Here is a 121,896-nt window from a genome sequence, read left to right as displayed (position 1 = left end):
TGCGAAGGCCGGCAAGGTGGGGCACGAGGAGGTAGGTGGCCAGCACAAGGCCCGGCCGCCTTTGTCTCTGCCACCGTGTTTGCGTTATAGCCGCACCGGGCTCCCCCGCGTTGTGTTGTGAGCGTGGCTCCTGTTGCCCTCTGTTGTTCGCGTTGTTGTTGGAGAGCGACTGCCTCCGACTGCCACATTTCGCGTCATTCGCGAGTCTCCTTTCGCAGAAGGCCGAACTCTGACATCACCGCTGGTACCAATAATCGGGACAGCAAAACACTCGCAGACAGACAGACACTCTGATGACACTAATCCCACCAGCACATCCCCCTCTCCCCCCTCCCCTCTTCCCCCTCTCCCCCCTCCCTTCCCCCTCCCCTCTCCCCCTCTCCCTCCTCCCCCTCCCCCCTCCCCTCTCCCCCCTCCCCTCTCCCCCCTCCCCCCTCCCCCCTCCCCTCTCCCCCCTCCCCTCTCCCCCCTCCCCTCTCCCCCCTCGCTCCCCTCTCACCCTTCCCTTCTCCCCCCTGCCTTCGCCCCCCCTCCCCTCGCTCCCCCCTCCCCTCGCTCCCCCTCCCCTCGCCCCCTCCCCTCGCCCCCTCCCCTCGCCCCCTCCCCTCGCTCCCCCTCCCCTCGCCCCCTCCCCTTGACCCTTGACCCCCTCCCCTCGTCCCCCTCCTCTCGCCCCCCTCCCCTCGCCCCCCTGCGCTCGCCCCCCTCCCCTCGCTCCCCCCTCGCCCCCCTCCCCTCGCTCCCCCCTCGCCCCCCTCGCCCCCCACCCCCCCACCCCCCCTCGCCCCCCTCGCCCCCCTCTTCTAGCCCCCTCTCCCCACGCCCCCACCCCTTCCCTCGCGCATGCGCACTGCGCCTCCCCGCCCGTCAGCCGCCATCTTCGCGCGGCCGTTCGTTTGGTTGTTGGCCGCTCAGTTCGCGCGGTGGTCGACGCCTCCTCTGCATCCTCCCTCGTCGTCGTCCTCCTCCTCCTTCTCTCCGCGAGCTCCTCTCCCTTGCCGCCACGCATCTCTCGTTCTCCTCGGAAGAACCTCGCCCCGCCTCCGCGAAGCAATGAGACGCGGCCGAGTGTAGCCGCGGCGTCCGTTCCCGCCTCCCGCGCGTGCTTCCTCATTGTTTCCCCTTCGATCTGCCGGCGGCGCGCACAGCAAAGCAACAGGTGCCGCTTCCCCTCCATCTCGCCGATGCGCCGCGTGTCTATGTCTCGTCGTCGTGTCATCGTTTCGGTTAGCGCTTTGTTTGCTTGCGAGCCGCGGCGCTATCGTTCTTGCTTCGCGTTCCCCCGAGGTTGGGGCCTAGCTCTCCGCGGAGCTTACGGCTTTGCCTGAGTTGGCTGCCGCCTAAGATGCTTCGGGTTCCGCGGACGGCGCCAGCCGATATGTGGGGAGGCGTGAAAGCAACCTAGGCCCGATAAGGGGTTGTTCCTACAGCAGTAGACTGTTTTTTGTTGTTGTTGAGGTAATTGTGAATGATTTTAGACTTTTGGCTCCGGTGTTGTGAATGTGTACGTGATTAATGTATTGCTTATTTGAGATGGATATTCCTCGTAATGCTTGCACTAATGCAATCACGTGTGCATATACGAACACATGCTACAAATGCATTAACACTACAGTACTCACAAACTACCAAAGCACTAATACCCCACGTATAAAAACACACTGCTAACGCGTAAGTGCACAATCTAACACCTGACATTGGTAACTCCCGAACATAATATAACACATTACAAATGACACGCATTGCCAACACTAACACAACAACACTAGCATTTACACTTGAAACGTAAAGGTACACACTTTATGTCAAATACAAGAACACAACACATACACATTACCATACACCAACACATTACTTTATAGGCAGGCAGCCCGACCAGTTATCTGTTATTGGAGCAGTGATTGTTCCAAATATATTGATTTGTTAGTCGTCTCGTTTCTAGTGTAATTTTCATACTTGTAAACATGTCTGCACGGTTCTGTGTCTTAGTTAATGTCTCATATCTAATGTGTCGTAGCTAATACATAGATAATATGTCAATATAAAGTGTGCCATAGCTAATATGTCAGCTGCACTGGCCATAGCTAACAGTCATATGGAAATGGTATGACATAGCTAATGCGACATCTAACGTGTAATAGCTAATACAGTATAGTCATAACTAATTTGGCGGTTAACGTATCATAGCTAAGATCGGAAACATTTCATGTGACATAGCTAATGTTTGTCATGGCTAGCGTTATACCTTCTCTGTAGTAAATATGGCAGTTGATGTGTCAAACTGTTCGATATACCAGGTCATCGCTATTGGGTGTCAGCTAAATGTAAGACTGAATGTGTTATAGCTAACGTGAGCCATAGATAACGGCTCGTTATGTATCGGTTAACGTGTCAGCTAGTGTGTCAGTAAATGGCGTTCCTCTGCGTGACCACGATGTTATTCCGTCCACGGCGCGCGGTCAGTGGCCCGAAGGCACTGTAAGAGTTTCTGCTGTTTATGAGCCACTCAAAAACTGCCGTCGCTCAAAATACGGACTTCTTTATTCAACCTCTACTTGTGTGAGTACATTCACTGGTGTTATTTGGTTTGACTGGAACCATAATTCCCGTGGGGAGGTAAAATAATCACCATTTTTAAATCAGTAGTGGCCTCGTGCAGACTGCCACTGCCATAGAAATATGGATTTTTTTTCTCCTTTTTTTGTTTGGGACCACCGGCAGAGTTAAGTGCCGCCCATGTGTGTTTGAGCAGGGATACGTTATGACCTGACTTTTAGACTTTGGTACTAAATTGCTATGAATCATTGCACATTAAGTGCCTCATTTTGGTTCAGTGTCAACGTGTGTTCACACATAGTACAGTCCTTTTTTTCCAAGAAAGCCTTCCCTAGTCTAAAGACTTTCAGGAGCGGCCGGCTATTGGAATTATGCAACAGTCATTCAATGAGTTTTTTTTTCTCACTACACTAACAGCATTTTGTTGACCTGCTATTTCCAAATGCCGAGGAATCTGGTTAGTTGATTCCCTGGATTAGAAAATCAATAAAAATGTGGCCTAATTTGAGATTGCCGTTCAACTACTGCCCTCTTATCAAGTGCAAATCGTTAATACACACCAATCGCCCCTTTCTTTGTCTCTCCGCCCACTCATTAATTGTGTTGCAAACATGAATTTCAACCAATTTGCACTGACGGTGTATGTGGGTGTAATTAACCTGTTCCATAATGCAAGATAGACATTGCCCCTAACTCAAAGCTTTAACATTTGACAGCACAGACATTGAATTTGACATTGTCGCCGTAAATTGGCTTTTAAAGTACGTTCTTTATTTATCCAGGAGGGTCAGCACAGAACGGTTTGTTTACATTGCAGGTCTCTGAAGGAGGGCGCGAGTTCTTTGTGTGGTGAGTGGGCACATGTTTGATTACGAACCGTACTTGTATCACTGCCTGTCACTTGCGCTTCTCTCGAATCAAGCCCTTACGATGAAAGCTCCTGTCCCTGTTGTCTGATGAGTGGTGTTGTAAGCTGGTTTTATGTAGAGTGTGCATGTGTGGAAATATGCTAACTTTTTTCTTTGGAAGTTGGAATTGTTTTATTATTATTATACGTATTTACGGTTTTCGGATAATATAAGTTTAAAGAAATCTTGAATTGCTTTGCTAAACTAGTAACAATGAAATTAGCTGATATAAATTTGGGTGCAATTCATGTGTATTTAGAAAATACTGTACGTGTGTTTGTTTATCTGTTAAATTCTGGTAATGGATTTGTCCTGATCGTATTAATACTATTAAATATTAATTTTAATTTGGCAACGCAAAATCGAGGCAAATGCTGTGGAAAAATGTGGTAAGCTGAAAGAGGTGTTACTGTACTTACAGTATTACATTGGCTTCGATTCTCATCTTGGCACAATGCTTCCACCCTATTAGAATAAAAAATCAAGATCTTTTGTTGGTATTAGGACTCTTATTGTCTATGCATTATTTTGTCAATGTTAGGTATAACACAGGTAGATGCAGTGTCCAAGGTATTAGGCAGTATATTTATCTGTTAATGTTTGACTGTGTATAATGTCATACAACCCATGTTGTTTTGCCTCATGTCTTGTTTTTTCAACGGTAAACAATCGTGGTCTGGCGGCACAATTAAGTGTTTCACATGCATGTACTGTGTGCAGTATGCTAAATGAAGTGGTTCTACGTATATATAAAACGGTGCAAAAAATCCTTACAAATTAGCCTCATCTATGTCAATGATGTAAACACTTTTGGCAGACATTTATTTGCATCGCAATATCTGCATTGCTGATTAGGCTTCTAGCTTATAACTCTACTGTATTGGGTTGTGTGTAGCATGGACAATATATTACTTGCAACCATTGGCTTAACGAAGGGCATATATGGTTTTGGTGCCAGTTAGCGCTGTAGTTGAGTGCTCAACTCCGAATTGGAAAATGATGAGCTCAAACCTGGTTTCGGTGGGTTACTCGGCTCATCCCTACAGAATTGATAAGACAGTTAACACTTTGTGGGAAGTCGGCCATGGATAAATTAGCCCTGCCATGAAGTCGGCCATGGTTGCACTATGGATAAATTAGCCCTGCCATAGGAATGTGCAATTCAACTACTATTCTATCTGTCAACGAAGATTAGTATGACTTGGTACTCATTTGAATGTAGGCAGAGACTTACTTTTTTACCCCAAATACAGATTGAAAAACATCACAAGCAATAAATACGCGGAGCTCTGTTGGATGAGACAAATATATACTTTTGAAATTTGTTTTCTGCATCTTAGGTACAGGATTGCTCACATGGTGTCTTCCTTTGGTCAGCACACATGTTGGATTATGTTGACTTGACTGTAAATGTTAGATACATTTTCTTGAGATGATGAAAATTAAGAGCACTTTTCTGGTCAGCTGTTATCTTTAAATGTCCCCGATATCATTTGGTACGAGTGCACGTGTGAACCTGTACATAAGACTGTTGTCCAACCTTATTCATAAGCTTGTGCTTAGCCTTGACATGAGTTCATGACTATAGTTTGTTAAGCCAATGTTGTTTTACTTAGCATTGTTTAATTTAGCGGCTGCGTTGAAAATGTCACCGGGTAGTTTGAGTGAACTGGTGTAAAATGGTTGTCTTGTTTTCATTCGGCACTGTAGACATTGACGTGTATTTGAGCAGTGTTGCCATGGCGTTGGGCCCTCATGGAGGGATTACTAATGCGGAAATTCTATGTTTAACTACTAAGGAGAAGCTGAATGCAATTCCTTGTTGTGTGGAAATGTTCATAAATTTGGTGTGTAACCTCCCTTTGTAACGTGTATTTCCTTCCCCAAGATGTATTTTAAGATACCCCTCACATTTTATATTTGTATGATGTAATCGGCACAGTTTGTGCAGAGTTCGAATTTGCCATTGCGTGGACTCTTAGTGAACGCAAACATGCTGGCCGATCTCGCATTGTTGCTGAAGTATTGCACTGCTAGAGTATTATTTTAAGAGGTAAGAGGTCATGGGACCCATTGATGTCAATACAACTTGTGAAAAATGCAAACAGGCTGAATGGTTTGCTGACTGACAAGTGCACGAGGACACTTGCTGGCTGGAACCTGGCCAAGCGGACTGCCCCGTGATATTGCTTAGCGATGTCTGCATTATCCTTGACCTGCAGTCTGGTTGGTTGGAGGTAGTCTAGTGCAGTCCATTGTGGAACTGCAAAGTTGTCTCTGGATCTGTTCGGTATGACTCCTTACCACTGTGTCACCTTCAGTCGTGATTATTAGTCGGTAGGTGTACTGCATCGGCTGGAAGTCAAATAAAAGTGACCTGTGCCATGCTGGGAAGGTAATGTTGCTGTGTGCACAACTTTAATGACTAATTAGCAGTCAGCTTTATGTTACAAAATTAGCTTGTGTAGTTTATTTTACTCTTGGGCTTGATACAATCTAAACAACAGCTGTCCACTAACCCACAGGTGCAGTGCTGAATGTGGAATTGGGAATGGGAGATATATGTAGGTTGTTAAAACCCGTACATTTTCAGCGGTTGGAAATGGGGCTGCCCATTTGAAAGACTGGTCCTTGCTATATGGATGTTTAATTTCCCCTGTTTGTCTCAGGGTTGCATTTATATATTAAAAACCCAATAATTAGAGTATCACCTTAGTTTTTCTGTTGATCTTTAATTGCTTGCATCACCTGTACATAAAAAGCAAACGTGGCATCGCCATTAGGTCATATCGTTTCCCTGCCAAATTAAGTGTGTGGTGTTGCTCAGAGCCAATTGTGAACGTTACATTCTCATGATGGGGCTCATTAATTGTTCATCCACGATTAACTTGCTTCAAAGTGTTTCCTATTTTATAAACATTTGATTGTGAGTTGACTTTAAACAAACAGGTTGACCTGGCATCATGTGATCCTTATGGCTGTACCCCGGGGTACCAAATAATAAAAAATGGTCGAGGCAATTAAAATATTTTATTTCTGGGACACTATTTTTCCAGTGGTGTACTTAACTCCACGACTGGGGTTACCAATCAATTCGAAATCAGTGCTACTCCGCGATGTCAAAACGCCAAACAGCATAAAAAAATCCGTTAGCGAAAAATTCAACTTTGAATACTGCATCGTCTACAGCTCGTTGTGATGAGTCGATTGCTGCCAACCATCAACAGACTAAAAGTGACTGCATCACGGACATTGTGCGAGAGCCAGAGTACCGCCATAAGGTTCATGTGTTGCATCATTTGTTGCAAGCCTGTAAAATGTATTCTTTTGGTGTATTTTTTATTGGTAACACCCATTACTCGAATTAAAGTAATTTTTCTCAATTTGAATAATCCGTATCACTAAAGTAAAAAAAAAACTACTTTACAACTTGGCTAAGGTCACATTGTCGTTCTGAGCCTGCTTACGTGCATTCTGGAAACAGTTTTAGTAGGTGTTGCTACAAATCTTTTGGGAGCAGGTTTTGTCTCAGTGTCCAACAGTGGTATTTTATGAGCACGTCTTTCCTCATGAGTACAGGTTTGCAAAAAAAATTGTATGAATTGGACTAATTCGTTGACATACTTCAAGATTATACTAGTGATTATCCACATCCTTCAAGTGTCTGAAATGTACCTCCAAAATTATGAACTGTCCCTTTAAATTTACACCACAATTACAGTTTTATATACACATGAAAGTGAAGTCCCAGGAATTTCCATAATTATTTTATAAGGACCTATTTGCGATAATCGGCCCATTCCTCAAGTTGTTTTCTGTGATGGAGAAAAAAAAACTGGAGTATGCAGAGAAAATCCATGTGTATGCTCTGCACAGATAGCCAAACAGAAATATATTTGCTGCACTGCCTCCTGCAGGTACCTTATTGATGGTAGATAGGCATCTCACAACTCCATTGTTCCATCTCTCCACCACTCCTACCTCAGTCGTTGGAATACATGCATCCAGTTAACAATACTGGATAGTCGAAAGCGTTTTTTTAACCGAGCATTTGATTTCGTCACAATCGTTACACATGCCGTAGTGTGAATGCAAGCATTACAGCATTGGCTGTCATGTGATCTGAGTTGTTGAGAATATTTTAGAGTTTGCAAGTATAATCACGGCATTCCGCTTTGGAACCCAGTGGTTGATATTTATTTTGGCCATCAAGATATTTGTTTTTCTGCTTTGGATATACACGTGACTTGCAAATTGCCAGCTGGTTAGTAAGTGACAATTTGTTTTTAGTTTATATACCCTTAGGAGAGTCGGTATTTCTGGATTGCATCATATTTAGCCGCGTACGGGTCAGTGAACGAAACGGACCTCAGTCCTTATGCAGGTTTATATTTCCACCATTCTTGTCGTACATACGATGCATATGTCTCATAACAGTTTACTTTGTCTCGTGATCTTGTTCGAAGTTTGAATCATGGTTATTAATGAAAACAAAAACCACACAAAAGATAGCAAAATAATCATTGCCCAAGAAATGGGTTCTAACTGTAAAAAGCTCCTCAGGCACGCAAATTTTGGGGGTGTGAATAATACAACTTTTAAAGACGCAAACCAAAAGTAACAAGGTCTTATCTTATAGCTACACACCTAGGGCTGCATGTCTTGGGCTGTCTGACAAAGGTTTGAAGCTTCTTTAATTCGATAGAAAATACATTGAAGTTATAATGTAGATAAGAATGCCAACGTAATGCATTGACATCCTTTGACTGCCATACCTGGGCACATATTGACATTAACTATAAAGTATTTTGGCTCATTAACGAAGCTTCAGAGTTGTCGGACTGCCTGGGGGACACGTCCTCGGTACATATCTCCAGGACATTTTTTTCAGTCACATCCTTAAGGAAGTTAGAACGAATTGCAAAAGGCATTCACGTCTTAAGTGTAAACCCTGGCATGTGGGCACGATAAATTATGACTGAACACCATGAGATAAGAAAACTTTGTACAAGGAGGGCTGCAAATGAAGAGGTGCAATGCCTCGCATATCATTTCATTGACCCCATGCGATGTGTTTTGATTAAAACTCCTTCATGCCTCAAGCTGTGTGACTGAGGGGTATTACAGAGTTCATGATGAGCTAATACAGAGATTATTGAACAAATTATACAATGTGAAGGGACTCCATATGACTTATTTGAAATATTTACCCAGGTAAGTAAGCCTCACTAAGTCTCAATACTTTTAAGGAAGGTCTTGTGTATGCTATTTAACGTCCCACCTTTATGAGTTTATATTGGCAGCAAGGGGAAATTGGGAGTGCCTGGAGAACCTCCATCTGAGTTGAAAGCTCTCAATACTCGGCACAAGAGAATATAAACCTATTTGCTGCACTGCTTCCTGCGGTTACTGTTACCAGGCACATGTCTGTGTTCAAACAACAACAACAACACCTGCAAATGGGATCGCAGGTGTGCGCCACCACTCAATTTCAGCCCACTTACCCTTGGATGCCTTTTAGTCTTCCGATTTTTGTCTTGCCTAACTGACTCTTTCATTCAGACTGGGATGGTGATTATTTATTCAGTTTCATGTGTTTCAAAGCATTGACTTCATAAATAAGACGTTATCTAAAACTAAATGATGACCTTCAAAATTACACCAGATGAAAAATATAATGATTTTAACTGAGTTTGCCTAATTTGTGGAACGCCTATAAGCCACATTTCTGTATTTCCCGTTGTCAAATGTATTTTTGTCAATGTACATTTCCCGCATCATGAGTTAATATTCCCACATTTGGGCTGCTTAATTCAAGTTCAAGATTTGCCTTCAAAGATGCAATGCGTTTCTGTTGGTAGTCGCAGACCTTTTAATATTTAAAATCATGCTGGAAATTTGAGATGGGTCTGCTTTGGCCACTGTGACCTGCTGCTGTGGTGATGGCTTCTTGTTCATTCTAAACTTACGTCAGTGTGGAGAATAGACTAATGTGTCATCATTTACATTTACAAGACTTTCCCATTACTGAAAAGAACTGTCATTTACGCACATGTGCAGCATCACTCAAATATTTTTAAAGAGATACTAGGGTAGGTTTACGTATGCCTAAAGCAATATAGGAAATCGAGCACAATGATTTTTTTTAAATTATTACAAATCGTGCATCTTGCAAGTCAGAATGGCTGCTGTGTTTAACACTTTTGCGTGTGGGTTTTTTCAAGTAAAAATTGAAAGGTAAAATTATTTTTACTCAAATGACTCAAAACGCCTCAAATGAGCATTGAGGCCGTCCCACAAGTTACTGCGTCTGACTGGGGGGGGAGGAATTTGGCAGTTGTGGACTGTACCATCTCCCATTTAGCACGGGGGGGAGCGTTTTCTTCAGTTCATTGCAAAGCTGTTAATGCCTTTTACACATAGCACACTCACATGGTCCTAGGTGGTTGTTGCTTGGGAGTGTTAATTGAAGGCTAGGTCTGCAACTGCATTGTCTGCAGTGGCTGAATAGTGTGTAATTGATTAGATCTGACTAGTAGTGTGGCTTGAGGTACAGTGTTCTATTCAGAAATTGGCGAGGGTTGCAGTGACATGTGGAAAATAAGCTTTTACAAATGCAAGTAATAGTAAAACTACTCTGTAGGATCATGCATTTTTGTGCAGGCATGAACTTGCTTATTCATTGGGTAGCGTACGGGGGAGTTACTGTCGAACAACAAAACATCAATTGTGGTTGTTTTATAGAATTGGTGACAGTTTTATAACTTTGGCATTGGCTCTAAAAAACGTGGTTACCCTTCCAGATGACAGCCGTAGAATGTAAATAGTGTTGCATCAGCGGAATGTGCAACGGGGGACAGTGTTCTCTTAAGTGCCAGAATTATTTAAGGTTTGCAATTCTCTGAAGTAATTCTTTTATCTGGTCTTGTGGTGCTTTTGGTAAAGCAATTGACTCTTAATCAGAAGGTTGCAAGCTAAAATTTGGGTTGAGGGCCAACTTGGCCCATCATGTCTTTGGGATTGTTAAAATGAATTCTCCTGAGTGAAGTCAACAGAGGTCCTTCAATGAGGAGCTGGACGTGTACCACACGAATGTAGTATTTACCGCCACGTGTTTAGGGCAGCTATTGGAGGTGAACATCGTCACATTCAGTTTAACACGTCGGCTTTTGCGACCAATATCCGTAATCGTGTTTTGTTTGGGCTGGATTGCATAACTATAAATGTCTTGTTAAACCCGCCACCACCTGAGAGCCAATGAGTAAGGTTTGTCACGTAAAAAAACATGGCAATTCGTTACTAGTACAGTACACCTGCGTGTTGAAGAGTAAACCCACAACATTTACAATTCGAGCATGATGTTTTGCCGGTGATTACAACTCGGTCTTATTTTATCCCAAAACAGGATATTTCCACAACTTTGGCTATCACCTGATGAGGCTGGTTGTAATTACCGACACTATATTTGTAGATAAAATGGCATGGCTGGTACTTTGTGGTAAAGCACATTAAACTACTCTTCTTCAAAACAGTTGGCTTTTTGCGATGTGCCACCTTTGTCAAATTGACATGCATTTCAGCATTTTGATTTGTGGAAATACAGTATTCGTGGTCTGCCAACTATATTCCATTTGTCCTCTTGGAAGGGATGTAAACATGAGATGATGGATTTTCTAAAAATAAAGAAACATCCTTTTGAAACTCCCAGTCAGGAATTGGTCCCGATGGTGACTCCACAAGATTATTGCGAGTTATTTCAGTGGACTTAAATTATCTAGGATGAGATTGAGCTCTTTTGCGCACTGCAAAGAGTAGTTCAATGTATGTCATCCGAAATTGTACTTCTCAGCCTTAATAAGGGTTTAAATGGCTCATGCGCCGTCAATTATTTGCACATTCTCTCACTAAACATTATTGTCTGCATCCTTGCATGCCTGGTGGTTCAATAGAATGCTAATGATGGCAAAATAGCCCAGAGGTTCGAATACAATTTAAATGAGGGATTATGTATGCGGAATAGAGGACAGTCGCTCTCGAGGCGTGAGGCGGCATGTAACATCAAAGCAGTCGTAGGAGCAGCTTCCATTGACTGTGGGAACTGAACACTGAATGACGATGCTTCATTCACCCTGCATTGCTCCTACATTAAGTGATAGATATCTGCCATTGCATTTCTCATTCTAAACGCAAATAGGAATTGTCCTTTATTTTTTGCTGACGCTCATGATGGCATTGCATCGTGCAACAGACGCGCTCCTGGGTGTGCTGATTAGTTGACGCGTTAGCTTCTCCATTTAATGTCAAAACCGATGTATTCGCCGCGAATATTTTAAATAAACAGCTTGGAGCTGAATTAGCAAAGGACCTTTCCTGTTTTGACCCACATTATAGGGTGCCTTGTACTGAGCTTTACATTTGCGATGTAACATTTCACGCGAATGGTTTCCTTTTATGCTTTAAGTGACAGGCGGCTTGACTTGTACAGAAAGAGACTAAGTGATGCAGCGCAGATGTTTTTTTTTGCAGTTGATATTTTCATTTAATTTAGCTTGATTAAGGAAACAACTGTACACTTCTCTACATGGTGTTTTCCAGTAGTATTAAATATGAGGGTATGTATTTGCATCTAAGACTTACTGTACATTCCATGACAAATTAGGTTTTGGCTAATCTTGGTAGTATAGTGGGGATGCATGCCTGCAATCCAGAAACTGAGGCAACATTGATGGAGTGCATGGGGATGAAGCAATGGTGTGAGAAATCCAAAGCAGAATGAGTTCCTAAAGGGGGTAGTACAGCAAGTACATTTATAAGATAACAGTTGTCCTTTTCGAGTTTCTCCAGTCACATATAAGTATAATAATGCAATTTAGAATGCTCACTTTCATGGACCCAAATGACCGTGACTAAGGTGCGGAGCTCAGTTCAGTGACACTGAAAGGCCAAGCGGAAGAGGTGGGCCTTTAATTGTATCTTAAAAGTAGGTGTAGATTGAAAGCTATGAATGTGCAGTAAAATGGTGTTCCAGAAGGAGTGGGCTATCATGGAGAAATAATGCCTGGCGGTGACGGTCCTGGTGATGGGCATTGAGCTTAAGCTATGAGTTGCACATGTGAGGGGATATCATCCAAAGCTCCACATGCAGATTTAAGAATTAATTGTTGTGTGGCCATCTCCTAGCCACCTCATCGCCCAGGCCCACAATACCTAGTGTTTGTAGTCTTTATCTATCCGCATACCAGGCTCAAGCCTGCTTGGTTTATGAGATATTATGCTGATATAAAATAGGACATACTTGTGTTGTTATATGAAGAAGCAGTGCTTTTTCTGCACAGTTGTTACTTGTGAAAGAGATGAAAAATGCACAACATCCTGCAATAATTTGTTCTCCAATCACTGTGCTCTCGCTTGCTAAGTTATAGGTTACTCGTCACTTGATAAAATGCACTGACCTAGTTTAAGTAAATGGCTCAAATTTTTGAAACGCAACGCTTGATTGCCGGAGACATTGTGTCCCAATGGACACTAGCCCTGGCAATAAATTGACCAAGTTCTTTTTTTTTGCCGTGGTTTTTTTTGACTCGTACAATGATGGGGGAGAAAAAGGCAGCCAGGGATGTGGTGCCACTGCCTATGCCACCACCTATTATGGGCCCCAGTAGGTATCCATTAGACAGCACTGGCCTCTCCATCCGAATGCTAAATGGGTATTTTGTTTATGCATGTGCATACGTGGAGGATTTTGTGTGTACTGTAATAACCCTATTTACGACTCTCACTTTTACGCCGTTTAGCAAATACGTCTTAATACCACTACCTAATTTGCGTCGTCTCAACCCACACGTCACTGACAGCATCTGTCCTTTGTCGTATCCATCACCACCTACCCTGTAAATTGCTTTGATTTGCGTTTTTTTATATTCGTAGGTTCATAAGCACAGGTTAAATTGGAGGATGATAGGAATTACATGGCAGATTATAATAAATAGCTGGCAGGTTTAAAAACATGCGAGAAACGTGTTGTAGATGCCATGAGGAAGAGTAGGTTGATATTCGTGAGCCATATTTTGAGAACAGAGGGCAAGTTAGAGACAGATACTGGAGTTGCTCAAGGTTGGTGACCAAGGGGAAGACCCTTAAGATTGGACCTTCGACGGCCAGAGCCAACTTTTAAGCAACTCTTTTATCTACAGTGAGGGAAAAAAGTATTTGTTCCCCTACTGATTTTGTATGTTTGCCCACTGACAAAGAAATGATCAGTCTATAATTTTAATGGTAGGTTTATTTGAACAGTGAGAGACAGAATAACACAAAAATCTAGAAAAACGCATGTCAAAAATTTTATAAATTGATTTGCATTTTAATGAGGGAAATAAGTATTTGACCCCTCTGCAAAATATGACTTAGTACTTGGTGGCAAAACCCTTGTTGGCAATCACAGAGGTCAGACGTTTCTTGTAGTTGGCCACCAGGTTTACACACATTTCAGGAGGGATTTTGTCCCACTCCTCTTTGCAGATCTTCTCCAAGTCATTAAGGTGTCGAGGCTGACGTTTGGCAACTCGAACCTCAACTCCCTCCACAGATTTTCTATGGGATTAAAGTCTGGAGACTGGCTAGGCCACTCCAGGACCTTAATGTGCTTCTTCTTGAGCCACTCCTTTGTTGCCTTGGCCATGTGTTTTGGGTCATTGTCATGCTGGAATACCCATCCACGACCCATTTTCAATGCCTTGGCTGAGGGAAGGAGGTTCTCACCCAAGATTTGACGGTACATGGCCCCGTCCATCGTCCCTTTGATGTGGTGAAGTTGTCCTGTCCCCTTAGCAGAAAAACACTCCCAAAGCATAATGTTTCCACCTCCATGTTTGATGGTGGGGAAGGTGTTCTTGGTGTCATAGGCAGCATTCCTCCTCCTCCAAACACGGCGAGTAGAGTTGATGCCATAGAGCTCCATTTTGGTCTCATCTGACCACAACACTTTCACCCAGTTGTCCTCTGAATCATTCAGATGTTCATTGGCAAATTTCAGACGGGCATGTATATGTGCTTTCTTGAGCAGGGGGACCTTGCGGGCGCTGCAGGATTTCAGTCCTTCACGGCGTAGTGTGTTACCAATTGTTTTCTTGGTGACTATGGTCCCAGCTGCCTTGTAATCACTGACAAGATCCTCCCGTGTAGTTTTGGTTGATTCCTCACCGTTCTCATGATCATTGCAACTCCACGAGGTGAGATCTTGCATGGAGCCCCAGGCCAAGGGAGATTGACGGTTCTTTTGTGTTTCTTCCATTTGCGAATAATCGCACCAACTGTTACCTCACCAAGCTGCTTGGCAATGGTCTTGTAGCCCATTCGAGCCTTTTGTAGGTCCACAATCTTGTCTCTGACATCCTTGGAGAGCTCTTTGGTCTTGGCCATGGTGGAGAGTTTGGAATTTGACAGATTGATTGCTTCTGTGGACAGGTGTCTTTTATACAGGTGGTAACAAGCTGAGATTCGGAGCACTCCCTTTAACACTGCTCCTAATCGCAGCTCGTTACCTGTATAAAAGACACCTGGGAGCCAGAAATCTTTCTGATTGAGAGGGGGTCAAATACTTATTTCCCTCATTAAAATTCAAATCAATTTATAACATTTTTGACATGCGTTTTTCTAGATTTTTTTTGTTATTCTGTCTCTCACTGTTCAAATAAACCTACCATTAAAATTATAGACTGATCATTTCTTTGTCAGTGGGTAAACGTACAAAATCAGCAGGGGATCAAATACTTTTTCCCCTCACTGTAGCAGAAGGATATAAGTGGTGGTGCGATGTTTTATTTTCAACATTATTGGCCATTTAATAGCTTCTTGATCTTTGTATGTTTGTAACGGTTTATGTGAGCATGTAGGGGTTTATGTGCCCCTTGTTTGCTTCAAGTGCTTATACTTACGAATTATGTTACAGTGATTAAAACAGGTACACGGTAAAAAGGTTCTTGCTGCAATCACTCGCAGCACACGGCTGACCATGGGGCATTGTCTGTGTTGCTGTCTTTTGTCGGGCACGCAGGCAGGATGTTCTGGAAGTTTGACCTGCACACGACGTCGCACATCGACACGCTGCTGGAAAAGGATGATGTGACGCTTGCCGAGCTCATGGATGAGGATGACGTGCTGCAGGAATGCAAGTCCCAGAACCGCAAGCTCGTCGACTTCCTGGTGCACCCACTCGCCATGCAGGAGCTTGTGCGCCTCATCACCCAGGAGCCGGCCGAGGACCTCGACGAGAAGATCCGATACAAGTGAGAGGGGCTGCGACACGGGTGTCGGTTATTCTGTTGGCGTGGGGGGGTATTATAGTTTAAGGGTTCAGATCACTTTGTAAATGGAGATGAGGAAGACCCAACTGTGTGTGGCTGTGACATCACTCACTCACGTATGTATGTTAAACTTCTCGCACCATACGTAGCCATATTTGCTTATCTGGTGGTTTGGTAGCACACATGAAAGTTACGTGGCTGAGCTTTTTAATGTGGGGTTTTTAGCATTAACAATGATAAAAACTTGTTTGACATCCCATGCGTCACGGCCTAGATATAAGTCTGCAAAACACCAGGTGTGTGTTTTTGGATTGTGTCTTTAAAAAGGGGTGCTTTAGTCACTGTCTTGGAAATAAAAAAAGCCTGATTGCTGAATGATGACATGGCTTTGTGTCTGTGGGCATTATTATGAGTGTCATGGATTATAACGATATAACAGCGTAAACACTCACCGTTTTGTATGAAACACGTAAAGCATTTTCTGGTTCATGGTAAAGGCACAACTTGGCTACGAAAAAGCAAAAATACCACTGTGAATAAGAAATGTTAGTATCAAAACCAGCTAACTTAGATTTTCTACTAGTCTGTTTGCATTACAAAGCGTACATTTTCTGGTGGGTAATTAATTAGGTGGGCATTTGCATTTTAAGTAAGTATTTTTGTTGTTGAATGGACAGTTGTTTCACGACAGATCAGCACTTTAATGTAACGGGCAGAACCAGATTTAAATATGAAGGGAAGTAATACTTGTCAAAGTGCATCCATAGGACAGTGTTCATATCCTTCGGAGGTCCAAGCTCGAGGTGGAACTTCCACATTACTATGGTGGGAACCATTTTGGACAAGTACTTTTTGACAGTGAATGTGAGGTATGGCCATGTGTTGTATCAAGGTGTAAACTTCAAATTAAATAAGATCCTCATCCAGTTGACCTGATGTAAGTGAATTGAGACCAGGTTCTCTGTTAAATGGGAATGAGTCATGGTGAAAGTAAGGTTAGGGTTGAGGTGAGTAGTGGTCTTCTAGGGCCTGCATGGCAGTAGGACTGAAAATATGCTACAATTAATTTTGTATTAGAATTTGTGTCCCTTTTTATATTCACTGTATTTTGTATCTTTCCTAATATAAAGATGATTCAATATCATGGGAACGAGAAATTACAATTTGGAATGCTTGCAGAAAACAATGCACCAATGATGTCTGGAAGATGATGTCACAGAACTTTTTTTGAGCTCCGTTTAATTGCTTTATATCCACATTGTATGTATATATGTTGAACTTCTGACGCACCATGCATAGCCAACCATACTAATCGGAGGCGTGGAGGAAGGACAAACTAACGACAGAAAGAAAACAGGTGGTAGACCTTACTCTGCTTTAGAGGTGCTACGTGGTAAATGAACAAATAATGTTAATTTTCAGAGCTGGAAACATTCCAATATAAGAGGAAAATCTAAATGAAGATTGTCTTTCTTGTTTAGTCGTCAGTGACTAGCATGAGCGGCAAATTCATCTTACAAGTGGAGGGCTTTATAATTTGCCAGCTCGTGTACAATTGCCTCCCCTTATGGCACGACCTATGGTGGTTGGATTGAGACCATATTCCCTACACCTGAAAACTTTGTTTAATCATGGGTGGCTGCCTGGATTCAAACCCCAAGATGTCATCAGTTGCAGTTTAGTTCTCTGACATGCTATTAGCACTCTGAGCTGCCCAGTCCACCTCGATAACCTTGTTACTGTATTCAGGTACATTTCCATTATCGTAGTAACAAGACGATTTGTGAGCGTTGCTGAAGATATATAAATTTGCCAATTCGTTACAATGTTTTGTTTACATGATAAGCCTTACTAATTGGCTGTCGGGTGGTGGCGGGTTTAATGTCACATTTATATAGTTAGGCGATCTAACCCAAAAACCTGTTTTGGATGATATTGGTCGCGAAATCCTACGTGGTAAACTTGCTGAATATACCACTGCGGAGAGAGAGCCCTGCGTCTCCTTGCCTTCTTCCTCATTCCCTGTCCCCTGTCCGTCTTGTCTGTTGCACGCTCCCGTGTAGGTACCCGAATGTGGCGTGCGAGCTGCTGACGGCCGACGTGACGCAGATTAACGACCGGCTCGGGGATGACGAGGCCCTGCTGGCGCGCCTCTACGCCTTCCTGGAGCAGGAGCCACCCCTGAACCCGCTCCTCGCCAGCTTCTTCAGCAAGATCATGGGCATCCTCATCAGCAGGAAAACCGAGCAGGTGGCCCAAAACACATTGCTTTGCACAGAATAATCATGCAAGTTTTACTTTTATCTCTCCAATGTGTTTTCAGATTGCAACGTGTATTTTCCATCATGTCAGATGTTTTGCCCTACATGTGGGGAGATTCTGCATATCAATTGAGCATTTTCAGGCACTGAATGGAGCTCCAAGGACATGTAGCTCTCGTACATCGTGCCAGACAATATGCGTTACAACTTGAACCCATCGGAGAGCTGTTCAGCTTAACTCTGAAAACCTACACGAAAGTTTGACTTTGCTTTGAGAAAGATTTAACTCAAAAATAAACAACTCGTACATTGTCCCCCTCGCAGTCCAACACTTAAGTTTTGAGATATAAGCTTAGCACTAACTCTGAAGTTTTTTTTTCATTAACAAAGCTTCAAGCTCACATCAGACAGCCTAGGACTCACAACCCAGTTATGTATGTACACTTAAAGAGCTTTATGATTTGGTTTGCATCGAAGTAAACTAAAAAGTTGTCATCTTGTTCAAGCAAGTGTTGACTGGCACTCATTGTTCAGTGGCCCTAAACCAGTACTGGAGGGTATACATTCGTTTGGTTGGGATCGCTTTATTCAGAGGACAACCGATGTTGACTTCCAACAAATTCGTGCTAATTTTATTAAACCCAGGAGCATGTGATTATCTTAAGCTCAGTCAACAACTGACCGGCATTTCAACTCGCAGCTTTCCCATTTTGTTCCATGCTCTAACCACAAAACCACCAGTCCAGATGTATTACATTTCCATTCATGAATCAATCAAGGCTCATGGATGATTATTTTATTATTATTTTTGGTTACCCAGGAAATCCTCACTGAGTCTCAAGACAGTTTTTCAGGAAGGCTCTGTCAAGTTTTGGTTGTTGGAAGCGATGTTGCTATGTGTAGTCCCAATTGAGTTTTGCAGGTAATACTTCAGTTGTTTTGCCCGATAGCAACTACATTATGGTTCTATTAGCTATGGGAGGAAACTGGTGAACCTGCAGGAAACAAATGCAGAATAGGGACAGAACAAATAAACGCCACACATTAAGGCACCTGAGTCAGGAATCGAACCTCGGGACTTTTCACTGTGAGGCACACATGTTACCATCTTGCCATCCTGCCACCCAGAGTTTGTTTTCTGGATGCAAGGTGACCTATTAATTAAAACCAGTGACTCATAAGCTGGGTTTGTGGATCACACAGAGATGGAGCCATTAACCGTTTGGTACCTACTTGTAGGAAATGGGATATCTAGAGAAAGCAATACAGAAAGAAGATTGTATGACAAGCCTTGTGGAGAGTATGCACAGGTTTTTCCCAGATTTTCTGGTATCCTCCAATGCAAAATATCCCAAGCAAGTACTTCCTAAAATTCTTGGCTCAGTGAAGCTCTTCTTTAGTGAAGATTATAATGCATAATTGGTGAGCCATATATTCCAGAATTTTGCAGGCATTGTAAATATGACAGGTCAACCCATATGGCAGCAAAGTGCCACAATGAAGCACTACAACATCAAGTAGGCCTGAAAAGTGTATTCACTACCCAGGGAAGTTCCATTTGAGTCTCTTTTAATTTTCCAGGGAGGGGGTTCTCTATTAGAATGCTTGGTCAATGTACTATTTTGTAATGTTTGTGTGTGGGAGGAACTTGGAGTGCCCAGAGCAAATGTAAAAAAATATTTTGATATTACATTCACTGATATGTTCAGATTGTTCAAAGTACCTGCTGTTGAAGTACTGGCAAATATTAAAATGGATGTGTGTTTAATGCATGCTGTGTCTATACACCAGCCTGAAATTGCGTTTGATCAGGAGTACTGGTGTTTCTACTGTGGTAGCTTGTGGGAGCTGGACGTGGATAGTTGTGAGACAAGCACATCACTGCTCAATTTCCCTGTCAGTCAGACTGGGCCACTATTGGAGCAGCCTACAGACCCCAGTGCGAAGTGGTACAAGGTGGCATCAATGCCATTGACACCACTACACCTCACCATTACTTCAGACTGCTAGATCCCACAACTCCTGGAGTCAACACCCAACAATTGTGGTCCACTTTTACAGTTCCCTTTGTCTGGAATAATCTCATTCCTTTGTCATTCCAATGCCTGTCTCAGTGACCTGTACCTTTGCAATTTACACATGTGCCTTACCCATTGCAGTATTCTCAGCATTCTCTCAAGCATCTATATTTTTTCCACCGATATGCTTTTCGCAACCTGCAAGTTGCTTACCCGATGCTGCCGTCAAATTCCTAGCAATTCACAAACACCGTTGCTGAAAGGCCAGAGTCACCTGTTCTGGTTAGCATAAGTCATAAAGGCGCTGTTGGAACTTAGCCAATTCCCTGTGTTTGGTTTAGAGATAAGGAGAGGGCTTGGGGTGGGTGGATGTGTTGCTTGCCAAGAGGTGGGTTTATGGCCCTGCTTGCTCATGCTTAGGAATATTGCATGGCTGCATGCTGAGATAACCAGCGTGGCAGTCACTGGCTGCCCAATGCAGGTTCATTTCCAAACCTTGATGCAATTTGTATCCAAACCTGGCCCGGTCCTCTATTGGGATGAATTGGCTCAAAATGAGCGTATGGTGCGATGTGGTCAATGTCAGTATATGGGATCAACTGTGTGCGTTGTTCTAGTGTTAATAGGTACTTGCAAACAGTATTTTCCCTTACGGGCTATGTTCATTGCATACATTATCTGTTGACATCCATGTTTTTAAAGAAACAGTTTGAATTTGGAATGTGTTTAATCTCTTTATCGTAAGATGCTCTGATGTATGTTTTTGTCTTTATTTGTGTGAGGAACGTAGGATGTTTTGTATGTTTTTTGTGAACCGGGAAAATGGCTATCTCGCGAAATGTACATTTTTGCAATTAATTTTTCCAGCTTTGCATTACTTGGTGGTATAAGATATTTGTGTTGTATAGCTATGGGCTACTTACAGGAACACACATGTAGTCTGGTGTCAGTACACACTACCACACAAATATGGCTGCGTGTGGTCATGAGTCCACCACCCAAAGTATTAGTAATTTGACGTCTTCGCTTACAGCACTTTCACTGGCTACCATTCGTATCGAGCTTTACAATGGGGAACCTTTCTAATTCGTTTTTTCTGCATATGTATCTGGTGTACTGTTTAGAGCACTCTTCTTTGAACATGGTGACCAGAGTTACATTCCTGGGCACATATAATAATTACATTTGTAAAGTGCATTTCACCCATAATCCCAATGCACCAGATGTTAGTGGCAAGTAGGTATCTACCATTCCTGGATCTTCCCGAGTTGACTTGGCCTTAAATGAGTACCTGGTTTAGTATGTTATCATCAGCACTGAATACAAAATCAGCCAGCCCCTATGATCTACAAGGCTATATATGTGGTGTTTGTGTGCGTGCAGATTATTGACTTCCTACGGAAGAGGGACGACTTTGTGGGTCTGCTACTCAAGCACATTGGCACATCGGCCATTATGGACCTGCTGTTTCGCCTGCTCACGTGTGTTGATCCCCCCAAGCTCAAGCAGGACGTGCTCAACGTGAGTGAAGAATCTGTTTACCTAGTAGCGGTCGAACCATTGCAAAGTGTCTTCCTTGTTCACACAAGCAACCGGTTGGTTCTAAGCAGCCGGTGGAGAAAATTCCATACTCGTATGGTGCAGGCCATTCTCTCCGTTGCCTTTCCACGAAGTGATAGGACTCATTTTATCGACCCTCTAGGGATGATTGAATCATTCGACTCCCGAACGTGAATTGAAGACCTTTCTTTCTGATTGTGAGTTTGGCCCTGTAACCTCGGCATCTGTTTATCATGGCATTATAACAGGCACTAAACATTATCAGGCTTAAATAGTTCATCACAATGCCTGTTTGCCTCATCTAGCATTCTTAGTGGTTAGGAATGTTTGCAGTGCTGTTAATGTGACAAACTTGTGCAGGGGAAATGCGGTCACTAACGTAGGCAACCCTTAAGTGGACGTCATATAAGAACAGTTGTGGTAGAGGGAATTGTGCTGTAAGTTGGTATTGCCTTCTGCATTATGTATTTACCAATGTTGTTTCCCAAGTGGGCGTTAATTCCATGGTTTTCTCTTAAGGTCATGTCCCAATGCAGCTCCACAGCTTGTGGGGAAGGACTACGTTTTCTGCCTGTTTGGCCAATTTGCAAATAAATTTCTCCTTCAGTGGCTCCACTAGTATGTGTTTACCTCGATTGAGTTATATACAGATTGCATATTTTTGCTAAGGCTGAATGCTGTTTGTGCTTCAAAGAAGGCCTTACCCAAAATTGAAATAGCTCTTCTTGATATGTAGCGAGACTACTGTGTACCAGGCTTTGTGAAATGAGTTTTCAGCTTAATTGATTTAACAAAAAAAGAGACCTCGCTTCTGGGCACGTTGTTGTGATGTTCACGGCAGGAACATTTAATGTGGTGTGTGTGCTGCACAACGATAATCCAAAAATATTTGCGTACAGCCCTTTTGCCAATCTACTGCTGGGTGATTTGGTTGTCACCAAAAGTACTTTGGACAGCTTGGGAATTGTTTTGTGGGAGCGAAGTTACATGTTTCCTTCCTTTTATGGACTTTAAATGTTCAGTATAACTGCTAAATATCGATGTAACTGATGTTCTTCTTACGGCAGTGCTTTCGAGTATTCAATTGGTTTACTGTTCTGCACATTTTAGTGTTTCCCTTGAAATCTCGCCAGGTGGCACTGTTGGTAGAATTCCACTGCAGTTGGAATGTTGTGAATTCAACTCCCTTTTAGGGGGTGTGTCAGCTCGCCTCTCCTCCAAGCCTGCTAATACCTACCACTTTGTGGGAAGTTAACTGGTTTCCCTATGGAGAGACTGGCTCAAACCATGGAAATGCACAACTCCCAGAGACCAGTAACGATGAACACGTTGATGGAACACATTGATGTGATAACTTGCAATCATAATGAAATAACATGTTGATATAATAATTAACATGTACTCTTTAGAATATATTAATGTGTTTTGATGTTTTATTTTTGTTGGCAGTGGCTGAATGAACAGAGGTTGATTCAGAGGCTAATTGAGCTGATTCACCCTTCTCAGGATGAAGATGTGAGTACAGCTATCACTTGCCTCAAACATTTCATAAAATGTTTTAAAAATGTTTCCCCAGCATATCATGCCACCCTCACCAATGCCATACTAGCACTCTCACTTGTACCCCTTGTCCATTGACAGCTGTGCACTGTACCAACTGAGTGGCCATATATATGCACACACCACACTTACTGGTTCAATGTTAGGCCTGTATGCTTAGCTAATACTATAATATATTCACAGGGGCTGTATATTTAGCTGTATATATTCTGTATGTAGTTTCTTTTTTATGAGATCTGGAATACACTTAATTTGAGTCAGAGTTCAGTTATTGAGTTGGTGAGAGTGCTGGTAACGTTTTGTTGAAAATTAGTTACGGAAAAACGACTTGATTATCAAAACGTGAGTGACATGTCTTTGCTTCGTATTCTATTTTTCTGTGGCCGTTTCTCCTGATCACTCCTTTCCAGTCTCTCGATACTTCTCTTAATATTGGAAATGCTACTACTCACAATCAGTATTGTTTCTGCCAATTCAGGTGATTGTTCATCATAAGTTGTATTTGTTTTTTTCAACCCCCCCACCCCCCTCCAGAGACATTCAAATGCGTCGCAGTCACTGTGTGACATCATCCGGTTGAGCCGGGAGCAGATAAGCCAGGTGCAGGAGAACCCAGAGCCAGACCCCCTGCTCACAACCCTGGAGAAGTGCGTGCACGCTTATACCTTCATAACTTCCACAAAGTTACTCTACAAATGTCTGAACACTGGAGGTTACGTACTGTCGTATAGTGCACTTGCGCAGACATATAAACACAACCGCATATACATACGCATCTACACATACATGGATATGTACTCCACAAATCAAATCACCCAGAATGTGCTCGATCTCATAATTTAGAAGCTAAGCAGGGTTGAGCCTGGATACTGCTTAGACAGGTGACCACCATGCATAAAACGAGTGTTATGGGCCGCTATGGGGTTACGTTGTGGGCAGCAGAGGGCAGTGCAGAAAAATCGGCATGCTCCTTGCATTTTCTCACCCGCACATGTGTTGTTATGTCTGGTCAAATCAACCCCATAAACTGTGTGTCGGGAGGCCCTCATATCGCAGTGGATTGGCAAGGGCTGTAATTTACATTAAATATTTTATCACGCTACACACACACACACTGACATATCACTGACATGCCACAGCCACAAACTATAGGGTCCAGTACTGTTAAGCAGTCATTACGTTGAGTGCAGAACATCCAAAGATGATGTGGTCAACATGTCCCAGTGCTGATGCTAACTAATTGCACCAGGTGTTGTTTTGCACATGTATTGCTTGGATCGTTGTGGAGTGTTAATTACTGATGTGAGACTAGTTTTAAACTTAATACGGACAACTCATACGGACTCTTCAGTGAAAGATACTCATAAGCATAAGCAGCCTGAATTGTGTCGTTATGAATATCATAAAATTCTAATTTCTCTTTACTCTAACGTTAATTGTTGTATCTGTGCTTGTGGTAGTCTTTCTTATGGTGTTCTGTAGTTGCTGTGCTGCTGTAGAGATGGGATGCTTTTGGAGTTTTATATTTTTCCTGTAGTAAACTGTGAATGGGTAGCTGTCGGCATATTTGTGATCCATTCCTTTATCAGATATTCCTCACCGGCCCGCACTGACCAGTATGGTCTAAAAGCTCTCCTGACCGACAAACTAAAATCTGGATCCACTAGTTATGCCATCGACTAGGAAGGAGAACGGGGTGCTAAGAATAAATGGTGCGAACAGGTTCCCTTCTGGATTTGACAGGTGCTACGTTCAATATGTGAACTCCCTCTTAGAAATGGAGGAAGAATTGAGTGAAATAAATAGGAACATAGTTGGTGAGGTCAGAAGAAAAGTAGATAACTCCATATATTGAAATGAGTTTTTTCTTTCTACATTTTAGAAGTGGCAATTCTTTTCTATACCAGGGAGTTTTAGGATTCAATAGTATAGGTGGCATTCCTGGAAACCCCATCGTAAATCGGATCCTTTTTTTCTCATAGAACCAGAAACATCACTTGGCTATATGTGTTTCTTTTTATCATCCATATTTAACAGGGTTTAATAGGTAAACATCCACAATACACTCGAATAATAAAATGTTTATGCGAAGTCACATCGGAAACCAAACTGTTCAAATGCGTTCGGAGTCATGTCGGAAAGATGCGTCGTAAGTCAAGTTTCTGTGTCGTAAATAGATCCATGGTGGTATTGTATCAACGCAAATGTGGATTATCGTAAATCGGAGACTGCCAGTACTTAGGATGAAGTTGTCCATTTGAGATGTCATATTTCCTTTTAAGGAGAGTAATTTGGATTGCGCAGTACACATCGAAAAATGGGAGCCTAAGGAGATAATGCACCCGAGAGAATGACCTCCATGAAGATGGAGGGATGAAATCGGTCATGTAGGGGAATTGTATTGAAGGGCTGTGATGGATGTCATGCGTATGCTTTCATCCAGCAGTAGATACACCAAAGCTGAAGATTCTTTGTGACCAAAATCATGTTATGCGCATCACGGATATCAGCCTATAGCTGTCACCTGCTTAGACTAAATTTGCATACAATTAACTAAAATGGTAGCATTTTTATGTAATTTTGATCATTAGTAAGTGATGGATGATTGGATGTATATGTATCGCAAGCATAACAATCATTATAAAGAAATGAATCTTCACACAGCTCTCTCGTAAGGTTTAAATTTTCAACCGTTTGTTTAAACCCTGCTCATACTCCGCCTGTCCACACGTTTCTGCCAGCAGGCTTCGTTGCTGCTGGTTTAACCGCTTGCGCCTGTGAACTCTGCAGGGAAGAGACCATAGAGCAGCTTGTGAGCAACATGTTTGATGGTGAGAAAAACGAGTCTGCCCTGGTGAATGGAATCCAGGTGCTCCTCACCCTGCTGGAGACAAAGCGCCCAACGTAAGTGAGCATGCTGCTGCTGCTGCGCACAAAAATGATGTCGTCTTCAATCAGAATTGTTCTCAGTGCTTGGAGGTTACAGTCAGTAATGAGTGTACTGATGTGCATGACACATCCATGGATGAAAGTAGGGAAGTAATATGATTGGGACTGGAATAGGGTTAAGGTTATAGATTTGTTGCAGAATTATTTCTCGGTGATATTTTGTACTGACATGTCACGTGTGAGTTGTCTGCATGTACCCAGAGGTTTCAACAGATACCTGCTTTGTGAAGGATAGTCTATCACGCTCAATGTCATTACATTGCAATTGAGACTTACATTTTACAGTATAAATACATTGTTATGAAATGGTTGGCAACATGTTACTGTATTTTATGGCTTAGAGTTATATTTTGGGAAAATAATTAACAGGTAATATTTTCATTGCATATATAAATATATCTTGATTAACACGTATTTTTAACTGGTCACGTATTGATGTGGTCATAGTTTGACTCTCAACAGGAAGCTTTTAAATTTAAAATCTTGATTGGTTTGGTCCATTTTGGTTTGATAAAATTAGTACCACTTGGTGGGAAGGCAGCAGTTATCAATCTATTGAGTGACTAGCTTCTGTCATATAAACGTGGAATTTCCACAGCTGATTCGGGATTGTAAACAAAGATATATTGTCTCATGCGTTTGATCAGAAAGACACTGGCCTTGAATTATTCACAATGCCGTATTGTCAGTATTTTCTTGATGATTTATAAACGGTCAAGTAAAAGTGTGCGTCTGCTCATCTCTGCATTGGGGCAGTACTCATCTCTGCATTCACATGTCCATGACAATATCTCCATAAGATAGCCAATCATGAATTTGCAATATTTTTAATGTTTTTCAACTTACGAGTGTTATGAGGCTGAGCGAAACCTTTATGAAAATGTGTTATCGCAATTGTCATTGTAACACCTTCCCCACGGTACCATTCAGTTGTTTTGTCATTGCGAGCAACTCATTTACAAATGAATGGAAGCAAGTAAGGAATGAACGAGCGAGCCGCTAATTCTTCCCTGGCATGCGGTGACGTGCTCCGGTTGTTGTGTAGGCTCGAGGGACAGCTGGACCTGTTCCCACAGACCACCGAGCGACCGCCGGTGGCCGTGAGTGGTAGCACATTGCAGGGCATCAAGGCACGGTTAAAAGACTTCCACGCCTTATTGCTCGAGCCCCCAAAGGTACTCCCTGGTGCTCATCAAAAGGACCCACCAAGGCATCTGTTTCACGAAGTTGTTTGATGTATTTTTTTATTTGATGCTCAGTTAAATTATTAGGGGTTTCCAACTGAGAGAACAGGTGTTACACGTGTATCTGTGTATGTATGTTCAGAGCAGGGGAGCAGTAGTGTAGCGGTCTGCGTGCTGCGCTACGAACTCGGCGACCCGAGTTCGATTCCCGCTCATGGCTAACATTGGTGACGATTATCTGAACCGGTCCTGGGCCGCCTCTTCTATGTTGAATCGGCTTCAAATGAGTACCTGGTGTGGTGTGTAAACATCGCCACTTGGGAAACAAAGGGAGCCGGGTGTGGTGCTGGCCACACACCCCCTCGTGTGCCGTGCCAGCCTTCATAGGTGCTCGCAAACAGCACTTGCCCTAATGGTCTGTTGCAGGCTATTATGGGGATATTTTTTCTTCGTGTTTTTGTCTTAATCTAAATAAATGTGCTTTATTTTTTTCTCTTTCTATGAGTTTCCTTATGTTTTTTGCCTGCATAAAAAAACGCTTGATAGCTGCCTAGTCTTTCGTTGCACCCAGATCTACGAGTTGATCATGCTCTCCTGTCTCTTTCCTTGCAAGATGTGCATCCGCTGATGGTTGATTTATGGCAAGCCCAAGCAGCTCTTGGCTAATTATAGGGGACTCAATGGAGACGGAATGGGCTAGAAAAGACGTATGTTGATGTGGGATATGGAGGACCTGAAGCGAAGTAGACTTATTATACAAGCTAGTTAGCCTTTAATATCTGGGTTTCTAACTTTGACCTCCTGCCACTGATATTTTTTCAAATTTGTGTCCTTAAGTGCACCTGTCCTGGCACAAGTACCATGGTGTCATCATTGCTGCTTCGTGGCAAAATGGGATTGTGCCTGTATCGCTGTGCCTTTCCATATGTCTATGTATGTATGTATGTGGCGATATAGATATTAGAGTATAGCCCGTCCTGAAAGACAGTGACTCCTCCCTGTTTGATCCTTCCTACCCAGCATATCTGCCTCTAACCAACACGTTTGCCTCCAAACACATCATTTTCATCTACCTAACCAACATTTCCATCTTACTACATAAGTTGTCCACCTATCCGAGCCACCATGTTTGCCTCCTTACCCATGTCAGTCTCCCTACCCCACCCACCGCAGCCACTTCTCTTGTGATAATTTTCACCCCTCTACCAAAACTTGCCCACCTGCCTACCAAATATCTAGCTCCTTGCCCAAAATATTGGCAACCCTACTCAACATTCCTGCCACCATACTTGGCGTGTCCAACATATTCACCTCTGTGCTCAACAAGTCCACCTACATACTTGCCCTGTAAACCTCCATATCTTCGAAGATGCCAACCTCTTTAAAATCTTGTGTAAACGAGAAGATTTATTCCTTTTTAGTTTAAGAGGTATTTTTACTTGTCTTTTTTGTGGATCATACAGTATGCCTGTTGTATTGTGTTCTGTGGGGAGTGGTAGTGCAGCGGTTCGCGTGCTGCGCGATGAACCCGGCAACACGAGTTTGATTCCCATTCACGGCCAACACAGTGACGATTATCTAAACCAGTCCTGGGTCTCTCCTCGGTCGAATCGGCCTAAAATGAGTACCCAGTGCGGTGTGGTGCTGACCGCTCGCCCCCTTCATGTGCCATGCCGGCCTTCATCGGTGCTCGCTAATAGCACTTGCCCCAACAGTCTGTTAAGGTAATATGGGGGATCTTTGTCTTTGCAGAAGAATGCCATGACTACAACAATAGGGGTGCTGGAGCCCCCACTAGGGAACACGCGGCTGCACGTGGCCAAGCTCGTGTCAGCCGTGCTGCAAACCAACACACAAGCACTTAATCAGCAGCTCATGCAGCTCGACACCATCGCTGTGCTGCTGGTGAGCGTTCCTTATCCCCCCCCCCCAACCCATGCCTACATGAATTATTAGCTTTGCTCGTGTAACTACTTATGGTCTCACCATGCGATTCGCGCCACTTGTATGATACCCTTCACCAGACACCCCTCTCCACTCACTATGCACCACACACTTAGTGATGACAGACTGACATTGGGGAATATAAAATCAACCTTTCAACATTTTTCACTTCACAATAACTTCTGCCCTGTGGAAACATTAAATTTACCATTTTTAATGTGTCCTTTATGCCACTAGCCTTGAATGCTCAACCTTAGCGTGGTGATTGGTCTGATGTTTGGCAGGAAATTCGAATTTAGGCAAAAAGGGGGAATGTGGTGCAGATCATAAAACCTTCATCATTGGTCGTGGACCTCTACCACAGCTCCCCCTAGGGTAGTTAACATAAGTCTGAGACCTAGTTGTGATATTTTCATGGGTCATTCTCTCACTGAGCTGGCACCATTTAATATTGAGTTGAGAAAGGGGAGGTCCAGGGAAAGTTTGAATGCTACTTGGCATTTATATTATCTATGGTCAGGAAGCAAACCCAGGTTATCAGATTGATAAAACAGCGCTCGCCACTGTGCCACCGCTCTCACAAAAGACATGCACGCACATAAACGTGCAAAACACAAGCTCACAAAAAACGTATAAACACACAAAGTAACGCCCTCTCCACGTGACAATGCAATAGCTCTCTCCGGGGTTGTGCACAGGACCTTTACTTCACGTACGTATGGAACAACTTCTTGCACTTACAAGTGGAGCAGGCGGTCACCACAATCCTCAACAACCCCCCCAGCACAGAGGAGAGCGGCGACGGTCCTGGGACAGAGGACGGAGTGGACGTCAGGAGGGAAAACGCCTCGGTAAAAAGTGTATGTATCTATTTCTCTGCGCTGACGAACCCCCAGCGTCGATGCAGCCTTCATTTGTTTAAGCAAACACCTGGCTACATGGCAACAGAGCCCAACAAATCAGCTGGCAAGCATTTCATCATGAATGATATTGCTGTCTTCCTGCAATCATCGTCATGGGCAAATGGTCACCTAGAAATAGTGGCTAGTAGGGTCCTAATGTAGGGTTATGGGATCTTGAGTATAATACAACTATGACATTTAGCTGATTGTCCACTAGGAACAATGGCAGCCATAACTCATGCAAATCCACCATACACTTTCACCTATAATGATCTGACAGTCATTTGAAAGTCATTCCAATTGGACAATTTTCTTTGTTTTTTATCTTTCCCCACAATTTTATTCCAATTGTGCTATTGGTATCACATTCTCAGATTAAGAATGTATTTGGAACTCTTGGCAGAGTAGTGCATTAACTGTTAGAAAACGGTCCTAGAAAGGAGATTATGCACATTGAATTTATTTTGCACCATACGTAGCCAACCGTGCTAATCGGAGGTGCGAAATACCATAGAACTGTTTCTGAAATCTCTTCAAGTGATTGCTTTTCCACACTAGGGGGGGCAGTTGAATTTAATCAAATTAAATGCAAACCAAATTTAATGTACTGGCCATTTGTGAGTGTGCCGAGACTGTCAACTCGCTATACTTGAGGAACCTAGTTTAGTCATGGACAGTTGACCAAATTTGAGGACATGTTCTCAGCAGTACCAGCACAATGCTCCAGCACTCTGACCTTTGAGCCACTCAATCGTATAATTCATTTCACGAGGAGTAGAAGCGTGCACACATGTACAAAAGACACCCACACACACATTTTACGTATGTTTAAATGTGACTTGTTCCACCTTTTCTGGTTATTATTAGACTATTTCATACATCGGAGCCCTTTAACATTAAACTTACTTGCTTCTAATCACTTTTGAAATGTCTTTCTGTCTCCTCAGCTTTTCCAAAGGTGTCAACTTGTACAAAGGATGCTCGGTGCGTGGGAGTCAAACGAAAAAGAACAGTACGTATTTTTGAGTTCTTTGATGCAGTTTCATTTTTCGTTGTAACGCTTAAACGATTGCGGAAACATTTTCTACATCTTGAGATAATAAATTGGCTGCATGCTCTTCGGCTGCCTACGTGAAATATAGAATGTTTATTTTCTTGTAAAATCAGGAAAGACTTGTTAGCTGTGTTTAGTTTATTCCATTAGAAAATGTGGTGATTAAGTCACATGCAGGTTATTATTTTTGTATGTTGAACTTTTGCACTGTATGTAACCATCATTGCTAATCGGAGGTGTGGGAAGGACAAACTACACACAAAAAGCAAAAATGTAGGCCCTGGTAGGAACTTTTATGACCTAAATCCACGTTTCAATGTGATGCAATTAAAATGTATTTTCAATAGTTTATGCAATTTCATGTTTTGAGTGTTTAGTGAAATTCCACATTCCTTTGATGATATGCAGTCTTGTTATATGATAAGCACTGTTCACTTCCCACCAAGTGATGCAGCCTCATCAGGCAGTGCTAAGTTAAATACCTCTGCTGTTACTGATAATATATTTGACCCTGGATTGAACCTGGTTCTTTTAATGATGGGGAGAGGCCCTGTATTTGGACCGACTTACTGAGCTGTACGTTTCTGCTACTAAGCGCTAATCAGGTTTTGATTGATCATGGCAGGGAGGAAGGTGGAAGGCGGAGGGGCTACATGGGCCACCTGACCAGGATAGCCAACGCTGTGGTGCAGAGCGCGGAGAAGGGACCCAATGCTCTTCTCATCAAGGAGCTGCTCACAGGTGAGGCTGAACCCATTATGGCTCAAACCATTGCTCCCAGTTTAGATAAACTTATGCAGAAGCTAATTCATTTTAGACGAATCTCGACTTAACACTGATTTCTTACATGTAATATTCAGATTGAATCGACACTTATCAGTAAAAGTCGCTCTTAAAAGGGATTAAAGAAATGACTGCAGGCATGGGGTAGGATTCTCAAGTCCGTAGGTGGCCATGTAGGCCTGACAGATCAACTCTGTATACATTTTTGCATTGGCCACTCCCAAGATGCAGTGATCTGCCAAGATTAATTGGCACTTTGCCAACTTGTGAGTCACCCGTGGCTTTTAACTGGCTGGTATTTAGCTATGCAACTTGGGAATATACATTTTATTCTAAAACATTAACAGCATTATCTTTATTGTTTCATGTGACAAACACTTCATTATTTTACTTTTGCGAATCCTTTTCTTCAATTAAAGGGTGGTTCTTTATCTGAATAATGGGATGATGTGTTACATAGGGTACAATAAAGTAATTGCAGTTTTGTGGAAACTAAAGGGGGGAAACATAATTAATGTAAAGAAGATCTGTCCCAAAACTGTATATTACTTTATAATGTCAATGTTAATTCCTGCTCAAATTAGCAAGGTGGTGAATGTGGAGGTTGATCATTGAGTCAGTGGTAGAAATTCCACATTTCCTCTGTGGATACTTATCATGAAGACAACCGCTCTTGAAAAATGGGAATTATTGTTACTTAAATGTGTTGAAATATATTAATGCAAATTATAACCTAAGAAACTATTTGGCTTGGATTGGAGCATCCACGACAATAACATGCAAGTATGTATTTGAAGTGCCAAATGAAGCACACTACGTGTGCAGGTCACATTGGTCTAGTGAAATGGTGACCAATACACCAAACACTGAGCCCATTATAATGTATCTCAACGGTCTCCAAAGCCATGACCCAAAAATTAGCTGGATTTGACTTGTAATTTGCAATAGACATAAAGCATACTAGCGCCATCTATTGGTGGTTATTGTTTTTTGATGTATGGAATTTTATATTGTTTGGGTCTTCCGGTAAAGCCAAGTAGATAGAAAAAATATTAAAAATAATAACAATATCACGACGTTTCGATCGCAACAAGCAAAGCTATCGCGTTAGCCGTTGGGAAAGAACCATCTGAGGACCCAATCAAAACCATCACCTTTTCCATACATAGCAGGGGTCACCAAAACTATTTCAAAATCATGAGCAAACACAAGATCCAGGTACGCTTTAACACAGTACATAAAATTCGTGATCTGATCCCATCTGTGAAGGATGTGATCCCCGACATCAAATTCCCCGGTGTCTACAAACTAAGCTGTGTCTGCGGCAGCAGTTACATTGGGGAAACTAAGCGACATGTCTCGGACCGAGTTCGTGAACATAAGGCAGATCTGAAACACGGTACGACCAATACCTCAGCCTTGGCTGATCATTATTTTAACACGGTGGGCACACATGAAATTTATTTTGCCAAGACGAAGGTACTCTGCAAGCCCACTGGCTATCAGCAAAGATTCGTTCATGAAGCCATCCAGACATATAAACACATACACAATTTCAACCGAGAAGATGGGTACAAATCATTGGAAGGACTTTATTAACCAGTTTAGGTCATAACTGGCTGTGATGTTCCTTTCCTACCTACCTATGTTAGCAGTTATTTTTGACTCTGAGATACATTCACTAACACAGCCACTGTTAGCTGTGTTAGTAAATGGTGGCTTGCCGTCCTTTTCCACCTCCATGTGGCGATGGCTCTTTCCTAGCTCTCTCCGAGCTTACATTTACAAGCATCTCTAAACCTTTGCAAACAGCTCTTTGATTGGGGTAGACCTACTGCCGGGCACGGAGACCTCTCCTACATTAACATTAGCTTCCCCGCTCCTTTCTAAACCTTTATATACAGCTCTTTGATTGGTTTAGACCTACTGCCGGGTACGGAGACCTCTCCTACATTAACATTAGCTTCCCCGCCCATCTCTAAACCTTTATATACAGCTCTTTGATTGGTTTAGACCTACTGTCGGGTACGGAGACCTCTCCTACATTAACATTAGCTTCCCCGCTCATCTCTAAACCTTTATAAACAGCCTGCCTCAGCAGCTTTCCCCCTCATTTTTCACCTGATGACGATTTCTTGTGTTGTGATCGAAACGTGATATTGTTTTTATTTTTGTTATTTTTTTCTATCTACGTGGCTTTGCTGAAAGACCCAAAGAATATGAATTCCTGCAGTCGCGAAAGCTTTAAGTCAAGATTTACAAAATTTGAGTCGGGGATTTTTATTTTTTTGCTTCAGCCATAATGAAAATTATTGTGTGCTTAGGTTGTTGTTGGTTCTGATTTGTCCTGAGATCCACAAAACATATTTTGTAATCCACCTATGGATCAAGATCCACGTATCGGCTACCACTGATCGAGTGGGTCGTTGTTGCTAGAAATGTTCTTACATTTGCACCAGTAGCATACGTTTCCTGACACGCCTCTTCTCCATATTCTTGGCGCAGAGCTTCCAGACGACTACAGGGAGCGGTGGGACGTGTTTGTGGGCAGCGCACTGGTGGACATCAACAAAAAGAACACAGTAGATTTGGTGAGGAGCCTCGTAAGTTGTGCGAATTATTGTTCCTATATTTTTTTTCCCCCCTCAACGCTTCTGCCAAGCTTGAACTTTTTCTGTCCTTAACTTTCCTGGAGTGTGGTTAGTCAACTGAAAAAACAAGTCTCTGCAGAGACTAATTCGGAGTGAAAGCCACGTTTATCTTGACAATTGATGGCTTTAATGTAGGAAACAAGCTGTGTTCATCCATGGAAATTGTCAAGGTGTACTTGTAATCTCGTCACTTGTAAAATGAGTCTTGTAAATGTTTTTTTTTCCACAATTGTCACTTTCAAGATCCAGGTGATTTATCTTTACTTGGTGCACACTTAGAGGGTGTAAGAGTCCAGTGACTTCTTGCTGATCCCTCTAATTGGTGATGACTTAGAATTTGCTGGCCAAGGGAGTTCTTGGATATGATATTGGCGGATCACATAAGGAGACCCCTGATGTGAGTGAGACACCAGCCAACAGGGAAATTAGCTCCCTGTAGATGGCTGTTTGAGTTTTCCGCCTTTTCAATGATTTATCCAGTCACTCCAGTTGATACAAGTTAAAAATATTTTTAAAGATATCGGCCAGACATCTGATGTCGAGGTTTTGAGACTCGAGAGGCTTTCTTGGCTAAATCGGTTTGTTTGCATTCTTTAAATTTGGAATTGCACCATGTGTAAAACTCAATAGTTACTTCATCATCTGCTTTTCTTATCAGCAGGGTTCAATATATCCAGCTGCTGTCTGTCGCTGGCAAAAACCTGTGCTGCATTATGTTGATTGTAGCCATGTAACAATTAATCCTGACACGATGATTAAATAAATTGTCATGATTCCGGGTTATTATTCGATGCAAAAATGTATTCCTGTTCGTCTTGTTGGTAATATTCATCTCCTATGTTTATTCTGTAAGCCTAAAGGTAACATGACTTAATTTGCATACTTTAACTTCCTTAATCGATTAAGCACCCGAGTCTGTGCCTCATCGTGAGGGCGAGAATATTTGTGCTTCATGAATTGTTACATGCCTACATGAATTCAACGATGCTCTTGCTTTTTGGAGAATCGTTTTTTCTTTTGACGCAAGTGGTACTTATCATAAAGGTACGAGCCATTTTTTGGGCTGCATCCTGCGGCAGCAAACAATGCCCTTAATAGAGGTTTTCTAGGGTTAGTGTGTAAATATCAATGTGTCGGTAAACCCGCCACCACCCGACACAGCCAATTAGTAAGGTTTGTCACGTAAACAGAACATGCCAATTACTTGCTCGTTCAGCACACCGTTGTTTTGGAGAATAAACCCACAACATTTACAATTCGAGTACGACGTTTCACCGGTAATTACAACCAGCCTCATCATTATGGATAATATGGGTCGTGATTATTGGTCGCGAAAGCCAAACAAAGCCCTAGTTACTTGACATTGTTGAACAGGTAAGTGATTCAGGGCTGAGCCTTGCGACATTGACGTTCATCAAAAGTTTGCTTTCAGCTCCAAGCCGACCGCGATCGTGCCTTTGGCATTTTATTGTGGGGTCGCTTCTGTGTTGACGCTGCGGCTGTGTGACGGTGGGTGTCGTCGGCGCAGGTGAGCCCCTACAACCAGCACTCGTCGAGCGAGGATGACGATGCAGACATCAAGGACATCGGATTCCCCCCGGACGCCTCCCTGCAGCAGGTATACGCGTCCGACCGGCAGGCAGCATCACGCCACGCAGCCAGCAAACATTGCAGCACCGGCATTTAGCTCGTGAACGTTGTTTGTCATCATCATCATACCTTGGTGATTATGGTTGTCATCACTTCGATCGCCACACCATTATCATGTTCACCGCAGTTGAATCCATGATTATTACCTTCACTGTCATAATTCTAATTTATCATTGCCATTTGCATTATTATTATCATCGTCATTTTGCTAAAAATTATTAAACGAAATATAATTGTGACTCACTGTAATTGTCACACTTTGAATAATTTGCATTGCTCTCAAATGGCCGTTCCACATTGTTGTTACCATCCTTATGGTAACCATCATTACCATCAACATAGTTATGTCATCATCATTGTGTTCTATTTTTGTTAGAATAGTTATTGCTATAATCATAATCTTGCCTTTCAATAATTGGTAGTATTTTCACCATTATCACAATCATAATTTTTATTGTTTAGTGTAGGCATCACTGAATGTCATCTCCCATCAGCATAATTACTGTATTTTCATTAATCATCAGCCATTTATATTTAATTTTACCAGTTGCCAGAACAATGTCTCATAGCACCACAGCACACATCATAACATCACGTATTTTTATGAGTATTGCTGTTGGTACAAACTGAAAACACCTCTTGTCATCGTCATTGACACTTTTATAACAAAAACAATATTCTGATGTATATTCTGAGTAAACAGAAATATTTTTACTTTAAATTACGCTTGAAGGAATGCAATGAAGAAACAGGCATTTGGTTAAAATTTTGGTGTTTTTGGTTCAGCTTGTTTTAGCATATTTTCAGCTTCGCTGTTCGGCAACATCCGAATTGATTTGGTGGCATTTCTTTTTGAGCGATTTGGGGCATCTTTGAATGAGACGATGTGCTTTTTTTTAGACACTTTCAAAAATTTATGGATTTTATCTGATAACTTTGTTTTCTCGCTATGAAGCCAATTCACAGGTGAAAGTAGTGTATCTGCATGCCGACAGTCTTTATGCACATACATTGAGGCCGAAAAGTAAAGCTCACTGTGTGACAAGTAACATCATGGCCTAGTCAAGTGGCCTGTTCCACCAGTCATGTAATAGCACGTTGGAAAAATTACGCCATTTCGCCGGCTGGCAAAATCCAACATTGCCCGCTTGCTTTTTGCATTTGTTTACGAGCGCGCTTTGTTTTGCATTTTTCAAAAGCAACCCTTTTTGTGTTGTTTTTTTTTTCCTTCTGTTGTTGTTTGTTGCCGTTGGCCTTTTTCTTTCTTTAAATCTGGCCGTCGCTCATTTGTCGGGCGATGCCAGGCCTTCTCTGATTATCAGATGCAACAAATGACGTCCAATTTTGTTGACCAGTTTGGCTTCAGTGATGAGGAGTTCGCCGAACAGGAAGACAATGTGAAGTAAGTGGCTTCTCGCGTCCCGCGCTTGCCGCTCCGGAGTTCATATTTACGTGTTGTCACCGGGCAATGGAACGTAGTGGGAACGCTAGTTAAACCTATTTTGTAGCACAAAGTTAAAACGAAGAGCACTTAACTCGGATCCCTAACCCTGCAGAAAATCATTTAAAAATGCATTGTGTTTTTACACAGTGCTGTTCATGATCTCGAGCTGGGCGGTGCTGGAGTTAAAACACTCGACTCACTGTCATAAGTTCCCGGTTGAGGTTTGACTAAGTGTATTATGCCTCGGGTCTAAAAATGAGTGCCACTCTTGTGAGAAATCAAGTGGTGGAAGTGCTATTTAAGTATTGTTCATTTTTTTTCTAGGGGTAGTCTCTTATTTTGGATGTATGTTGGAGGGTGGCTTTATTTACACATTGAAATAAATACAATTTTACAATCGGTTAATAATATTAACACATTATGGTCTCTCTGGGTCAGGACATTGTCCGCTATTGGTTTATAGTCAATAAACATTGGTCATTCTGGTTGGAGATTGACCAACCATGAGAATGTGGAGTTTCCACTGTCATCTCATGGCCATTGACAGATGAACCTCGCTTTTGACAGATGAACCCCACCTCATTGCTATTTTGATTCGGGAGAAAACTGACCTTTATTAATTTGCATTACCAATAGGTGTTTGTCAGGATGAGACAAAGTATGCACTAGTGTTTAACAAGGCACGAGAAAAGGACGACCTGACCCATTTAATTATTACATTTAATGTTCTGGAATATGCTTGTAATATAATAATTTCAATATGTATATTTTAGATGCAGTGTTGGCCTATACATTTAAAATAGGTGTTTAATATTGAAGCAGTGTTATTCCATTCTCTCGTGATTTTATTGTGATATAAGCTGGTGCTCCAAGCATACATCTACAAACCCACGTGCACATTTTTCTAAAAGTGTTATACACGAGGTAAAGTATGAAAGTATAAAGGCACGTGTGTTAGAAGGCTGATGTGAAACTGTTTCAGTTTTGCTTGCTGTGCGTAATTTTCATTTACCTTCCGCTTGTCTGTTTCAGCGCTTCCTTTGATAGAGTATCTGAAATAAATTTTGCTATAAATGCAAACGACGAAAGCGTAAGTAACTCGCTCACAGGACACGCTGCACCTATGCCCTTTGCGAGTCCACTTGAATGCGACGACTGAACGCCACCGCTTTTTCTTGTTCAAGAATCGTCTCGTGTCAAAACATGGCCCCACCTTATAACGTCAAGTTAATTTAGACTTGGTGTTTTGCCCGACTCCGGTCAGGCGAAATCTAGCACTGTTCCTTCTCACATGTGAGGCCCCATATATTTTAATGGGTAAGTAATGCGAATTATGCCCTTGCCAGGTTTGTTCTCTATCGTTCAGATTTAGGAACCATTGGTACAGTTTTCATAATCTGTGGTATACGGTCTTTCAGGAAGCAATATTAACATCACTTTTATTGGTACAAATAACTTTAGAGATCTCTTTCCTTGAGTAGGTTACATTGAAGGACTTCATCACCTGAGGAATAATGCACTATACCTGTTCCCATTTGCAGTGCTGTAAATGCTTTAAGTAATGCAGAAAGGTGACAATATGGAATAGTGCTTGACTCACAATCAGAAGGCTGGTTGTATGTAGGTATGTTGAACTTGTGCACCGTACGCAGCCAACCGTGCTAATTGGAGGTGGTTGAGGGTGCACCCTGCATTCGATAGAATGAGCACAACTTTGTGTGAAGTCAATATTGGTCATCATATGTCGATGGTAGACCTTTCCATGGGAAAGTGGAATTTTCATCCCTGTCTCATTGCCACCAATGATGAGTTCTGCCCAAAGCTTTCTGAAGTAGGGAAATATTTTGTCCTTGATGAAAATAAATGAATTACTCGCATTTCACCTATGTAGCTCTGTCTTATCCATTTGTGAAATAAAACATTTGTCTCTGCGTTTTTTAGGGACGGATTAAACATTGAGTATATCCAGTTCCATTCTTATTTAGTCATGCTGCTAAATATACCATTGGAAATTCCACATTCCCTTGGTGGGGGACACCATCCATTTTTCCCATCGGACAATTCCTGTGGTCTTTCCACAAATTGGTGATGCAATTTAAATTGTCCCTGGAAGGATGATTGGCACAGTTCAGACCGTCAATCGAGCGCTTTGATCACCGATCCATTGTTAGGGAGTAGCCTCGGATATCCACGAGTGTGGGTGAGGATTTGGGGTTGGCATTGAGGGTTGGGCGGAGAGCTGTGTGGTGTGGCCTGCGTACGCTCTGCGAGTGCCACGTCCTAATTGTGGGCTGCCCTCCCCCCGTGGTTGTGCCTGCAGCAAAACGCGGCGCTGTTTGAGGCCTGCTGCAATGAGCGCATCCAGCAGTTTGACGACGAGAGTGGCGCGGACGAGGAGGACATCTGGGAGGAGAAGCAGATCACCTATGCCACCAACGTCAAAGTCCGGCAGAGGTGACGCAACGTGGACCCTCGCGACGACGGCACACTGCCCCCTAGCTCATGAGCGCTTTTGATTTATCGGTTGCCGCCTTGTTCTCTAATTTCTGTGCTCCCATTTGCTTGGTTTGATTATCCTAACACCATCACCAATTACTTTTTTTTCTGAATTTATAACGGTTGTCTGCTGTTAGAAATAGCTGTTGTGCATATGGCTGTGTGAAACACTTTTAAAACTTGGTTGATGAGAAACCAGCAGCCCGCACGTCCTTTCCGGCTCTCCAGCGAGCAAGCCTTTTTTCTCATATAGTCTGATAATTATTAATAGCACTATCAATCCACTGCTCGGTGAAGGATGCAGATGTCCTCGTGCAGAAATGCACTAGCACTTGGGAGCATGGCACGAGCCAGAAAGGAATCCACCCAGTTCATCCAGCCAGAAAACTTTTCCAATATAGTATGAAAGGCTTGTGAAATTACAGCCAAGCACATCATTATGGCAGCCCAATGACCCGCTGAGACTTTAGTGCCCAACTTTTTAATACTTCAGTGCAGTGATGTCACTTGATGAAGTGCATTATGTCGATGTTAATTAAATGAAGCTTCATTTGTGTGGGCAACCTGAGACGCACAACATAGTTATGTACTGATGGGATAAAGTTGTTAGTTTTTTTAAAGTAGGTATCTTTACAAGCATTGGGTAATAACTGCTTCTATGGTGAGAGGGCCATTCTCTTCATAGGATGACATGCAACAAGAAAAAGTGAGCACATCTGCATAATAACAACTTGGCATCTGTTTGGATCGCAAGATTATTATTTAGGGGACTGTGAGAGGGTGTTTTTCGCATCATGTAAATCCTGGAACTGTTATTACCAGTAATATGTTGCATAATTAGCATGGAAAGCAGATGAATGTAATGGAAGAAGTGAAGTTTGCAGGAGACGATTTACACAAGCATGTATTCTGGTTGCGACTTAAATGATTTATTTCCTGGTGATGTCAGTGATTTAGAAAAGTACATAGTTGTTAAATGCTTCAGATTTATCAGGCAAACAAATATTAACAACTTAACTCTGAAAGATAACACGTAATTTGTGGCATAACTAGAAGCAGTCGAGAAATTTAAAATTATATTTTTTGCTTGATCCGGATGTAATCTACTGCACTCGCCAATTGGGCAGATGAGTGGTTGGTTTCCTGCATATTCCAACAATGTCCAATTTATTGAATGGTTCTATCATCAGTGTATGTTGACAATCATGTATGGTACATTGGCAGTGCTTCTGGCAAATTTTGAAATTAAACCTCTGGAACATTTTTATTTCAAAACGTGTATTTTGTTTAATACTAAATAACAGCACTGTTTTTGTACTGTGTTCGCCTTTTGATATTCTCGGGTTTGACACTGGTGAGCTCAGCCCTAAAGAGGCTGTCTCTGGTGTAGGCCAATCAGTTTCCAAGACAATGCATATATTATCAGAGCATGTTTGTTTGCATGTTCACCACAAAGTACGTGTGGTTAATCCAGACTTGATTCCTTGCAAAAGGTTTCTGTTTAGTGTTTGAACATCCTAACTTCTGTTTTATTGCCAGAAAGGGTTAAACCTATTATATTTTCATACTTTGATACTGGCAAAAAGTTCCCATTTTTGTGTATTTTGTTGCCTGTTCTTTGGTTCCACGGCGTGCTTTGAAAAATGTAGCTTGCGTACAAAATCATTGCAGGAGCAGAAATTGCTTTCTTTGAATCAAGGTTAGCTGCAGGGTTATGGATCAAACCATCTGTTTTGTGTTGTCTGCTCTAATTGTTTTTATTCGGGCCGATGACCAACTTGGCTAGAATTTAAATTCTACATTAAAGTTCATTCCACAAGCAATGAAATACATTCCCTATTTATTCCAGCGCAGTTTGACTGAATAACCCCAAGGAAGCAGCCTTGGCATGTTGATATTTGTGTCGATTGCCCTGCGACCATGTGCAGCACGGATTTCATTGCGAGCAATTGGGAAGCACGCGTTGCAAATGAGTGTGCCCGAACCCAGTGCACGCAGAATGTTTCAGCACACGGCTATGTTGTTTCCAAGGGGGGCAAGTTTCTTGAACGTATCACATGTGCAGACCATGTCTTCAGCATTACAGCTCGTTTTTTTTAAGTTACGCATGGTAGTTTTGGACGTGGCTTGCAATTTTTTGCCGTCCTTAATTCATATTTGTGTTAAGTTAGTTTAAGTTACGTAATTTATTACGTGTATTCCCACCACGTAGAAATATGCCAGATTATGGTGCTGGCAACACAATCTCCCACGAATTGCTTTAATAGGTGCTCACTAATAGCACTCCCCAACACCTATGTCTAAAGTGGGGGATGGAATCTGTTTTGTGTCCTCCACCACCGGGGCCGCTGTCCTACAGACTCCTCCCCCTGTCTTTTATTGATGGTCAGGTTTGGTGTGTTGTATTCGACCAGCAATACGGGCAAAACGTCGGGCGATAGTGGGGGCAGCGAAGAGAGCACAGACTCGGAGGAGGACGTGGAGGAGGAGGACGTGAGCGTCAAGCCCTGCCGACACTCGGCCAACAACAACAACGCAGAAGACCGAATGGATGTCGACGGTGCTGACGGTGGGTAGTGCTTGATGCGTTCGATTTGTGTCGATACACAATTTAGCAGTTGGCTGGACAGCTCCGGGGATCTCAATGGGCTGTGTGAAAGCACTTGCACACAACTGGTGAATAATAAGAATAATGTAATTTATGAATAAAACCCTTGAGTCATTTTACTTTTTCACAAGGGCCTTGTTTGGACAGTTCCGTTTTTATGAAGTAATCTGCTTGTGGGATGAAGCTGCAGTACCTATAGAAGATCCACACATACAAGGGGATAACATTCACGTTCCACACAGATAGGTTCACGAAACTTAATGGTGTACTGCTATCTCCTAACTACCCAACAGGCAAACAAGTTTGGAAGTCTGACAACCTAAGTGATTTGCTAGTACATTCATCAAAAGTGCACCACCAAGCTTGGCATGATGCTGGATTGAAGCCCTGTGCCTGCGTGACACTGTCAGGCACTAAGTGAGGTTCTGGGTTCTATCCCTGAAGTTGCTTCTTGTTCAGTGTATCAGGAGGTTAATATTTATCGTGTGCACTGAACCAGTTCTTGTATGATCCTATGTTTAAACTCTAGGGCTTACTGTTTTACTGGGGAAGCTCATAATGGCTATGAATGAGTCGGTCACTGAGATTGCTGGAATTAGCATCTTTCTCGCTCACTTTCAGAGGAAGCTTATCGCTGTGACAGCATTGAGTCGGCATTAATATGTCCCATAAAATGTGAGCATGCAGTTTATCACAGTGGCTCCTAGCACCTGGCTTGTTATTTACTTTTAAAATTGTATCGGCAAAGTGAAGCCGCCTAATGCTTCTTCAGGACTGCAGCATTGCTTACTTCCATGTTCACCGGTGGAAGGATTTGACGCTTACGTGATTACTTAGATTTCCTCTTTCACTTTCGTAGGGTGTAGAGGCTGACATTTTTATTACTCTACAGGTTTTAGAGCTTGATTATGACAAAAGCAGCATGAAAAGTAACTTTTGATCTTTGAATACAGTTGCCAAGATGCTTGCAATGTCATTGCAAGATAGAAAATGTCATTGCCTTAAAGGTTTGAAAGACAACATGGTAGATGTAATCGGGAAGAGGATGGAGGGACGGGTGACCATGACAGCCATTGGAGTGGCACCCAGAGGTCAGCTACCAAGAGGGAAAGACATGATGATGATGATGAGACTTGTAGAGAACCTTGGAGGTTCATTGTCAAAAGTGTAACAGCCATAGCCTCTGTAAGATGGAAGTCAATGATGGCGAGGTGTGGTGGCATCAACAGCACTGCCTGTGATAACCGGTTGACTGTAATCTTGTCTCCCATCGCAGCTTCAGGCCCCGGATGGACAGCGCGATTTGATGACGTGGCAATGGACACGGGGGGTGGGGCATCTGCCGACGGTGACTTGGCAGGACGGGCGGGTGACAGCAGCAGCACCAGCAGCAGCTCCAGTTCGTCTCCAGCTGTAGTGGACACAGGCTCCAGTCTGTGGGAGAATGCAGGGGGCAGCCCTGGACCTGGGCAGCAGGGCCTCAGCTGGGCTGATTTTCCCGACACCAAACCCAAAACCTCCAGGTGCCCCCTCCCTCCTTTCTTTGCTGCCCGATATTAGAGCTCTGTGAACAGCAAAAATGAAACGTGGACAAAAAGTGAAAAGGTCATACTTGCTGTAAATGTAAAAAATATATTCTTAAACGATTTGATTACTTGTTCAGATTCGAGGATACGATTTGGCTTATTTTGCCCTTGTGATATTTAATCTTTAGTTGTATGACTCTATGGTATAAAGTTATAAATATGTATGCACTGGAAATTAACTTGTACACCTTATTTGATGCATGTATTGTAAGTGTATTAATACACTTTAACTGATGAATCATTATAACCCTAATGCTTGACAAGGGTTAAAAAAGAAGACTGTTAGGTGATGGCACACAGCTCCTCTCCCTTGTTGCTAATCAAATGTACCAAGAAGCCCATATTAATAACCCTGGCCCTGGTGCATAACCAGCCTTTTCAGTTTTTGTTATTTCACTTTTCATGTTCACAGTGCGTCTCGGTCCTTGATGTGCGACGTGAACAGGTATTGCTGGGCTTTTTTGAACAAAGTGCAAGTGGCATTTAAGGTCAACAGCATTTTCATTTGACAGGCGTATATGCAACACTTGGACCAGTTTCCTACTCTGCTCATCGGCAAGCCATGGTTGGTTCCACAATTTTTGATTTGTGAAGGTACAGCCAAGAGCCAGCATGAATACATTCAAGCCTTTGACTCATTGAATGAGCAATGGGGTAGCAGTCGCCTCTGTTTTTGTCCACTAGACAGTGGTGGGAATTCTGCGTTCCCATGGTAGGAGTCTACCATAGGTTGACCACTGTTGGCTTCCCCCCAGAGGGATGATAGGGAATACATTTTACCATACAGAAATGTGTAACTTGCACCGTATATACTGTGTATTAAAATGAAATTCCAAATTACTCTAATTTTAACAAGGTTAGGATTTTATCATCGTTATTCTAACTGTTCCACCTGAATTTACTTTTATCATGTCAATAAATATTTTTGTGTGATGGGAAGTCAGATTATAATGAATATTGCATACACATGACATTATTTAGTATTTCATTGTGTATACTAATAATGACAAATGACCTTATAAAATAAACAATGCTTTAAAATAGGCCAAGTAATTCTCAACTTTTTGACGTGCCCTCGTACATGTGTATCCGTTTGTACAGACCCCCCACAGCATTAGCACACATCAGGTGCAGGATTGATTCCCTTATTTAAGTATATCGTATGTATAAACCACATCTACTGTCACTTAAGTTTTAATATTAACATGCATTTTATATTACAGGAGCTTTTACCTGAGCAACAGTGCACCTGCAAATCTGCCCTTTTAACATGTGGGACATTTTTAGGGCCATTAAAACGATGAAAAGCTGAAATTCATGGCTGCAATCTCTTATGTTCAGTCCACACACCAAAGGTGTCTGGGAGCGAGTTCGTGCCTCGTGAATTTCCCATTTTAAAATGTCACCGGTTTGCATGCTGGTGATTTACTCTCACTGAATGTGCACTTGCAAACTGAGCAGTTCTTGTCAGCTTTCTGCGATGTCACTATACTGCATTATAAAATGCTAAAAAGACTCCTGACTCTTAAGAGGTGTATTGAAAGGCTTCGGGTGTCGGTGCTGAGCTGGCACCATTGTGATCCTGGTTTCAAATCCAAGCAGCCACTCGCGATCAAAACGGGTTCTTTTTTGTAGTCGGTTAATGGTTTCAACTAATAAGCTGCACAAAAACCGCCATTTAAAATTTACAATAAAGGTGTTACTTCCCATAATTCCAGTTCTAAGAATGCAAAAAAAATATAAATTTGATTACCCATACCACGTATGTTTCTCATCAGGGTACATGGGAAGTGCAGTACCCTTTGTGTGCTTCAAATAGGTTGCTTGAATCGATCTCACATTTCCTTCCACGGACCATTCTTTAATAGAGGGTGATACGTTCCTCTGCGATATATCCTCAGGGATGCATCATTTAAGGACTTAATGCCGAGAGCACATTTTATAGTTAAATAAATCCCTGACTCCCTAATTGCATTCGGAGTTTTTGTACGATCTCAACAACTTGTGTTTACCAAAAAGAAACTTATCCAGTGTTGTAGACGGTCTGGAAAAGTGCTCTTGTCACTCCTTACAGTTGGCACAAGATATGATTAAGTGCTTGATACAGTATACAGCATCACCCTTGCTGGTCACCTTAATTCCCATACGAATTAGTAAATCAATTTAGGCAAATGTTACCTCCAGTAGATCCTGATCAAGTCCGGGTAACAGTTGCCACTGGTGTCTTTATGTCATTGCGAATAGTTGAACCGATATAGTTGGCCAGAGTACAAGAGCACAACTCGCCACCACATTGCTTCCCACACTTTCATGCATCCAAGCACAGCCATGCACATGGTGGGCACACATACAGACATGATTTGCATACTTTTTGTTGAGGTCTTATCATTTATGATTTTCTATTGTAAATTATATCCAGGTATACATTTGTGCATTACACAATTATTTTAACTGCACACTAGGTTTATCTCGTATCTATGCACATTGCATGTTTTGTTAAATGTAACTGCTGCTTTCATATTTAGTAGCATGGGTGTTGGTCATAATTCATATTACAGTAATTTCCATGATTGTTATGTCAATTCATTGTCGACTTGACTGAATTGAGATTTAGTTTGACTATAACCTCCATATACCTTATATGAAAACAGCATTTTAAAAAATTCTGCAATTTTATTTATCAGTTGAAAAAGAGGTTTTAGCAGTTTGTCGAATACTATTCCATATGCTTATTGTTTCCCCGACGTGTCTTTTTCAACGAGGCACTAATTGGCAAATAAATCCTATATAGTAGTGTTGCAGCCCTGCTTGTGGAGGCACTTATGGCCAATTTCACTTCAATGGGGGAAAAAAAAAATTAGCAAGCAAGTCAAATGCACAACAGTGAGTGATGGAGTCAAATAGACGTCGCTTTGCGCCCACGAGTTTTTCTGCACATTGTTATGTACTGTGTAAAGTAACGCAATGCAATTCGAGCCTCATGGAAGGGTCTTTCATAGTTTGGTGACTTGGAGGCAAGGGTTGGTGGATCATGATGAAACCTTCAAGCCAGTTGGGTTGAAGGTAACCAGGAGATGGTAGTACACAAAGTAGATTCCTGACCAACCTGTTGAGATTTTTGAGTTATTCCCCTCATATTCCTGTGTTTTTGCCAGGTTCTCTGGTTTCTACAACCACAACTCTAATAATAAAGTGGCCAAGTGTCATAATTCAGGAACCTTGAGCTAATGTGTTTAGACGCTCATTCAGGTTTAGTTTAATACATAAAGGACATTATTTGGGCAGTCATTTTTAAACAATTGAGCTTGGCTGCTTTTAAATCTGGCTCCTTAACGAAACTGAAAGACATTACTTCGAATAATTTAAGTCTGCAGGAAACGCTTTATAAAAATCCATACACGCTGGCTAGCAGCCCACTTTCTGTACTACCATCTCCTGGCCTGAAATTTGCAAACTACACAGATGTTGATGCACAACCCACAAAGGCACACTTGCAGATGGCAGCAATATGAACCAATGCAACGTGTTTGAATAAGGAACTAATGTGCCTCACTCTTTGCAGTCTCTCGGTCACCGGCCCCAGGAGTAGCTCTCCCATCGCAATGGAAACTGGCCCTGACACCACCGACCACACGAACAAGCACGCGGCCTCGCAGACGGCCGGTGAGTTTGACCATGGCCGCTGTGGATAGGAGCCCAAGAACACAGCCATCTTGTAGCTCAAATTACAGGACCCTGGAGAGACTGGGTTTCAGTCCCACAGCTTCAGCACACGGAGCCAGATTTTGGCCACTCTTATGAAGCAGTCTGGAGATATGGTGCCTTCTACACAGGTCGTTTGGTCGAAGAGGTCGCAACCTTTAACATTTATAAATTCTGTTGGTCTTCACACTTTTGGCTTTGTCCGAATCATCGCCATGCTCGAATGAGCAATGGGAAGGCACTCGTCTCTACTCGACCAGTGGTTGAAATTCAGATTTCTATTTTTTAGACAGTCTTTTCATAGGATGACCATTTGTTAGCCTATATATTAAAATGACTGTTTCTTGCTATACACAACATTGAATTGTTTGGAATTTTTTTTGAAAACTGTCCATGGTTTATTGTACCGAGCACTGCACATCCCCCATTGTCATTCAGTCATGTAATGTCATTCAGTCCGACAGTGTCAGTCTGTTATTCACTTTGGCTAGTGTCATTCACTGCTATTGGCCGAAACATTCAAGTGTCAGGGTGACGTCACTAACAAAAGAAACTTGTTTTGGTTTATGACGGGGGGCTGAAAGCCATTCTCCTGAAATAGCTCGGAGATTCAGGCCACTGATCCCGAAAAGGAGTCCTCTTATCGCCACAGTGATGAGGTTATGACAACAGGCAAATGGAGTGAACCTTTATTGTTGGTTCCAGGCCACTGTCAGGACAGGAGGGGAGACTTGTACCAATACATGGTAACTCTAGTGATGTAATTTTTGGTTCATTGCTGATGTCAGAGCAGAATAGTGACTGCTCAAAGATAGCAGAACACAATTGCAACTCGCGTTTCAAATTCCCCCTTGTCATTGACGCAGCAAGGCGAGTCTCCTTATGGTTTCTCTTAAAATTTTACTTATTTTGACAATTTTCTCGTTTATCACAATGCATTTTAACCCTTAAAATGCTTTCATGGTCTGTGCCATTGGTGCAAATCAGATGGTACTTTGGATGTCGAATTTTCACCAAGCTAAATTACAGCCTGGAAGGTAGGAGACCACTGAACTGGTACCACTGAACCTGAGTTTTAATCTGAGCAGCCAACTGTGCTTAAACTCAAGTTTTAACGATTTCATAGACTCTGCCTGGCCACCAAAAACTGCACAATACGAATAAATAAATTTGGATGGTAAATTTGAGCTCCGAAAAAATATAGTTTTAACTCTCATACAGCATCTGATAGGGAGCGCGTGGGAAAAGTTTGATAAAAAGGCCGCTTAAGTCTGTGGGAGACATACTATCAAAAATATCTTCCAGATGTTCTCACGGCTTTGTGATATTTCCAAATGGATTCATTCTTAAATTACATGATTCTTAGGTTACATGAGAAAAATACAATAAAAAAGGCACGGCGGGGGGAGGTGTCTGAATGGAAGTTGTTACATTGGGAGAACCAGCATTGTTAAAGCACTATGTTGAGCATGGTGGCTACATTGGGCACCTCATATTAGAACTTTGGAGACACGGGTTGGTGAATTGCATACATTTGTGAGAGTCTGAAACTTGTTGGGCTGCACGGTGACCAGAAAATGGCGTGTTTGATTGTTCTGTGTCTTATAGTTATTTTCCCATATCCATTAACACTCCATGAAAGGCAATAGGCCAAAAATCAAAATGCAGTTTCCTTCTAAAATAAAACCCATGAGGCTGGAAAAATGTCTTTGTATTATTTTTTAGGGCATCAGTTGGTAAGCTGTTTTTTTTCATTTATGGCATGCCAGCACTCCATGTATTACTCAGCATCATTAAATTTGTGCCACTTCACATCATGAAGGGCGCTCGGTGACGGGCGGTTTCTCTTTGTCTTATACTGCCAGTCAAATGGTATTCATAACATGAAGCAATCCCATTCATGGCCGTGGAATATGCAGCAGATAACGATTTTGAGGGGAGGCCCAGTCAAACCACCTACCCCCTATGGCTTGCAACTGAGGCTCTTGCCATCCTAGATATGAGTTAAACATTTACATTTTTGACACGTCTAGAGCCTCAAGCAAGCAAGGAACTATATTTTGTCTTATCTATGCTCTTTGTGTGTCTGGTTTCTGTGTCCGCACGAACGTTTGTAAAGTTTAAAAGTAACTATCCGTGTGGTGTAATAAAATATTAGTTTTTTTATGCCATTACCCACGTGGCCCCTACACTTTTGCGTAGACTCTGTAAATGCAGACGTGTTGCTTGGTCTTGGGCGTCGATCGCGATGTGGATAATTGTGTCGACTGCAGTAATCTATCCAGTTTTGGCAAATGGTCAAGAAGACGTTTGCTATTAAATTGCAAGCGTGAAAAGTCACGCACATGGCCTCGCAAATTTATTTTGATGCTACGGAATCAGCAGGTCGTTGGGGTCAAGTCTTCTGAAGACCCCCCCCCTCCTCCGATGCATTGCTTTTCCTGCCAAAAAGGGTCGCGTCATACGAGGGCTCTTCTGCTGAAGCGGTTTGTGCAAGCAAATGTGACGCTGTACATGGGGGCACGATGTACAGCATTGCTCTGGTTGCTTTTAGTTGATCCCCAGTAACGAGCACTGCAGCTAACAGCATGGATCGCGGTGAGGGTTAGCACCGCGATCCATGCTGCCAAATACGGAAGTGCTCGCGATTGCGATATGGCCTGTTGACTGCCTGCATTCTAAGCACGCACCAAGCATGTGCAGCAGCGAGCGTGCGCGATAATTTATCCCCGATCACAGGCTGTGCTTTAATTGCGCAGCGACTCGGTCGCAATGTTTTAGCCAGAGTGGCATTTGATTTTGTCAGGGTTGCTCCGTATCGACTGCTCACGGCGGTGACGGTATTGTCCAGGAGCGGGCTTCAATCGGTGGTGCAGCCAGTGGCTCTGGACAGGTTTCGGATGAGCTTAGGGCACGAAGCGGGCAGGAGCTGATGAGCAGCGAGTGATCACTTCGCTGTGCGTGAAGCAACAGATGAAACTGACGCGGCCATACCAATAGACAACAGCTATAGGGAGGTACTTGTCAGCAACCCTGGTCGGCCATCCAGGGACCAGGACCTTTTCCCTGTGGCCGCTTATTTTTGGGAAGAGGCGGACAAGGGCATGGAGCTAATGCAAGCCTGGTCGGGGACGCTGCCACAGAAACCATGCGGATCAAATTGTCCTCATCAGTGTGACAGGGGAATTCTTCCCTTGGCAGCCCAGGAGGCCCCAATGGTCCCAACCAGACAGCTGAGGTGTTTCCACATTACCTGCACACTACTTGGGAAGTGTCAGCCTCAGAAGATGAAAATATTTCCGGAACTAGTCTGACCTTGCGTCGACCAGGAATACCACCCCCCCCCCCTCTGCTGTCGTTGGTCTGATGCTACAACATTCCCTGCACAGCTGAACAAGCATCAGCTATGTGCCTTCATGCAGGAGGCTGTGATAGAGGAGCTGAGCAGAGTCAAGTCAACAAACCTAACAGGCAACATAACTCATTATTGGCTGAGTCATCGTCAGGTGAGACAAACTAAGAAATGGATGTTTCAACAAAAGACCTCCAGCGTTAGCTGAGACGCAGGACCAGGCGCAAGCTCAAGCTTTGTGAACCGGAGAAACCTCAGCCGACTGAGGCAGAGCCATTCTTCACCAGTTATCTACTGTGAAGAAATACAACGCTTCCGCTTCCAGAGTTTCTGAAGAAACGGTTCCGCCGGAAGTGGATGAAGCCAGCAGGGGCCCCACGCAGCCTCAAGGCTCGTTACGCACTGGATGAAAGGGGGTCGCTAAAACTTTCCCTCTGATCCCTAAAGGAGGAAAGCTCTCAGGCCCTGCCAGATGCAATGAACAGGGCTCTAGATGAGGAATTGAAGATACGTCATCATGCCCCAGCTTCTGCCATATGCAGCGCTACGTACGTGGCGTTCGTAGCCAAATTCATCATCGAGTTGTTGAAGACTCCAAGCCCAATGAAGGATCAGGAGTTCTACCAGACCTACCTCCAGGATGCGACCATGTTTTCCCTCAACGCAGGAGATGTGCTGAACAGTGCCTCCAAGGTGTACTGGCTGCTGTCGTAGTGGGCCGCAGGGTGATCTAGCCTCAAGGACTGAAGTTGACCGCCAGCTGTTTGAAGGGGAGATCCTCTTTATCAATGACTGTCGGAACGACTTAAGGTGAACGATGCAAATAAGTCCTTTCGTCCACCATTGGGCCTTTGGACGTTGGACCTGGTATTACAGCAGGGAGCCCGGCTCCAAACCAACCTACAAGTCCCACTGTACCAGAAGCAAGGCAAAGGACACGCTGAAATGGCCACAGTTCTGAGCTGATTTAGCCACTTTAGGGCACAAGTGTCAGCACTACTAATGATTCCAAGGAGAGCAGCTGGTCCCCCCCCTGTCTCCTGCATGCATAGGGAGCCATCTAACCATATTTACGCAGGTGTGGGCTCGCACGACAAGGGACACATGTCCGAGCGGTCATGGAGCAGGGCTACAAACTGGGCTTCCAGGTTCATGTTTCAGTGGATTCAAACCTTTTTCTCCGTTGGAGAATCCAGAGCTCGCTCAGGAAATTTCAAGACCTTTCGGTATCCAAGTCATTCAATACATGGCTTCAAACTAACAAGGGCTGGGGTTTTTTCTCCGGATTTTTCACGGTCAGAAAAACGCTCAGGGGGCCTTAGGCCAATCCTGAATCCTGATGTGCTATCAGGAATACCCTGCAATAGGGTGATGGGATGACTTTGGTAGACCTGCAAGATGCCCACCTGCACGTTCCTTTTCACCCATATTGCTTCCAGTACCTGTGATTTGATGCCCTCAGGCAACACTGAGAAGCGAGCGCTGCCGTTCTGCCTGGCTGGTGTTCAAGGTTGTCGTGGCTTTGGTGGTGACGACGAGAGGGGTATTCTCAGTTACCCCTATCTGGATGACCTGATAAGAATATCACGTCCTAAACTCCAGCAGGACACCGATGCTGTCCTTAGACTGCTCAAGGACCATGGTTGGGTGATGAACCCAGCCTAGTTTTCCCTTCAATGCAGCGACTATCACCTCAGTAACGACATCTGTAAGGATCAGGGTCAGATGTGGCTTCCGGACAAAAAAGCATTGCTCATCAGCCAGCAGGCTCGAGAGCTGAAAGCCAGTCCGGTGACCAGGGCAAGGAACATCCTAGTCATTTTAGAGCACATGCCCAGGGCACCATATCTGTGGTAGAGGCCAAGACTATACATGAAGCCACTTCTGGGATGTACTGTGGCAATGGGACCCATTTTTGTCAGTGTCAAACTTCTCCTTTCTACCATATGCTCTCTACTCCCTCTCCACATGGCCTTTGTTGTGTCCGTGGAAAAAGTAAATACGTTATTTGTGTCCCCCTACCGCTGGGGGTGCTTTGCTATCAGTAGTGACGGTTATGGGTAGCGGTGGGGAAGTATGATCATGGCTGCTTTATCTGCAGCTTGTTCCGTGGCCCAAAGGGAACTGCTGAATGTTATGAATAACATTGGATTGGTGGCAAACAGTATGGACTAGAAAAAAACACAAAATAGTTTTTACCAAGGTATAAAAACACGTTTTTTGTGGTCAGTGATTGGTGTTGGTAGTGTGCAGAGTTTTACGTTCCGCTGAAGTTGTGTGTGTGCTTGTGGTTTATTAATACAGGGTCATATACACACGATGTTGATAGTGCTTATTCATGATAGCAATAACCGGTATAGCGTAGGGCAGATACATCAACAACACAGACCTTGCATTTGTAAGGCACCTCTAATACTGCCAATGCAGTTCCACTTGTAAGTCCACCTTGATATGCGGCCACCATCAAACTATCACCATCCACAACAGTAGGCCTCCAAAAAGAGGCACACAGTGATATTTGTTCATTGTCAGCCACTTCACACCCTGACGCTTGCTGCTGGTCATTCCAGACCTACCACCGGTGGTGAAGCAGCAGCAGAAGCCCGAAGGTGGCAGCAGTAGCAGCAGCAGTTTGCACACAGCACGGGCTGTTGCACCAGGCGTGCCTTCGGACGATGACAACAGCTCATCAGGAGGCTCGGACAGCGACGATCACGAGGAAGTGGCGGCGGCGGCGGCAGTCGGGGCGTCGCCGTCGTCCTCTTCTGCTCCCGGCGGAGCTGCCAGCAGTGCCGGCTCGCGGCCCGGGGGCTGCGTGGTCACGGAAACGATCACGACGGGCTCCGTGCAGGAGACCGTGTGCCTCACCATGGACGCGAAGAGCGAGACGGCGGTCTTCAAGAGGTAACTGCTCTGCGCGGAGAGCGACGGGCAGGGCGAGGGCTTCGCAAATGCAGAGTGTGGAACCTCCTTTTGCTTCGTGAGGCTTTCTTGTTGCCGTGTGAAAATTGGGTTGTGAGGGTTGAATCCTGATTGAGTGCCATCTTTTTGGGAAGTTTCCTGTGGGTTTTCCCCTTGCAGAGAGAATGATCCTGCTGCAGGAATGTGGAAATTATGCAACTGGCTTGCATAGGGCTGCCAATGGAAATGAGCATTCAACAGGGATACTTTGAAAACCTGTTATAAAAATCAAAGTGTGTGAAAGCCGATTATACACGAGGGGATATTGCTCAATATTCATGTGTATAGTTCAGCAGTCTACTCACTGAACTGCTACGTTATAGCTCAGCAGGATGGGGATCTCACACTTGTCCATGATCCACCAACCCTGCCCATAAAGTTCTAGATTACAGGTGTGTCCCACACAACAGCTCATGTCAGGTTTTTTTACTCTCACGTTATTCCATGTTGCTGTGATACCATGATATTTCACTAATGTTCCAACTAAATATGTATTGAATATATTAATGCATTGTTACTTGTTAGAACTTTTTTACGAGTTGTGGCTTTCAAATGCATAAAAAAATATATCACTTTGTCCAGATTATTACAATTCTAGTTGTGCCTACCGTGAAATGCTGGGTGACACATGAAGTCTAACATTGGGAGTTTAATTCTACTTATGGCGTCAGATCTTTAACGAACACCACTTTTTTAAGCATTCGCATGAAATAACACTTTAAAATGCACACTTGGCTAGGATGGAGAACTTTTCTTCCTCCAAAAGTCACAGTAAACCTTTAATTAAATTTCCGGTAAGGTTTTAAATCCACTGCATTAATCTTTACACTTCCTTACACTGACTTGATCCTTTTAAAATGCAGAGAGTAGCTGTGTATAGATTGTCATCCAAGGCCATTTATTTAAATATCATTTCCTTTTTAGGAATTTATGGAAAACAGATATTCTAAAATGCATCGATTTATAAAGTTAAACATTTAATTTCACAGGCGGATTGTGTTCATACCAGTGAAGGCAACTGCCGCTCATATAATAAAGCTAAACTGAGATAATGTATTTTGTTAAAATTGTACCATTCCATCCTCCAACTGTGGTAGTGACATTTTGTTGAAATTGTTTCTTTGGGCCATGACGACGTAGTGGTTGTGTTTCTTTATTTGTTGGTCGTGAACTTTGTGTTGATGTAGCATGGCTTCGCATTCTGTGAACCGACAACTCGATGAAAAATAATTAAAATAACGTGATTTAGATAACTCTACGTCAGAGTGAGAATTCCCACCGTCACAAGTAATAGTTTTACAAATGAGCACACGATTAAGTATTCACATGGACACGTTGAAGGGAAACAATAAAATAATAAAATTCTCACGACGTTTCGACTGTAACGCAAACAGTCATCATCAGGTGTGAAAAACCAACGGCAAGTCTACTCACTGAACTGTTTTTTTTCACACCTGATGATGGCTGTTTGCGTTACAGTCGAAACGTGAGAATTTTATTGTTTTATATATATTATTATTTTATTGCTTCCCTTCAACGTGACTTTACCGAAAGAACCAAGAATATGAATCACTGCAGTCACGAAAGCTTTAGATCAAAATTTATTCACATGGAGTTTACTTTCTGCCCATAGTGACACCACTGTATACTGTTTTAACAGCATCCTTACACAAGTATAGGCTGAAAATGTATGACTTGATTGCGTGAGAAGATTAAAATAGGTAAACTTTTTGGGCAACGGCCCTTCATAGTCGAGACAGCCAGAATATTTGTTTGGTTGACTTACAGCTGTACAGTTTTATAGTGTGGTGGCTTAAAAAAACTTTAAAATGAGGCTGTTAAAATTTAGACGTTGATGGACATTATTTTTTAGTATAAGAAACAAGGTAGTAAGCAAACTTTGAAATAATACATTATGAAGTGCATTTACGGAAATGGCAAATTTTTAATTTGCAAAACTGATGAAAAGTAGGTCAGAGTATTTTAAGAGCATCGGAATAACCACGTCCTCGCCTATTAACGTAATGAATACTTTACACAAGGGCTTCACTTTAACAAGAACTTAATCCACTGCTCGTTAAGACTCATGAAACAATTCTAGCAGTGTCCTTATGTCCAGAATTCTCTTTATGCCACCATTCAGGTTCATGCAAAAGGTGCGCGGACCTTTAAACCACCTTGCTTATGGACTGCTGCTGCTGCTGCACTTTTCTGCTGCCGCTGCTGTTTGCTGCAGTGGCAGCTGCTTTGGGCAGAGCGCCGAGTGACTCTGTGATCTCTTGTTGCACTTGTCTTCCCTTCCCACTGGCTTCTATGAGGTGCAGGATCTTTAGGTCAACATGTAGATGGTATGTAGATTTTGCTGCCTCTTAAAAAAAGAGTTCCTCACTGACCATTGAGCCATGCCATTTTTGGCACATGCACAGCGAAACCCTGCTTGTTTTTTTTCTTTGTTTTGATGTAGCTTTGGCTGTCCTCTTCTTTTCACCGTTCTGCTTTTTTGTAATTTTCGTTAATGATGATTTTTGTCACCATTGGCCCTCTGTTTCCCAGCATGTCTGTCTTAAGATATTTTTTGCCGCATCAAACATGTCTTTTCATTATTGGAAAGAAATCAAACGCTACATTTCTAACAGTTCTAGAGACATGCATCGGCTTCAATAAACATTTTGAGGCGCTTAAATAGTGCACTAAAAATACCACTACCTGAGCTGAGTGGATGGAGGTCATCAATTTGTCGTGGGTTTTTTTGGCCGTTGCATGTCAAATCAACCATTAACTATAAAATGTGACTTTGTTGCATACTTATGCTGAATTAGTATGGAAAGCAGTAATTTCTGGGATCAAACTAAGTGCAGCCCGATTACACTGTTCATTGACTAAATGTGGCTGGGAGTGCCAAGCAATTTATGCTGCATGTCTCAGGTTGGCTGGTTATAGAATGTGCTTTAAAAGCACTTATAATAGGCAAATCAAATATTGCAATGCAGCATTTGCTACAGTGATGCAATTGCGACTCATTCCGACCATGTTTTGCACACCTTTAGCTAATTTTGGTACATTTCTCCCAAGACTGGCCATAAGAACATGAAAATTATGATTCAGATACCCTCTTAGAATGATCCAATTGACCGAATACAACACAAAGTATGCAGATAGCATTATAGAGTGGCAACACACCGCTGAGCCTGTTTAGAAGCCATTAAATATACGTGGAGGTCATACAACAAGGTTACATACAACAACACCCAGGTGTCTGTAGTGTAACTGCAGAGTTACAATGTGCTTTCCATCTATCGGTTGCCTACGCCAATCACAGTGTAGCATGGAATAAGAGGGGACACCAGAAATCCTTTTACGTTTTCAAATCAGGGTTTTATAAGTGATGCATTTCAGTTTTACGTGCCGTGCGCATCTTTTTAAATAAAACTTAAAAGTTAAGATTTCCCCACGTTAATCTTGAAAGATAACATCCGCTAGGTTAAAGGGGGACGATTGAAACAGGCTTTATTTATTAAACAGGCATAAAGCATTAAGATTATTTGGCTGCTTTTAATTTCCACATGATAGGCCACTTGTTAAGCTTTCATTTGTGGCCAGGTCACTTATGAAAAAGAGCTATATAGTTCAGTGGTCCTTACCTTGTAAAAAGAAAAATAGATAGCTAGAACAGATAGGTGTTTAAAACAATCATTCTATATTGGACTTTCAAAGTTATTTATTTAAAATTGTCCATAATCACTCAGGCTCCAGGATCACATCTGTCACGGATAGGCGAGAGGTATTCTGTGTGGTTGATTAAACATGTAATGATCTTTTATTTATGCACGTACAGCGCACATGCGCTTGCATATTTTTTTGGCGAATGACTCCTGCTGCCAGCCGCCTGCCTCCGCTGCCACCTACATTTCATTCATTCATTTTCCCACTCGGAAGCTTTCAGCATGAGCGATAAGAGCAATGGCAAATAACTGTAAACGAAATTATACCATTTAAAACGAGGAAGGAAATGAAATGGTGTGGTCGTTACCTAGCGACTTTTGGGCGGTTGGATTGGGGGAGCAGTGCAATGCGGTGGTGTCTCACGGTGAGCGTTCCACGCAGATCCGTGTGTGTATGCGTGTACACCTGTGTTTTTCCCTCTTCTGTCCCGTCCCCCGCAGCAGTGACGCAGCGGATGTGGTGAGCTCGGATGACGTTCCCATCACCGAGATGTCCCTCAGTGGCTCCGAGTCCCCGCAAAGTCCAGTTGCGCAGCCCTCACGGACTACTGGCCCAGCGGACAGGTACGGCGTCCCTCACCCCAAACCGCGTGCACACCCAAATTTACCGTGATGATCATTGGTGACTGAGCTGAAACCATTAACTCAAGACATTTGAGAATCCAGTTTAGTCGTGGGCGGCTGGCTGTCTGGAGTCAAAACCCAGGACCTCATGAGTGCGTCTGAGACATCTGGCCACCTAGGCTTAGTGCGTCTGCTTTTGCTGTACACATTCAGGAGTTCCCCGGGCCATGAGGAGCCTGGCAAGGATCTGGCGATAGCGGTGCCCGTAGAGAATGGACCTCTGGAGGAAGTCCTGCCAGAAACCCTGCCGAGGTGATGCCGGTAGGCAGTGATGAAGGAGCCACCACACACATGCAACGTCAGTCTTAATTCATACAGGCATCGCAAAGTGATTCCTATATGAAGAAAAGAACATAAACATTAATGTATTTATATGCACTGACATAAACGGAGACATATCTGTCAACCGGCATGTTTCAAATAAGAATATATTTTAATATTATTTTCACAAAGGCCTTGCCACTTCTTGAGACTTTCAAGAGAACACTGCATTGGGATGTTTGGCCGATTCCTTATGAAGAAGTATTTTGCGGGGGGGAAAACTGGAGTACCCAAAGATAATACACGCATATGCGAGTAAAAATTATTCTTTCGTACGGATTTACAGCAGCAGAGTAAAGATGTAATTTTAGATTTGTTATCCACTCAATTGTCTGTTCAGACGCAGAGTGGATCCCGCCCGTTCTTCCTTTAAAGGAGTGAAGACAGCAGCTGTTTACAATGTGGTCGATCGTTTGACATCGGTGGCCGCACTCGCAGGCCGCCGAACCTTCGTTGCGCCGTTTGTGCATCGGGTGGCCGCATCGGCCATGCCCAGTCCTGATTCGGTTGATGGTCGACCATTGGCGGCGTGGAAGGTTGAAACCGGGAGGTTCGACGGTAGGGTCCTGTACGAGATGTTGATTTTTTTTATGTTGGCTGCAGACTCTCGCTTCTATCTCTCGCCTTCATTTTTATTTGTGGCGTGGAGTAAGGCTGCTCTGATCCAGAAGGGGTGGCGTGATTTTAGGCGAACAGACGGCACTGGGTTGATGTCTCGATGTATCGGGAGGTGCGGGAGAACACTCAGATGTGTGCACACACAGGTCATGAACCCATTTGCTGTGCCGCCGTTTCCTGGTGCTTGACTAGAGAAAAACTGCTTAAGACCTACCAGGCAGCGATTTTCGTAGATTCAGAAAATGCGGAGTGCAAAATGCGGAGTATATGTGCACGTTCCCGTCAGATCGTAAAGATGGACATGTATCAGTGGTCGCTAGCGGGAGTAACGTATCATCACTCCCGCTACACCAGCCAATCGGCTGGAATAATGATTTTTGTTACCAGTTTCCATGGATTGCTGCTACAGCACTTCCTCTTTTGAAGTAGAAGAGAGGAACTTGGGACTGATAAGGTGGACACCCTTTTTTATGTTTTGTGTGTCCATCTCTATAAAATTTAACTTAGCAATTAGTTGCAGCAGCAGTGGGAGATGCAAGAACAGAGGGTTGTGTGGCATGACAGCAGCGACATTGAACTCTCGTAGCATAGGCAAGCACTTCATCGCAACCACAACGGTACGTCACATAAAGTGCTTAAACATCCACAACCATACACAACAAATCAAACAGCCATACACAACAAACCGCTTCATAACAACCATAACCAACCATCACTAAAAGTGGGCCAACCCAACTACACACCAAACTATAATTGCTCCAACAAAACTGCAAACACACAGCAACGACCACAAATAACACAAATACAACGGCTCAAACACAACTACTAAATGGAGAACTCACCTTTAATGGAGCAGTTTCAGATTAATGGCAGATTTAAGGCCGGTCCCGACCACCCCTACATTCTCACGTAATTGTTTGCCATCTTGCATAAATCCCATGGGAAATCGTAATTGTATAAAATCATGGCCTACGCAATTTATAGAATTGCGTAAGCCGTTCAGTACTCGGGGCCCCTGCCCTCTTCACAGCTTAGGGGATTTGAAAGTCTTGCAGCTTATCCTAAAATCCGTGCGATCCATCAACCTTTCCTCCAAAGAGCTGGATTACAGATGTTCACTGTCATGCATGGTCAGGTAGTGTTTAATGCAAATGTTCAACTTAGTACCCGTATTTTGTGGTGCTATGATGTATATTATGTAAAGTTAAATTACTTATGTCGCATCCATTGATTCAGAAATATAACATTTGCTTTGGTGATACTGCATTGGTGGTAGTGGTGCACAAGCACAAATAACAAAAATGCAACAAATTTGTCATAGCACTGCTTTAAAATGGAAAAAAATATATAACTGGCGACAATATGGGCAATTGCCTTTCTTCATAGCACATATATGATATATGATCTGTGCTAGGAATAAGAGCTATTGCCTGAAATGTCCCCTATAAAAAAATATATAGTTGGAAAAGTTTTGGGAAAGTGCCCTTCTTTCTGGACCAGTGCAGTATTTATGAAATATACTCTATCAGTTTGCAGCGCCCGTGTTTTTTTAAATGCAAACTGTTGTGCTCTGTGCGGGTTTGTTTTTGGCAGGCCGGAGCCACTTGCTGCAGGTGAAGTCATGACAAGCGTCTCGTCAGCTTAGTGGTGAAGTGCGGCGCAAACCTTTGATTTCGTCGTGGCTGGGGGAAATCTCACACTCGTCGAGACTGGGGAAGTCTTATCAGAACAAGTCGCAAAAACAATAAAAAGTGTAAAGTTGTTCCCGGCGTACGTCTCGATATCCAGCCTAGGTCTTTTAGCGGTGCGCATTGAAAGCTCGGCTGTATTTTTACCATTGTCCCCTCCCAAATTCGTTCAGCCACTAAACCTCACAGAATATATTATTGAGTAAAAGAAGAGAGCAATATTATAATATAGCAGCCCTGTTATTGCGTTTTGCGTGTGCAAGGAAAGAATTCGGGGTGGGGGGGGGGATAGCAACCGATGTAAATTGACGTTTTAAGTTTAGAGTTGTGCAGATTTTTAATCGCAAACCTTAAGCGTTTTCAAAGGGTAACAGTAGACAAAAGGATAAACTTTCCCAGTGGAATGGCACATCACAGGACTAGCACATACGTTTTGACAGCAGGAACATATTTTTGTTTAAGTAAGGTAATATATGGCCTGTACTTTTTTGAAAGCAGCAAAGTTTTGCAAAAAATATACATTAAAAAAAATTAAAACGGCAACACAGAATGGTCATTCAGTCTTGGCAACGATCGTATTGTTTAATACATCGCTTTGGAATTAACTTTAGAAAGAAATGTGCAAATATATCTTGTACGTCTGAAACTAATATTATGAATGGACCATTTCAAATGATGTAATTAACTAAACATACCCTGACGTGAGACATTGGACGCGATAATAAATGATCATGGTTGTTTTGTCAAGTGGTTTGACGTTTCTAAATTAAAATGGACAGACCAAATTGATGGTGAAGCTACAAAGGAGGCTTCTGACGTGAGCGAGCTCCATTGCTGAACGTGCTGTCGACTACGCTTACTGTGTAACTGTTCCTGTGTTTGCATCTTGTACAAAATACAGCTGAATTAGCAGCCCGGAGGAGTAACGTTGTGGTTATCTTAATTTCTGCCAAACCATACCCTTCTCCACACCGCTTCCCCCTCCCCCCCACATTCCCCTAAGGCCCCATCTTTCCCAACATAAACTAAATCCTGGCCAGATTGTAGAATTGCAGTGTATACTTGGATATTTTGGAATTGCTTGTATTAAACCAATTGCCATAAATACAACTTGAGTGGCTGTTTAATAATAAGGCTGTCGGTGCCACTGTTGATGTTTTACCAAGTGTTTGATTAAACTTAACGCAAATGCTTCTATATGCACTCTCGATTATGTTCCGTGTGATTCAGGTAGCTTTGTATTATTATAAAGTCTTTTCTCTCCCCCCCCCACCCCCTTTCGTTGAATGCAATTACAAAAAATGCCCTTATTTTTTCCTCCCTTGTTGGATCTTCCCTTTCCCTCCCCTGTCCACATGACCTTTCCCTCTAAACAAAATTGTTGATAAAATAACCGTTGTGTACAGAGGTCACCGGCTACGTGCTCTTTTTATATAATTGAAGTACCGTGTGCTTTTGCGTGTGTGCATGGGCGTGCTTGCTAGTAAGGGTGACGATTATACCAACCTACATTGTATTGCATATTTTTCTATCCAATCACCTTTGTTTATTTTAGTGTTCACATGCAATCACGAAAGCCCATGATGAATTTTGATTTGACAATCTAAAAAAATCCAGCACCATGGTATCGTCGTTCCCTTTCACATAGGGGCAAGCAGCGTGGGTTCGGGTCATTGGAAAGCAGTGGCATGGGTGAAAAATGCCTCCAGCACTTGCAGACCAAGCTTTACAGCTATGCACCGTCAAATACTTTCTGAACCATGGTGCTCCTTGTCCCATTTTTATTACACAGGCTACATCAGGAGCTCATACAGAATCTTGAGGCAGATACAGGAGTGGTTATTTACCTTTGCCCTATGCCTTTTGATTAGAGATTGAAATATCAGCCGAAGCGTGGGCTTTCACATTTGACCACCACAAGTTCGTGCTTTTTTCATTCTTCCCCATGGTTCCAATTCTATCGGAATAATTTGACAACTTTTGGAATTTTTTTCAACATGTCGCATTTGTTAAAACATCCTGCAGAACAGCATTTTTTGTTATACGCTGTGTGAATTACATTTTCCCGTGTGCTCTGTAGTGCGATTGTCACATGGCAGTCATACCAATACTTTTTTTCTTCCAGAACGTGTATTCAAATCAAGTGCAAAACCAAATATGATGGTTATGTTGAGCAGTTATTAGTGACTGGGATGAGGACAAATTTGCTTGACAATCCAGTTTAATCACAGGTGGCTGCCCAGATTCAAATATAGTATCTCGGGGGTTTTCTCAATGCTGTCATCTGAGCCACCAGCCACCGATGCTGTTATTGTGATAACTTTAAACAAAAGTATAGTAGTGTTTGTATCAGAATGGTAGTTAAGATGACTTATGGTGATGACCCATGGTCTCAACTGGGCCCAAACACATTGTCCATTTCAGTTTAACGTGTTTACCCACAAGCAATGACTGCCATTTCGAAGACTGGCCGCAACGTTTTAAATGTTTGGTTCCACCGTAATCAGCCATGAACTAGGCACTGCTGGGTGAAGACCTTTCAAAGTCTTTGCCATCGCTCACTGGCGTGTGATGCAGCAATCCGTCTAGCGCAGTGGTTCTCAAAGTGTGGTTTCCGGGACACCCAATGGTCTGCGACGGTCCTAGTGGTCCACGGGGCTGCGAAGCTTCATGCTGGTTGATCCGGAAATAATGACGATGTTTATACCTTTTGCTTCGGACATTAATTCATATTTTACTTATTTCATTTAGTTAAACCAGCCTAAGATCGAATGTCCCTCCCAACAAAAACGTTATAGCTGTTTATGTTCCGGTAATATTGATAATTTAATATTAATCATTTAATATTACTGGCATGTAGAGGCAAGTGCTTTTTGTCACCAGGGCTGGGGGCTGGCTGGGTGGTCTGCTGAAATGTTTGCATCTGTTGAGTGGTCCGCGGGCCAGACGAGTTTTGAAAAAACACTGCTCCCGCGCTTACGAGCTAATCTCATCAATCCTCGGTGGTCATCCTCTCAGACTTGTACGCCTCTGGCTCCCATCATCTGTCTTGACCCTAGGCCATTCTCCCTTCTCACGACGTGTCCTGTCCGATGCACACTTGCGTAAACCAGTTTTGTCTTTAGTTTTAATTTTTGGTGGCTGCTTCCTCCCTTGGTCACCTTACAATGATATTCTTGGTTCTTTCGGTAAAGTCACGTAGATAGAAAATAAAAATAACAAAATTAAAAATATATTGAAAATGATCGAGCAAAAAAAGAAACCCCGACGGTTCGATCGCAACACAAGCGGTGTTCATCAGGCGGAGAGAAAAGAGGGGGCAAGCCTCCAAATGCAACTGCTTTTCAGGGTTTCCAAAGTGAGTGGGCGCTTGTGTTGCGATCGATACGTGGGTTTTTTGCTTTTCACTTTATTTTCTATCTACGTGACTTTACCGAAAGAACCAATATGAATTCCTGCAGTCACGAAAGCTTTAAGTGAAAACCTTACAATGATGCCCGTGCAACCCATCCTGTAACGCTGGAGCAACCATGTTTCTCATTGCTATTCAGATACCTTGGTGTGCGCCCAGATGTCTGCGTACAGGGACTTGTTTCCATAAGAGGTTTTATGGGGCTAGATCGCGTAAATATATAAATGTGGCGTTAAAACCTGTCTCCACGAAGAAAACAACCAGTAAGGGTTAGGGGCCGTCCATAATGACGTCATGTAATTTTGGACGATTTTTGACCCCCCCCCCCCATCGTCACACGGCGTCAGTCAGACCCCCCCCTCAAATATGACGTCACAAAGCTCTGCCCCCCCAAAATAAAACATGCTTCAAATCGCTTTAAACTATTGTCATAGTAGTGCGTATTTAATGTGCCGCTGCACTCTGATGTAGGAGAACGCATTTATTAAAAAGTAATTAAGTAGAACGTGTTGTCTATTTAAAGTTACGCATTTTGATGTGACGTCACATTTCTCAAATCCCACCCCCCTCGTCACATCGTCACAAATGTCTGACCCCCTCCCAGGTGCGTGACGTCATTTATGGACGGCCCCCTTATCACGTAACCAGATCATGCCAATTCGTCACTGGTACAGCACACCGGTGTGTTGGAGATCCCAAGCTAAAAAAAAATGTACAATATGAGAGCACGACGTTACGCCAGTAATTACAACCAGCTTCATCAGGCGACAGCCAGATTTGTGGGAAAAGTCGACCTGTTTCGTTCCTTCTATAGAGGCTGCTGCGTTCTTGTGCCCTTTGATCTCGTCCTTCCTGTCTATTGTGCGCATTAAAATAGCCCTACCAAGGGTGATCCCTATTAAAGTAAGCTGCCCTTTTTCTTGGTTCTTTCGGTAAAGTCACGTAGAATGGAAAGAACCAAGCAGATGAACCCTGCAGTCACGAAAGCTTTAAATCGAAATTTAAGCTGCCCTTTATAGGCATGCATTTAAATAATGTATTATTTTTAGTTATTCGCTTCCACGCAGTACTAAGGTGGTAGCTTTGCGAACGGTAAAAATATTTTTTATTATTTTTATTTTTCATTATCCCCCCGATTTTATCGCGATTGTGTTATCGACACGTTGCCAGATGTTTCCATTCGGTGCAGTGCAATTGCCCCTTGGTGTTTGAGACTTGCCCACAGAAGAATTATCGCCCAGAGCTACCTCTGAGATCTCTCCGATGACTGCTGGGTTTTACGCAGGACAGGGTTTCACGTCGTGTGGCAATTGGCCAGCAAAAAAATAAATAAGCTTGCCTCTAATCAATCTACATTTGAAGTTTTCGTGACTGCAGGGATCCTCCATACACTTTGGTTCTTTCGGTAAAGTCACGCCGGTACAAAATGAAATAAATTAAATCGCGACGTTTCGATTGCAACACAAGCAATCATCATCATCATCAGGTGGGGAAAACCACAGCAAGAATTTGTATTTATTTTAATTTATACCTGCGTGACTTTAACGAAAGAACCAAAGAGCATGGATTCCTGCAGTCACGAAAGCTTCAAATCAAGATACTATTATATTATGATATCTTTGAGTTTAATTGAATCGTTCGCGGTTTGCGCGTGGCTGTGAAGCGTGCTCACAACGTGTTTTGGGTATCACCCTCGCAACAAGAGCGATATTATCTCTCTATCTATCTCTATCTCACTCGTCTCGGGCACACTTTGGGGGAGCTGAGTTGTAAGTGTACTCAAAACAGGGCTCTTTGTCAGACGACTTTGTATATTTGCTTCCCATGCTGCACAGCGTGTTCGTAACAATAAATTAGGCATCTCTGTCCCTTGCCTGTTACTGATGTCCATATTCTAATTCTACATTTTAAGCAAGCAAACTCCCCGTCTAGTTTCCGCTACTTCCTCAAGACCCACCTGTCCCAATCCTTCCCTCCAATTCAAGGCACCCCAAGTAATTCCCGTACCCACGAACCTCCCTCCCCATACCCCATCCCTATTCACCGTATCGCTTTTAGCCACCCTCATTGTACCACACTCGTAACCCTTCTAAAGCGCATTGGATAAGGGCGCGATAAAAAAAAATATATAAGATATACAGTCCTGTGTATACAATTATACTGTTATATATGTCTATGTGCCCATTATTAGAAGGCTAAGTTGTGTAGCCTGCGTGCCAACAGCAGCAGCATCTTTTTTGTGTGTGTGGGATCGAGGGGACTAAACTGGCGCGGCACGGGCCGGAGAAGAGATGTGGTACAGGAGGACGATGTGGGGCTCAGTGAACTTGCCCATGACTGGTACCAGCGGTGTCAAAGATCAGCTTCTGTGGAGGAGGAGGAGGAGGCCCGTGATGTCCGCAGTCGCCCTCCGGCACCAACCAAGAGGGCAGAGGAGCGACTCTCACAACAACGAGCTCAGCGCCGGGCGGATAAAGTGCAGAGAGTTGGCATAGCGGTGGGGCACCGTACAAGTTGGTGCATCTGCCAGTCATCTCGGTCAATCCATGGCACCTGGGTCTGTTCCGTGACCCTGACAGCGGGCCTCCGACACTTCACGTGACCTCAGTGCACCTAGCCTGGCACAAGCGCCGTGGTTGACGCAACCGTATGTGTCACTTTGAACGAACCTTATACGCATTCACACGTCGTGATATGGAAAACCCGTCGTCTGTAGGTGTGCACGCACAAATGAACTAATTCTCCACGACTTTTCCTTGCAGTTACGGGCACGAAACGAGCACGTGCTTATGTGGACTGAAACATTAAAAACTCCGGAACGCTAACGTGCTCATGTACACTACGAAATAAAATGTGGACACGCCGGCCCAACCGTCAGCTTAGCAACGGCGTCTCTAGTAATGGCATCCCTAGTAGCGGCGTCCATAGCAACGGCCTCCGCGGCAACAACTGGCCCCAGTAATGGTGTGCACCTAGCAACGGCGTCCATAGTAACGGCTGGCCCTAGCAACGGCGTCCATAGTAACGGCTGGCTCTAGTCACGGCATCCTCAGCAACGGCGATCCCCAGCAACGGCGTCCCCAGCAACGGCTGGCCCTGGTAACGGCGTCCCTAGCAACAGCTGGCCCTGCTAACGGCGTCTTTAGCATCAGCTGGCCCCGGTAACGGCGTCCTTAGCAACAGCTGGCCCTGGTAACGGCGTCCCTAGCAACAGCTGGCCCTGCTGTGGTTTTCACACCTGATGATGATTGCTTGTGTTGCAGTCGAAACGTCGTGATAATTGTATTGTTTTATATTTTTATTATTTTATTGTTTCCCTTCTATGTACGTGACTTTACCGAAAGGGCCAAGAATATGAATCCCTGCAGTCACGAAAGCTTTAAATCAAAATTTAAAGTCGCGTAATTATGATGACATCATTTGTAGTATGCTCTACCCAGAAATGGAAAGGGATTTCCCCCACCTAATCAGGTCCGGCTCAAGAGAGTTTTCCCCGTGCTGTGGTATTTATAGGCACCCAATAATTCTGCAAGGGCCAACACGCGATGACAGGATTCACACTTTCTCCACTAGAGTGCGCATGGTGTTACGAGTTGAGTGGCAAGGTTGCGTTGTGGTGTGCACATTTGGACTGCTGGATGATGGACAGAGTCAGGGTAATTGTATTCTTAGCTCTTTTGGTAAAGTCACGTTGAAGGGAAACAATAAAATATATATTTATTATGTTTTATATATATTTTGTTATTATGTTTTATATATATTATTGTTTTATTGTTTCCCTTCAACGTGACTTTACCGAAAGAGCTAAGAATATGAATTAATGCAGTCACGAAAGCTTTAAATCAAAATTTAGGGTAATTGTTGGTTGGTATTTTACCAAAGTAAAATAGATGTTAGGAATTACAGGTTGCTCGGCTTTTGGCTTGCCTGGTTATTAATCAAGTTACGATTATTGAAAACCGATAAAATACATACCTGATTATCCATCATATATCTCTAACAGGGCTATTATGATTGTAAAGTCACGCATTCCAAATGTGCCCCATCTCAACTCAACTCCATCATTTTAATCGTCGCCATCATCATCATCATCATCTTTTCCTCTCTTTTGAGAATTCACCAGTGCTTGTAATATAGGCAGACTTGTCCTGACCATGGGAAAGTCGACTTTCCAACTCAACTCAGGACCACAACGGAGATTAGCGCTATGGAAGCACAGGTTATGTGTACTGTATTCGATTGAACACTTGCTGAGGAATTCAACTTTTAAAAATACAGTTAAGGGGCCGTCCATAAATGACGTCACACGATTTTGGCCGTCACACGACGTCACAAAAAGTCAGACCCCCCTCAAATATGACGTCACAAAGCTCTGCCCCCTCCCCCAAACCATATTTCCATTTTGAAAATAAAACTTGCTTCAAATCACTTTCAACTATTGTCATTGTAGTGCGTATTTAATGTGGCGCAGCACTCTGATGTTGTAGGAGAAAACACGTATTAAAAAGGAGCTGAAATGTAGCATAAAATTAACTTGAAAATATTCAACGTCTAATTAAAACTGCATATGTTCAGAATATTATATTGAAATTCTATTATAATTATAAAATATTAAAAGTAATTATAACTATAAAAAATACTTGAAACTTTGTAGTAGATCGAAGAAAAATGGAGAGTACAATTATAACAATCACATTCATTTCACAGAATGAAAAGCCCTGGTAGAATCATAAGAATCAAAATGTTTAATAACAATCATTCAATTTTTTTACAAAATGTATGCTTCTCCATTCTCCCATGGAGAAGCAAAATGCTCCTTCATGGAATAAATAAAAGGGGACCTTAGTAAATTGAAATAATCAAACAGTTAATAATGAAAATTGCATCAAAAATAGTGTTGTTATAACAATTTTATTTAATTAAGTTTATTTAAAGTTGCGCATTTTTATGTGACGTCACATTTCTCAAACCCCCCCTCCCCCCCTCGTCACACATCGTCACAAATGTCTGACCCCCCCTAGGTGCGTGACGTAATTTATGGACGGCCCCTAAGTGCACTCGATAGACTGTATAATGTTATTGAAAGAGCAATACAAAACAACTTACAAACTTACAATCTATCCGCAAGTGTTGCTGATTTACAGCAGCAAATCTAGCACTGCATTGCACAGAAAAATATTATTGATTCTGCTCGTATGTGTACATAGTAATCTCAACCATGCAACACCAGCGTTGTGTGCGATTTGTATTGTTATTTCGTGAGAACCTAGAGGAGAACACATCCACTCTCACCATCAAGGCTATGTGCCACGGGAAAGGTAATCATGTGTTGGAGAAGAAACAAAAATCAAGGATTACACGATAGCTGAGCTTTTGTGAAGACCTGATGATGCTGGATGTAACCTCCGGCGAAACCTTTTAAAATAATTGTCAGGATTTTGGTTGCTCTTCAACATTCCATCAGTTTACTGAAAAACCAAGTCATTTGGTGTATTTGCTCACCTGACAATGTGATTCGATTGGCTCTGTCGTTTGGTGGTGGAGGGTTATAGTAAAAACATGGCATTATACGTACACAATCTAATACCAAAATAAACTATTATTTTATTTATGACTTAAAAGTAAATAGATTATTAACTAATTATGAAGTTGGAACTTTCCTGTGTATGAACTGCAGCTCAATGACACAGCATTGCTCCCGGTAAGAACGTATTTTTGTACGAGTCCAACCGATATTTCTGAATATTTTAGCAAACTTTTTAAAATCCCGACCTTGAGATGGCTGTGTGGGCAGTCGTGAAGCTGGATAATGCTGCATTAGGAGAACTGAGCCAGAAACACAGATCTTGTACTCACCTGTGATTCAAACAGGCACTCAGTCAGCATGAAGATGGTCTGAGCTAGGTCATCATTAAATTTTCCAAAAACAAATCCGTATAGTTTTCTGTTTAATTTATTTTAAGCTAGATCTAAGATTAAACAAATATAGATGTAGTATACCGGATAACTGACACATGACAGACAATCTTTCATGTAACTTTAAGGATTGCTGTCTGCTGAGGAATGCAGTTCTAAAGTCTAAAATTCTGGAGCTGTTCTTTGACCTACTGTGGCGCTTGGCTGACGCTAGGGGTTTTGGAAACATTTCCTCACTTCGTGACAGGTCTCTAGTCGCACAAATGAGGGTATCTGGATGAGCCCAGTACACACAGTTCTGATGATATTTTAGCGGGCAAGTAGCGTTGAGAGGAACCAAAATATTTACCCACATCGTTACCCTCCTAAACGATGCATTTTTCATATTGATCATGAAGCTTAACATTGTTGTGTTCTTCTAAATAACGCTTTTGTCCTACCCCAGTCCATTCAGATTCCCCTGCACAGCCTCTGTCAGTGCATCATCATCACCACCACCACCACCATCATTCTCAAAAATGCTTTCCACGCAGATGCTCCTTCAATTTGGGAAAGAGGCAGAAGGTCTCCGGGTGCCAGTTATTCGAGAATAGACAAGGCTTGCGAGAATTCTCTTCCAAGTGGCATTTCCTTGACACCGGCCGGCCTTTGGAGCTCGCTCACGCAGCGTGCGCCGGGCATTCGCATGCAGAAGCCAGGGTGTGACTCTTCACCTCTCCGTGGCATTTTTACTTTGGTTGACTCATGCAAGTCGATGGAGAAAGTCTGCATAATATCGAGCTGTGGTCGTCTCTTCGTGTGGCATGAAGTCAATATGAACCGCACCTTTAGCGTTCTAACCAATAGTGCACGTGATTTTGCCTGCAGAGTGCCTTGACTTGATTTCCTTGGTTGGGTGTTGGTGATGAGCTGTTGTAAACTTAAACTGCACTGACATGCTTTGGACTTGTGGTCATAATGGTAAACCCGGTTTGCTCTCAAGCCTGACAATACATCACCTCTAACATTCGTCCAAGTTTGCCCTCATCAGGCCAATGTTGTCATGATAAGTTATCAGACGCTCCACTGTTGATTTCGCATACCGGCATTCTGGGGACCCAACGTGCAGGCACTTTGTTCCTTCCTAAGAGATCGTGTGATGCTGTTTCCACACTCATACCCAAGCAGTACACGAGTAACACGACTGTCTTCCACAAAACGTGTGTTGCAGAGCCCTTATCGCCCCCCTCCCCCTCTCATTTACCGCAGTTGCAGGTCTCCCTGACCTGGGGTCATTTAAAAAAAGTATGCCCTGATGACATCTGCCACCCACCTTTTACCTGCTGCATATGATGATGCATTGCCCTCATGCACTTGCATAATGCGTTCACGAATTTCCTCCGGATCAGTGTTCTCTACCGTCTAAAATGTGGTCGTGGCACAACGCTCAAGTTTCTGATTTTCAGCATCCATCGTGGTCTTTCGGTAACAGACAAAGCACAAATACAATAGTGACTATCATTTGTGAGGCGCTAAGTAACGTAAACAAACGTCTCTAAGCATGTCTCGAAGGAATGAAACAATCTTGAGTCGTGTACCCTTGCCGTTTGAGTATCATAAACATGTCTTGAGTCTCTAGGCCACTGGTTCCCAAGCTGTGGTTCCTTCGACTACTCGCGTGGGAAATGTTCTGTAGAACTTTTGCAGGTACAATCCCTTTCACGAAATACCGTATGTTATTTTTTCTGCACGGTGCGCGGCGAAGATGTTTTCACGGGTGAAATCTATTCCACGGGTTCAGAAAGGTTTGTAATTACCACTCTCGGTTTTCCTTTGATGTTAGGCTCAGAACATTTTGTGTCACCCTCGAATTCTAACTGATGCCACAATCCAAATATATTGTGAAAAAAAAATGAAGCCAACTGAATTACGCACATTTTCCCAATGACCTCCGCTCCTAACATTGCATCTGAAGCCAGACCGTGCCCTGCGTAGTGAAATGTTTTTCACATCGGTGTTCTACTCGTTCCTGGTGTCCTCAACATTTCCATCGCAGCACTGTCTTACACTTTATCTTTCTTTCTTTCCTCACTAAGGAGCGTAAATTTGATATCGCAGCGTTCATATGCTGCAGTTGCTATTTCAAGGAGCGGCTTTTTTTTAATTCCCAGAACGCTCATAAATAATTTGCGTTCCACTGTTTTGATGTGTGTGCACCTCCGCTCGATTGCTTCTGCAGGTGCAGTCACTCGTTTTATTTTTTTAAATCACGGTTGCTGAGCACAGGCCGAAAGGCTCCAAAACGCAAACAAGGCTAGCAACAAACGACAACATTTAAAGTTGATAAAGATAAGAGTTAACGCGTTTTTGTGTTGAACTGGGAAAGGTTACGAGAACATAAAGAAGAGATGATGGGATGGGATTTGCAAAGTCGAGCAGTGCTAGGGAAAATCAGAGCAAGAAGCGTTGTGGTTGAACACGGTGTGGACGATGGGGCGAAACAGTCAGTCTGGTATGCCGAGTCCTCACCAGGGGTGAAATAATCAATTTGTGAAGTTCATAGGGACAGTAACCATGGTAGTAGCGATATAAGTGGAAGCGCCGGTGAGTGAGTGAGAGGCTGGAGTGGATCAGTGAGTCTTGGATCATCAGTCACCCCGACTGCTTTACGTTGAATCTATCAAGTAGTAATAATAATTACATTTAAAAAAGTACCTAACATCAAGGATTTTTAAGAGCTACAGACACAGCAGACACTAAAAAACATGCAAACGGTAAAACAATAACATACATCCTAAAATCCATTTGCTGAATTAGTTTAAAGTTGACAAAGCGGAAGTGTATAGATAAGATGTAACATGAGCTATAAAAATCTCCACAGACTCTGAGATCCTGATATCTCGTGGGAGAGAGTTCCAGAATCTGAGGGCTACACGGGAAAAGCTCAGTCGCCAATAGACCAAAGCTTCGATTTGGGAATCCAGAGAATATCTACATCCCCAGATCTTAGAGAAGTGCAGTGAGATGGCAACTGGGTGCTCTATACCAGATATATGACAATAGTACTCCAACTTAGGCAGAATATGTTTTTATATAGTAGTAATAAGTGTTCACATTTAAAGAAGGCTTTGGTGCAGAAAAAAAAACCAAGCTTCATCAATGCCTCCTTCGCCAAATGAACAACACAGCCATTCTATGTCAGATCAAAATGAGTTGTTGGGCCAAATAGATGAATAGTGTTACTGTTTACCTTCGTGAATATGAGAGTTAACAGAAGATCGCTGTCGAATTCTCAAATGTTTATGCACAACATCAGAACTTATAATGCATTTAATTAATGTCGGCGTTTCCATGAGCTCAGCGGTATTGACTTATACTGGCAGTATATAATGACATAGTACAATGAGTTAGCCTTAATTAACTAACCAGACAGTTGAATGGGAACATTAGTGATGCACGTCTTTCTCTTCTCATTGTATTCATAACTTTTCTTTGAAAGATGAACCCCACACAATTGCTTGGGTTTCTGAGCCCATCACAAGAGTGCTGACATTGCATCGATGATGACCACGATATTTTCGCTGACGTCGAACCATCTAATTTCTCATTACGAGTACAAAAACCGCACCACATTATCATCAGCCCTTTGTAAAAGGGTAAAGGTGCAGCCACTGCTGGTGGAAGGTCCTCCAGTGGAGAGGGCTCTCGAGAGGGAACCTCTGGAGGGTATTTCACCTACCCTTCCACGCTGGTCATACTTCTTACAAAAGGCGGAGGTGCCCACAGTTTACCCTACCACACGTGACCGAATCACTGCGATGTGCACGTTTATACTGCTGGGTGCACAGAGCCGGTAGGGGGCTTTAAAGCTACATAAAACATTTTATTTTACCAGGTAAGGCCCACTGAGCTGTATTGCTATTTTACAGTAGCGACCCGGTCACAAATGAAAGCTGAACGAAGTGGATAATTATCATATGGAAATGAATAGTAGCCAAATAGTCTAAACACATTTCTAAATGTGGTGGGAAAAACCGGAGGACCGGGATAAATATCCAGGCGACCACGGGGAGAACATGCAAATTCTAAATATACAGGTGTCAGGGTCGGGATCGAACCCTCCTGTATACCTGGCGAGGTAGTCAACATCCCACCACCGTGCCACCCCTTAGGATCAATTTAGGATTACTCCACCACACATTCGTCAACTCCCACGCCGGGAGATTGAATCGGCGACCTCTGAATTGAAAGTCCAGGATGATAGCCATGATACCACGGCAGCATCTCATATACCTATATATAGTGTTTTTGTTGGTATTTTCTTAAAGGGAAAGTATCACTGTTGTGGATGTCACTCGACATGCATTAATCTATCTGCATTGCAAATTACTACTGTACCTCCGGGAGAGAAGCTAAAGAAATTATCGCCTGGCAAAGCTCACAAAGGACACAATTTTTGCACTGCACGGGAAGACCTACGCACACACTTTCTTGGTTATTAAATAGCCGATTGCAATTGTTGGTTGATTTAGCTTGAAGAGCGGAATGTGATTGCACTTTGTGAAAATGTGTACAAAATTGCTCGTTCGCTAATCATCTGAGGGAACAAATAACATTCATTACAAGCACGAGTCGCCTTGTTGGGTTGAAAATCCCAGTACCAAACAGCCCCAGGAAATGTAGAATGTTTTATTATTTATTAATTAAAATAAACATGGGGATGATTGTTCTGCATTTCTGCAATGTAAGCGCAATTATTACAATAACTCAATGATGTTTCTCAAATCTTATCCCTTTTAAGTATCGTCCCTTTTGACTGTAAAATAATAAATGCACGTGTTAGGTTTTGGCTTGCATAACATAACTTATATTAAAGAGAAATAAATATATTTTTGTGTTTTTATTCTGGAAAGAAGCATTCATTATTTAATCGGTAACCGACATTAACAATTCAATGTGTTTTGTGTGTGTGAATAATCACATTTGTGTATTGTGGTGTTCACTGTTATAATGAGTTGGACTTTAAATTGTTGGTAATGGTGTAGATATTGTCGAGGTGTACTGGGTTAGCACACTGGCGCACACGGTTGAAATAGCGGTGAAAGTTTCCTAAATCGGCCGTCTCTGTCCACCCAGCGACATAAATGGCTTCGTCGCACTCGATTGGAAGGTGGATTAAAACGTGGGTACGTGCACTCATTCCAAAGACGCACGGTCAGCATGGAAGAATAGGCCAATTACCCTCGCGAGTGGCTCCGCTAGAGCTCTCTCTCGTGGAGGTGTTTTTTTTCCGCCAGCAGTGGTGTAAAGCAAGCAGTTGCAGGCCTGCACACTTTACGTTTCACCCGAGTCGTGGTGAGGGCCTGGCAAAGCGTGCGAATGGCATTGAGCCAGCACGTCTGAGATCCCGGCTTAAAAGCCTGCGGCTGGCAGCGGTAAAATGACCATTCCATCAGCCAGGCGAGGATTCAAGTGTGCAGCCAGCCTCATGGTTCAGCATAGTCACCACTGGCTGCATTTATATATAGAGTAGCACTGTATATGGGAAAAAAAAACATTCTGGGATGTAACAGCCACAATAGTTTGCGGAGTTCAATTGTATTGCATCTCAGATCCGTGTACATGAGGTGTGCGACTGCTTTGTAGTCAGTGTTCACAAGCACGTCTCGATAAGGGTGGCATGAACACGTGTGCTTTCCACGCCAGATCCACCAGCAGTAGTTCTAATGCCAGAGTCTGAGAGGTGATGTTTGACTCATTTTGTCCCCCATGCTTCAGTGCATTCTGTATTGTTGGTTCAGAACTAAAAGTGGCAATACACCATTAAATCAATTCCGTCACTCTGAGTGTGCCCAATCTTACCAGATTTCATGAGTTAATCCGGGTGGCCCTGGTTACAAACTAAACCCGCTGTATCGTTGTGCTCTTCAATTTGCTACTGGATGTACCGTGCAGGACCCGCAGTTTTCACCTCTATTTAAAATCCAAATGAAATCTACAGTGGGCCATGTCCATCCATAGCATATTTACTGGCAAACCTGTGCTATGCTTAGCAAATTCATTAACCCCATTGTCATACCCAAGATATTGCCTTTTAACAAACTCTAGAACAACAATTGGAATAGGTAACAAAGCCTTTGCCGTTGGAGTAACAATATTTTGCAATAACCTTGTTTCCTCCCTTAATATCGTAAATCTTCCTTTAAAAAAATCCACCCTGAAGCAGAAGATTGGTGCTGCATACAACTACATTTTGAAAATGTGATTTGTAACTTTGATCCTTACCTGTGTATCGATAAATTTTGATTTAAAGCTGTCGTGACTGCAGTAATTCATATTCTTAGTTCTTTCGGTAAAGTCACATTGAAGGGAAACAATAAAATAATAAAATATATATAAAACAATAAAAATTCTCACGACGTTTCGACCATAACACAAACGGTCGTCATCAGGTGTGTCGGTTAGCATTAATTTATTTATTTTTAAACGGTGTATTTATTTATTTATGTACGTGGATGACACTTTTGTCATCTGGCCACATGGCCGGCCTGCTCTAGACCAATTCTTCGACCACATCAATTCCATACACCCAGCCATCAGATTTACCATGGAAGTCGAAAAAGATGGCAAGCTACCTTTTTTGGATGTCCTAATAAAAAAGAGACCTGATGGTTCAATGAGCCACTCTGTCTACAGGAAAGCTACCCATACGGATGCTTAACTGAAACCGGATTCCCACCACCATCCATCACAGAAGAATTCTCTCATCAAGACTCTGTACGATAGAGCCAAATGCATATCCGACCAGGAACACATAGGCAGTGAACTCAAGCACGTACACCAAGCTCTTAAGGCTAATGGTTACTCCGACTATACAATCCGCAAAGCTATTACTCAAACCATGAAGAAGGACCCTCTTGAGGAGCCTTTCAAAACCATCACTTTACCCTACATTGCGGGGATCACAAAAAAGATCTCCAAAATCTTGAATAAACACAAGATCCAGGTCCGTTTCACATTACATAAAATCCGTGATCTGGTTCCGTGTGTAAAAGATGTGATTCCGGACATACAGTACCCTGGTGTCTACAAACTAAGTTGCCTCTGTGGTAGTAGTTACATTGGAGAAACCAAACGCCATGTCTCGGACCGCATTCGTGAACACAAAGCAGACCTTAAACACGGTAGGACCAACACCTCGGCCGTGGCAGATCACTGTTATAATTCAGTAGGCTCACATGACATTGACTTTTCCAAGACAGAGGTTCTTTGTAAGCCATCTGGCTACCAAGAGAGATTCGTTCATGAGGCTATCCACATATACAAGCACAGAGACAATTTAAACCGAGAAGATGGATTCTGACTTAGCAATCATTGGAAAGATTTGATTAACCATTTCAGGTCTTAATTGATTGTTCACGCTTACAGTGGCTTTCAGACAGCATACATTAATTTTTCGTCTCCCCCCTCCTATTTTCAGAACATAGATGGACTCGTCCTTCTAAACAAATTGTCAAATCGCTGCGCATGGCGCTGACGGTTTTAAATAAATAAATAAATACGCCGTTTAAAAATAAATACATTTATGCAAACCGACACACCTGATGACGACCGTTTGTGTTATGGTCGAAACGTCGTGATAATTTTTATTGTTTTATATATATTGTATTATTTTATTGTTTCCCTTCAACGTGACTTTACCGAAAGAGCTAAGAATACATGTATCCATAGTTCAATTTAATGTGCAACTTTATTGAGGGGCTGTGTGTTGTCTTGGTCTGGTCTATGACTGTTTTTGTTGTTTGCTGCCTTGCCGCAGCTTGCATTTCGTGAAAAAAAATCGGCATAAATGTATGTACTTATGAAATTTGTACTTATATACGTCATGTATTAGTTATTCTTTTTTCGTGACTTTATTCGCTTTTTCCTATTTTGCACTCCCATCGTTTTTTGTAGTGCTTGTTGTTGTAACCTGCTGATCTTCCCCGACTGGGCAACTGTGAAAGAGAGCTTCAAAGCTCATCGAATTCCTCCATGATAAATAAAGATTCTGATTCTAGATGCTAAAAAATCCTGGGAAAGCCAGATGCTGTAGACTTAGGCTTGGAGGTGACTAGGAGATGGGAGTAAACTAATGGATTCCTAAATCTATCTGTGCAGAGCTTTGAATGTTATTCTCTGGTGTGCATTGATTTTCTCCAGGTACTCAGGTTTCTACTGCCCTACATGCCAGACACTTTTCCATGAAATTGTCCAAACATCCTCATGCAGGACCAGCCTGAGCAGGAGTGCTGAGACTCGCTAAGGCTTTCTTGGATACATAAAGGCCTCGTTTATCACCATATTCTCATAGATAATGGTCAGCCTGTTCAACCAGCAGCTGCAATGTTCATTGTATAATAGTATACTGCATAAGGCCGAGATAAGCAAATGTGTGCATACTTGTCATTAAGTGTTTGCTGTGTGTGCATCATTCAACCCCCTGAAAATCCTTGCAAATGAAAGGTTCTAACTGAACGGATAATCTCGGTTAAATATTTACATACTTATTTTTTTTTACCAGCCACGGAGGGATGATAGGTTGAGTGAACCTCGAGCAGGAGTTGAATTTTTTTTCACGAGTCCAGTATTCAACAGCACAAGCTATACTTTTCAATGTAAAATGCTCAATACATGTTTTTGCTTTAAAAGGATCAGTCGTACACTTTCGTAACACGCTTAGGCTTTGCATTCTATTGTTTGCGGGATGTGTGGGATTGGTATTACGGTGTTATCTCCCAACAACAATGCTGCTGTAGTGCATTCACTACAAACTTGCACTGAGGCTGTTTTATTGTGTACGGCAAATGTAAAGAGCTCTCGTGTGACATTTGTCTCACAAGTAGGCCATCGAGTTTGTGTGCCCTGCTCAAATCTGGATAATTATACACGGCTCCTACATTGTCCCGCGCATCTGTGACAAATTCATCCGGTATGCGCCCCATCACTTTGAATCTCTGAAGCTAAGCATACTTGAGCCTGCACGGTGTTGTCGGCTGCTGTGCCGATATGTTGTGGTCGGTACGGTGTGTCTTTAACCTGCATATTTTCCTTAAAACACGAAATGCTTCCGAGGACAAGCGTATTTTGGAGAACACTAAAGAACACATGCATAATTAACTCTTTTAACCGACGCATTGCGGTAGGTTAATTTGCCAGCCACATAGCTAAACAAAATCAATTTAGGCCTCTCATTGCTGTAGAAATGTTGACATCCTCAAGCAGGACTCAATGGAGAGTAGAATAAACATGTGCCAAAGACTGTGCACAGTTTATTTACAACACCAGTGATCCACTCTGCCTTTATCCCCAGCTCGTGTATGAACGTCAATATAAGGCAGGGAGGCTCGTGATGTAGATTGTCGATGTTCCTGCTTGCCCCAAAGCGGCATGACAAGGTGCTACAGGCTTCGCATTGGAGCAGTGGATAAAATGCAATGCGCAAAATTGTACCAAACGCCCCAGCAAATGTTCATACGCCCAATTATGTTTTGCTTACATAGTGCCGTTTTACTGACATTACCTTGCGAGTGAATTCATGAGATTAACACGGCTCTAATAATTGCCCTGTGAAGGGTGGGAAGCAGCTGCATTTTCACATTGACGGCCATTATTGAGTTTGGAATGTGGTCTCAGCTTCTCTTCATTGTTTTTAACATTATTATTTTTTTCAATGTCCAAGGGCTTTAACGGACATAAATGTATTACGGCTCAAACACACCGTTCCCCAAACCCGGTTACAGGCGCTCATTCCAAGATCCAATTCACTTAGAAGCTTGCGGGGGAAAACAAGATAACAGCTTCAAGTTGAGGCCTTGGAGGTGAGGGGGACAAGAGGAAGGATAAAGGAGGGGGGGGGGGGGTGGAATCTAAGAAGTGGCGAGGGAGCGGTGGTGGGGCAAGAGATGGAGGTGCTCACAATGCGAATAAAATTCGAACATTTGCCATTACCAGTTGGCTCGTCACAGGTTGGGGAGAGTTAACCACTAGGCCCGCATCTGGGTGTATCGTCGTATCCAGTCCACCTGGTTATGACTCGGACGTTCTAACACAGCGATTCTCAAACTTTTTTGGCCTCTGTTACCTCCCCTTGTTGAATTTTGTTTCAACCCAGTACCCCCATTGCCTGACCCAACATGGTTCTGAGAAATAAACGTACGAATAATGAACATCAATATTTTCACCAATTCTTCCATCTTGTGAGGTATCCTCACTAGCTCGTAGCTGCCAGCGAATTAAAACAAATTGAACGGATGCTTTGCACGCGTGACACTATTTGTTCTCGCTCCCTGGTTACTCTTGGGAACCAGCATTGTTTACGATTAATGCGTTTAGACAGGTATTTTATACCCTTCTAGGTTACCATATGGATTGAAATGTTATTGTAGTTATTTTATCTTGGCAGATTCATACGTGATTATTCACCAATCACTCGCTCGTATGATACAATTTCACACGCTTATAAATCACCTAACGTACCCCCCCGGGGCCCGCGTATCCTCGGTTGAGAACCCCTGTTCTAACACAGCCTGTCGAGGGCTTTTCTAGAGCTCTCTGATGGGTTTGCGGGTTGTATAGCGTGCTGTCAGGCGGTACCGAACTCGACGCAGACCACACAGTCCGTTTGCCAATGAGGTACCCCGACTACTACAAAGAGGCCATTCGGAGGCAGTCCCAGGAGAGACGACTCAATCGTGGAGGTGAAGAGACGTAGCTCGAACATAATTATCACACCCGGTAGATAGCCCCAGGACAATGCCAAACGGCGCAGATGTACAGTATGTGTGGGTTTATATCCAGGGGGCACCTTGGATAAATCGTTGCTGGTTTGTGAGGTATGTGCCATTCAAATATTGAAGTTGGGAGAGCCTGACAGGGGCAGATTTAATATCTCTGCATGGTTATCCCCCTTCGCCATCATTCACTGGTCATCCCCCGATGGTGAGGTAATGCAGCCCCGCAGGCCACAAGATCTCCATATGCCACCATTGTTTTTTTGTGGTTGGACTACATCATGGTCTGACCAAATTGATGTCGTTAAGACCCTCCGACACCCAACACAGCCGAACAAATTAAATCGCCACACGTACAGGCGTTCAATGCACCAATTATGATTTCAGCTCACCGGTGAGTTGAACAAATAATTCTCACAACCAAAACGTAACACATTCAACATCGCCTTTTAATCAAAGGGGGTGGATGCCACCAAGTTTAAAAGGCAGCAAGGTCTAGAATCCATCTGTCATTGCTTTGTTTGTGTGGGTTTTCCTCAGGCACTAAAATATTTCCCCAACTTATGGGAATGCTGCAAAGGGAACTAGCCAAAAGATACCAATCCGAATCCTCATGACAGAAATGCTCGCTGAGGCTTTCCAGGGTAAAAATAATAAAATAATAAAACATAATAAATTGTGGTTTTAAAAGAGAATGTCATGGATGCTTTTTTCCTTGAAGTTTAACCTCATACACACAACCTCTGGGGATATCAAATAGGCAAGGTATCTTGTTCATTTGCAAAATTGAAAATTAAAGGCTGTCCCTGCGTGCCAGTTTTACTGTAAAAAAATCTTCAAAAAATTTCCCATGGCGCCACTTGGCTGGATTGAGAGTGGTTTTCGTTGGGCCAAAACGAGCGATGATCAACGATGGTGATGTACAGTAAAATAAGGCCCTTCCATTTATGAACCTGAACTTAATGGCTACATTCTCAACCATATTAATAATATAACGACTTGTAACACACAGAAACATCACATTTTCAGTAACGACTCGGAGGCTCCGTGGAGCCAGGTTCAGGGGTCTTCATACACGCCTGACGAAACAAATGAGCAGCTTTCAACTATCTCTTAAATTTGGTCGTGGGTTTGATGCTGCAAAGAGCTTCAGCTCATAGCAGCGATTCATTGGTCATGCAAGGAAGTAACATTTTTAACAGTGCATTACCACAGTGGTTGCTTATAGCTTAAAAAAATCGATTTGTGAAAAAAAGTAGACAATTAAGCTTTGTATATATGGGACCGTTTTGCCAGTATCCAAAATCATGAGAAAAATTAATAGGTTTTACCCTTTCAAAGACAATGTATATATACATTATCAGAGCATTTTGCATGTTTTGTCACAAGTATGTGCGGTTAATGCAGATTTCATGACTTGCGAAAGGCATGCACATCTTAACATCCGTTTTATTGCCAGAAAGGGTAACCCCTATTCTTCATTAAGGTTTGTAATTTGCTGAAGAGCTTGCCTGTGACGAAGAGCGTGACTGTGACGAACCAACAGTGACACACACACACCAGTGTAGCCACTCCAACACGGTCACTGCATGCGACTCGGGTAGACAACGCCTCGCCAGCACAGTTATTAACGGAACGTTACGACAGAGATGTATATATCTAGAATGGAGAGGGACAGTGAACTTACTCCTAGTTGGTGACCAAAGCGAATGAAGACATATTTTTGAGTGCTTTCACCTTGTGACTGCATATGCAGCACGTGTCTCGAGTTTGTTATTTTAAAACAAGTTGTACCTGGTCGTTTCTTCCCACAGGAAGAGGTTAATTAAACTTAGGATGTATTTTTTGATGGAGGAATACGCTGGCGATGATCTTGATTTGACGCTGGTGATGTTCATTCGATGTCTTTAAAGTCATAAATAAACCGGGAATGATATCAGACACCAGTAGTTAGATAACATTTAAAGTCAATTGGCCTTACATATATTTATTTTCTCAGCAATATTTGATTTCAGCGAGGCAAACCAAACCCAGGATCGCTTTTAATTTATATTGCTCTCCTTAGCAGGGAAAAGTCCTTTAAACAAATGTTGATGGGTTGTCTGTCGTATTAGGCAAGAGATTATTTTCCTTTCCTGTTTTAACTTTTTGTGAAAGGTGGAAACGAATGTGGCCACAGCAACGAAAGCTCGACACATATAGTTATAATAATTATACTACTAACAATGCTTAGTTTTATATAGTGTCGTTGTTCATGCACATCGCAGCCCACAATAGCTGAGGAACCACACACAAGGTGGAAGGCAGCAGTCTGATGGTGAGCCGGCACCAACAGTTGGCAAATCTCTGCAGTCCTCTATATATTAAGATATTTTCAACCAATTATTGAGTGTTTATATACTGTATGCGACCTAATTGGTTTCTCCACCCTTTCCAGGTGCCTGTAGGGTTGTGTGCTGCGATTTTGGACGAATCTGAAAATCAAGCCTCGATATCAAATTGCGAATCGTTTGATTTTCATTGTTTCAGATTGCTCTGAACACTTGAAGTGATGTCACCAATACGACCTCGCTTCAGCAGTTTCCCCATCGAATGCGGCATCACGTGGCATTGGGTGGTATCACTATAGTTAAGGCGTTAATTTGGTACGCCCTGTAAATGATCCAAATAATATGAAAAAGACCCGAGATTGTCTGAACTATCTGAAAATCCAAAGTGTTTAAATTACAAACCTATCCCTACCATGCTGGGGTTTAAATCCTCACGTACATCATGTGCACTGCTACAATATATATATATTTTATGACTGCTGTGAAATGAGACGAAATATTTTCAATACATTTTGTGTGGGTTCCTTTGCCTCCCGACAGTCGTAATAAGAACATGAGCGGGTTAAATGTGACACCAGGCCGGGTGACCCATCGCTTTGGGCCCTTGTCTCTGGGTGCGGGTTCTCACCTGAATTTTCTGCACCACCATCAAACGTCAAAGCCTGCTCGACCTCAAATCCCCTCGTGCGTCTCTCTTTGATCGCGTGATGATACAACAGCGGCCTTTGATGTTGAATGAATGGCGCAACATTGGCCCGGTTGCCTCCAGATCATATGGGACGTTGTGCGGTGGGACTGAGTGATTACGGAGGATTATGAAGGTCACCTTTGTGGCGCTTAACTGGATGCTTGATACACAAATGTAATATGAAAAGCTGTCTCCAGCAGTGTGCCAGCAACTGTGGTCACCACGAACGGAACGTGGGACGTGTAACGATTCAATTGCCGATGTACGACTACGAAGGAGACATCACCACACCGACGTACTCCGCAACTCCCGACGCAATCATCTGGCTCAGCCACCTCCAATGTAGCTCTGGTTATTGCTCTCCATGAACATCAGCCATACCAAGACGACTGGGTGAGGTCGTGGTGCAGGTTTTGATTGATCAGTCAGGCACGTGCATTGCACATGTAAGCCATCTGAAAGACAAGGCACATTATTCCTTAGCAAGCAGTGCCGGAGTTACGTAACACTGACATGATAAAACATACTTTTAAAAAATCGACAACAGTCTCGGCTCAACTCCCAGCTGCAGGCTGGGATAATTCTCTGTCTACGTATTGAACATAGCTGGCGTGTTGACGCATAAATGTGTAAGCAACGTAAACACAAATCATCAATGACGAAGCGCAAATGGCAAGGTTTGTTGTTGCATCCTAACGGGCGTGATACACCTACACTGAGGCTTAGCTGTAACGTTGTCCGTAGCACAGTATTACATTCTGTTGCCCACAGTGCGGCTGATGCTTCCGCTCAAGGGTCGGGACTCTCATCCCAGCAGCACGCAGTAACAATGCTGCTGCTACTCACTGTCCTCCGCAGTCATCATCGTTCGCGATGGACAGCCTCAGGAAGATTACATACCTCGAATGTAATGAATACGTGGCTCTCGAGTGTGTCTTTTGGATGCCCCGCGTGTTGTTCGTCGCGTTGTCCGACGTTTCACGCAACGTGCCTGGAGCTTCTTCAGGAGCTGAACGGTCCGTTTCTGCCAGACAACGCGCGCTACAGCCAGAAAGCACAGCACAGAGCTGCACAGAACATCCGCGAATACCTACGCAAGTAGAATACATATGTAAAGAATGATTTACCAATGTATATGGTAATATTATGCTGAAGTTTCCAGACTGTTGTAGGAAGAGCCCTGTTTGGAATGGTTTTAAAATATATGTTTTAACATATATCAGGAAAATAGGAATGTCCAGGGAATGCCGGTGCACATGAGGGGATTGCTTTCAAACTCCACATCGATCAGAATCCTACTTGCTGTACTGCATTCCGCAGGTTTCTTTACGTTGCCCTCTAGTTGGGTGTCCTCTGCGTCTGAAAGCCTGGCTGTACTTGGAGACAGTTTTATGAACATATAAATTTTAATCGTAATAAGAGACGCAATGACTCAGACTCGCTACGAGAAGGAAATCAGAGTGGTGCTGGCAGCAGCCACGCAGATGAGCTGCCTCCAAGATGACTTTCTGCTCGAGAGAAATCGTGAGTAAATCAACAAAACAGTTTTAAGTCGCAAACTTCGTACTAATGAACGCAGCAGCCGCAGTGAGGAGGTGCGCTTGGAGTAACGAAATAAACACACCGACCCACAATAAACCAGCCTCACGAAAACACTGACGCACCCGCAGAGGCATCTTAAAAAGCATCGCTCGTCAACCGCAGCAGCTGTTGAAGAATTGAAGAATGGTTCGCTGGCCTGGGGCTGAAGCAAAGAGCCATTGTGGTTTAAAATGTACAGCTCGGGGTTTGTGTAAGCGAGCGGAGGTCTCTGCGTGAGTCTATGGGTCTCTGTGTGTGAGTCTGTGGGTCTCTGTGTGGTGGGTCTGTGGGTCTCTGTGTGGTGAGTCTATGGGTTTCTGTGTGGTGAGTCTGTGGGTCTCTGCGTGGTGAGTCTATGAGTCTCTGTGTGGTGAGTCTATGAGTCTCTGTGTGGTGAGTCTATAAGTCTCTGTGTGGTGAGTCTATGAGTCTCTGCGTGAGTCTATGAGTTTCTGCGTGGTGAGTCTATGAGTCTCTGTGTGGTGAGTCTATGAGTCTCTGTGTGGTGAGTTTATGAGTCTCTGTGTGGTGAGTCTATGAGTCTCTCTGTGTGGTGAGTCTTTGAGTCTCTGTGTGGTGAGTCTATGGGTCTCTGTGTGGTGAGTCTATGGGTCTCTGTGTGGTGAGTCTATGGGTTTCTGTGTGGTGAGTCTATGGGTCTCCCTGTGTGGTGAGTCTTTGAGTCTCTGTGTGGTGAGTCTATGGGTCTCTGTGTGGTGAGTCTATGGGTCTCTGTGTGGTGAGTCTATGGGTCTCTGTGTGGTGAGTCTATGGGTATCTGTGTGGCGAGTCTATGGGTCTCTGTGTGGTGAGTCTATGAGTCTCTGTGTGGTGAGTCTATGGGTCTCTGCGTGGTGAGTCTGTGGGTCTCTGTGTGGTGAGTCTGTGGGTCTCTGTGTGGTGAGTCTATGGGTCTCTGCGTGGTGAGTCTGTGGGTCTCTGTGTGGTGAGTCTGTGGGTCTCTGTGTGGTGAGTCTATGAGTCTCTGTGTGGTGAGTCTATGGGTCTCTGCGTGAGTCTATGGGTCTCTGTGTGGTGAGTCTGTGGGTCTCTGTGTGGTGAGTCTATGGGTCTCTGTGTGGTGAGTCTATGGGTCTCTGTGTGGTGAGTCTGTGGGTCTCTGTGTGGTGAGTCTATGGGTCTCTGTGTGGTGAGTCTATGAGTCTCTGTGTGGTGAGTCTATGGGTCTCTGCGTGAGTCTATGAGTCTCTGTGTGGTGAGTCTATGAGTCTCTGTGTGGTGAGTCTATGAGTCTCTGTGTGGTGAGTCTATGGGTTTCTGCGTGAGTCTATGAGTCTCTGTGTGGTGAGTCTATGAGTCTCTGTGTGGTGAGTCTATGAGTCTCTGTGTGGTGAGTCTGTGGGTCTCTGTGTGGTGAGTCTATGAGTCTCTGTGTGGTGAGTCTATGAGTTTCTCTGTGGTGAGTTTATGGGTCTCTGCGTGAGTCTATGAGTCTCTGTGTGGTGAGTCTATGAGTCTCTGTGTGGTGAGTCTATGAGTCTCTGTGTGGTGAGTCTATGAGTATCTGCGTGAGTCTATGAGTCTCTATGTGGTGAGTCTATGAGTCTCTGTGTGGTGAGTCTATGAGTCTCTGTGTGGTGAGTCTGTGGGTCTCTGTGTGGTGAGTCTATGAGTCTCTGTGTGGTGAGTCTATGAGTATCTGTGTGGTGAGTCTATGGGCCTCTGTGTGGTGAGTCTATGAGTCTCTCTGTGGTGAGTTTATGGGTCTCTGCGTGAGTCTATGAGTCTCTGTGTGGTGAGTCTATGAGTCTCTGTGTGGTGAGTCTATGAGTCTCTGTGTGGTGAGTCTATGAGTATCTGCGTGAGTCTATGAGTCTCTATGTGGTGAGTCTATGAGTCTCTGTGTGGTGAGTCTATGAGTCTCTGTGTGGTGAGTCTGTGGGTCTCTGTGTGGTGAGTCTATGAGTCTCTGTGTGGTGAGTCTATGAGTATCTGCATGAGTCTATGAGTCTCTATGTGGTGAGTCTGCTGCTGCTGCTTCTGCGAGTATTTATTTCTAAGGTGTAAGTGAGCTTTTATAGCGCCAGCCTATCGGTGCTACAAAAAACGCACGTGTCTGCTGTTTGCACTCTCCAACTCTTTCAAGGAAGCCGTTAAACATTTTGGGAGACATTAGGTTTGATGTAGTTGCGTTCTATTTCAGGTGACACGTTTATTCTGACTTCCTGGATTTTGGACCTGAAGATGTTTGACGTCGTTTTAAACAAAACTTCACGTGTATAATCTTGATTTGAAGCTTTTCGTGACTGCAGGGATCCATACTCTTTGGTTCTTTCGTTAAATTCACGTAGATAGAAAATCAATAGATCACGACGTTTCGATCGCAACACAAGCAATCGTCATCAGGTGAGACAAACACAGCAGGAGAAGTTGCTGCGTCAGCAGTTTTCCTGCTGTGTTTGTCTCACCTGATGACGGTTGCTTGTGTTGCGATCGAAACGTCGTGATCTGTCACGTGTATAATTGCTGCACAATTTGGTCGCGTGAATTATTCCTCGACCGAGCTGTAACAATAACAATTTGCCATTTCATATTCTTAGTTTTTTCGGTAAAGTCACGTTGAAGAGAAACAACAAAATAACAAAATATATATAAAACAATAAAAAATTCTCACGACGTTTCGACCATAACTCAAACGGTCATCATCAGGTGTGTTGGTTTGCATAAATTTATTTGTATTTTTAAACGGCACATTGATTTATTTATAAAAAAACGTTGGCGTCACGCGCAGCGATTTGGCAGTTTGCCCAGGACTAGTCCATCTATTTTTTGAAAAGAGGAGGGGGGAGACGAATTTTTTTATAATGTATGCTGTCTGAAAGCCACTGTAAGCGTGAACAATCAATTAAGAACTGAAATGGTTTATCAAATCTTTCCAATGATTGCTAAGATAGAATCCATCTTCTCGGTTGAAATTGTCTCTGTGCTTGTATATGTGGATAGCCTCATGAACGAATCTCTCATGGAAGCCAGATGGCTTACAAAGAACCTCCGTCTTGGAAAAGTCAATGGCATGTGAGCCTACTGAATTAGAACAATGATCTGCTACGGCCGAGGTGTTGGTCCTACCGTGTTTAAGGTCTGCTTTATGTTCACGAATGCGGTCCGAGACATGGCGTTTGGTTTCTCCAATGTAACTACTACCACAGAGGCAACTTAGTTTGTAGACACCAGGGTATTGTATGTCCGGAATCACATCTTTTACAGACGGAACCAGATCACGGATTTTATGTAATGTGTTGAAACCGACCTGGATCTTGTGTTTATTCAAGATTTTGGAGATCTTATTTGTGATCCCAGCAATGTAGGGTAAAGTGATGGTCTTGAAAGGCTCCTCAAGAGGGTTCTTCTTCATGGTTTGAGTGATAGCTTTGCGGATTGTATAGTCGGAGTAACCATTAGCCCTAAGAGCTTGGTGTACGTGCTTGAGTTCACTGCTTATGTGTTCCTGGTCAGATATGCATTGGGCTCTATGATACAGAGTCTTGATGAGAGAATTCTTCTGTGATGGATGGTGGTGGGAATCCGGTTTCAGATAAGCATCCGTATGGGTAGCTTTCCTGTAGACAGAGTGGCTCATTGAACCATCAGGTCTCTTTTTGTCTGTCATCTGGCCACATGGCCGGCCTGCTCTAGACCAATTCTTCGACCACATCAATTCCATACACCCAGCCATCAGATTTACCATGGAAGTCGAAATAGATGGCAAGATACCTTTTTTGGATGTCCTAATTAAAAAGAGACCTGATGGTTCAATGTGCCACTCTGTCTACAGGAAAGCTACCCATACGGATGCTTATCTGAAACCGGATTCCCACCACCATCCATCACAGAAGAATTCTCTCATCAAGACTCTGTATCATAGAGCCCAATGCATATCCGACCAGGAACACATAAGCAGTGAACTCAAGCACGTACACCAAGTTCTTAGGGCTAATGGTTACTCCGACTATACAATCCGCAAAGCTATCACTCAAACCATGAAGAAGAACCCTCTTGAGGAGCCTTTCAAGACCATCACTTTACCCTACATTGCTGGGATCACAAAAAAGATCTCCAAAATCTTGAATAAACACAAGATCCAGGTCCGTTTCAACACATTACATAAAATCCGTGATCTGGTTCCATCTGTAAAAGATGTGATTCCGGACATACAATACCCTGGTGTCTACAAACTAAGTTGCCTCTGTGGTAGTAGTTACATTGGAGAAACCAAACGCCATGTCTCGGACCGCATTCGTGAACATAAAGCAGACCTTAAACACGGTAGGACCAACACCTCGGCCGTAGCAGATCATTGTTCTAATTCAGTAGGCTCACATGCCATTGACTTTTGCAAGACGGAGGTTCTTTGTAAGCCATCTGGCTTCCATGAGAGATTCGTTCATGAGGCTATCCACATATACAAGCACAGAGACAATTTCAACCGAGAAGATGGATTCTATCTTAGCAATCATTGGAAAGATTTGATAAACCATTTCAGTTCTTAACTGATTGTTCACGCTTACAGTGGCTTTCAGACAGCATACATTATAAAAAATTTCGTCTCCCCCCTCCTCTTTTCAAAAAATAGATGGACTAGTCCTGGGCAAACTGCCAAATCGCTGCGCGTGACGCAAACGTTTTTTTATAAATAAATAAATGTGCCGTTTAAAAATAAAAATAAATTTATGCAAACCAACACACCTGATGATGACCGTTTGAGTTATGGTCGAAACGTCGTGAGAATTTTTTATTGTTTTATATATATTTTGTTATTTTGTTGTTTCTCTTCAACGTGACTTTACCGAAAAAACTAAGAATATGAATTACTGCAGTCACGAAAGCTTTAAATCAAAATTTGCCATTTGTTAAGCGCTTGTGCACCGCGTGAACATTTCATTTGTTTGGCTCTGTCGACCGGTGGAGGGTTCTTGACGACACGAATTTGGCCAAAGCATTACGTAGTGGCCTAACCCAACGATCGATTTTGACTTAAAGGTGGTTTGTGTCGCTGTTTCAGACCGTAGGAGAAGCAGTGGGGAAAGGGTGACCACCGCACTTACCCCGCCACGTGAAGCTGCGTTTCTCAAGTGCCAGCCCCAATGATCCCTCCACCCACAGTGCAAGCTTGCCATGATCACCAACCATCAGGCGCGTGCAACGTGTTGCGGCTTCATTTGCATTTGGTGTCACCCATTGCGATCATCGTCCCCTACTGCCACACACACACACGCACACGCCTGCCTCTAGGCCAGGCGCTGAGTTATCTTGATTCGCACAGTGACAGCTGCCGTTGGAGGTGCCCTTTAAAACATGCATGGCGTGGGCCGCGTGTAAAGCCCTCTGAGACACCCCGATGTAAAGGGCACCTCACGAACAACAAAATAATATTATTACACGATCGAAAAATATGGGACTCATATTTTCCCATGGCAGCGTTATCATTGGGAGTGATTGGTGTATGTGGTTTGTGTGAGCTGACCATGGGGGGCATTAGTGTAGCGGTTAGCATGCTGTGCTATGAACCCGGCGACCCGAGGTAGATTTCCACTCGCGGCCAACACCAGCGACGATAAGAAGCGGTCCTTGGTCTCCCCTAGGTCGATTAAGCCTCAAATGAGAACCTAGTGCGATGTATGAACATCACCACGAGGGAGACAAAGGCGGTCGGGCGAGGTGCTGGCCACTCACCCTCTCGTGTGCTCGCTAACAAAACTTGCGCGCAAGGCCTGCTAAGGCTATACGGGGGATCTTTGTATTTATGTGTGCGTCTGTGCGTAGTCTTGCGTGCGCTGTAAGACCGAGTGGTCGGGTGCTGCTGTGGTAACTATGGTGAGAGCACTCGACTCACAATAGCAAAGTAACATGTTCTTATCCTGGTCAATAAAAATGTTTACCACTTTGTGGGAAGTCAACAGTGGTTGCCGCGTGATGTAAACTGACCACAGCCATTTAGTTTGTGGTGTTGCCATCATTGGCCAGAGGAGATGAGCACCGCACCATTGCTCGTTTAAACTTGAAGACGCTTTGGGTTGACATCATCAGCCATGATCAATCCACTGCTGAATGAACTCTTCACCAAGCCACTGCCATCTCTCACGATCTTGCAATGCAACAACAATCCATCCTGCAGGAGCACATGAACGACTGTAATTTCATCTCGTCCATCTTTCTCGGGACGCGTTCCATTTCTTGCGATGCCATTCTGTTATTATATTTGACCATCGTCCATCATCTCCTGTAGCGACGCGAACCGCCCAAACCCACTTACTTTTTTGTTTCAAACAGTTGGGACGATTTCACGTTGACGACGGTCATGTTCTTCTTTGGTTCTTTCGGAAAAAGTCACGTAGAATGAAAATAAATTAATAAAATAAAACAATACAATTCTCACGACGTTTCGGCCACAACACAAGTGGCCGAAACCTGTCGGGACGACAGCTCTGTCGTCTCGACAGGTTTGTTCCTTTCACCTGAAGAAGGCCACTTGTGTTGTGGCCGAAACGTCGTGAGAATTGTATTGTTTTATTTGATTATTTTATTCTCATTCTACGTGACTTTACCGAAAGAACCAAAGAAGATGAATCCTTGCAGTAACGAAAGCTTTAAATCGAGATGGTCATGTTGCTTTTAAAGCCTGCTCTGCGCGATCCCAGCAACTCGACTTTGATTCCTGCTCACGATGCACTCCGGATGTCTCGCGTCTCTTGCGCGGCAACTGTTCGAAAGCACAGCCAAGGTGTGGTGGCAACAACAGCGTTGACCACGATGTCATCTTGATCGTGATGTCACCCAATTAATTGTATCGTTTGTTGTCGTAACCTTCTGACCCGCCCCGACTCGACATCTGTGAAAAAGAGCTTCATAGCTCATCGGATTTTTTTTCCCCCAGGAGAAATAAAGATTCTAATTCTGATATATCTGGTGTGGGCATCCACTCGGTTTGCTTAGACTAAAATTATTTCCGATGCCAAAACCCAGTGCTCATTAACAACGCTTATCCTATAAGTCAATTTGGCTAAGTGGGCGTCGTTGTACTTGCAATTCACAATTGATATGTGAGGTTCATTTTAAAACGTCATTATTTATTCGATATAATCACTCTGACAATGGAATGCTGAAATTAAATATGTGCAAAGTAGCAGGCTGCAAAGTGCTCATTGCATTGGCTTGCAATGATCTAATCAACGTAGGTTTAAGTGGCCCCTCCTGCACCGATTGCTATTTGATGTCTATCCAGGCGAGAGCCCACTGAAGTGGATACAACTAATTTTCCAAGACGAAAGCTCTGCACCGTTTGTGAGTAGCGCTCACCGAAATAGAAAATAAACGGTATAATTTTGATTTAAAGCTTTCGTGACTGCAGCGATTCATATTCTTGGTTCTTTCGGTAAAGTCACGTAGAAGGGAAACAATAAAATAATAAAAATATAGAACAAGAATATAAACGGTATGTGACGCATCAGGCAATGACTCTCCTTCATAGCAGCTGCAACCCTACCGGTTATATATCTATGTCCAGTATTACCACTTAAAGGCAGTGTTATTGAGTGTTGATGAAAAAAAATATGTATTCTTGTGTAACCACTGCCAACACACTATCACAAATTGTTGCGTCAGTTTTAAAGCCAGACTTGGACAACCAAAATTAACCCACGTGTAGTTTTTGCAGAGTTTGTTTGTGTTCACGTGATTTTGTCTGTGGCATCAACAGTGGACTATTGTTACACATGATGGCAATACAAGTTGCTAATTGTGTACTTACATTTGCTACTTCTATACATTGTTTGGCAACCAGAGTGGGAATTGAACTGTGACGTCTTTAATTATTGGCTCAGGGATGAGGGTGCTGAGCACTAAGCCAGCCCTCCCCCTCAATCAACACCTCTTTTCCCCCCCACCCCTCCCCCTCGTGTCCTCCCCCCAACTCATCTCACTCATGGCACAATTCAATGAACAGTGTTCCAGACTGTTCAAGCTAAATGTAAGCACTATGTCATGATGGTTATTTGAATCGGAATCAATATCTTTATTTAGCCTGGAGCAATCTGATGAGCTATGAAGCTCTTTTTCACAGATGTCATTGACTATACTTTATCGTGCTGGTCAGTGCGGGTTAAAGTCAGAGGACCCAAGGACCCGTTCAGATATCACTCCACTGCTATTAGCAGTGGCCAGGTATCAAACTCTGGTCCTAAATGTTAATAACGGCAGTGCCGCTAGCTGCTGCCTCACTCCTCCACAATGTAAATACACAGCACTATTTATGTATTTCTGTCGTGGCAGCAGTAATTATAAAGAGGGAGGCAGCATCTGCTTCTTATTTATTGATTGAAATGTCAAAGGCCACTGCCGTGGTGGTTCCAGTGGGAAATATAGATACTGCCTGCAGCGTGTATGTTGATATTTCTGGTGAGGCCGCCGCGTGAACTGTCATCATAAAGCCTGACCTGCGGAGCTAATGGGGCAACCTCTCAATTGGGTGATGATGGTCGGCTGTTGAAAATCAAATGCTGTAATGCATCATCATCTAATTAAGGGGGCAATATTTAGTGGACGGGGTGGAACCCTGGGCGTGTACGCATGCCACTGGCGAGCACATTGGAACCTGAAGAGATACCATTATGAATTGTTCAAGGGCTTGAACTGTGTGCTACAATCAGCGATTTGCGGTGATTGTGTCAGGTGCGCTTAACTGCCGGGGAAGTTATAAATATCATTTTAATCGGGGGTGGTGAATAATATCCAGTTTGGGGAAGCCTACAACATCTGCTTTGGGTTTGCCAATCTGTTTTTGGTTTACGTGCACGGGTGAATTCATTGTTGATACTATAGTCTCCGGATTATGAGACACACATATATATTTTTTGTTAAAGTTGCCAATGCGTTTTATAATTCGGTAGGCGCGTGTGTGTGTGTGTGTGACTCATTTTGCATTCCTTTATTGACACCGGACACAAGTTGGGTGGATGTGTGTTACCTTATGGGGAATATGGTAACTGTACTACTCTGACAGCTGGTGATAAAGTACTTTGGCTTGGCACTCACAAGATCTATTGGCCGGGAAGGTGAGCAGACTCAATGATTTCTCTGCACAGATCACTTGAAAATAGGAAAACTCAGGATGGAGTTTGTTGTTGTTGTTGTTGTCTTGTCGACCTAGAGTCGCAAGCCACCACGAAATATATCACTGCATCTTCGCCCAACACCGTTTTTCACAACGGCAACCGTCAAGGCTTCTCCTTTCCAGGATCACAAATATTTTTCGTTCGTATGCAAATTCAGCCACACGTAGCCGATGATTGGTAATCACGGACAGCTGCGCTGTGCGCTATTGTGAGAATGTATAGGACAGTGACCCATTGTTTGTTTGTCGAAGTCTAAAATGGGCATGCGCAGTATTTATCATGCGTTGCAGGTGCCTCTGTACTTGTACATTATTCACATAGCATGCACGAATTTATTTTATGATTGCCACAATAAACGCGTAGTCGGCGAGTTTATGCACTAACCTATTGCTCAATCCATTTTGTCAATTTGTTTAGCTGCCTATGTTTTGCTTGCATGAAAACCCATTCAATAACGGGACCCACAGCAGTTATAGTGGAATCTTAATATCCAATTAATCCACCGATTGAGTTCCACAATTCATCGAAAGCGGCGTAAAGGGATAATTTGTAATTCTGGAAGTTCGTTTGAGTCCATCCATTTTCAGGGACACATTTTCATTCCTCGATATTTGAAGGTCGGTCAACAAATTCCATTGACCTATTACAGCGCTTTGAGATGCTTTATAAAAAGCGCTATATAAAGGTTATTATTCTTCGGTTCTTTCGGTAAAGTCACGTAGAATGAGAATAAAATAATAAATTGATAAAATAAAATAACACAATAATATTCTCACGACGTTTCGACCACAACACAAGCGGCCTTCATCAGGTGAAGGGGACGAGATTGTCAGGGGACAGCGCTGTCCTCCAGACAGTCTCGTCCCCTTCACCTGATGAAGGCCGCTTGTGTTGTGGCCGAAACGTCGTGAGAATATTATTGTGTTATTTTATTTTATCAATTTATTATGTTATTCTCATTCTACGTGACTTTACCGAAAGAACCAAAGAAGATGAATCCTTGCAGTCACGAAAGCTTTAAATCGAAATTTAAGGTTATTATTATTACTACTTACCACAGTCATCTCGCCTGTATTGAGAAACACATTTGTCAGTATTCCATAATATTTTTTTAATTCACGATAACCTTTTGCACACGCCAACACAAATATTTATATTTTTATAAATGCAATATTCTATTGCTTAAACGATTATAAAATATCTATGAAAGGTCCACGGTTGAAACATACTGCAGAATATGTGCACGCATCAGCATCGACATGTATGTAGAACTTCTTTCGCACCGCACACAATAAACGAAGCCATGCGAACGCGTGGCTAGCGTGACACTCTCCAACAGAAGCATTGAATTAGTGAGAACGGTAGTGCGGCAGGCGTGCATGAAGCAGAATCAGAATCCTTGATCGTTATGTATGAGTTATGAAGCTCTTTTTCACGAACGTCCAGTAAGGGGTGGGTCAGAAAGTCACGACAACGACAAACAATTAAGCGGCACACATCGTAGGCCACGATGAGGCAGCCCAGTGGCCCTGCCCGGGAAGGGAAGAGCCCCTTCAGCTGGCAGGGCCGGGCCACTGAGGTGCTGCGGTGGTGTAATGTTAACTACCTCGCCTGGTATACAGGATGGTCGTGGGTTCGATCCCAACCCTGACGCCTGCTGCATATTTGGAGTTTGCGTGCCTCTCTCTCCCCGGGGTCGTGCGAATTTTCTTCGGGTCCTCCGGTTTTTCCCTCCACATTTAGAATCAACATCACGCGTTCAGAGTATTTGGTTACTGTACACTTCCACGTGATAAGCCACTTTGTTGAGCTATCATCTGTGGCCAGGTCGCTTCTGAAAAGGAGCTACAGTATATAGCTCATTGGACCTTACATGGTAAAATAAAAATTGCGTTTTATTTTGTCTCCAAGTTTTTGGCAATTCTTTCAACAATTTGTATCATCCTTACGAGAGTTATCATGCCCCCTCCATTAGAGGCAAGTAGACAGAGAGATGAACAGACAGGCAGACTGACATACCGTTAATATGATTTGTTACACGAATGATCCCGTTGAGCCAGTTTTCCGTCTTTCGGACGAACGGATGGAGCTCACGCATAAACCACTTTCAAATTTAGTTGGAAATTTGTTTTAAATGATGCAGGGCTTTTGTAAAACTTTAGCGATGACATGCAATGTGCCAACGTGCTTAAAGAAGAAGTTTTTAATCAGTGCATATTGCCTGCCATGACACTGATCCGAAAACACGAACACTTGACAAAGAGAATGAAACGAAAGCAGAAATATTTCAAATAAGCACTGAGACACGCGTGCTCTGAATTATACGAGGTGCATGGGAATCATATTGACTGTTTAGGAACGTAAATGAGTTTAGGTTAGTTTACTTCGCTAGATGAATAATGGCGAATGGCCAAGGCTGGTAATGGAATGGTAGCCAGAGGAATGAAATACTAATGAGAGGGTAGCCATTCCGGAGACAAAGCACTGGGATAAATTAATGTGCAGTTGTGAGATGCTTTGTGGCATCGCAGAGCTGTGAGGGATAACAATGTCGTGGGGAGGCCTCCATCCAGCAGTGGATCGACAATGGCTAATTATGGTAACAATATTTTCAATGTATCCATAGTATATGTTTTTGGAGCTGCCACCGCATTCACTTGCAATGGCTGAGGCGAGGATTGCCACTCAAGAATTGGCATACTAAATCATTCTAGGCGCTGCAAACCCCACAGCTGACCTCGTAAGGCACAACATAATTGTCTCCGAAGACACACATGCCTAGATATATATGATTATTGGACTGAATATTTCTGTACACGTATTGGAAACACCAACAACTTTGTTTTCAAGCTCTCATTTCACCCATAAGACAGATCGCATCGGACTTTTTTTTAATGCACGGCGTTCCTGTAGGGCTTCTCCGCGAGGGAAAATCGTGCTGCTCATTGAGATCACCCCCACTCGTGATCAACTTCTAACATTCGGTGCCGTCGGGCGATTTTCCACTTCACGCTCTTTCATTGACTGCTCGGGGGAAAAAAAAATGCCTTCTTGATGTTCACCTAATCAATCACTGGCCACATTAAATGTCACTTTTGTTTATTTTCCAAGATGACCAAAAGTGTCCGGTGGTGATGATTTGACATGCCCTTGTGTTTGTCCACCCAACACGTCTGTGTCTGTTTGCGTCAGATATGAAACTCAGCCATCCGATCCTCCAATTGGCTGTGTGGAGGAGCATTGCCTGTAAAGCAGTGAATCGGAGGTTGGATAAATGATTCTTGCAGCAGTCATAGTGTGTGGTGTGTGGGATACACCCAAGATCTGCTTGTAAGGTTCAAAATTGCAAGGTTGGGAATTCAAATCCTGATTTGGGGTCGAATGAACCTATCATCCTTCTGATGGTTCTTAAAATAGCAATCGCTTTGTGGGAAGTTATCAATATCCGATTGAGACAGACGAGTGCCTGCCACGAGAATGTGGAATTTTCACCACTGGCTCAGGGTCACCAAACAGATATGAGCGCGGCTGCGCATTGCTTATTTTGGAATAAGGAGACACTCAACTCCGAACGTAGGCGACACTTCCATTGTTTTTCAGCTAGTAATGGTACACATTTCATAAAAAACACGCCTCGAACGGTAACGCAAAAACATGCAGCCGAACGAAGGATTTGGATTCTGCAAGTTTATCTCAGTGTGCCACACAAAGCCCTCTGCTTGTAATGTAAGGGCTTCTGGGAGCTTAAGCTCCAAAGAAGGATGAAATTAGCATTTGCTCTGGCTTGCTTAAATGCAAAATAATTGACCTTGAAGGTTTGGTGATTAGCAGCTTAGCGTTATTATGATTGATTGTTCTCGTTTAAATTAGGTTCCACAACCCCCACACAAATCCCATGTCACTGCTCGCCCTTTTCTGTCCGGCACGGCTTTTGACTCATTGAAGTCATCGTAAAACAATTAAATAAAACTAACACTTTCATCCGCCTTGGCAATATATAACGCGTCAGTAAGAGGAGGTCGATTGCCTCACGGCGTTGCTTTGGCTGAGCGGTAGCGCGTTGGCTGCGTGTCTCAGAGGTTTGCAGTTCAAGCCCAGTGGCCACCCTGGTTAATACTGCGGGTGTATTAACCAAATATATGACGTGCCGTTGGTTTCACCGTGGATGGTATTTTTCCGAAAGAGAGAAGGACGTGTGTACCGGAGTCATCGTCCAAATGTACCAAAATGGAAAAATCACTCGCACATCACTTTAAAAGCGTTATAGCTCATCGAATTCCTCCAGTATAGATATTACGATTCTAGTAATATGGGTACAGTGGGCATAGCAACATCGGCCTCTACTGTGGAACTTTTCGCCTCCCATAGGACCCCATGGTTGTTTCGACTAACGTTAGAATTGTGGTTTAACGGCACGTTTACTTTATGCACGCGGCTGCAGATTTTTGGCCAATCCGAACGCTCGTAAGTGGGGCTGAGCCATGCCCTCAGCCAATCAGCAACGCCCATTTATGAGTGTTTAGACCTCGACTGGCTTTCCTGACAATACGTTTTCTGTTTTTGCAGTGGAAACAGCTCTCGTGCAGACTCGTATAATTCCTACATTCTTTTAAGAGTTATTTCGGTGAACACTAGGTTTTTTGTGGAACGGACTAAAAACGTTAACCGTGGAACGGATTAAAAACGTTAACCGAAGGACTACTGCACAGTACACTCGTCTGTAAAACACAAGGCCTTCTTGATAGCCTTGCCCGTCAAGAATGGCGTGGGTACCAAATTCTACGAATGATTTGATGTGAGGAATGCCAATGCAAGCAGCATTGAAATCCTGGGTTCAAATCCAGGTGGCACATTCACGAGTAGCTGAGCTTGGGTTTCCACGTACACTATAGGGAAATGAGGCATCATAGTAATTGACTTTTGCATTTAAATGACCATTTTTTATTTTGAAGGTCAATTTGGTACAAGGCCGTAATTATAATATATAATTGCTATGCTATGGAAATAAAAACAATTTGCTAAACCTTGGCCACAATATCTGGACTTGTCTTCATATAACAATGCATAGATTTGTTTATTTGATTGTGGTTATGGTTGTACTTTAATAATCCCTAATCTCTGCCATTACATACAATGAAACAAGAAAAGGTAAAAAAAGAAAAATCAGGGCAATGTAATACAATACACTATTAGACACGAGGGGTTGTTTGGGGGCACCTGTGGCGCCCCTCACAACCATTTACGGCCTTTGGCCAGGAAAGTCACAAAATAATTGCACACGAACGACACATTCACCCGATGCTCCGTTTTTAAGTTATTAAATGAAACATCTTTGAATTGTACTATGTTTTGAATTAGATAATTGTATTTCTTCATTAAAAGCCTATATCATTTTACATCTGGAAGACTTCATTTCGTGTTAATCGTCCTTGCTGGGGGTTCAGTTCGATGCGGACTTTCACCTGTTTGGGATCCAGGTAAGGTGACATACAGCTGCTGGCCGTGCGAGAAGACCGCCGTCTGCAGATCGATTCCAACGTGATCGAACGTCTGTCCCTGCACCTCCGTCGTTCATGTAGGGGGCGCGTGTAGGTTTGCAGCGCCCCCTGCAGGAAAACGACGGAAAGTGTGCAGCGTTCATCACAGATAAAGTTGTGCGCTTTTATAAGAGTATTATTGTAATAAATAAATAAAAAGTTCATCCCATGTGTTAGTGAATTTTAAAATATTTTAGGCAGGAAATGGCAGGAAATTAGCTTTCAAATTTAGATTTTTTTTCTGGGGGTGGACTCGCAGACCTCCTGGAAGATATGGTCCCAACCAATGTTGACTTCATGGCTACGGCCTTGATTTGGTAGACAGTCGCAGAGCTAACGACTTGAATATGTAAATGGTAATTAATTGGCCAATGGTACCTTAATATATAGAGGGCCACAGAGCCTGGAGAAGATTTTTGTGCTGGTTTATTGCCTGGCTGTTGCCTTTCCCGCTTGTCTGTGGTTCCTCGTCCCGTCTCAAAGCTGGTCTCTTCGAGAGCCTGCGAATACTGTGCAGAACGTTATAAATGTAAATGATTAATGACTTATAGCTAAAGAACAAATTATAGTCGTGTGATATACACAATTGAAGGATGTCAGCAGAACGCCTGTCATGGATTATTCTAAAAGTAAAACTTTTATTTCACCAGGTAAGGCCCACAGAAATATAGTTATTTTCAGAAGCGACCTGACCACGAATGATAGACCAATCACGTGGAAATGTATCGCAAGCCAAATATTTTAAACGTGTGTTTCTGAGTGTGGAAGGAAAAATCAAAGGAGCCAGAGAAACATCGACTCCAAATATACAGCAGTCGTCAGGGTTGGGATCAAACCCATGACCTCCTGTATATCAGGCGAGGTAGTTAGCATCTCGCCACCGTGTGACTGATGATCTGTTTTAGGAGTTTCAAAGGAATATAATTACCAATTTACTCTATGCCTATATAACGATAAGACCGTTGAATAGAAATATTAAGCCAACGTATTATCTCAAATTAATGCGAGGTGATGGCCATGTTTCCAATTTACAGTCAGTGGTGGAAATTCCTCCACCTAACGTGGGGGTCAGTTATTCATAGAGAAAAAAATAAGTTCCACAAAGTTGTGCCATTGACACCATATGGATCATTGGCTGAGTCAATTGCTCACGAGAATTTGAATTTGCCCACTTACATTTGTGATCAGGGCCCTCAAACCACCACACCACCTAAATTTCGATTTAAAGCTTTTGTGACTGCAGGGATTCATCTTCTGGGTTCTTTTGGTAAAGTCACGTAGAATGGAGATAAAATAATTATAATAAAATTCCCACGACGTGGCCGAAACGTCGTGAGAATTGTATTCTGTTATTATTTTTATTTTATCTCCATTCTACGTGACTTTACCAAAAGAACCCAGAAGATGCACCACACCACCTGTCCCGGTTATGTAATCGGTGAAAAAAACCTAAATGTAGAAAAGTGTTAACAATGTATTGTGAATGCATAGATTTATATTGCAGCCAACTGCTTGAATAGAACTGCAAGTTTCTCTTACGTGGGCTCCTCTTTTAACCTCATTCGTAACTTCGCCCCACCTGTCCGTTCGATCCAACCCTTGAATCAATCTCAAGACTCAACCCCTTTAAACTCGCCAGCTGTTAACCTCCCCTCACCCACCACCTGTCTGTCACTCTGTTACATCAAAAGGATCTATGGCCGTATTTTGGAGGCCCCAAAGTTCTTCCAACGGGCGGCTCCCCGACCTCCTCTTTCAAAAGCATCGTTACGCTTTACCCCCTTTCACTCCGCTCCGCCATCACTTGTCCCGGACGCCGGTGCATTCAGTTAGCCCATGCCCCTCAGCCTATGCCTCTGCCCGACTCGCTGGCATGTGATCCCACGAGTGGTCACCCGTCGTTTATCACAGGGGCCAGGTAGTCTCACCAACCCCCTTGCGCGTCCGACCTCAGCTACTGCCGCTCTTTCCCTGAGGAAAGCCTTGAGTGAGGTATCTCTCTCTCGGTTGCTGTCGGAGACATTTATGACCTGGAGAGGTCAAGCACCTGCGGCTGAGTTAGGACAGTCTGGCAATTGGCATCTGTGTTCAGGTGGCAGGTATTGATTTGTACCCAAATCTGGTACCGACACTGTGTTGAACTTCATTTCAGTAAACTGCACAGTGTTGGCAGACCAAACGTTGCTCGAGAAATGTGTTCGGGTATGATCTCAACGCTCGGCTTGAATTTGCGGGTAATAAGTACATTTCGGAGAACGCTTATTTTTTTGCAACCTTAATAATTGAGTTATTAGTTTCTAGGACTTTGTCAATCTATTGCTGAACGAAGACTTCCCCCCCCCCTAGCTGCGTCGGTCCTGACCATTCTTTCACCGCGCTGATCAGTTTTGGTTCGCGAAGTGCAGGCACAGTCAGGACCAGTTTGGATATCACGCGCCGCTGATGGTAGCCATGGATGAGCACTACCCTCAGGTTGCTTGTGAAGTCTAAGTGGGTTAGTTACCACCCACTAAGCCACCACAATAACCTGCGATTTTACACTGTGATACTCTTATAATCACATCTGTTCAGATTTTTTTTTGTACAATTTACATGATTTTAGGTCGTTAATATGAATATATAAATCACGTGGAAATGTATCCTTATCGCTGCCCTTGAACTAATGTACAATGGTCACTGCCGTTTCCAAGTTTCCCTTGTAAATCGCAAATAAAACTCCACATATAGATGGGTTCTTATCTGTTTAAATCAGGAATGCCGTTTGCATACATAATACACAGTGCGACATTTTCATTCGTGGGCGTGCAGTCTGTGACTCTTTCGTAAGAAAACAAATGAGTTGGGAGGAGGGTGTTCACTGTGCGGAAAGTCGAACAATGTATTCTGATAAAACCCCCAGGCATGAGACACATTTTCTGTTTGGTGATTATACTTATTTTATATAGACAGATAAAAGATACCCTAACCCATACGTAATGTTGCAGTGCACTGAAGTGAGATAGTACAGTATTGCCTTTCGCATTACGTACCCTCACTGCCGAACGTATCTACGACGGGTTACAGTATTACCACATACATACTGGGAGGAAAATGTTGGATTCTTGCTTATTCATTCGGCCCATGGGCCAGAACTCACAGGTTATGACGCTTCTCTCGAAGATTGACGTCAAGCCGTGTCTCTCATAAAAGTGCCTTCAATCCCTTCCAGCGGTTTCCCCCCCTTTCTCAGTTTGCTTCCGTTTGAAAAATAAAAAAAACAAGTAGTTCACACTCCGTTTGTTTATTCTGGTGACTGAGCCACTTCAGTGAGGCGATATTTTGGCACGCCTCGTGGAGTGCACCAGTGCCACGTAGTTATCACAAGTGCACAAACTCGTGCCACGCAGAGGGGGGAGTGAAGCGAAATGTATTTTGTTTTAAAATAAGGGGCCGTCCATAAATGACGTCACGCGATTTTGGACGATTTTTGACCCCCCCCCCCATCGTCACACGGCGTCACAAAAGTCAAACCCCCCCCTCAAATATGACGTCACAAAGCTCTGCCCCCACCCCCCAAAAAATATAAAACATGCTTCAAATCGCTTTAAACTATTGCCATTGTAGTGCGTATTTAATGTGGCGCTGCACTCTGATGTTGTAGGAGAAAACCTTTATTAAAAAGCCTATTTAATTAAGTAGAACGTGTTGTCTATATTTATTAAAAGTTTCGCATTTTGATGTGACGTCACATTTCTCAACCCCCCCCCCCCCCCCCCTAGGTGCGCGACGTCATTTATGGACGGCCCCAAATGCAAATTTTGATGAAACTGTACCTCTCCAAGTTTATTGGTCCCATTGTGATGTTGTTTAAGGAGAGGTATGCATGCCTTTTAGACTGTATATGTAATGTGAGAAGTCTTAAGTGGACAGTATTACGTGAGCACTAGGATGGCATTGCCAAGAGCCTTGGTTCAAATAGGGCAGTCACTTGTATTTAAATTAAGTTGTCAACTCTAGCGATTCGATGGTTTAACCCTGGTCAACAATGACTGTATAGAGAAAAAAAATCAACAATTTGGTTTGTTCATTTGATGAAGCATTATCCTTTCGCTGAGGATTAAGAAATGTTTGGTCTGCAATCAATGGACATCTCTATTAGCTCGTTACTCTAGATACGAGGAAATTTGAAGGCATCTCAGAATGATCTCTATGAACGCTATCCCCTCAAATGGGTATTTTTTTTGTTCTGAGGCCAATCTGGTTTCCTACTACACGCCAAAAAACTCAGAATTGTCCAAACATCCATTACAGGACCCTGCTGAAGAGGTGTCTGAAGACTCGGCGAAACTTTTATGCATATATAATGTAAAGGCCGTTACAGTATTCACAAGTCACAGTTTTCCAGGAGCGCGTCACAAAGCCTGCACCTCAGCACTCCATTCGTTCAAATGCGTGTGCGTGCATTTTAAACGTGTGAGTGTGCTTTAAACGAGGTTTCTTAGCACAGGCCCAAAGGAACAAATCAGCAAGCATTATTTACACGTGTCTTGAATTGAGCAAGGAAAAGGAGATGAGAGGGAATCGCAAAGTGGAGCAGTGTGAGGGAAGAAACAGAAAGAGAAGTGTCTGACCTGCGGTGTGGTGAGTGGGTGGGTCGATGAGTGGGTGAGTCGATGAGTGGGCGAGTTGGTGAGTGGGTGAGTTGGTGAGTGGGTGAGTCGATGAGTGGGCGAGTTGGTGAGTGGGCGAGTTGGTGAGTGGGCGAGTTGGTGAGTGTGTTGCTGTGACCTACACTGTGGTGCTAGAACACAGTCTGGATAAGTCTGCAAGGTGGGTGGAAGAATGAATGGGTGAAGTTCACGGCACGGTCATACTCGGCAGGCGCAAGTCATTGAATGTACCCGAGTGTGGTTAGAACGGAAGTGACATTGATAAAAAAAAAAACGCCAACACATTCGCCAATAACTCTGCTTTAAAAGAGAAAAAGTATTAAACAGGCGATTATTTGGGCGTTGACCCTTTTACACAACACATAGAGAGGTCAGAGATGTCGAATGACCTTGACGAGGCTGTGTTCAATACGCTGATGGAGCTTGGCAACCCACGGGGTGTTTATTCCGCTGGAATTCCATCAGAGTGGGCAAAAAATGCTCTGTCACGTCCATTCGGCTCCTCTAAGCCACCCAGGTACAACGTTAATTTGTGCGTGTTTTGTCCTGCCACTGGTATTGTTACTCGCCGAGCGGCCCCAGTGGCCTCCGCGCGTTTGCCATTGAAGGTGGCAGATTGCAACGGCTCAGGAGGTCAAATGTCACCGAGTGGGGCGACGGCAGAGCTCGCCGCGTGCCGCGTGCCGCGTGCGAGGCGCCAGAGCGAGGATCGCCGAAGTAACACTTCGTGCTGTGTGGGAGCGACACAGGCAAACACCCCCCCCCCCCCACCCTCTATACTCTTTGGTTCTATTCGGTAAAGTCACGTAGGTAAAAAAATAAAACAACAAAAATCACGACGCTACGGCCACAACACAAGCGGCCTTCATCAGGTGAAGGGACGAGACTGTCTGGAGGACAGCGCTGGAGTGAAACACAGCCAAGCTCAGACCGCGACCTTTAAGCTGTGTGAGAGTAATTAAGGTGTCTTGACAAAGGAATTAACATACAAATTTGCATTTAATAGGCGGACTTAGCATGATAAAAGGTAGCGAGGTGGTCGACCTGTGCAGGCTAGCGAGGGGGCACGGCAGCGTCCACATGCTGGTGATGTGAAAAGGGAATTTTAAGAAGCTGCGAAAGTTTGGGGTACCACTACTTGAAAAATATACTGTACCATTGAAAATTAGTTTAATGTTTGGTTCGATTTAGAACATCTTCCCCCCCCGCTGTGTAGCTCACGCGGGCCGTTCGGGTAAGTGCTGTCAGCGAGCACCAATGAAGGCCGGGCACGGCACACCAGGTAGTCGTGTTGTGACCACCCACCACACCCAGTCTCCTCGACGCTGACGTTTGCGCACCGCATCGTGTACTCGTTTTAGGCCGAATTGATCTAGGAGATGCCCAGGAGCGGTTCGCATATTCGCCACTGATGTTGGCCGGGAACGGCAAATTTAATTCAGGTTGCTGATTGCGTAGCGCACAGGCTAACCACGAAACTCATGGTGACTGTGTCTGCGTGTGTGTTGAATGGTAGTGCAGTGGTCAGCGCACTCCGCTACGATCTTGGCGTCCTGAGTTCGACTCCTGCTCATGGCCAACTTCGGTGACAAATATAAGAACTGGTCTTGGGCCTCCTCTAGGTCGACTCAGCCTTACATGAATGTCCGACGTGGTGTGTAATTATTAGCAGTGGGGAGACAAAGGCGGCCAGGCGTGATGCTGGTCACCCACTCCTCATGTGCAATGCCAACCGTAATAGGTGTTCGCTGACAGCACTTGCCCTAACAGCTTGTTCTGGCTATACGGGGGACTGTTTTTTGGGGGGCACAACAGATACACACACACAACGGGTTGTGTTTGACCACCTTTCATTTTTTGGTGAGTGGGCGGAGAGATGAAAGATGTACTTGCTTTTGTGTTGCAGTACATCACAGAAATTGCAACGCGGGGTGAGGAGTGGCAAAAAATAGCCCGATTGTTGGAGTTGGTGAATGGCACGTGTATCACTCGGCTCGTATCGGTTTATTTTGGGTATTAATACAACGTTCCAATGCCACCCACGCCTCTCGATGGGACTCCCCAAAGTCCGCAACTCTGCAAGGAAACGCCTCAGGCGGAGAAAGTTGGGCAGCATTAAGGGCCGGGAAAATTTTGAGAAGTTGAAAATTTGAACCGAGTTTGTAGATTTGTCACGTTTTTCAGAATTCATATTGTTTTTTTTCATTCCCACGAGTGAAAGTGACCTGATTAAGAGTTTACATCGTGGGCTGCAGATAAATCTGCTTCAGAATCAGAATATTCATTTATACTTTAGGAGTCATCAGAATCTTGCACTAATATCACCCATCAACAGCAATTCAATAATAATAATAACAAAGCCCTTTACTTACTCGGGATACCTCACTCAGTCTCAAGGCTCTTCTTCAGGAGGGCCCTACCAATGTATGTTTGGCATGTGAGAGGAAACTGGAGATACCCGGAAAAAAACCCACGCGTACGAGATGGTAACATCAAAAGTTCAGCACTGTTTTATTAAAGGCATCCGTTATTGTGCAACCATCTCCTGGCCCATTTAAACATGCCGAACATGAAAACAACAACTCGGATACATTGCTGTGTTTTATTCATAGGCTTACAGCAGGTGTGAGTAATGTGGCACCTGAAGATTAGGTGTGTGTGTGTGTGTGTATATATGCAGGGTGGCCCAAAGGCCAGGACACACACGGCTATTTCATTTATTTTAACGCTGGCATAAAAAATATATGTCATTGCTTATTTCCTCAAAATTATATTGTAAACTATTATCATTATTAATATCAAATTGTATTTGTCCCTGTTGAGACAACAAAGCATAACTGATGCATGTTCATAGATTACACCTGTAATGTGAAAAAGTCCTCAATACATTTAAAAATATATTTTCTGCATGCATTAATGTTAATGGAACTCACTTTTCACATTTATTAAAATGAATGAAATAAATTTTGATTTATTTTATCAACTCTCCCACCTACAAACTGCTCGTTTTCTGTCTGAAATCCTGCGGCCGTTCACTGGAAAAACCACCTCTGCGGAACAAAATTCTACTCACCAGGCGACCTGCTTGTCAGTTTTGATGTAGCTTCCTTATTCACGAAAGTTCCTGTACCTGACACCATCGCAATCATTGAAGACTTGGTTCATCAAGGACTAAACACTGAGGTACCCCCCCTGGTAAGACACTGCTTAACCAATACATACTTCACTTGGAATGGAACTTAAAAAAAAAACTGAGGGCACCACAATGGGCTCCCCACTATCTCCGGTTGTAGCCAACATTTTCATGGAGAAATTTGAGACTGACGCCATCCAGACTGCCACTCTGCGCCCAACCTTATGGAAGAGGTACGTGGATGACACTTTTGTCATCTGGCTACATAGCCGGCCTGCTCTAGACCAATTATTCGACCACATCAATTCCATACACCCAGCCATCAGATTTACCATGGAAGTCGAAAAAGATGGTAAGCTACCTTTTTTGGATGTCCTAATAAAAAGAGACCTGATGGTTCAATGAGCCACTCTGTCTACAGGAAAGCTACCCATACAGATGCTTACCTGAATCCGGATTCCCACCACCATCCATTCCAGAAGAATTCCCTCATTAAGACTCTGCACCATAGAGCCCAATGCATATCCGACCAGGAACACATAGCCAGTGAACTCAAGCACGTACACCAGGCTCTTAAGGCTAATGGTTATTCTGACTACACAATCCGCAAAGCTATCACTCCAACCATGAAGAAGGACCTTCTTGAGGAGCCTTTCAAAACCATCACTTTACCCTACATTGCGGGGATCACAATAAAGATCTCCAAAATCTTGAATAAACACAAGATCCAGGTCCGATTCAACACATTACATAAAATCCGTGATCTGGTTCCGTCTGTAAAATATGTGATTCCGGACATACAGTACCCTGGCGTCTACAAACTTAGTTGCCTCTGTGGTAATAGTTACATTGGAGAAACCAAACGACATGTCTCAGACCGCATTCGTGAACACAAAGCAGACATAAAACACGGTAGGACCAACACCTCGGCCGTGGCAGATCACTGTTATAATTAAGTAGGTTCACATGACATTGACTTCTCCAAGACAGAGGTTCTTTGCAAGCCATCTGGCTACCATGAGAGATTCGTTCATGAGGCTATCCACATATACAAACACAGAGACAATTTCAACCGAGAAGATGGATTCTGGCTTAGCAATCATTGGAAGGATTTGATAAACCATTTCGGGTCTTAATTGATTGATCACGCTTAAGGTGGCTTTCAGACCATATCCATTATTTTTCGTCTCCCCCCTCCTCTTTTCCGAACATAGATGGACTCGTCCATCTGAACAAACTGTCAAATCGCTATCCGTGGTGCTAACGTAAAAAAAAAACGTCACTTTTTTCAAATTTTCTTGTTGTGGTTTTCACACCTGATGATGATTGCTTGTGTTGCGGTCGAAACGTCGTGAGAATTTTATTGCTTTATATTTTTATTATTTTATTGTTTCCCTTCTAAGTGACTTTACCGAAAGAACCAAGAATACAAATGAAATAACCCTGTGTGATATGTTAAAATAAATATAATCACACCACATGTCCTGACTTTTTGGGCCACCCTCCATAAATATTAAAAGCGCACAGTAGTAATGTATGTGAACGTTAGTTTGGCATTGCCACTCGGTGGGCAATTTGAGAATGCCTTCCCCGCTGACAAATATAGTCACGGTGCAGCATTCGCAATGGCGTGTTACGCGTGGTTGAAGCCACTGATTTATACGACTCGTCGGACCGGAGGAAAATGGTCCTCATTAGTGAATTCGCATTCACGTGAAATTCCAAGAGTGCAATGATTCATTGTCCGTTCCAATTTCATCGATGCCGCAGAGTGTGCGCCGTAATTCGTCGCACAAGTTACGCGCGACGAGTTCACGTTTCATTTTCATCCGAGTGGGTCCTCAGTACAGAGGGAGGATGCAGTCGTGCTCTCAGCGGGAGATTTGTTGCCGTGTTTTATAATCCACAGGTGGGAATCACCGCAGCTTTACTGGGGCACAAGTTTCGTTACCGTGAATTCCGGAAGGGCGATCACACGGGTGGGTTTTGCCACACCCCTTAATGTATTGTTCACAGCAAACACAATGAAGTTCCCTTTCTTCAGTATCAATCCCCAGCTCTCATTCAGTTGAGCACACCTCGGTGGAAACCACCCCTGATCAATTATCTTTTCAAGCCGCTACTTTAATTCAACACGCTGCTGTTCGGGGCATTCCACGCAACCGCAGTGTACGGCTTGCAGCACAGTGACAATACAAAGCCAATATGGTAAGGATCCTAGATTTAAAGCTTTCGTGACTGCTAGGATCCATACTCTTTGGTTCTATTGGGTAAAGTCACGTAGGTGAAAATAAAATAACAAAAAAATTAACAAAAAAATCACGACGTTTCGGCCACAACACAAGCGGCCTTCATCAGGTGAAGGGACGAGACTGTCAGGAGGACAGCACTGGAGTTGAAGAAGCCACGCTCAGATCACGACCTTTAAGCTGTGTGAGAAGAAAAACACCAAGCGACTTGACAAAGGAATTAGCATATAATTTAGCATTGAAATGGCTCATTGAAATAGCTAAGTTAAAGTATACACATCCGCGGAGGTACCCCTTGACAAAGGAATTAGCATAGAATTTAGCATTGAAATAGCTGAGTGATTAGCTAGTAACTTTAACATAGCTATTTCTGTGACCAGTTACTAGCTAATCACTCAGCTATTTCAATGCTAAATTCTATGCTAATTCCTTTGTCAAGGGGTACCTCCGCGGATGTGTATACTTTAACTTAGCTATTTCAATGAGCCATTTCAATGCTAAATTATATGCTAATTCCTTTGTCAAGGCGCTTGGTGTTTTTCTTCTCACACAGCTTAAAGGTCGTGATCTGAGCGTGGCTTCTTCAACTCCAGTGCTGTCCTCCTGACAGTCTCGTCCCTTCACCTGATGAAGGCCGCTTGTGTTGTGGCCGAAAGGTCGTGATTTTTTGTTAATTTTTTTGTTATTTTATTTTCACCTACGTGACTTTATCCAATAGAACCAAAGAGTTTGGTAAGGATCCTTTGTGCGTGGGGCTAGAAGACGGACGGTTCCCTCGAAGTTGTCTCTCCGCAAGGAAACCGCTTTGTTTGCCTCCAATCCATACATGTCCGTACGAATTGCTGAACTTCTTTTGCCACCATACGTTCGCCAAACCCGTGCTAATCGGAGGTGCGCGGAAGGAATGCATTTGAGAAGGCAGCGAGCAATTGCTTCGGCAACAACAGCCACAATTTCGCTCCCTCGCTCGTTAGTTCGTTCCCCCGTATCCCCACCCCACCATCCCCGCCCCTGTCCAGAATATCGATAACTGTCTCCGTACGCACGCGTGATCGTTTATACGGGGAGGCTGATGTCGAGTCCCGAGAGGGAACACGACTGGCGAGCGCGCTTTAGCAGCATTACAAAAGACATTTTTCACCAGCGAGCAATTTGCCACCGTGCGTCCGTCCACTCGTCCCCCCCCCTTCCCCCAATGGTCTCGGATAAATGCCCCGTACCCCTCCCCCCCCCCGCCGTTATTATGGCCGGTTTTTAGCCGCCTCATTGTGTCCCAAGTGGCGTGGTTCTGCCCAACGAGGCTCCGCCACTCTCGTTGATGCATCGCGCTGAGATTTCCCTTTTTGTGTTTTGCCTCGTCCAATGTAAGCCCTCGGCATTTTAAGGCAAAACGTTGTTTTGACTACAAGCCAAATTCCCACCTCCCCCATACTTTCAGAGACAGCTTTGTGTTGCTCTGAATGTAGACCCAGTGCAGGTTAAGGCTCAGCAACTTTATCCTAGGGTTTTTATTTTTTGTGTTGCAGCATCTCTCGCCATTAAGCCGGCACATATCCAGAGTCCTGTGGGTTGAATAATCTCACTTTTGAAAGTGAAAACGACTTCGGACGAGGTAAATATAGCTCAACGTTATGGTTTATTCACAGATGATGTATGTGCACAAAACATAGAGATCATACTTATAGAGGCTTCACTCGAGAAAGCGAAACGAGCTCTCTCTCTCTCTTTCTCGGGCCCCTTATATATCCTTTGCCCCTCTTTCTAGCAGGTTCTCCTCGTTTCCTCCAATCCCCTTTTACCTTTTCCAACGGTTATCAACAGTCCCTTATTCAGTCTAACACGTAGACTTCCGCGACCAATATCACCCATAATAGAGGTTTTTTGGGGTTAGATCACGTAAATATATAAATGTGTCGTTAAAACCTGCCACTACCCGACACAGCCAACTAGTAAGGGTTGTCACGTAAACAGAACGTGCCAATTCGTCACTACTATTCATGAATTTCATCTTCCCGCCCCTTCTCTTTGCACCAATCTGATTTGAATGCTCCAAGGCCTTTCAATCTGATTGTTGTGGTGGCGTCATCGACCAAGTCGGTTGTCAGTGGCTCTGCTACGTTTAAACTTGGCCTGCCTGTGAAGTCGTTAACACTTCTGGCAGGCTACCCCACACACAGACATGTGGTTGGCCGCCAGGCCTAACCCTAACAAAAGTAACACCGTGTAGGCTGTTTTTGTTTGTTTGTTACCAACCAAACGATCACTGACGATTTGTTAGCACGAGCTACCGTGGTGTTGGTGTATTCATCCAAATTCAGAGTTTGACCCTGCAATTATCAACAGTACTCCTACGTGTTTACGATCTTGTGGCAGGCGTGGGAGTGCAAGCTTGTAATTCAGCACTTCTGAGACAATGGTCCGTGAATTGTATTGGTTTTTGATACTCCAAAACCCACTGGGCTGTGACTAGGTTGCAGTAAATGAAGTTGGTTCAGTCTTTCCAGACCCTTTTAGTGTTATGCTCCACACATTTGTGGGAGTTTCTAGATATTCCCGTGCCTGCTTCTGCAAGCAAAATATTCCGTCAAAGGGAATGAACCAAATATTTAAAAGCGTGACTCATCTGAAAACGTGCAGTTGTTTAGTTACGCTTTGTTGAATAAACAGACAACATTGTATAGATCAGTAACATCAAACTCAAGGGTTGGAAAACTGAACACCAGATGGTATGCATTCAACAGTGCTTGTCTGTGGAGTGACTGCTCTGTAAAATAGAAATGTGGAATTTCCATCACCCCTGCAAGACCACGCATTGCTCCTTTTAGAATGTAGACGGAGACTCTGCTTCCCAGAGTGCTGTCCTTGGATGATTTCACAATCAGACAAAATTGTTAAAAGGCCATTGATCGGCATGACGATCACAGGATCAATCGATTAAACCCTAAACAAATCAGTACAATTCTGCTGAGATTTTATTTCTTTCCCTGGAAGACCCAGAGCAGTGAAATTCTCGGCACTGTTTGCCGAGGCAGAGGCTGCAAATATGCGAGCACATTTTAAAACAAATGTAGATTTTAAATTTGATTAAAATAAATCAAGCAACGTATTTGATGACGAACGGCCATTGCCGGAAACGTCTCGCCGAATGTTTTTTTTTATATTTTTACAGCCGCAGTGTTATTCATGAACGTCTTGCGCTTGTTTTAATCAAATCAAGTATCACAATGGAGCGCAGAGAGCAACTTGCGGAGGATTCCAAAGGGAATGCTTTGTTTTACTGATATGAGGATTATTATTAGCAGAGAGAAAATACATTCTTAATCTCCTGTGTACGAGGCGTCCATGCCATTGGGAATCAAATAAAGTTAAAGTGGGTTTAATCGACAGCACGTTTGTTTGGGAGCTCATCTCGAGCTATTTAATTGCATGCTCTAAAAATAGTGTGCGCTATTGTTTGGAATAATTTTCATCATCATCATAATTTGTGTTCTCTTTATTGCAGGAAATTTTCCCATTGAAGAAAAGGGAAAGTAATTTGAAGCCGTTATGTCAACTGAGTTAACATACGTGCGGAGTCAGAGGTGGCCGAATTCATGTTTTTATTGGGGCAGGCGAGGGGGGGGTCCACTGCAGACCGCATGGCTTCGTAGCCCAAAACGTAAAATACGCAGCGAGTGACAACTAATCGACTAAAATCGATTCTTAAGCGCCATACACCCATCGGGTTCGTACATGGAAGAGTCAAGTTTCCATTTTAACGCATTGCAATATGTTCACACGACCCCTGGCAAGCTGTAACATGAGCTAAATTCACCATCATTATCAACAGTCATGATCTATTCACTGCTGGATGAAGGCCTCCCAAAGATGCCTCAATCCCTCACGGTCACGTGATGCAACGATCCTGCCAGCTCCTGCACACAAGCCCATCCCATGCCCTCCATCTCCCCGGTGGACGTGCTCTCTCTCGCGCATATCCCCTTCTTTGGCCGCCATGCCCTCCACAGTCGTGCCCATCGGCTATCTTACCTTTTATTGATCATCGGCCATCATCTGTCCACTGCTGGATGAACCCTATCGGTTGCCATCCCACACGATTCTGTGACGATTCTTACCACCCGTCACCCCTTCGCCTTCTCCAGTCAACGCCATGGCTGGACTGGGGCTGTGGTTTCAGCGTGTTGGTCATGGGTTTTGTTTGACCATATTTCACCATTTTGGTCAATGCAGGTTGGTGAAGGGCGCAGATTTGTCTTGTCTTTCATCGAGGTATCTGACTGGTGAGGATGCTCCTATCCAGTAAGGCTACTCAAGTCTTCAAGGATATCAAGTGTCTTTGTCATGCTAAGGCAGTTCCACACTAAGAACTCTGCACCATAGAGCCCAATGCATCTCCGACCAGGAACACATTGCCAGTGAACTCAAGCACGTACAGTACACCAATCTCTTCAGGCTGATAGTTACTCCGACTACACAATCCGCAAAGCTATCACTCCAACCACGAAGAAGGACACTCTTGAGGAGCCATTCAAAACCATCACTTTACCCTACATTGCAGGGATCACAAAAAATATCTCCAAAATCTTGAATAAACACAAGATCCAGGTGCGATTCAACACATTACATAAAATCCGTGATCTGGTTCCGTCTGTAAAATATGTGATTCCGGACATACAGTACCCTGGCATCTACAAACTAAGTTGCCTCGGTGGTAGTAGTTACATTGGAGAAACCAAACGACATGTCTCGGACCGCATCCGTGAACACAAATCAGACATAAAACACGGTAGGACCAACACCTCGGCCGTGGCAGATCACTGTTATAATTCAGTAGGCTCACATGACATTGACTTCTCTAAGACAGAGGTTATCTGCAAGCCATCTGGCTACCATGAGAGATTCGTCCATGAGGCTATCCACATATACAAACACAGAGACAATTTCAACCGAGAAGATGGATTCTGGCTTAGAAATCATTGGAAGGGTTTGATCAACCATCTCGGGTCTTAAATGATTGTTCACGTTTACGGTGGCTTTCAGACCACATCCATTATTTTCGTCTCCCCCCTCCACTTTTCCGAACATAGATGGACTCGTCCATCTGAATAACTGCCAAATCGCTCTCCGTGGTGCTAACGTTAAGAAAAAACCGCCACTTTTTTCAAAATTTCTTGCTGTGGTTTTCACACCTGTTGATGATTGCTTGAGTTGCAGTCCAAACGTCGTGAGAATTTATTGTTTTATATTTTTATTATGTTATTGTATCCCTTCTACGTGACTTTACCGAAAGAACCAAGAATAACATTATCATCATTACGATTGAGTTTTTAATGTTTCAATTGATCTATTCACCACTTTTAACCCAAATATATCAAGTGACAGTGCATGTAGGTTTTCCACCACACTAACTGTCCTCAACACACCAGAGTGGCATCTTAACTTGGGAATGTGGTGTTCAATTTGTGAAATATCTCAGATGATGAGCTGGGGTTTGTTAAGCGATACCGTTATAAACCGGCAAACAATTTCACAATCGGTAACCGGCTGGCAAAGTCGGTAACCAGGAAGCATTTGCAGCGGATTGTTAGTGACAGATGCACTCATTGGCATGTGCGAACATTACAGCAAGTCATCACGTGGTGCATTTGCCTGTGTTTCTCAGTTAACACCGAAGGGTGCAGCACTGCAATCACTTGGTCACGCCACCTCTGGCAGAAGGGTCTCCAATAGAGGGAGCTCGATTAGAGGATATTTTGATGGTGCCTTCCCTAAGACGTCTTTGGAAGAGGTAGGGGCACTCGCGTATTATGCATAGCATGTTGAACTTCTTTCGCACCGCGCGTGGCCAACCGTGTTAATCAGAGGTGCGGCGGGCGGTAAGCAATCTAAACACAAAAGGCTGTTTTAATTTACGTATTTACCACTTTTAACCCAGATATTATCAAGTCACAGTGCATGTGGGGTTTCCACCACAGTAAGTGTAGCCATGCATGCTGCTGGGTGGACAGAGGAGGCGGCAGGGGGGGGGGGGTGAGATTTAAGAAGCTTTCCCCGTTGTTTCAACTGCCGCGCCAGGGGATGGGAATCGAACCGATGCCCTCTGGTGATCATTTTACGTCCACTGCTCAACTTTTCTGAATGTGTGGCAAACCAGAAAAGCAAACATTTTAACTGGATTTTCGTTCATGGTCTTTTCATGAAGTTTCAAAAAAAAAAACGCCTTACTGATTTTACAACCCCGTGATGATGAACCAGGGGGAACTTCTGCCGCGTCGGCATTGGGTCTGGCTTGTCCTGACGCTAGGTGGCGGCACTGCACGCTGTTTTGTGAAAGCCGTGTTCAGTTCAAACATCGTCCAATACAAATAAATATACGTTGCGGGCTTTCAGAGCCACACTCGGTGAAATTAAGTGCAACATCAAACTTTAATAGATGAGTTTTATTTTTTTAGTGTGCCGTCATCATCGACTGGGCTGAGACCACCAACTGACTGCACGCAAGAACCTGGCGTGATGTCAGCTGACATGAGAACTTGAGATTTGATCACACAACGTCATGGGATTCTGGCAGAATTATTTTAGTCTCCTGCGCCACCAAACTAAATCTCGGTATATAATAAAAAATATATTTTTTAAACGCATCAATTTAACTGCATACGGATGAACTCGTCACGCTCAGATTTTGCTTTTTCTTCCTGTGGTCGCGTGGATTTTTCCCCAGGTACTCCGGGTTTCCCTCCACGTTTAGAAACATGCGTTGAGAGTTTTTTGGCTGTATAAATTTTCACAGGATAAGCCACTTCGTTGAGCTATCATATGTGGCCAGGTCGCTTCTGAAAAAGAGCTATATAGTTTAGTGGGCCTTACCTGGTAAAACAAAACGTAGTTTTATTAATTCAATTTCTTTATGTGGCCAACAACAGTGGATTATGTGATAACCATTCGAAACGAGTGGGGTCATCAGGTAACTCACTCGTATTAGACATATATACATTGATTAGTACGACTAAAGTTGTTGCTACCTTAGGCGGTACCGATTTCTGCCCTGGCCCACGGACTAAATGCGGTACTTTCAGTGTGGAGTTGTGAAACGGGCAGAGATCATTGCGCGATGCACACGTGCATGGCAGCGAGACTAATTGGACCTGTGGCCACGTCTGCGGCGTTACACTTTTTTTCTGCTTTCGACAACTTACCTGATTCTTCGATTTAATTTCCTTAAATCGACAGGGAAGTTTATGGTTGAAGCACTCGCTTCTGTATGCAGAATTGGGGGTTCCTCCCCCACCGCCCCCTCTTCTTTAGGCCCCACCCCTTCCTTCAAACTAAACACATTTTTTTTATTTTACCAGGTAAAGCCCACTGAGCTATACAGCTCTTTTTCAGAAGCGACCTGGCCACAAATGATCGCTCAACAAAGTGGCTTGTCACGTGGAAATGTATCGCAGCCAAATACTCTCAAAGCGTGATGTTGTTTCTAAATTCAGATTGTAAATGTTGTGGCTTGGCTCTCCAACACACTGGTGTGCTGTACTCTGTTTACGTGACAACCCTTACTAGTTGGCTGTGTCGGGTGGTGGCGGGTCTAACGACACATTTACATATTTACGCGATCTAACCCAAAAAAAACCTCTATTATGGATGGTATTGGTCGCGAAAAGCCGACGTGTTAAATTTATTCTACACGTGGAGAGAAATACAGGAGGACCCGGAGAAAAATCCTCGCGACCCCGGGGATAGAGAGAGAGAGAGGGAGACACTCAGACTCCAAACATACATCAGGCTTCATCGTCAGGGTCGGGATCGAACCCACGAAATCTCCTGTATGCCAGGCGAGGTAGTGGACATCTCCGAGCCACCGTGGCGGCGCGCTTGCTCCCATCTTGACGATCGGGCCGAGCACCATCGCGCTGTCTCCCCACGGCCCCCACCGCCGGCGGTGCCCCACACCGACGCACGGCGACAAGGGGTTGTGAGGTGGCGGTGGGAGGTAGGGAGGGATGAGTGGAGGGGGACTGAGTGGGTGGGAGGCTGAGTCTGGGGCGCGGGGGGGGGGTAACGAGCGGTGAAAATCAAATAGCGGCAGGGTGGCCCGCTAGTGACTATTAGAGACGCGCGCAATGAAGTGACCGCATTTGCAACGAAGTGGCTGAACTGTGGAGCGGTTATATGGAAAACGAAGGGCTGATTTACATGCGTGCATTTCGCGTTCACGTTTGTCGTTTTTTTTGGCGCGTGTCGACATGTACGTTGAACTTCTTTCGCATCTTACGTAGCCAACCGTGCTAATCGGAGGTACCGATCCGTGCCTTCTTCCGTCTCGTGACATAGTGTTGGAGGTTCTTCCACGGTTCTGCGCGGAGCGGTAATTCTGATATTATCTCGCGTCTCAGCGGTGGGAAAACATCGCCGCAAATCAGACCCGCTCAGTGCACGCGTGGTGGAGAAGGCCAGAGGGAGCCCACGACAAGAACCAAAGCCCCGTACTAGTAAATTATTTTGTGGTACTTCTGCATTGGCAGTGGTGCACTAGCACAGGTAACAAACCAACTCGGGCTCAACATTTGTGTGATCCCCCAACTCTCACTTCCAAAGTGCTGGCCTACAGGCCAGGTGCATGTAGCCGCCGCCCGCCCAATCACGCATGAGTCAGAGATGTATTCCTATATTGACTCTTGCTGTCGCCTGATGATGCTGGTTTTAATTGCCGGCGAAACGTCGCACTCGAATTGTAAATGTCGTGGGTTTACTCTCCGACACACCGGTGTGCTGAACTAGTGACGAATTGGCATGTTTTGTTTACTTGACGAACCTCACTAATTGGCTGTGTCGGGTGATGGCGGATTTAACGACACATTTATAAACAGTATTTACACGATCTAACCCCCCTCCCCCACTTCTATTATGGATACTGTAATATTGGTTACGAAAGCCTACGTGTTAAATGACTATATTCACGTGTTCGCATACAGATGGAGTTTAAATTGCTGTCTGGTTTATTTATTTTGTTGACACCCAATGCAGCGATTTGGTCGCCCATTGCGGTGAGGTTTGAGGTCATCAGTGTACAGCAGCCGCGTCATGGAAAAAAAAGAATACCCTGCGATGTTATCTCGACAAGAGTTCTTCTTCCTTTCAGTCAGACGTGCCGACGCATTCCCACGATCCAGCGCTTTGAAGATGAGGGCCGGTGGATCACGCAATATTTGTGAATCCGCTGGCATTTGAGATGGGCAGGAGATGGCAGTACAGTAAGTTGTGCTTTTAACCCATGAGTGCAGACATTTGAGTTCTAGTTAACGCATCATAAGTGTTCCGTTTTACTTATGCGTGCTTTCATTTCCTTCCACGTGAAGACTCGCTCATGGAACTGGTCAAACATTTCAATGCAGGACCCTCTTTGAGAAAGAGTCTCGAGACTCTTTCATATTTATTATTAGGACATTCGATTCCTTTGAGTCCGGCCGGATAGCTACGTGGTTAGAGCACATTTTTCACAATGGGTCATGCAAATCCAAACACACAACTTTGTGACCAGTCAAGAGTAATTTTCCTGCACAGAGACTGGGACCCGTTCATGGGAACGTGGAATGTATGTACCACTCGCAATTCAACGCGGATTGATCTGGCGTCGTCTAAATGCGATCGCATCTCAAGATGCTGCACAGAAACAGCCGGGGCATGTTTGATTTCATACAGCGACGCAGTCAGTCATAGGCAGAGGATGCAAGGAAGATGTCGAGCCTTGATTTTGATAAGGGAGCTGACAGCGTGGACGGCTGGGTGTTGCACTGGAGAACACGTGAGCTCCCACTGAGAGAAGGTGGTCCAGTAGGAAGCCCTGTGGTTGCTGGAGCAGAAAGTCGTTTTTTTATCATCGGAACGCCCTGAAAATTTAAATGTTTCATCTGCTCAAGCATCGAATGGAAACTTCATCTTAAATGATTATGGACAAGTTAGCAGGCATGAAACCGTTAATCAATTCACTGATTAAGATATCTGCTTATGCGCAAGATGCCAGTGCATGCATTAAGTCGCGTGCGTAAAAATAGATCACTTACGCTTTATTTAAATTGTACGTGCAGGCTTATGGAACGAACGGGACAGAAAAAAACAAGACTGACAACACACTTGAGACAGCACAAACAAAACGAAATGATTCTCAAAATGTGACCTTGACATCTGGCAATTTGTTGAATCACGGACGGGTAAATTGTTTCCACTTGCGGATCCAAGCGATGAAGGGGGTGCTGTAGGGGGCATGGGGCTGATCGCTCCCCCCTATCCCCTCCTCCTTGAGACCATGAACATAATTTTAGTTTCAGTATTTACTAGTGACAAGACATCGGTGGTGTTTTTGTTGTTATATTGGAGTAGATTAAAGAGAAATATTGCAATTTTGGAACCATTCCACCCTGCTGTGCATTTTCTAGATGCGCCTCTAATTGCTGCACGACCCTACAGCAGAGCGCATCTGGGTTGTACATTTCTCGACCAAAAACGTGGGCCACGTTTTTGGTCCAGACAAAGCAGGGTATGAGAACTACTCTATAACTGCAGTGTTTGCCTGGCGGGGGAGGGACAGGAGCCCCCTGTGTTCGTACGAGGGCGGTTCATGGGATATTTTAGTCTGTGTTTTTTCATTAGGAGGAAGGAAAGGGAAGACAGTAGCAAGCCACACGGCACAAGATATGTTTCTGCCAGTTTCCCTGTAGACAGCAGAGGGGGGTTTTGAGTGGCAGGTGGAATGTGGCACGCTGGCAGTAGGATGGAGGTTGATGGGGTGTTTGATGTGCAGCTTTAGACATTTTTATTTTTTGTTGCCATCCTTATGGGTAGTCCCCTGAGGATCAGCTATTGTTCTTGGAGTTTGTCTCTAGTTTTAAAGACATTCCGTGTGAAAATGTTCTACGTAACAGCAGACAAAGCAGGGTATTGGCTCGATATATGGGACAAGAATATAGACGTAGAGCAAGGGGGATTTGTGAAATACGAAGCCGTGAAATTGAACAATAGACCGCGATGGGAGGATGCCATTCAAACCCTTCGTCGTTGCTGAGTAGATGGACGGGACCTTCAAGAACAAGACACTTGTGCAGCGTAATACAAACTCTA

The 121,896-nt window shown here is 43.5% G+C and overlaps 1 protein-coding gene across 13 annotated transcripts; it reads left to right on the top strand.

The window, feature by feature from the left end:
- Window positions 1–842: 842 nt before the first annotated feature.
- On the top strand, window positions 843–62,812 carry LOC116945523 (serine/threonine-protein phosphatase 6 regulatory subunit 3-like). Of its 13 annotated transcripts, none has more exons than XM_032959876.2 (25): window positions 843–1,159; window positions 15,517–15,748; window positions 17,830–18,016; window positions 21,429–21,566; window positions 23,055–23,120; window positions 23,700–23,812; window positions 25,956–26,069; window positions 27,160–27,289; window positions 29,051–29,203; window positions 29,941–30,093; window positions 31,092–31,156; window positions 31,824–31,939; window positions 34,487–34,584; window positions 36,161–36,250; window positions 37,587–37,684; window positions 38,759–38,816; window positions 40,047–40,180; window positions 42,613–42,791; window positions 44,107–44,353; window positions 47,979–48,079; window positions 54,041–54,374; window positions 56,750–56,779; window positions 58,595–58,717; window positions 58,931–59,029; window positions 61,310–62,812. In XM_032959876.2, exons 2-25 carry the CDS (start codon window positions 15,522–15,524, stop codon window positions 61,359–61,361), a joined length of 3,105 nt encoding a protein of 1,034 aa, XP_032815767.2. In that variant the 5' UTR covers window positions 843–1,159; window positions 15,517–15,521; the 3' UTR covers window positions 61,362–62,812. The 13 variants fall into 13 exon arrangements, with proteins under 13 accessions (XP_032815767.2, XP_032815774.2, XP_032815768.2 ...); XM_032959883.2 differs by having other exon boundaries at window positions 29,941–30,102; window positions 34,487–34,572; window positions 37,638–37,684; XM_032959877.2 differs by having other exon boundaries at window positions 29,941–30,102; window positions 34,487–34,572.
- The last annotated feature ends 59,084 nt before the right edge of the window (window positions 62,813–121,896 follow it).

This window comes from Petromyzon marinus, chromosome 24 (assembly GCF_048934315.1).
Source record: "Petromyzon marinus isolate PM22_M1 ecotype Great Lakes invasive population chromosome 24, UKy_Petmar_22M1.pri1.0, whole genome shotgun sequence".
Lineage (NCBI taxonomy): Eukaryota > Metazoa > Chordata > Hyperoartia > Petromyzontiformes > Petromyzontidae > Petromyzon > Petromyzon marinus.
The sequence above is the reverse complement of the archived record's forward strand: the minus strand, read 5'-3'. Positions and strand labels throughout refer to the sequence as shown.

Bases quoted from the DNA above. Each gene is read 5' to 3' on its own strand.
- LOC116945523 (XM_032959871.2), top strand. From the start codon at position 15,522: ATGTTCTGGAAGTTTGACCTGCACACGACGTCGCACATCGACACGCTG. The intron at 31,157-31,823 runs GTACGTATTTTT...TGATCATGGCAG, and splicing joins GAGTCAAACGAAAAAGAACA to GGAGGAAGGTGGAAGGCGGA. The intron at 40,181-42,612 runs GTGACGCAACGT...ATTGATGGTCAG, and splicing joins AACGTCAAAGTCCGGCAGAG to GTTTGGTGTGTTGTATTCGA.